Source organism: Equus przewalskii, chromosome 9 (assembly GCF_037783145.1).
Source record: "Equus przewalskii isolate Varuska chromosome 9, EquPr2, whole genome shotgun sequence".
Lineage (NCBI taxonomy): Eukaryota > Metazoa > Chordata > Mammalia > Perissodactyla > Equidae > Equus > Equus przewalskii.
This window is the reverse complement of record NC_091839.1, coordinates 38,278,565-38,411,270: the sequence shown is the minus strand read 5'-3', so window position 1 is coordinate 38,411,270 and position 132,706 is coordinate 38,278,565. Positions and strand designations below refer to the sequence as shown.

General features: G+C 41.2%; 1 long non-coding RNA gene and 1 pseudogene across 1 annotated transcript; one reads left to right on the top strand and one right to left on the bottom strand.

Moving 5' to 3' along the window:
• Nucleotides 1-18,955: 18,955 nt before the first annotated feature.
• LOC139073715 (uncharacterized) lies at nt 18,956-87,838 on the top strand. The gene is made up of 3 exons (XR_011522697.1): nt 18,956-19,133; nt 81,365-81,446; nt 87,597-87,838. It is a non-coding gene; the product is annotated as an uncharacterized lncRNA (long non-coding RNA).
• On the bottom strand, nt 38,926-39,341 carry LOC103558964 (RWD domain-containing protein 1 pseudogene; annotated as a pseudogene).
• Nucleotides 87,839-132,706: the final 44,868 nt, after the last annotated feature.

Sequence of the window (132,706 nt, the reverse complement as noted above, 5' to 3'; positions counted from 1 at the left end):
CCCACGCAACTTCTAGCAGATGGGGTGGGATCAGAAAACACAGTTCCTGTACCCACCCCTAGCAGTGGCAGGTGGAATCTGAGAGCTCAAACTACCACACATGTGCTGGCAAAGGATCAATTCATCAAACTCCATGAAGAACTACAGTAACACTTCAGAGCAGAAGGAAAATGACAAATCTCCAGAAACCAATCCTGAAGTCGCAGAAATTTATAATCTAAATAAGACAGAATTCAAAATAGTTGTCATAAAGAAACTCAATGAGTTACAAGAAATCTCAGACAGTTCAGTGAACTCAGGAATAAAATTAATGAGCAGAAGGACTACTTCAACAGAGACTGAAACTCTTTAAAACAAACAAACAAACAAACAGAAATTCTGTATATGAAGAACAGAATTAACAAGATAAAAGTCTAGAAACCATAAAAAATAGAGCTGATATTATGGAGGACAGAATTAGTGAATTGGAGGATAGAAATATAGAAATGCTTCAGGTAGAGGAGGAGAGAGAACTAAGATTTTCAAAAAATGAAGAAATACTTTGATAAATATCTGATTCAGCCAGGAAAAGCAATATAAGGATTATAGGTATTCAAGAGGGAGAAGTGAAGGAGAAAGAAGCAGAGAGCTTGTTCAAAGACATAATAGCTTCCCAAACCTGGGGAAGAAAGTGGACTTGGAAGTACCTGAAGCCAATAAAACTCCATTTGCATCAATGGAAAAGACCTTCTCTAAGACATATAACACTAAAACTGGCAAAAGTCAATGACAAAGAAAAAATAATAAGGGTGGCAAAGCAGAGGAAAATAACCTACAAAGGAACCTCTCAGCAGAAACCTTAGAGGCAAGGAGAGAATGGAATAATATATTCAAAATACTGAAAGACAAAAACTTTCAGCCAAGAATACTCTATCCAGTGAAACTGTCTTTGAAATATGATGGAGAAATAAAAGCTTTCCAAGTTAAACAAAAGCTGAGGGATTTCATCACCGCTAGACCTCACTTACAAGAAATGATGAAGGAAGGCCTCCTACCTGTAACAAAAAGGCAAAGGTTTACAAAGCTTTGAGCAAGGAGATAAATAGACAGACAAAATCAGAAAACTGCAGCCCTCTATCAGGACAGGTTAGCAAACATATAATCATAACATAAAAGGTAAAGGAAGGAAAGCATCAAAAATAACTGTGAACACTTTGATGTAGTCACAAACTCACAATACAAAACAGAATAATTTGTGACAGCAGTAACTCAGAAGGGGAAGAGGAAAGGGGTGGAACCTGCTTAGGCTAATGGAGATAAGAGACCATCAGAAAATGGACTGTCTCATCTATGAGATCTTTTACGCAAACTTCATGGTGATCATTAAACAAAAAATCAGAGCAGAGTCACAAATCACAAATAAAGAGAAAACTGAGAAAACCACCAAACTGAAATGACAGTCAGAAATACATGGGAAAAAAAACAATGGAAACATAGAACATCTGGAAAACAATAGATATAATGACAGTATTAAGCCCTCATATATCAGTAATCACTCTAAATGCAAATGGATTGAATTCTCCAATCAAAAGACACAGAGTGGCAGGATGGACTAGGAAATAAGACCCAAAAATATGCTGCCTCCAGGAAACACATCTCAGCTCTGAAGACAAAAATAGGCTGAGGGTGAAGGGATGGAAGATGATAGTCCAAGCAATGGCAAGCAAGTGAAAACAGGTGTTGCCATACTTATATCAGACAAAGCAGACTTCAAAAAAAAAAAGACAATGAGAGACAAAAGGGGCAGTATATATGATAAAAGGGACGTTCCACAAAGAGGACATAACACTTATGAATATTTGTGCACCTAACACAGGAGCACCAAAGTATATAAAGCAACTACTAACAGACCTAAAGAGAGAAATTGACAGCAACACAATAATAGTAGGAGACCTCAACACCCCACTTACATCAATGGAAAGATCATCCGGACAGAAGGTCAACAAGGAAACAGTGGCCTTAAATGAAACACTAGCCTAGATGGACTTAATAGATGTACACAGAACATTCCATCCAAAACAGCAGAATACACATCCTTCTCAAGTGCACATGGAACCTTCTCAAAGATAAACCATATGTTGAGAAACAAGGCAAGCCTCAATAAATTTAAGAAGATTGAAATCATATCAAGCGTCTTTTCTGACCACATTGCTATGAAACTAGAAATCAGCTACAAGAAAAAGCCTGGGAAAGGCACAAATATGTAGAGATTAAAGAACATGTTCCTGAACAAACATTGGATCAGTGAAGAAATCAAAGGAGAAATCAAAAAATTCCTGAGGACAAATGAAAATGAAAACACAACATACCAACTCATGGGATAAAGCAAAAGTGGTCTAAGAGGGAAATTTATAGACATACAGGCCCACTTCAATAAACAAGAAAAACCTCAAATAAGTAATCTTAAACTATACCTAATAGAGCTAGGAAAAGAAGCACAATCAAAGCCCAAAGTCAGCAGTAGGAGGAAAATAATAAAAACTAGAGCAGAAATAAATGAAATAAAGACAAAAAAAAATAGAAAGAATCATGAAACTAAGAGCTGGTTTTTTGAGGAGATAAGCAAAATTGACAAATCCTTAGTCAGACTCACTAAGAAATGAATAGAGAAAGTGCAAAGAAATAAAATTAAAAACAAAAGAGGAGTAATTACAACAGATACCACAAAAATACAAAGGCTTATGAGAGAATACTGTGAAGAACTATACGCCAACTGAAGAAATGGATAAATTCTTAGACTCATACAACCTCCCAAAACTGAATCAAGAAATAGAGAATCTGAATAGACCTATCACAAGTAAAGAGATTGAAATACAAATCAAAAACCTCCCAAAAAATAAAAGTCCAGAACCAGATGGCTTCTCTGGAGAATTATACCAAACAGTCAAAGAAGAGTTAATATCTAACCTTCTCAAAGTATTCTGAAAAATTGAAGAAGATGCGACACTTCCTGACTCATTCTGTGAGGGCAATATTACCCAGATCCCAAAGCCAGACAAGGACAACACAAAGAAGAAAACTACAGGCCAATATTGCTGATAAACATAGATGAAAAAATCCTCAACAGGGGCCAGCCCCATGGCTGAGTGGTTAAGTTTGCATGCTCTGCTGCAGCGGCCCAGGGTTTCCCTAGTTCAGATCCTGGGTGTGGACATGGCACCACTCATCAGGCCACGTTGAGGCGGCATCCCACATGCCACAACTAGAAAGACCTGCAACTAAGATATACAACTATGTACGGGGGAGGTGTGGGGAGATAAAGCAGGAAAAAACAAAAGATTGGCAACAGTTGTTAGCTCAGGTGCCAATCTTTAAAAAAAAATCCTCAACAAAATATTGGCAAATCGAATACAACAATACATTAAACTGATCATACACCATGACCAAGTGGGATTTATACTAGGAACACAGAGATGGTTCAACATCTGCAAATCAATGTGATATATCACCATAACAAAATGAGGAATGAAGCTCACATGATCACCTCAATAGATACAGAGAAAGTATTGGACAAGATCCAATATCCATTTATGATAAAACCCCCAACTAAATGGGCATAGAATGAGAGTACCTCAATATAATAAAGGCCATATATGACAAACCCACAGCAAATATCATACTCCACTATGAAAAACTGAAAACCATCCCTCTGAGAACAAGAACAAGACAAGGGTGCCCACTCTCACTGCTCCTATTCAACATAGTACTGGAGGGTTTGGTCAGAGCAATTAAGCAAGAAAAAGAAATAAAAAGTATCCAAATAGGAAAGGAAGGAGTAAAACTCTTGGTGTTTGTGGATGACATGCTTCTATGTAAAGAAAACCCTAAAGAATCCACCAGAAAACTTTTAGAAATAACCCACAACTACAGCAAAGTTGCAGGGTATAAAATCAACCTATAAAAATCAGTTGCATTCTTATATGTTAAAAACGAGCTAGCAGAAAGAGAAGTCAAGAGTACAGTCCCAATTACAATTGCAACACAAAGAATAAAATACGTAGGAATAAATTTAACTAAGGAGGTGAAAGACCTCTACACAGAAAACTATAAGATATTACTGAAAGAAATTGAAGAGGACATAAAGAAACGAAAGATATTCCATGTCTCGGATCGAAAGAATAAACTTAGCTAAAATGTCCATAATGACTAAAGCGATTTACAGATTCAGTGAAATCCCAATCAGAATCCCAATGATGTTCCTCACAGAAATAGAATAAAGAATCCTAAAATTTATATGGAACAACAAAAGACCATGAATAGACAAAGCAATCCTGAGAAAAAAGAACAAAGCCGGAGCATCACAATATACTACAAAGTTAGAGTAATCAAAACAGCATAGTTCTGGCAGGAAAACAGGCACGCAGATTAATGGAGCCTAATTGAAAGCCCAGAAAAGAAACTGCACATGTATGGACAGCTAATATTCAACAAAGAAGCCAAGAACACACAATGGAGAAAGGAAAGTCTCTTCAATAAATGGTGTTGGGAAAACTGGACAGCCACATGCAAAAGAATGAAAGTAGACCATTATCTTGAACCATACACAAGAATTAACTCAAAATGGATTAAACACTTGAATGTAGGACCTGAAACCATAAAACTCTTAGAAGAAAATATAGGTAATACACTCTTTGATATCAGTCTTAGCAGTATCTTTTCAAATACCATGTCTACTCAAGCAAGGGAAACAAAAGAAAAAACAAACAAGTGGGACTACCTCAGACAAAAAGCTTCTGCAAGGCAAAGGAAACCATGAACAAAACAAAAAGACGGCCTACCAACTGGCAGAAAATATTTTAAAATCATACATCCCATAAGAGGTTAATTTCCAAAATACGTAAAGAACTCATAGAACTCAACAACAAAAAGCAAACAATCCAAGCAAAAAATGGGCAGAGGATATGAACAGACACTTTTCCAAAGAAGACATACAGATGGCCAACAGGCACATGAAAAGATGTTCAACATCACTGATCATTAGGGAAATGCAAATCAAAACTACAATGAGATATCACCTTGCACTTGTCAGAATGGCTATAATTAACCACACAAAAAGTAACAGATATTGGAGAGGGTGTGGAGAAAAGGCAACCCTCATACACTGCTGGTGGGAATGTAAACTGCTGCAGCCACTATGGAAAACAGTATGGAGATTTTTCAAAAAATTAAAAATAGAAATACCATATGATCCAGCTATCCCATTTCTGGATATTTATCCAAAGAACATGAAATCAACAATACAAAGAGATTATGCACTCCTACGTTCATTACAGTATTATTCACAATAACCAGGATATGGAAGCAACCCAAGTGTGCATCAACTAAAATATGGATAAACAAAACACTATATATATATATATTTATATATATATAGCCATAAAAAAGACAAAATCCTCCCATTTGCAAAAACGTAGATGGACCTTGAGTGTATGATGTTAAGCGAAATAAGCCAAACAGCTGGAGGTGGGCAAAAGGGGTAAAGGGGCACATATGTCTGGTGACGGATAAAAACTTGACTATTGGTGGTGAGCATGATGCAGTCTATAAAGAAACTGATAAATAATAATTTACACCTGAAATAACGCAGTGTTATAAACCATTATGACTTCAATAAAATAATTTAAAACAAAAAAAAAAGAAATAAATAAAAAAAAAAAAAAGAAAAAGAGGGGCCCAGCCCCATGGCTGAGTGGTTAAGTTTGCCTGCTCCGCTTCGGCGGCCCAGGGTTTAGCTGGTTTGGATCCTGGATGCGGACATGGCACCGCTCATCAGGCCATGCTGAGGTGGTGTCCCACATGCCACAACTAGAAGGACCCACAACTAAAATATACAACTATGTACTGGGGGGATTTGGGGAGAAAAAGCAGGAAAAACAAAGAAGAATGGCAACAGTTGTTAGCTCAGGTGCCAATCTTAAAAAAAAAAAAAAAAAGAAAAGAAAAAGATACTGAGATACAAGTCCATTTGTCAAATCAGAGTTGAATTGGAAGCATAGGTTAGCTGTGGATACAAAAGTTCTGCAAGAAGCAATGAAAGGATTCTGTGAGAAACAGTTAGTAGTATGGCATGTACAATAAAGAGTATTGCATATTTTCTTACTATTTGTAAATTGTGAGCTACAATCCTTTATATCAGCAAAATTTATAATAAATACATGTGTGTGTATAAATGCATGCTTTTTTTTTGATCGTCAGCTGTTACACATTCACCACACAACGCTGGAGCTATCTAATGGATAATTTATGTTTCTTTTGTGATGTGAACCTGTTTTATATCTTACCACAAAGTCTTCAATAAAATATCTGTTTCTCTTCAAATGTGCTGAGGCATCACATTTATTTGGGTGAACTGAATGAACAATCTAGACGTCCTTTGAGATGAAGATGGGGCATCTATTTGCTCAGAGGTCTCCTGTCATGCTTGGGTCACACTGTTAAAGGGCTGATATGAATACTTTGGTTTTACCAGTGAGAAAATTTAATGTGATATTTAACCTGGCTAAATAAATTGTCCAAGATCATTCAACTAGTAGATGACAGATGTTGAATACAATTGAATTCCAACACTCAGGTTACACTGTTACGTCCTCACAAAGGTGTCAAGGGGTTCTACATGTTAAATTATAAAACTGGGGTTCTACATGTTAAATTAATTGCCCAAGTTCCCACAGGGGCACAGGTCTTTTTTCTTTTTATTGATGTAACTTTATTTCACACAAGTTCTCTCTCCACTCACAATGTTCGTATCCTGCTGTCCCCCATCCTGGCATCTCTGACACCCGAGGGGCGGTTCTTGGTCTGGGCATTTCTGAGGAGGCTTGAGAAGCTCAGGATTATCTCTTGCAGCTTTTGCCATAGTCTCTTTGTGGCCACAGCAGTATGGTCAATGTATATCTGCCCCTTTCATAAACCCCAAGTAATAGAGGGGTGGGGTGCGAGTCAATCCAGGACGCATAGAATGTACATGTTCAGGGACCATGGAATGTACAGGGCGTGAGGAGACATCCACTCTGGTACCTCAGCTAAGAGCTGCCGCCTTCTCCAGCACCGTGGAGGCAGACAGAAGTTCAATCTGCAGCCTCTCTGCCACAGCCCTCTCAACCCCCGACAGCAGAAATAGCAGCAGCAGCCTCCTTCCCCTCCCCATCGGACCTTGCTCCTCCACACGGTGGAGTTCCTTCCTCCCCTCAGGCTCCATTAGAAGCAATGTGGAGTTTGTGTCTCCCTCCGGGTGGGATCATGATGCTTCTCCCCCAGGGCAGGAGGACCTATGACACTCCTGGGACAGAATACTCTCTGCCACTGAGTGGACAGGTTTGAATATTATGGTTGCCTCCTTAAGCCCCTCTTCTGCCACTACATTATGTAGTCCCATGTTGCTGGGTTCTAAGTCGAACAAATTCACACACACCATTCTATTAGATTCCACCAAATCACCAGGAAGAAAAAGAATGGTGCACGGAAAAATGTAAGTCCTCACTCCATTTTATACTGGAGGTTCCATCTGAGAGCTACTGTAATTCTTAGGGAAAACCCTGGAAGCCTTGTTCTCTGGTTAGCAGGGAACAACTTAAGAACTGCTTTTGCTCAGCAGTTTCCATTTACCACAAGCCCTAGATATCTATCTCCTAGCTCTTCAGAAAAACTTCTGAGATGTTTACTATACTTTTATATGAAATCCTTAATGTACTGAGGTAAAAATGAACTTTTGTTCCAAATTCTTGTAACATACATTGGTGTCTGTTTCCCAGTACACAGGCACTCATACTTTCAAATTAGGGAGAATTCCCAACACAATTATTAAGATCATTCAATAACAAATAAAATTGTGTTCAGTGCTTTCCCGGTAATATGTACACAGTTCATATTTTATTTGATTAGAGAAAAGTCCAAAGGAATTGGGATTGTCACTTATTTGTTCCTTTATTCAGCAAATATTTATTGAACACTTCTGATGTGACAGGCATTCAGTAAGGCTCCAGAGCTAAAATGAGTAACAGGACAGACCCTTCCTTAAAGCTCTTACCGTTCAGAGGAGGCAAAGTGTCATGGGTTGAATTGTGTTCCACCAACAACATATGTTGAAGGCCTACCCCAGTACCTCAGAATGTGATCTTATTTGGAAATACGGTCTTTATAGAGGTAATCAAGATAAAATGAGGTCATTAAAGTGGACCCTAATGCATATGACTGGTGTACTTCTAAAGGGAAAGTTGGACAAAGAGAGAAACACACGTAGAAAGAAGACAATGTGAAGACTACTAAATACGGGACAACTAAGCTCCTTGTAGTCAGACTAAGACTTAACTTAATTACAATTTCGGCTCTCCCAGAAGTGGAATCTTATGCCAGTCAATCAGGAATCACCTAAACAGCATTAGTTAGATAATCTGCCTTGATAGATCCCTGCCATCTCCTATGAAGAAAGTAACCTTGCAATAACCAGTTTGCTTTTTTGCCTAGTACAACTTTTTAATGTTTTAAAAAATTATTTTATTGATGTCAAATTGGCTTATAACACTGTGTAAATTTCAGGTGTACATTATTATATTTCGGTTCTATATAGACTGCTTCATGTTCACCACCAATAGTATAGTTTTTTTGTGTGTGTGAGGAAGATTTGCCCTGAGCTAACATCCATTCCCAATCCTCCTCTTGTTTCTCTTGAGGAAGATTAGCCCTACGCCAACATCTGTGCCAGTTGTCCTCTATGTTTTGGTATGTGGGATGCCTCCACAGCATGGCTGATGAGTGGAGCAGGTCCACACCCAGGATCTGAACCCATGAACCTGGGCGGCTAAAGTGGAGTGCACAGAACTTTAACCACTCAGCCACGAGTGGCCCCCTAGTTGTCTAGTTTTTATCTGTCACCATACATATATGCACCTTTCCCCTTTTGCCCCCTCCCCACTCCCTTCCCCTCTGGTAACCACGAATCAGATAACCTCCTTGTCCATGTGTTTATTTATCTTCCACATATGAGTGAAATCATACAGTGTTTGTCTTTCTCCGTCTGGCTTATTTCATGTAGCATAATATCCTCAAGCTCCATCCATGTTTTTGCAATTGGTATAATTTTATCTTTTTTTATGGCTGAATAGTATTCTATTCTATATATATAACAGTAGTATTCTATTATATAGATATACCACATCTTCTTTATCCATTCATCAGTTCATAGGTACCTGGGTTGCTTCCACGTCTTGGCTATTGTGAATAATGCTGCGATGAACATAGGGGTGCATAAATATCTTTGGATTGTTGATTTCATGTTCATGGATAAATATCCAGTAGTGGGATAGCTGGATCACAAAATTTATTCATTTGAATTTTGTTTTTTAACAAGACACACACATGTCAACTTGAAGGCAGATATCAGGGTGATGCTTCAGCAAGCCAAGGAATGCCAAAATTGCCAGCAAACTACCAGATGCTGGGAGAGAGGCTTAGTTTCTTCCATTGCAGCCTTCAGAAGGAACCGACTCTGCTGACAGCTTGATCTCAGTCTTCTACCGTCCAGAACTGTGAGCCAGTAAATTTCTGTTATTTAAGCTGCCCAGTTGTGGTACTTTGTTATGGCAGGCCTAGGAAGGTAATACATGAAGGCACAATGAAGCAATCACAAAACCCTGACATGATCGATGGGGCATGTGTGTGATGCTGCCGGGCTTGAGCAGAAGCCACGTCATACAGGGCCTTGTGAGCCAATGTAAGGTGTTTAGATTTGCCCCTGGTCAAAGGAGGGAAGATACTGGAGAGATAAGACAGGAGGCCCATGCCAGCTGGCAGAAGGCATTGAGGGCTTCTTATTTTTATTTTTTTAAACCACAGAAGAGGATGTATTCCTCTCCTCCCCAACTCTTTCTTCTGACAGGATAGAGGTTTTTCTCTACAGGAAACAGATGAGAGCTGGAGCAAAGACCCAAGATTCTTGGCAGCAGAGGGAAGATAAGGAGGATGTGAAAGCGATGCCTCGAGAGCACACGGCCTGTCCAGCTGCCCCCGCCCCCATCAGTGCTCCAGATGCTGCTGGGGCCATGCCCTGCTGCTGGGAAGAAGGCCACGTACAGGGCCATTTCCATTTCATGTACTTGCTGATTTTTAGCGAGAATGTCTGTGAATAATTGTAAAATTATTTGCATTAAACAGTTTTTAAGCCAATAATCCCTCCTAACCCCTGGGAGAGTTTAAAGCTCAAGAGAAGAATTTATGTTTGGGCTGATAAGAAGCAGCCACGGACTTGATAAGAAGCTTGGGCCCGAGGCCGAGGCCTTAAAATCTTCCAAAGGAAAAAAGCCTAGATTTCGAAAGGGGGCGAGGAGTGGGAACTGACCCTTTCTTTAGTAACGTACTCATTTTTAAGTGATATTTCTTTTGTTGCCAAAAGTATTTTTTCCAAATTTGGGGATTTTGTATTAAATGCCTTTTAAATTCCAAAAGATGATTTTTAAAACATGGCATAATATGCAATAAAAGTGGAAAATCTAGTTTTACCTTCATTTTAAAGAACATAATTTTGTGTTTCATTCTATACTGATACATGCAGTTATTACAGAGTGCAAAATTGGGAATTTGGGTCATGGCAAGCATTTGGATTTCTACAGTAAGATCAAAATAGCTAAAGCCTATGCAAATGTGATCAAACGTGAGAGTTCAACTGCAGTTAAAATGTGTTATAATGGGAAAAATGCTGTCTTTTACAACGTACTTCTAGCAGGACCCAGTGAATCCGGAATTATATAAATCTATAAAAAACTTCCTCTTGAACATTTTGGTAAGATTCCTTTTCTAGTTTCTTTTTCTCTTTTCATGTACTCGTATATATTATAATATTTTAAATTGGTCTGGGGGAATTTGAACTCGTATAATATTAAAGGAATAGATATTTTATTTATTTATGCAGTGACTTCTGAACATTTGCAGTTCTATGCTACGTTTATCTGTAATTAAAATAAGGATCCTAATAACCTGAATTTCACCAGGGAGCTAAGAATCATTCAAACAAAATCTCAAAATCCTGTGTTGCCTGCATCGATTTTGCTAACTGGTGGAATTGTGAAGTACGAGGTTCCTCATTCATCTTCCTGCAGGGAAATTGAAAGCTTTGATTGGTATTGGTCATAATACTACTAATTGGGAGAGTCATTTGGATGTATATGCTGCAAACTTTAGAATAACAATCTGTTATATTTTAAATTTAAAGAGAATTGCACATTTAAAGCGATAAGAACTTACAAGATATGAAAAGGGTGTAAAGATTTAAAATCTTTGAAGAGAAGGCCAGAATTTAACAAAGTTAAAAATATATATGCTTGAATATAAGGATTCTGGTGTTACTAGAAATTAAACAGTAGGAGCCGGAATTGGCTTGATTAGCTAGACATCATTTAAGAGTCTTGTATTTATAACTATCCATTAAGTCATTGTTGATGGACCAGAGGGTAATGACAGATAAACTGTTGTATAGAAACAGATCTGCTAAGGTTTTCCCATTATCTCAACATAGAGGAGATCCTTTTATTAGTAGCTAAAAACAGCTACTGTCTAAAACCAAAAGGAATTACTAGAAAGGTTTGAACTATATTCAGAATTGATATTTGTATTGATGTGTTATTTTTAACTTAAATTTCGGGACAAAGCAAATAAATAATTATATTAATTTTATCAGGAAGAGGATCAGTATCAGATACTAATTTTAGAGGAAATCTAGAATTTTAGCAGAAGCACTGACTTGTTACAATTGGATTAGAAAGACCAATATGAAACCATTCTTTTACAAGAAAATCCTGGGGGCTGGCTCTGTGGCCCAGTGGTTAAGTTCTCGTACTCCACGTCAGTGGCCCAGGGCTTCACTGGTTCAGCCCCTGGGCGTGGACCTAGCACTGCTCATCAATCTGTGCTGAGGCAGCAACCCACACAGCAGAGCCAGAAGGACCTACAAGTAGAATATACAACCATGTACTGGAGGCGCTTTGGGGAGAAGAAGAAAAGAAAAAGAAGATTGGCAACAGATGTTAGCTCAGGTGCCAATCTTTAAAAAAAAAAGATCCTGTTTGGCTCTCCTAGTGAAATAGGAGCAATATGACCCCATGACACACCCCAATGTCCGGTACTGTTGTCTCTAATACTATTATCCACTAAAAGGAACTAAGGATCCTTGGAGAAATAGCTGATTCCATGTCTGGGGCTAAAAGGTACAAGTAAACATAAGAATTAGGTAATGCATTTAACATGAATCTGGGGAAGTGGCCAAGATGATCACTCCCCTCTTGAAGGTATGAAATCATTGATACAATAACTATACATAGAGTTCCGGGCGTCCTATCAGGGTTGAAAACAAGAATCCAGGCAGCTTTACTGGCCTAAATCACTGCTAGTAGATGAGGTCATTTGCATTAAAACAAGCAACAAGTGGTCTTCCGATTGCTATGATGAGAGACTCAGATCATTAGGTAATCTCCTGAGATTGCCCATGCTGGTTCCAGCACTTGGAGGGCGTACTGCTGTCTTCATCAAGATACTTCTGTTCCAACTTCCTTTTCAGAAGAACTATGAGCTGCCGGGCCCATCTTTTTTCCACACCAGCACATCTTCTCCAGTTCAGAGGTTCTTAAGGTTTTCTGTGCAAGGGACCTCTTGCCAATCTGGAGAAGCCTATGGAGTCTTCTCAGAACAATGTTTTTAAATGCATAAAATAAAATAAATTGGGTTACAAAGGAAACTAATCATACCGAAATGTAGTTATCAAAATATTTTTAAAAATTTGTGGTATAATAATCCATATATTCTTTATTAACACATTAAATTTTAAAAAGCATTTAAAATATTGGCAAAGTAAGCTAAATTTTATTTTTAAAGACCTTAATATGAAGGCAGTAGTTGCTTAGCTTGAACAAGAGACTTAAACTATGGGGTGGCCTTTGACAAGGCAACTTGCATGAAATGTTGGATATCCAATAGATTTTGATCTTTTATTTGGATGGTCCCAAGTGTTGAAAAGCCCAGTTCTCAAAATATATTGTTGTGAATGGAGTTAAACTTGCATAGCTCGCTTTACAAGGCCAGGATAGGGAGACTTCTTTCAAAGAACACCCAATTTTTCGGTTAAATGCCAGTTGTAGTCAAATTTTTGTCCACCAATGAGTTCATCTTTGGCTAGGTCATTATTTTCAACATAGTTTCTCAATATTTCTTTTGTGCTTAGCACTCTTTGTGTCTGTAGATGACCTGGGATAGGCAAATATTTTTTCAACAGAAGATCTCCAGTACAATATTGAATAGAAATGATGATGATAGACATCTCTATGTTGTTCCCAAATTTAGATGGAAAGCATTCACTATTTTCACCATAAAGTATGATGTTATTGTAGGGTCTTTTTACGTACCTTTGTCAGATTAAGGAATCCCTTCTATTTTCAGCTTGCTGAGAAGATTTGATCATGTTAATTTCTTTGAAAAGAGAAACTGAGAAAACTCAGAAAACTTCACAGATCTATCAAAAGTTATATCTGTCTAGATGACATTAAAGTTGAACCATAGAGTCACAGTCCTTTCTTTTCTGATATAAACTGTGTCCTCCACTATTTAAAAGTTAAAAAGATCAACAAAATAATTAGCAAATCAAATCTAACAATACATAAAAAGAGTTATACACCATGACCAAGTGATATTTATCCCAGCTATGCATAGCTGTTTCACCATTACAAATCAGTTAATGTAATTCATCACATCAACAGGCTAAAGAAGAAAAATCACATGATCCTATCAACGGATGCAGAAAAAGCATGTGACAAAATCCAACACCCATTTGTGATAGAAACTCTCAGTAAACTAGGAATAAAGGGGAACTTCCTCAACTTGATATAGAATATCCACAAAAACCCTAAAGCTAACATCGTACAAGTGTGAGAAACTTGAAATTTTCTCACCAAGAGCAGAAACAAGGAAAGGATGTCCCCTCTCACCATTGCTTTTCAACATTAAACTGAAAGTTATAGCTAGTGCAATAAGACAAGAAAAGGAAATAAAATGTATAGAGATTGGGATGGAAGAAATAAAACTGTCTTTGTTCACAGATAACATGATTGTTTATATAGAAAATCTGAAGGAATTTACAAACATACAAATATGCAGTCATAGCAAGGTTGCAGGATATAAGGTTAATATTCAAAAGTCAATTACTTTCCTATAAACCATCAATAAACAAGTGGACTTTGAAATCAAAAACACAATACCATTTACATTAGCACCTCCATAAATGCAATACTCAGGTATAAATCTAACAAAATATCTACAAGATCTACGTGAGGAAAAATGACAAAACTCTCATGAAAGAAATCAAAGAACTAAATAAATGGAGAGATGTTGCATGTTCATGGAAAGGAAAACTCAATATTGTCCAGATGTCTGTTCATCCCAACTTGATCTACAGATGCAATGGAATCCCAATCAAAATCCCATCAAGTTATTTTGTGGATATTAACAAACTGATTCTAGAGTATATATGGAGAGGCAAAAGACCAGGAATAGCCAACATAATATGGAGGAGAAGAAAAAAGTCAGAGGACTGACATTACCCAACTTTAAGACCTACTATAATGCTACAGTACTCAAGACAGTGTGGTGTTGGTGAAAGGGCAAACACATACATCAATGGAACAGCATGGAGAACCCAGAAATAGACCTACGTAGAAACAGTCAACTGATCCCTAACAAAAGAGCAAAGACAATGCAAGGGAGAAAAAAATGTAATGTTTTCAACAAGTTGTGCTGGAACAACTAGACATACACATGCAAAAAAAATCTGGACTCATATCTTACACCCTTCAAAAAAATTAATGCAAAACAAGAGATAAACATAACTGTAAAACATAAAACTACAAAACTCTTAGAAGATAACACAGGAAAAAATCTAGATGACTTTGGGTATGGCAATGCCTTTTTTACATACAACACCAAAGACATGCTTCATGAAAAAAATAATTGGTAAACTGGACTTCAGTAAAATTAAAAACTTCTGCTCTATGAAACACTCTCAAGAAATAAGTAGGCACATCATACACTGGGAGAAAATATTTGCAAAAGACATACCTGATAAAGGACTGTTATCCAAAATATACAAAGAACTCTTAAAACTCAACAATAGGGGCCAGCCCCATGGTTGAGTGGTTAAGTTCATGCTCTCCACTTTGGCAGCCCAGGGTTTCGCCAGTTTGGATCCTGGGCGTGGACATGGCACCACCCATTAGGCCATGCTGAGGTGGTGTCCCACATAGCACAACCAGAGACACTTAAAACCGGAATATACAGCTATTTACTGGGGAGGGGGGTCTGAGGAGAAGAAGAAGAAAAAAAAAACAATGATTGGGAACAGATGTTAGCTCAGGTACCAATCTTTAAGAAAACAAACAAACAAAAAAGCCCACCTCAACAATAAAGTAACAATCTGATTAAAAAGTGGGCAAAAAGTCTGAACAGATATCTCACTAAAAAAGATACTGTGGGGGCTGGCCTGGTGTAGCAGTGGTTAAGTTTGCATGTTCTGCTTCCGCGGCCCGGGGTTCACTGGTTCGGATCCCAGGTGTGGACATGGCACCTCTTGGCAAGCCATGCTGTGGTACGCATCCCACATATAAAGTAGAGGAAGATGGGCACAGATGTTAGCTCAGGGCCAGTCTTCCTCAGCAAAAAGAGGAGGATTGGCAGCAGTTAGCTCAGGGCTAATCTTCCTCAAAAAATAAAACAAAACAAAACAAACAAAAAAGATACTGTGTCAGATAATAAGTAAGCTTATGAAAAGATGCTCCACATCATTTGTCACTAGGGAAATGCAAATTAAAACAACAATGAGATACCACTACACACCTATTCGAATGGCCCAAATCCAGAACCCTGACAACAGCAAATGCTGACGAGGATGTGGAGCAACAGGAAGTCTCAGTCATTGCTGGTGAGGATGTAAAATGGTAAAGTCACTTTGGAAGATAGGGAGTTTCTTACAAAAGCAAACATACTCTTACCATACAATCCAGCAACCTTGTTACTTGGTATTTACCCAAATGAGTTGAAAACCTGTATCCGCACAAAACCCTGCACATGGATGTTGATAGCAGCATATTCATGATTGCCAAAGCTTGGAAGCAACTAAGATGTCCTTTGGTATGTGAATTGATAAATAAACTGTGGTAGGTTCATATAATGGAATATTATTCAATGCTATAAAGAAATGAGCTACAAAACCATGAAAAGACATGGAGGAAACTTTAATACATCTTACTAAGTGAAAGAAGTTAATCTGAAAAGGCTACATCCTGTATGATTGGAACTATATGACATTCTGGAAAAGGCGAAACTATGGAGACAGTAAAAGGATCAGTGGTTGCCGGGGTGAGTGAGGAGGGAGGGATGAAGACAGGATTTTTAGGGCAGTGAAACTACTCTGTATGATACTATAACAGTGGGTATATGTTATTATACATTTGTCAAAATCTATAGACTGTACAACACCAAGAGTGAACCCTAATGTAGAGTATGGACTTTGAGTGACAATGACGTGTCAATGTAAGTTCGTTGATTATGACTCGTGTACCACTCTGGTGTGGGATGTTGATAGTGGGGGAGACTGTGCATGTGTGGAGCCAGGGGGAATATGGGAAATCTCTGTACCTTCTGCTCAATTTTGCTGTGATCATAAAACTGCTCAAAAAACCCGAAGCCTGTTTTTTTAAAAAAAAATTAGAAGGATGCCCGTCCTGCCTCTTTTTTTCATTTTGGCAGCTTAGCCAAGAAAGCATGTTACTTTTCAATAGTACGCATAATGGTGTCTGTAGGCTTTTTAATAGAGAGATTTATTTTATCCATGTAAGAATGCATAACTGGCAGGTAATACAACTAAAGGATATATTTTTTTTCCAAAGTAAAACAAGAATGAGTTTTCTTTTTCTCTTAGAAAAAGTGAAACTTCTGCTCATAGTTGCGAGTGCTTTTAAAGATTTCCCTCTGCTAAGTGGTAGAGAAGTGCTCTCCAGGATGTTGCCATTTCTTGACAAAATCTTTTAAAAATGCCATGATTCAGAGATCTGCTTCTGATAGAGGCATTGCCTCTGTGGCTATAGAAAAACTTCTTCAGATTAACAGGAGGAGTCTTTGTTATGGATGCCCGTCTGTTAGTGAGCAGTGAGCCATGATGGCCTGAGGGAGTTCCTTTATAGTGAAAAGAACAAGATGTACGGCGACGCATGGCAGGACTCCATCTATGCAAAGAGTATGAAGTGTTTCTTTTCAGACAGAGTTTTGTTTGGTAATTTTCCTTTTTTTTCCTTTTTAAAAAAACCATTTCCAAACAACATTCACAGTCTTTGCCATTTCTAAAAAGAATTAAAAAAAAAAAATAAGGATTTTTCTTTGATGGCACCAGCAAGCACATAGTGAACGGAGGAGGGAGATGGCTCCTTACGCAGATGGCCCGCAGTTTCCGCTGGTTGCATGCTAAAGGGAACCTCGAGGCTGCCAATTCTTCAATGACATGCTTCAAAAATGTCAAAAAGAAATGTTGTTTCTCAAACATCACATATTTGACAGAACTGTTGCCAGCCTTTCCTCCATAGAAACAGAAAGATTTCGGAAAACTGACCCCATTGTGTTGGGACGTTGTATGAGAGCTTTAGAGGCCAGAGAACCACAGCGTGCTCTGCTATCCCAAGAACGCATGTGGGCCACGCTGCCCAGCAAATTTAAAACTCCTTGTAAAAGACTCAACAATTATTTAAAAAGGAGTTTACAGGTTAAGGTGCCCCAAAGCTGTTGCAGAAAAACAAAGATACTACTTGTTAGAGAGAGAGCACCAGGAATCCAGTGCTCCAAGGACGGGCCAGGCCGCCTCCCGGCTCAGCACGCACTCCCCTCCCTTGGAATTCCTACGCCAATGTTTACTAAAGGTTTTCGCATTTTTGCTATTACCTTTGGATCACTCCCTTGCTTTCTGTAAGGAGGAGTTTCCTGGGGACTTTCTCAGTCCGAAGGGTGTCTTCACCGTGTCTCTGGAGTTTTCTCCTGTTACTAATTATTAATATTCCAAATCACATTTCTAAGTGAAGTTACCTTTTACTCTGTAATGCCCTTTTTTTAAATCAGAAAACCTGAAATTTGGAAGAGTATAACCATTTGTGTGAAAAACATAGCTATATATTTGTAGCTATGTTTTAAAGAAAAAAATACAAATAGTACGTATTCTTTAAAGTATAGGAAAAGCGAGGGGAGGTAAGCATTTAAGGAGGCCCTTCTATGTGGCATGCCCTGTGGTCAACTGACACTTTATCTTCACTATTTTATTGACTTCTCACAGCAACCTTTTCAAAGTCGAGTATAATAAGGCACAGAGAGATGAAACACCTTGTCCAGTTCAGCATAGCCAGGTCTATCTGGCTATCTAGTTGTTGACTCAAAATTGAACACATTTTTTCTCTATTTTGAATGGGAGTCAGCATGGTTTGGAAAGAGCACGTTGTCTGAGACCTTGGGCAAGACTCTTGGTTCCCCTATGGTATAATTACTCGTTTTATATAAGAAGAAACAATGTAATAATGCAGTCTCCAATGCTTGCAAAGCTGATTCCAGAGAGATTGCCATATGGTGACACAGTGGTGGGTGTTGCAGGCCTGGGAGCAGGGCTTCCTTGCAAGACAGTGGGAGAGTTGAGCACCCAACACCCTGCCCCTAGAATGATTGACAGGTAGGTGGTAGAGGAAGTGGTAGGCGGTAACTGGAACTCAAGGGACATTTCTGGGGGGAGGCCAGGCCCATTCACTCCCATTAAAGGGCACCAGGCTGCCAAGTAGGGAAGACTGACATTAGCATTCCTGAGCTCCCTCCTTCCCTTTGCAGAATAATTAACATAGATCTCCAAGGGCAGCCAGCAGCCGCCAACACCCATCAAATCCTTTCCATGTGCCCAGTGAGCTCTGTATACCTACCTCTTAAATCTCATTTAATTATTGTAATAACCCTACAAAGTAAGTACTTTTGTTGTCTGGCTTTACCAGGATGGGTAACTGAGGATTTGAGAGTGTAATGTCTCGCTCAAGATCGCAGAGCTGGTAGGTAATCAATTAAATCTGCTTTTAATTACTAACCCATTTGTACCACTTCCATAGGCTTCGCCACGTTTTCACAAAATTGGAAATCCTGGCTTTCTCTAGCTGAGAGGTTTTCAGGTTGAGAAGCTTTAAAATAGGTCAGGAATGCTCTGAGCAACTTAATCCCATTTTCATCACAATTACTAATAGAAGATTAACCTGGTTTTGTTGTCTTAGTCCTTTAACCCCCGATCTGTCCCAGAACCAATCTCCAGAGAGTCATCTTTCTGTTGTGCCTGTCAACTCAGGTCTTAAAAAAAGTGTGATACGGGCCGGCCCGGTGGCACAGCAGTTAATTGTGCACATTCCGCTTCGGTGGCCTGGGGTTTGCCGGTTCAGATCCCAGGTGCAGACATGGCACGGCTTGGCACGCCATGCTGTGGTAGGCGTCCCACATATAAAGTGGAGGAAAATGGGCACGGATGTTAGCTCAGGCCAGTCTGCCTCAGCAAAAAGAGGAGGATTGGCAGCAGATGTTAGCTCAAGCTCAGGGCTATTCTTCCAAAAAAAAAAAAAAAAAAAAAAAAAGTGTGATAAATCCTACTTGGTCATGGTGCACAGTTCTTTTTGAATTCTGTTTGACAGTGTTTTGTTGAGAATTTTTGTATCTACCTTCATAAGGGATATTGATTGTAGTTTTATCTTGTCATGTTTTTGTCTGGTTGGGTTATTAGGGTATTGTTAGCCTTTTAGATTGAATTCGGAAGTTTTTTTTCCTCTTCTATTTTTTGGAAGAGTTTGTGAAGGATTGGTGTTAATTCCTCTGATTGGTGTTAATTCCTCTTTAAACATTTGGGATAATTCACCAGTGAAGCCATCTGGGTCTGGGTTTTTCTTCGTGGGAAGATTTTTGATTATTAATTCCGTCTCTTTATATCTGATAGGTCTATTTAAATTTTCTATTTTTTTCTTGAGTTAGTTTCAGTAGTTTGTGCCTGTCTAGGAATTTGTCATTTCATGTAGGTTATCTAATTTGTTAGCATACAATTGTCATAGAATTCCCTTATAATTCTTTTATTTTTATAAAGTTGATAGTAATGTTGTCTCGTTCATTCCAGATTTAAGTAATTAATTTCAGTCTTTTTTTTCTCTTGGTCAGTCTAGATAAAGGTTTGTCAATTTTGTGGGTCTTTTAGAAGAACCAACTGAAAAAATTCTTTTTCTATTATTTTTCTAGTCTCTATTTCATTTATTTCTACTATACTCTTCAGTATTTTCTTCTTTTTGCTTTATTTAGGCTTAGTTTTTTCTTTGCCAGTTTTTAAGTTAAAATATTAGGTTACTGATTTGAGATCTTTCTACATTTTTAATACAGGCATTTACAACTATAAATTTCCCTTTACACACTGCCTTCACTGCATCCCATTTTTGGTATACTTCATTTTCATTCATCTCAGAGTACTTCCTAATTTTTATTGTGATTTCTTCTCTGATCCATTGCTTATAGGACTGTAACACTTAATTTTGATGTATTTGTGAATTTCCCAGATTTCGTTCATTTATTGATTTTCAAATTATTCTGTTATGGTTGGAGGACATGCTTTGTATGATTTAAGTCTTGGTTAATTTATGAAGGCTTGTTTTATGGCCTAGCCTATGGTTTATCCTGAAGAATGTTCTGTGTACACCTGAAAAGAATGTGTATTCTGTTGTTGTTGGATGGAGTATTATTTAGATATCTGCTATGTCTAGTTTGTTTATAGTGTTTTAAGGTCTTCTCTTTCCTTTGATCTTCTGCCTAGTTGCTCTATCCATTATTTAAAGTGTAGTATAGAAGTTTCTAGTTGTTATTGTTGAATTGACCATTTTTCCTTGCAATTCTGTCATTTTTCAGTTCATGAATTTTTAGGTTTTGTTGTTGTGTGCATACATGTTTATAATTGTCACTTATTTCTGATAGATTAACCCTTTTATCATTATAAAATGTTCTTTTGTCTTAGTCTATTTTGTCTGGTATTAGTACAGCCGATCCAGCTCTCTTTTGGTTACTCTATGCATTTTGTCTCTTTTCTCATCTTTTTATTTTCAATTTATTTTTATCTTTGAATCTAAGGTATGTCTCTTGTAAGTATCATATAGTTGGATCATGTTTTTTTTTTTTAAATCCATTCTTCCAATTTCTGCCTTTTAATTGGAATGTTTAATCCATTAACATGTAATGTAATAACTAATAAGGTAGGATTCACATCTGCCATTTCACTCTTTGTTCTCTATATTTTTATGTCTTTTTTGTTCCTCTATCCCTCCATAACTGGCTTCTTTTTTGTTAAGTAGATATTTTCTAGTGTACCATTTTAATATCCTCCCTTTTTTTTCTTTTAAGATTTTATTTTTTTCCTTTTTCTCCCCAAAGCCCCCCGGTACATAGTTGTGTATTCTTCGTTGTGGGTCCTTCTAGTTGTGGCATGTGGGACGCTGCCTCAGCGTGGTTTGATGAGCAGTGCCATGTCCGCGCCCAGGATTCGAACCAACGAAACACTGGGCCGCCTGCAGCGGAGCGCACGAACTTAACCACTCGGCCACCGAGCCAGCCCCAATATCCTCCCTTTTTTTAACTACATTTTTTTGAGTTATTTTCTTAGTGGTTTCTATGGGAATTACAATGAAAAATTTATAATAATAAATATAATTTAATTTCAATAGTATACAAAACCTTTGCTCTTGCATCGGTTTGTTCCATCACCTATCTTTCATGCTATTATTATCATACGAATTCCATTTTTATACATTAATTATAGGCCAATCTAACTATTGCTTTATGCAGTTGTCTTTCACAAACCAAAAATATATTTATACTTCTTTTATATTTGTCTATGTAGTTTCTTCTTCTGGTTCTTTTTATTTCTTTGTGTGGATTTTAATAACTGTTCAGTGTCCTTTTATTTCAGCCTGAAGGACTGTCTTCACTATTTCTTATAGGATAGTCTACTAGTGACGTATTCTCTCAATATTTGTTTATCTGGCAAAAGGGACTATTTTTTTAGGAGAAAAAAATCACCACAAATTACAGAGTTTTAAAGGATAATTAGGGGTTGGCCAGGTAGAATAGCAGTTAAGGTTGCATGCTCCACTTTGGTGGCCCAGGGTTTGCCAGTTCAGATCCCGGGTGTGAACCTATGCACCGCTTATGAAGCCAGGCTGTGGCAGGCATCCCACATATAAACTAGAGGAAGATGGGCATGCATGTTAGCTCAGGGCCAGTCTTCCTCAGCAAAAAGAGGAGAATTGGTGGTAGATGTTAGCACAGGGCTAATCTTCCTAAAAAAAAAAAAAGATGATTAAATACTGCAAGCATCATAATATCTGGGAAAAATCAATATTTTTCTTCATTGCCTCTCACCCCTCTATAATAATTTCTCCTCCTTTTTGGCTGTGCACTCTTTGATTGTCTCTTCATATCAAACAATTTTATGATATAATTTTCTATGAAGAGAAAGGAAAAATAATTCAGTGTTTTTCTATTATGGTTGGTTGAAATTTATTTATAATTGAAACATTTTTATGACTGAAGTTTGTAATTTTAAGATAATTTCTTTCAGCTTCACAGCTTGTTATTGATAATGTCATATAAATTGGGGGAAACTGTGAGTTTGACCTCCCAACCTCTATAAACTTCTATGAAGCTTCTTTAATATATAAACTGTAAGATCTCAGGGCATTTTAAGGTCTTTTCCACCGACTAATCTTATATATTCTTTTAAATGATGACACTTATTAACAAATTTGTTGTTGAGATCATCATCATAGTCATCTCGTACCTTCATGTCCTGAATCTGAAGGAGTTGGCGTAACAGACAGTAGACATATTTTTAGCTGCCATTCCTATACTGGTGGTGTAGCAGTTAAGTTTGGATGGCTAACACTTATGTTAACTATACATTGGAGTGACTGAAAACCACATAAATACATACAGCTAAGTCTAAACTAAATGAATCTTCAAGTCAACTTCCCCTTAGCTGGTTCCCAAAATGCCCATGGCCACTGCAGTCCTACCATCACAAGGGAAAGTGTGATGTAGAGGAAGTTGGAATGAAAAGAGTTAGAAATCTTTTTTTGTTTTGCTTTTTCTCCCCAAATCCCCCCAGTACACAATTGCATATTTTAGCTGTGGGTCCTTCTAGTTGTGGCATGTGGGATGCCACCTCAACATGGCCTGACGAGTGGAGCCATGTCCACGCCCAGGATCCAAACCTGCAAAGCCCTGGGCCCCCGAAGCGGAGCACGCAAACTTAACCACTTGGCCATGGGGCCGGCCCTCATGAAATCTTAATCAATTGTGGTTAAGACACCGTACATGTGAAGGTTTTACAAAAACACATGACCATATGAATACATTGCTAGACCCCTCCCAGGGCCTTGAAAGTGGGCCATGCATGTGTGGGGTCCTGAAGCTTAAGCTTTGTTAACTTCATAGCAAACCTGTCTCTGTATGTTACTCTCCTTTTCCATAAATCTCCAAGCTGTTCCCATTTGTTTATTTCTTCAGAAGAGCTTAAAAATAATTTTGTCTAATTCACAGAAATCTTATTTGGTATTTTGTTTAGTGTATCAGTCAAAGGAGAGAAACCATACAGTAATTTGAACAAGGAAAGTCTAGAGGACTAGAACAACAACGCATTGGCTAGTAGGATGTAAACAGAACTGTAAGGAATGTAGGAATAGCAGATGTAAGGAGTGGCCACTACTCCTATGGCCAAGATAGATGCCCAAGGAAGAGCCCCCAGGCTAGGATCCAGACCTTGGTAGGAGCCACTGGCTCACTGGATGGCAAAGAAGTTGCTTTGATACTGAGCTGGTGGAACTTGCTGAAAATATGCCCTGCTGGGTGCCAAGGAAAGCTGTTCTTTGGGAGGTCAACAAAATCTCCTGAGAGACGTGGTACTGGGGAAGGTTCTGGCTGCTGTGCACTGCAGGAGCCCAGTTTTGGAGAAGCTATACACATTGCAGGAGTCTGGAGAGTAAGCAACATGGGAACCAGGAAGCAAGAACGCTTTTCCTCGTGCAATATCTCTTTGGCAAAGTGCCTTCCACTGATAAGCCTAAACTTTGTAATAGCCGGCAAAGAAAAAATATTTAAAGGGCCCTGATTCATTTTTGTAGAGCAATCAATGAAGAATGAGTTTAGGGCTGAGAGATGATTAACCACTATGTGAATAATTGGTAATGTATTGGATTTGGACATTCATTTAGGGAGAACTTATATTTTTATCCAAGAGTAAGATATAGTGTTCCATTTACTCAAGATTTATCTTAGTAGATTTTTATAGTTTTAATAATACATGAGTGCTATAAACTTATATTTTCCCAAGTATTATTTTCATTTTTTTTGTTGTTATTGGGAATGGAATACTTTTCCATTATATTTTTGCGATCATTGTTCAAGCTATTGAATTTTGTATCTTAGTTTTGCACTGACAATCTTGAGGGTAAAGCTTAGTGTTCCTAATGTTTGTTTTTTCCAGTTGATTCTCTTGCTTTTCCATACATAAAATCCTATCTGAAACTTTGCCTTCTCCTTTCCAGTATTAATAATCATATTTAGAGCTACCCTGGTGGCATAGTGGTTAAGTTCATGTGCTCTGCTTTGGTGGTCCAGGGTTTGTAGGTCTGGATCCTGGGCACAGACCTACACACTGCTCATCAAGCCATGCTGTGGCAGCGTCCCACATACAAAGTAGAGGAAGATTGGCACAGATGTTAGCTCAGGAACAATCTTCCTCAAACAAAAAGAGGAAGATTGGTAACAGATGTTAGCTCAGGGTTAATCTTCCCCACCAAAAAAGAATCATATTTAACAATATTAATAATCAATTTGTCTAATTAAATTAGTTAATATGTCTTGAAGAATGTTAAATAATAATGGTGATAACAGGCATCATTGCTTCAATGTAAATCCTCCTAGAATGTCATTCTCATGCATGGTGTTACTTTCTTTTGAACAATGTATTTGCTAATGTTAAGAAATCCTTTGATTTTTACTTTTCTAATTAAAAATCCACAATGTCGGATTTTATAAGTGTCTTTTCATCGTTTATTGAGGCAATTATCTGTTTTCCTCCTTTGACCTTTAAAATGATGATTTGTTGATATTGAACCAACTTTGCATTCCCAGACTGAACTGCCCTTGCTCTTGAGGTTGTGGTTGTTTAAAATTTTGTTTGATTTTATTTTCTTATATTTTATTTAAGATTTTTCATATCAACATTTACAAGTGAAATTAGGATATAGTTTTCTGTTAAGTTTTGGAATCAATGCTATATAGTTTTGTACAAAAAATTGGAAAGATTTCCATTTTTCCTCTGGAAAATTTAGCAAACATTTAAAATATTTATTCCTTGAAGGTTGGAAACACTTCATCTGTAAAACTCTCTAGTCTTTGTGCTTTGGGGGAAATTTAGTCAAACAACTTTAAAAATATTTTCCAGGGTTATGTAAGTTTCTTTACATTCTCTCTTTTCTTGAGTTATTTTTCGTAATTTGTATCTTTCACAAAAGTCATGAATTTCTTATGGATTTTCAAACTTACTAACAAGGAGTTTAAATTGCCTGACTCTTTGTAATTATTTTCACTTTCTCATTCTTAATTTTGTGTATTTGCGCTTTTAATTTACAATTTTATTACGTTGATATCAGAGAATGTTATCTGTACTGTTTCTACCTTTGGAATTTATTGAACTTTTTTCTGTGGCCAATATACGACTGATTTTTGTAAATATTTCAGGAGAAAATGATTTATTCTCTTTGTTATAGGATGTTCCTTTTTGGCATTAAATCAGCTAGACACTTTTGGGAGCAGGTCCCATTCTTTCAAGTTACACTCTTTCTTAACCAACGTAGTCTAGAGTCTTGCTTGAAAGTGTGGTTCCCAAAACCAGCAGCAGCACTGTCCTGGCTAGGAAGCTCGTCGGAAACGCAGAATCTCAGCCCCGTCCCGGACTGGCTTAATCAGAATCTTCATTCTAACAAGACCTGCTGCTCATCCACGTGCACATTAAAATCCTAGAGAATTTCATACTTTAAATTATAGCATTTAATTTAGTTGTGAACATCCTCCAAATTATGTTATTTATTAATGTTGCCCTTTTTAAAAGAATTGAATTCTTTATTAAAATCTAACAAAAAGTAAATTTTATAAGAGACTGAACACAGTGTAAAATTGCCGCCATTTGTCTGAGGATATGATTATAGCTGGGATTGGCTTCTGATATCATCCTTTCTTCCTTATCCTCTTCCTTCCCCACCCGCCCTCCTGATTAGGACCCAAGGATTCTGGCTCTGCAGACTTGGGGGGCACAGTCACGCCCCCACTGGACTGCAAAATCAAGTGTAATAATGTCTTTTTTGTCTGTACGTTTTTCTCTGAAGCTCAAGCTTGCACTCAAGCCACCTGGCAGCAGTGCCAGAGCTCGTGTAGAGAAATGATGCAAAGAAACAAGGAGTACGTTCTTTCCCTCGGGCAGCCCAGTGACCCCAGGAAACCTTAGGAAGTGGGGGGCAAAGAACCACCAACAACCTGGTAGCCACTGAGGGGCTCACAGGGTTGGGATTGTGCGCAAGTCAAACCAGCGGGTTACTAGGCACCTCAGGAATTAGGGCTTTTCAGATGTGATTCATCAGAATTTGTTACATTCTCATCATGCTAGTCACAGTAGCTTTTTTAAGGGAATTGCCTAACATCTAAAAACATGGCAGGTTATTCTAGATTTCCTAGCCTGTTGCATTTCATTTTTTGTAGAACTAATAACTTTGGGGCTATCTCTGCCAAGGGCGAGTTTCAAGCCAAGCAAGAAGGAGTAGGTGGACCACGGCAGCCCACTCTCGCAGGGCCTGTCAAGTTACCCAACAAGGCAGCTCAATCATGGACAGATCGGGAGCACTTCAGCAAAGGTGGAAATCTCGCCTATCTCAGGAAAAAAATGCTGATTCTTGGTCTAACCCATAGTGTGGATGAGCCTTGAATTCTCATACTGATAAAGCTCGGCGTGAACAATTTACTCAGTTGGCATGTATTTGAGAAATTGGCAATGCCTTGTTCCATAGACATCTGAAAAGTTCTGAGAGCAGGTTTTGACTAATTTAACTGCTTTAAGTTCTTTTGAACTACAGAGGTGTTTCTTGGGTTGTTTTACAGTCATACTTTTCTGGAATCAGAGGATTGCCTTGGACTGGATTAGGTCTCCTGTACCATAGATGTCACAAACGGACCCCTGAGGCAGTTCCAGATACTACACCAGGCCCTGCCACTTACAGCTTTTCTCCTCTTTTCTCCCCTTCTCCTTCCTCTTTCCCTCTCTTATCTTCCTCCTTTCTCTCTGCTTTTCACTCCTCCATGGCCTATCTCTAGAAACCCCAGTAGCACTAATCAATCAGTTATCCAAAGACAGCTACTATGTACCAGGCATGATACTAGGCAGTGTAGAGAATACAAAGATGAACACAATATGTGTTTGTCCTTGATGAATTTGTACCTTAGCTAGAGAAACAAGCATATACACACACATAAAGATGATCTCACACAGTGCATACTATGCGACAAACATGAGCACTATAGAATAAATTCAGGGCATGGAGAAATCACCATTGTCCAGATATCAGGGGAAAAGATTTTCCAAGGCAAGTGAAACCTGAAGAATAATCAAGAATCAGTAGATAAGATAGCCTTATAGATGTTACTTAAAGGAAAACAAACAAATGTTGTTAAGCCTTAGACTTGTTCTTGCTGGCCCTAGACTTTTTTTAAAGTACTTTCCAGTCCAAAGTAAAATATTGGATTTCTGGAAGAGATTTCAATTATGTTTCGAATTTTTCTGAACATACTGTCTACAGAATAAATAGTTTTGAAACTGCTATCTATAAGTATTAGTAATTTTCAGCTAACTTAAATTCCAAGCGTACGTTAATTGAGTAGAACTTCTCGTATTGGTTCATGTCAGAAGCATCCTCTCTAAAGCCAAGTTTAGTTGTGTAATTGACCCTACTGTTCCCTCTTATCTAAGCAAAATGTCTTGAAGTTGTGAGTACTTGGTTATATTAAATTAAAATATTGGAAATGATTACGTTTTAGCTGAATATCTTCCTGTGAGGACCTGGACCTACTGTCAAATCAGAGCAGTTATGTTCTTCTGTGAGGAGCCTCCAGAAACAAGGGTAAATGTGTGTGTGTCAGGGGGAAGGAGGGCGCTCCAGTGCAATTATCTCATTATCGCCAGGGCTGTGAAGAGTTTCCCCCAGTGTCATTCATCAGTGTTTGGCTTTCTGTGTAAGTCTTCACATGGCCTGTGTATCTCAGAAGATGGAGTCAAGTGTGAAAGGCTCTCTTCCCCTTGCCCTTTCTTCTTCTGACCCTGGCTTCTATGGTTTCCTCTTTGACAACTGATTTGTGTCCTCAGGTATAAGGCTCCCTTCACTTTCCTAAAAGGAAAAGAAGAAGTCTAGATGGTCAAATACTCCCACTTTTCATCCTAGGGTCATAGCTGTTTTTCCTGCACTTGTCCTCTCCGGGGTGTCTAATTAATGACACATGCAACTACTTGCATCTTTGAAGTTGTTCAGGTTACTCTCTATTATGACGGTCACCCTAAGTATACATTTTGATATCTGCACTTGGTATTACCCTGTCTCAGAGGTCATCAAGAAAAACCAACATCTCTTGTAGCAGTCCTTTCATTTTTCTTATCCTACTAGCATCTTAATTAAATTAGGAAATCTTTCCGGTGACAAATCCTGTTAGAGATAAATCTTAGATCCCTGAGAATGGATGGTGTGATGGGGAGTCACAAAAGAAAAACATTAGCTCTCTTACCCCCCGGGCAGCTTGTGGGCTCTCTCTTTGCACGGATTTGCATTCTGTGTTGAGGGGGCATGAGGGACTGTTGGAAATCCCCACCTGGAATTTTCAGCAATTTCCTACTTCGAGGCCACATAGCTCATTCTCTGTTTAGTCAACCTCATCTCTCACTGGGTATGGGTTTTAAATTGCCCACTAGTAAACAAAGAAAAACTCCTTATTAATTTGAGTTGGGAAACGTGATTAAATTTGTCTCTCAAATCCAACACTCTTATTCTGTTTGGTCCCTCAGTGTTGCCTTGTTCCAGCAGCTGCTGATGAAGGGGCAAGGTGTTAGTGTTGGTCGGTGTAGACTCTGCTGACCAAGACGATTTCAGGGTCCAAGGACGTGGCAAGTTTTCTAGATAGTCTGGGAGGGACAGCTTTGCTCTCTGGGCCTCTGTGTTCCTCCTTGCTTATCTTGACAATGTTGCTTTTGCCTGTTTTGAGTTCTGCTGAATAATATTATCGTTGTCTTAGTGTTCTTCTCCCTGCTCTGACCACTTTCCTCCCTGTTTCCTGAATAATGTTTCATGTTTTCCTGAGGTCAATGCCTGGCTGACTGGCTGGAAACCTCGGCAGCAGAAAGCACCAAAACAGGTTTTTCACTAAAAGTCCTTAAAACTTGAGTCAGCTGAAGTTTTAAAGCTGAGTAAAAGCAGAGGATGACCACAAATTCTTGTTGCCATGGATGTGGAGCTTCGCTAGTTTTTCTGATTGTGTGTATGTATGTGTGTGAATGTGTGTGTGAGAGAGAGAGACAGAGAGACAGAGAGACAGAGGGGGAGAGAGAGAGAGAGAGAGAAAGAGAGACTGAGAGTCTGTTATGTGCCTGTATGTAGACTCTGGCTTTTATGTTCCATTTGCATTCATTCATTCATTCTCTCCTTCTCTTTTACATGATTTCAATAATTTTTTTCGACTAGTCCTGCCATTAAAACACAACCAGAACTGGTTAGGTGGCCTACAGTAGTATGGCTGTGACCATTGTTAAATATGGAAATGATTCTCTACTCAATGGCAAAGAACGGTTGCTGCAAACCTCACCCAACTGCTCCTCTGCTGCCAAAGGAGCCCCAGACCACCTCACAATCTAGCTACTGGAGGGTTCATACCTGCCATAGCTTCGGGAGTCCTCTGGGATCCTGCTTCAGCGAAGCCCTGCCTGCACCCACTCTGCCTAGTTGGTGCCTTCTATGCTGCACCAGTTAGTACCTATTTTGGTTATCACCTCCTGAAAATAATGGTGTTTAACTCAAAGAGTACGTGAGCTATTCAGCTAACCTTAGTTCTGGGATTCGGCCAAGATTTTTAAAGAAAGCACAAGAAATCCCTGAGCAGTGAGAACAGATTCCACACAGTCCAGACACTAATGATCGCACACTTTCCTCACAGGGAAGAACTTTGTGACAACTTAGATGGTCACAATACAGACCCAGCTATCTTGCTGAAGTACTGTCACTAGAAGCAACTTAAATGACCTCCAAGGCCCCTTCCAAGCAAATGATACTTAAAAATTAGTAAGCATTGCAAGTTCTTCCACAAAGTGCATACCTAGCATGTTACCTGAGATCCTTAAGAGCTAAATAGTTCAAGAGCCAAGGGGATACCTTAAGGCCTCTGATTGCCTGTCCCGGGTTTTGACATGGGATGGCTGCAAGAGTCGACTGAACATAGCGCAAACCTATAATTATGGGACTTTATCCTGGAGCCCTGCTCCTCCAAGGCAACCAAGACAACGTGGGATGAAATGACAAGCATGTGTGTGGGATATAGGGATGTTTGGGAAGGAAGTGGCTTGATTTTGGGAATCAGCAGTTGAGCTTCATAAGCACAACGACGACAATGAAGGGAGGATTTATTTTTGGGGCTAAACTGAAATGAAAGGAATTCCTAGTCTCCTGAAGCAGGTGAGGCAGCCATTGCTGTGGGTCACTCCAGATGTAAACTCTTCAGCTCTTCTGGCTCTCTGGAGTTTGGAGTCTGGGTGCAGTGTCTCTGGCAGCCCAAGGCTGATCTTTGAAAGAAGGTTGTGGGTGAAAGCTGCTGAAACAAACAGAGCCAGGAGACAGACACACAGAACTGAGCAAAGAGACTCCAGGGCTCTGGGTAGAATATCAGTGTAGCTGCTGCAGCGATTTCTTGCAAGTTAGCTAACTTGAACGTGCTTCAGTATTCTTGTCTGTGAATGGTGGATTATAATATTTCCCCTGTACCTTTTCTTAGCAATTGTAAGTTACGTGGTTGGCCATGACAAGCATCAGTAATGATTTTTGCTAGGAGCCCAGGAAGCAAAGAGAAACATCCCAGGACCCTGCAGCCATGAGACCTCCTGGAAGTCCACATGCTCTCTGACCAAATCTGGTTGGGTTTTATACCTTTCTTAAATTAAAAAAATTCAAATCTCAGAAAAGTGGAAAGAACAGAATGGTTAACACCCATACGCTGCCCTCCTGGATTCACCAGCTGTTAGCATCTTGCCACACACACACATATCTTCCTTTTGTAAGCCATCTGATACCCGTATACAGGCATCATGACACTTCACTCCTATATGATTTTAAATAATGCATTTCCCGTAAACAAAGACATTTTCGCTTTCCTATTCAATAATCATAATATTATTTCCATATCTATGGAAAAATTAATTCAATAATATCCTACACATAGTCAACAATCCAATTTCCTAAATTGTTTCCAGCATGTCATTAGAGTCAAGGTTAATGCATTGCATTTCCCTGCTGTGTTTCTTTAGTAGACTCCAGCCCTGAGCCACCTCCTCTGCTCCCTGTGTTCTTTCTTATTGAATCTTTGATGTGTCCAGGCCAGATGTCCTGCAAAGCACTCCATAGGGTCCTGGCACTCTTCCTTTGTGGGGTTGCATTTTTGAGCCAGTCCTGCTAGCCCTTGTCTTATGAGTCGTGGGGATGGCTTTGATGTTGTAGCCTGAGGGCCTTGCTAGATGTTTGAGGTAAGCACTTACAGAACTAAGAGTTAATCTTTATGTATTTGAAGGCCCAACCTCATTAATACGCGTCTGAAGGATTCCAGGTTCATTCAGTCCCTACTCACCAATGCCTGAATCTGTGTTTACCACCAAATCAGTTGTACTTGTTACACCCTGACCTCTGGGATCATTTCTAAAATGTGAAGCAGAAAAGGAACAGGGATGTTTGATTCATTTCTCCTCTGCAGTGATGATGTGGGCTCACTCTCAAGGCACCAAAAGTAAAGCGGAGGTTGAATACAGATTGGGAAGAAAAAGATTTGTTGTTTTTGTCTTGGGTATTTGTGAAGAAATCCTCTGTCCCTCCAGCTTACCCATAAGAGACTGACAAACTGTAGGCTGTAAATTGGGCTAAGCCTTTAAGTTGTGAAAGGTCAGGTTAGTGGAGTGGACGGAGAAATGGGTTATCACTGGTACAAGCCACTCCAGCATTTATACAGCTCCTCTCATTTGCCTGGGAATCTATAATCGTGGAGACAGAGGGACCATTTTGCAGATGAAGAAACGGAGGCCGAGAGAGATAAAGTGATTGGCCCAATGCTACCCAGGTGGCTGGTGGGCAGATCTGGGATTAAAGCCTCCTAAGGCCAGCCCTACACTTTGTCTGCTATCCACAATGATGGAGTTGTTAGATTTTGGGTTTAGATGCCTGAGGAAACAGTTCTGAAATGGGAAACGCTGGGGAAGAGGAGAACCTGGTTAATTCAGCAGACTTGAAAGACTCTCATGGTAGTTAAAATCAGAGCACAGTGTTCTGCAGCCAGAGCCTTGAACACTGACGCAGGGCAAATGTGGCATTCTCTATGAAAGGGAGAGTGTTTGCTTTGTGAAAACTCTTTCCTTCCTGCCAAAATCATAGTTTTTTGACCTTCAGAGTTTCAGTCAAGATACTACGTGTGTGGGGGTAAGGAACTTTTTCTTGGATTGTCATAATGGATTGTTTGTCTTTTAAATTGCAATCACTTTTGGAACTACATCTTTTTTCCAGGCATTTTCCTTCTGAAGTAGTTTTGCAAAAATCTCTCTCTTCCTCCTCCACAGGCATATAAATACCCTTTGCAATTACCAGGTGTCTGTCTTCACCTGTCTATTACAGAGGGAGTTTTCAGAGATTCCAATTATATACCAGATTTCACATCATGGCCTAGATTGTACTTTGATCTTAAAAATAGAATGCAAGGCAATTTCCCTCAACCAAGTTGCAAATATTGCTGGGTTTTATTTTTTGTATGTAAAATATATTTGTTCAACTAGGTTTCATTTTTTCATTTTTTTAAAAAAGTATCTTCAATTCCCTATAGAAAAGAAGGTGGGAAGGAAGGAAGGAAGAAAGAAAGAGTGAGGAAGAAAGAAAGAAAGAGAAAGAAAGGAAAAGAAAACTTATCATCTGTCACGTGCATTCAGTCACAGTTCAATTTTCTGGTCAGTTGTCTAGGTTGTGGGTTTTTCAAGCTCTTTTCAATGTTTATGAAAATCTTCAGAAGCAGTAAGGGAAGGGAAAGTCAGTAAGATGTACCTCTGTAACAGATGTTTTGGCTGCAAGTAGCAGAAATAAAGAAATAAAAAATAAACCTTCAGACTGCTTTAAATAATAAAATTTATTGGCTCATATAATGAGAAATCTAAAAATGGGGTGGCCTTCAGGGTGCATTGATCTTGTGACTCAATGATATCATTAGGGACTCAGGTTCTTTCCATCTCATCATTCTGCTAATCACAATATAAATTTTGTTCTAAGACTGGATGTTCTTGGGGTCAAAATATGCCTGTCAATAGCAATTGGAGCCATTGATGTCCTTGTTCAGGTTCAGTTTGACAGAGAGATCATCTTTTCCCATGGTTCTCTCTAGTATTGGGAAAATTTCCCAGAAGATCCCAGAACAAGTCCCCTTGTATCATATTAACCTGATTTGACTCACGTGCCCACTTCTGAACCAGTTCCTGTCACAAGGGGAGTATCACGCTGAGACCTACTGTCTTAGGGTGGGTTCCCCAGGAAGCAAACGCTGAGACCATTTGTGTGCAGGAGGTCTTGGAGAGTGCCCTCTAATCAACCCTTGAAGCAGGATTGGGCAAAGGAAGGAGTTAAACAAAAACTCAGTCAGTTCCACGGGGAACTTTAGAGCTGAGATGACCCTTCAGAGTTGTCTTCCTTGCATTAAGACAGCCCCAGTTGTATACTTTTACCCTGACAAGTCACTGGATGTGAGCTGACTCCAGGAATATCATGGGCCTTGGGCAAGGTGGCTTTCTTTGGATTGTCTTTTCAGGGAAATTCTTGGAGAAGAATGCAGCAGAGAGCCTGCAAAGGGAAGGTTACCTGTCAGAATGAACTGCTGCTCCTTTGAAGGAAGGTGGAAAGGGCTGAATAAAGTCAACTTGCCAATAAGTGGCTGGTTAGTCTCTTCAAGGGATGACGCTATGGCCCTTTGCTTCCACCTGCAGTAGTAGGCAGATTGGGAAAGAATATCAGAACTTGAAGTACCACCAACCTAGCAGTGAGTTTGCCATATTTTTTTCCTCAGGTATCCCCAGTCTGATCTCAGGACAGTCAAAATTCAGAAGTAAGCACTATGGAACAGACAGAGAGAGACCCAGGAAAATTCCTTCAGTTCTGGCTTGAAGAGTAGAAAAGGGATCTCTGAAAGCTCAGAGATTGAGAGAATCAGCCCAGGTTTTTTTCCTTCTCCTTGTTCTCCATTCACCTTCACTCCAGGCTCTAGGCAATCTTGTGGTGGGGGCAGGGGTGGCAGCAGCAAAACAGCCAGCGTGGAAAACTGCAGGAGCCAAAATTCTGCGGGAGGGGAAGTTTCATTTTTCATTCGTGGAGCTGCAGTTCCAAGAGGCAGGGCCAAACACGGACTTCCTTTTCTAAGTTCCCCAAAAACACAGACCAATCAGAATCCCGGAGGAGCTATTCCTAGAACCTATTTTTTTAAACCCTCTCTCTGTTCTCTCGTCATTTGGACTCCAGATGTGACTCAATCACAGAAGCGAGTGACTTTTGGCTGATGGACTGAAAAAAGGAGGCTTAAAGAACCAGAAAGTACTGAGGAGATAGCAGAGAAGGAAGAGCTCAGGAAATGGATCCCATAAAACCATTTGTGAATACCTTGGCTGGTCTCCAACCTGTGCTTGATGGATCTGCTTCTAATTAGCATTCCAGAGACTATGAGAACTGAGCTAACAGACTTCTTCCCAGGTCCCGGATTAATCACTAGATGACACACTCACAGGATAGAGCTGAATAGCACTTAAAGCCTTTGAAACTTGAACTGACATTGGAACCACAGCACAAAGAAAGTAGCTGGAACTTATGACTTGAACCCTACAAGGTTAACTGCCTCTTAAAACAAAAGCATCAACTTTCTCTCATAGAATTTAAATAAGACCCAGAGTCTCATAAGGTAATATTTAAGATGTCCAGGATACAATCCAAAATTACTTGGCATATGAAGAATTATGAAATTCTCAATTTGCTTGGGAAAAGACAATGGGTGTCAATGATGAGATAACACAGATGTTGAAATTATTTCACAAAGACTTTAAAGAAGATATTATAAAAATACTCAAAGGAGCAATCATGAACACTTTTAAAAATAAAGCTAAAATAAAAAGTTAAAATAGAAATAGAAGATATAAAGAACAACCAAGTGGAAATTTTAGAACTGAAAAACACAATAACCAAAATAAAAAACTCACTGGAAGGACTCAATAGCAGAATGAAGATTACACAGGAAAGAAATAGTGAACTGTATGCCAGATCAGTAGAAATTATCCAATCTGAACAACAGAGAGAAAAAAGTTTGGAAAAAATATAGACCAGAACCTCGGGATCCTATGGGATAACAATAAAAGGTCTTGATTTGTGTCATCAGACTCCCAGAGGGAGAAACGTGGTGCTGAAAAAGGTTTGAAGAAATAATGGCTGTAAACTTCACATGTTTGGAGAAAGATACACACCTACAAACTTAAGAAGTGGGGCAAAGTCAAATAGGATAAAATCAAAGAAATCCATGCCCAAACACGTCATACATAAATTTATGAAACATCAAAGACAGAGATTTGTTGAAACAGCCAGAGAGAAACAATCCACTATGTACAGGAGAACAATGATTTGATGACAATGATTATCTCATCAGAAACCATAGAGGTCAAAAGGAAACAGCACAACATTTTTCAAGTGCTGAAAGAAAATAATTGTCTGCCCAGAATTCTGTATACAGCAAAAATATCTTTCAGGAATAAAATTTGCATAAAGGCATCCTCAGATGAAGAAAAACTAAGGAAATTGGTACCAGCAGACATGCTTTAAAAGAATTGCTAGAAGGAATTTCACAGATGGAAGGGAAACAATACCAGAAAGAAACTTGAAACATCAAGAATGAGTAAGAGCAATAGAACTGGTAAATATTTGGGTAATTATAATAGACTATTCTTCTCCTCTTGAGTTCTCTAAAATATATTTTATGGTTGATAGCAAAAGTACAACATTTTCTGAGGAACTTTTCAGTATTTGTAGATGTAATGTTTGAGACAATACCTCTAACATACAGAAGGGCAAGGTGAGAGGAACTTTACGGTGTTAAGCTTTCTATATTCCAAGTGAAGTGACAAAATATTGATTCTAAATAGACTGTAAAAAATTAAGCATGTATTTGTAATCCACAGAGCAATCACTAAAAAGAACTATACAGAGATACTGTCAAAATCATAATAGATAAATTAGAATAGAATAAAAGGTGCTCAAATAACGCCCCCATAAATAAAAGGCAAGAAAGGGGAAACAGAAACGAGAAACAGAGAGAACAAACAGAAAACGATAATAAAATGGTAAACATAAATCTAGACATATCAATAATTTCATTAAATAGGAAACCTTTCAATACACCAATTAATAAACAGAGATTGTTAGAATGGATAAAAGAAGTCTTAACTATGTGCTGTATATAAGAGATTTACTTCAAATATAATGATATAGGTAGGTTAAAAGTTAAAGAATGGGAAAGATATACCATGCAAAAACTAATAAAAAGGAAGCTGGAATGGTGATATTAATGTCAAAGTATACTTCAGAGGAAAGAAAATTACCAGGGATGAAAAGGCACATGCCATATTGATTACATAAGGATAAAAAGGCCAATTTACCAGGAAGACATAAAAGTTCTAAATGTGTGTGTACCTAACAACAGAGCTTCAAAATACTTGAAGCAAAAACTGACAGAACTAAAAAGAGAAATAGACAAATAGAAAATTATGGTTGGAGAGATCAACCCTCCTCTCTCAGTAATAGTTAGAACCAACAGACAAAACCTCAGCGAGGATGTAGAGCTGAACATCATTTACCAGCTGAATCTGACTGACATTTATAGAACACTCCATCCAACTGCAGAACACACGTTCTTTTTAAGTGCACATAGAGTATTCTCCAAGAGAGACCATATCCTGGATCTTAAATCAAACCTTAACAATTTTAAAAGAGTTGAAATTCTAAATATGTTCTCTTAAAAAACAAAATAAAGAGACATAACGTGTTCATGAATTGGAAGGCTCAATGTAGTAAAGATTTCAATTCTCTCCAAATTGATCTACAGGTATTTCACCAAAGAAAATATAAGGATAGAAATAAGCACATGAGGGCCAGCACCATGCACACTCTGCTTTGGTGGCCCAGGGTTTCGCTGGTTTGGATCCTGGGTGCAGACATAGTACTGCTCATCAGTCCATGCTGAGTGGCGTCCCACAGAGCTCAACCAGAAGGACCTACAACTAGAATATACAACTATATACTGGGGGGCTTTGGGGAGAAGAAGAAGAAGGATAAAGAGGAGAAGGAGAAGCGGGAGGAGAAGGAGAAGCGGGAGGAGAAGGAGAAGCAGAAGCAGAAGAGCAGAAGCAGAAGAAGCAGAAGCAGAAGAAGCAGAAGCAGAAGTAGAAGCAGAAGCAGAAAAGAAGAAGAAGAAGAAGAGGAAGAAGATTGGCAACAGATGTTAGCTCAGGTGCCCAAAAAAGAAAAAAAGAAAGAAAGAAGCACATGAAAAGATGTTCAAACTTATCAGACATTGGGAAGTGTAAATTAAACCATGACAGATACCACTACACACCTATTAGAATAGCTAAAATAAAAAATACTGATAATATCAAGTGCTGACAAAGATATGGAGCAACTGGAACTCTCATTCACTGAGGGCAGAAAATGGGTTTGGACATTTCTTGTAAAGTTGAACATAAACTTATGACCCAATAATCCCCCTCTTTGATATTTAGTCTAGAGAGAAGTAACTGTACACAAATATGTATAGCAGCTCTATTTATAATTGCGAAAATCTGGAAACAACTCAAATGCCCTTCAGTGGGTGAATGGATAAACTGTAGTATGTACATACAATGAAATACTACTTAGCAGTAATCAGTAACAAATTATTGATACATGCAACAATTTGAATAGATCGGAAAGGTATTATGCTGAGTTAAAGATGCTAGTCTCAAAAGATTACATGCCAGATGATTCCATTTACATGACATTCTTGAAAAGACGAAACTATAGTGTGGAGAGCAGATTAATGATTGTTAGAGTGTAAAGTGGGGGGAGGGTGAGACTATAAAAAGCTAGCACAGGGGAGTTTTGGGGAGTGATGGAACTGTCCTGTATCCTGGTTGAGATGGTGGTGACATGAATCTATTTGGGATAGGGAAGGGAAAGACAGGGGATGGTTTTTCTTGCTCTTGTTATCATCCTTTTTACTTTTAAAGTCAGTTTACTAAGTTCGATAGTGAAAGTCATCCAAAGAATATTCTCCTGAAAATTCTTTTTCTTAGGAAAAAAGAAAACAAAATGAAAATCGTCTCAGTATAGCCACAGCTGATGAAGCATTCGAGCTTCTCTACAGATGGGGACATGAGCCTGAGGACACCACCAGTCAAGTTGTCTGGGTCTCTGGATCGTCCTCTTCCTCCTCAGCTTCGAGCCATCCATTTTCTGGAGCAAAGATTCACTGACCTCCATGTTGTCCCCACCATCCTCCAAGAATTGGATACTAGGTGCATCAAGATTACCATCTGCTTCAAATAGCTTCCCCTCAGCTAATTTTTTTCCTACTTGTTCTTCTTTCTTCATCTATTTCTTTCTAATTTCCAAGAGTTCTGTATCAAACTTTGCCTTCCAACTTAAGAAATTCTCAATAGTAACAGAAATGCCATGGATTAATTGCTTTTTGGCTTCTTTTGCTTACCTTCATTCTTTTTTTCATTTTTTCTTTCTTATAATTTTTATTTGTTTGACTCTTTCATTTACTTTTTCTTGCACAGTCAACACTTAATCAAAGATTGTTAACATATCGTTTTCCTCTTCTTGTAACATTAATAATTTTAAAACGTCTGAGAAATCTTCTTCTTTTTTCTGGGATAATACTTCATGTATGGGAAACTTGAGCTCTTCAGGACGGTTTGCCATTTTCTCCAGGCTTAGATGTACAGAATGGTGAAACTCATAATACTTAGCAGGATCTTGTCGAGTGAGGCACCAGAGAAGGTGGACTGAGGAGAGTCCGTTTATGTTTTGGAAGGCTAGTTGTTAGAAGGGATGGATCACTGTGCAATCAAATAAAAAAGTGGGAGTGGATGGACTCCGGAGTTTCCAGCTGGTTGCACTGCTTGTTGATACAAGTGGTCATCATGGCCCCACCAAGGCCCATGGCTTGCCCAGACACGGACGACTGGAGCCAGGCATGTCAGCTCTCACGCTTGCTTTTGATTTTTAATTTTGTGCATGTAATACTTTGATATTTTATAAATCCATATGTCTCAGTCAGTTTGATTGCTGTAACAAATACCACATACTGTGTGGCTTAAACGACAGACATTCATATCTCACAGTTCTGGAGGCTGGGACGTCCAAGCTCAGGGTGTCAGCAGGACTGGGTTTTGGTGAGAGCCTGCTTCCTGCTTTGCAATGCCTTCTTGCTCTATCCTCACATGGTAGAGAGAGGGAGCAGAAGCAAGGTCTCTTCTTATAAGGGTGCTCATCCCACCACGAGGGCCCCACCCTCATGAACTAATTACCTCCCAAAGGCCCCATCTCTAAATATCATCACATTGGCAATTAGGGTTTGAATAAACTAATTTTGGGAGGACACAGATATTCAGTCCACAGAGCCATATAAGAAATAGACCTTTCTGCTCTGTCATAGGGAAAGTGGGTTTTTTTTGTTCTTGTTTTTCAATGCCCTGTTGCTATTTCAGCATTTTTTTCCAGGCTCTTTCATAACTCATTGAATGATAAGTATGGAAACGCAACTTTATCTACCCCATCCTCTATTATCACTAACATTCTGGCTACGTCTAACTTCACTTTGGAAATAACAGCATCCTGCATGTGTTGGGATTGACCCTTTCTAACCTCGAAGCACAAGCTGTATTGCTTGGTTTATTTGCAGTTGCTGATATGTTGGTCTGCACACCTAGTTTTACATTGCCTCCAGAGAATGACCTGCCTTGATGACTAGATTAGTTTACTGAGACGTAAGCTGTGCCTGCCATTTTCTTATGTTCTCCTGAACGTTGAGAAGCGTGTTAGAGAAATGCTGGCAGGACAAGGAGCTGCAGAGACACAGATCTAGTTCCTGGCCTGGACCCTCCCAGGAGCCCTCCAGTCTCCTCAGCTGGGGCTGTTTCTACCCCAGGCGGATGCACAGGGGCGGGGGTGGAGGGAGCGGGGGTATTTTAAGACACTCAATGTCAGTAGCTGAGGTAAAGTAAAACTCATTTGCAGTAAATTTTATTAGGTTAAGGAGTCATGTAGAAATATAACAAGGAAAGGCCAGATGGTATGACCCCAAGGAGTGCCAGAGGGATGGAGTTCCTGGGATTCAGTTCTGTTCCTCAGCTTAGCAGATCCAGAACTGAGATATTTTTGAACAGACTATTTTTTAGAGCAGTTTTAGGTTCACAGCAAAATTCAGCAGAAAGTACAGAGATTTCCCATTTACCATCTGTCCCCTCACATGCATAGCTCTCCCCTGCTAGAGTGGGATGTTTGCTATAATTGATGAAGCTACATTGATAATCTTTATCACCCAAAGTCCAAGGTTTACATTAGGGTTCTCTTTTGGTATAGTACATTCTTTGGGTTTGGGCAATGTGTAATGACATGTATCTATCATTATAGTATCATAGAGCAGTTTCACTGCCCCAAAAATCCTCTGCACTCTGTCTGTTCATTCCTCTCTTCCTCCCCTCAAACCTTGGCAACCACTAATGGCTTCATAGTTTTGCCTTTTCTAGACTGTCATATAGTTAGGATCATACAGTGTGTAGCCTTTTCAGATTGCCTTCTTCACTTAGTAATATGCATTTAAGTTTCTTTCATGTCTTTTCATGGCATGATAGCTCATTTCTTTTTAACACTGAATAATATTCCATTGTCTGGATTTTATCCAGATGGATATCCAAATGGATATTTATCCATTCAGTTACTGAAGGACATTTTGGTTGCTTCCAAGTTTTGGCAATCATGAAGAAAGCTGCTATAAACATCTGTGTGCAGGTTTTTGTGCGGACATAACTTTTCAAGTCGTTTGGGTAAATACTAAGGAGTGTGATTGCTGGATCATATGGTAAGAGTATGTTTAGTTTTGTAAGAAGCCATCAAACTGTTTCCTACAGTGACTGTACCATTTTGCATTCCCCCCAACCGTGGGTGAGAGTGCCTGTTGCTGTATATCCCCATCAACATTTGCCTTTGTCAGGGTTCTGGATTTTGGCCATCCTGATAGGTGTGTACCGGTATCTTGTTGTAGTTTTAATTTGCATTTCCCTAATGACATACCATATGCAGCACCTTTTCATGTGCTTATTTGCCATCTGTCTGTGGTGCCTGTTATGATTTTTGGCCCGTTTTTTAATCAGGTTGTTTGTTTTCTTATTGTTGAGTTTTAAGAGTTCTTTGTATATTTTGGGTAATAGTCCTCTACCAGATATGTCTCTTGCAAATATTTTCTTTCAGTCTGTGGCTCCTTTTTTTAATGTTCCTTGAAAGTGTCTTTCACAGAGCAGAAAATTTTAATTTTAAAGTAGTCCAGCTTATGAATTATTTCTTTCATGGATCTTGCCTCTGTTTTTGTATCTACAAATTCATTGCCAAACCCTAGATCATTGAGTTTTTTTGCCTATTTTCCTTCTAGGTGTTTTATATATTTGTGTCTTACATTTAGGTCTGTGATCCATTTTGAGTTAATTTTCATGAAAAGTGTAATGTCTGTGTCTAGATTCATTTTTTTGCATGTGGATGTACAGATGTCAAGCACCATTTATTGAAATGACTATCTTTTCTCCACTGTATTGCATTTGCTCCTTTGTCAAAAATCAGTTGACTATATTCATGTGGATCTATTTCTGGGCTCTCTGTTCTGTTCCAGTAATCTATGTGTCTATTATTTCACCAACACCTCACCTTCTTGATTACTGTAGCTTTAGAGTAAGTCTTAAAGCTGGTTAGCATCAGTCCTCCAATTTTCTTCTTCTTCATTATTGTGTGACTATTCTAGGTCTTTTGCCTCTCCACATATACTCTAGAATTGGTTTGCCAATATCCATGATATAACTTGATAAGAATTTCATTGGGATTGCATTGAATCTATAGATCAAGTTGGGAAGAACGGCATTTATATCATACCCAGTTAGAAGCACAGAAGCATTTGAAACTTGTGAGAAGCAAAGTGACATGGACAAATTTGAGCTTTAGCTATGTAATCCAAATTTCCCTTGCCTTTTTAACCTGGAGGCATTCATGACTTAGTGATTATAAGAAGGGTTAAGAGGGTTTCTTCCTCCCTTCATTTAGACAATATTTATTGAAGTATTAAGTTCCTGGAAATAGTCTAGGTGCTGTAAATAAATAAGTGACAGACAAAAATCTCTGTTCTAGTGGGGAAAGCAGACCATAAACAAGCAAACAAATGCATGAAGCATTTTCAGGTAGAGAGGCTGCCCTAGTATACTGCAAGTGATGGGGGGCTTATGAACCCCAGGGCAATGGGAGTAGGGATATAGCAGAGGCAACAGAGGTCACTTGTCCTCTGTCCCTGGGAACATGCCATGTCAACCTGTGCCAGCTCAGAGGCAGAACCCTGGACCCATCATGATTATTCCTGGAAGACTCTATGCTCACAAAAGCAGTATTAGACAAGGTATTGATCTGTAAGAGAGAGTTTCATTAATCATCCTACTGAAGAAACATAAAATCTCCACTAAATATTTTGTTTCTTCTAAGTTCTTCCTCAGCCTCATGCGCCAAGGTGTGGAGGCGATGACAGACTGGAATTCTGTGGTTACATAGAAGCTCACTAGGACAGAAAGAGGGAAAAACATGCTGGGTGGGAAAACACAACACGAGCCAAAGTTGCCAAGGCCGAAGACATCATATGAAGTTTAAAGAAGGGGAAATAGTTCAAGATTGCTACACCTTGCTAAGATTTTGAGGAGTGGCATGAGTAGAGATAATTTTAGAAACATCCTCCTAATGGCAGCGTGGAAAATGATTTGAATGATGGAGACACTAAAAGCAGGGAGATCAATTAGCAGCTTGGGACAATAGCTAGGAAGGAAAGGGATCCAAGAGGAAAAGATGAATGGAAGTAAAGAGGAGGTGAAAATCCTAGATATCTCTATGAAGTGGAAGGGAGGGCCCTATGGGGATGAGAACACAAGAGAGCTGAAAGTGAGGGTTGTGTTAGAGAGTAGGGTATTGGGGTACCTTATGTAAAACTTAAGAGAAGGAAGAGTCCTTAATGATAGAAGATTGAAGATGTGGCTCTGAAGGTGAGAAAACAGTCTAATGGCAGGTAAGAGTTGATGATGATGAGAATGATGATGATGATGTTGTTGATGAGTGACTTGCCTTTAGGTTCATGACCAGAGAATATAGGGGTGAAAGATATGCTTGGAAGTGAGGTCATCACTTAGAACATCACTTAGACTGGCACATAGAGGCACTCAATAAATAAATGAATGAGGCTCTGGGTTTCATATGCTTCCCCTTGACATGAGTTGTTTTGGAACCAGAAGAAGCTTTGAGTTGCCGGCAGTGTCTGGCATAGTTTAATATAGGTGGGAAGGCTCTCTGATCCAGGTAAGGGCTATCTCACCTCATTAAAATCCTCCCCATGCTCTAGGGTCTGGCCTGAGTGGGTCTTCCTCACATGTGCTTGTAGAGCATGTTGTTTTCCCCAACTGCACAGCACGTATCAGGGGCTGAAACATTTTATTACTTGTTTTGTCAGTCTTCTCCCTTTTCTTTTGTGATAGGGACTTAAAGGACCTGAAAAAGCAAAATGGTCTATGAAGCCCTACCTGTAGGTGCGTTACACAGCCCAGATGTAATTAAAGGAGTACTTTAATTACTATATTAATTGCTATGTAAGTCAAGGCCCCAGAAGGAAACAGAATAGGATAACAAGAAGGTTTTAGTTAAGGGACTATTTACAAAGCTGTGGGCGGGGTTTAGGGGAACTACTGGGGAATCCAGTACGGGGCTAGAAACAGCCTAGGCCTGAAGGGGCCAGGGAGGGAGAGGGGTTACCAGGCAGAGAGTCATATAGAGAGGCTGTCTTGAGAGGAGCTGGGGCCTGAGGAGCTTTGCCACCCCGCAGGAAGTAAGCCAGGGAAATAAATACCTGTACTTCCATGTCCCTGTCTCTTTGATCTCCTGCCACCCCCCATTCACCGAGCCCACTAGTAGCTGGAGGGCAAAGGGGCCCTTTCATGTGGCTCATCACCTAGCCCCCTGGGCAGAGAAGGAGAAGGGGAAAGGGGATTTGGGGGTGCTGACAGATACTCTCAGCACACTGCCTTCCCCATAGGCCTGCCACGGCAAGTGACGCTCTCTCAACTTGTCTAGAAGATTTAGTCATCTCCAAAAGAGCACGTTAAACTATGTCTCGGGGTGCTACTGTGCAAAGGGCACAATCTGCTTGCTGCAAGAGAAAAGCCAGTCCGTCAAAAGGCAAGATGGTGGTAAAGAAAGAACTTGTATTAAGTGATGAGCTAGCTCATAGGAAGACGGTGGACTAGCATCCTCAAGAACCATCTTAAAGGGGTACAGAATCTTGAGACAGTTATATAGGGCTAGTGGACTATAGAGGAGAGAATCAGGAATGTTGATCCCCTGGCGTTACAGACTGGGAGTAACCACACCAGAACTTTCAGCTGTCATCGATGACAGATACCAGTATAGAAACTCTGTCCAGGGGTCATCACATTCCTAAGGAACTCAGAATAACAAAGTTATTGCCTTATCGCAGCTGGGAGGTACATACGCAAGCAGGGGCGATAGAATCTACAGAGCAGGTATAGCTCCTGGAGGGTACGTATCCAGCTGGGTTAGTTAATCAGAGGTCTTTCAAAGTTATAATATGGCTTCCTTTCTATATATGGCTTCCCTTATGTCAACCTTGTGTTAAGCTGGTATCAGGGGTAGAGATGGCATGAGCCGACTTTGCTTGTTTATACACACCTTGCCTTTTCCCACAATGATTAAGAACCTAAGCTACAGGCAATAGTGGGTAATGCATAATGAACATATCACAATCAGGCCCAACGGGACACTTCTGGTACTTCCAGAGAGGGTCAACCAAGATGGGAACATAGGAGGTTCCTGAACTCTTCTCCTTCCATGGACACACTGAATATACAGCTACCTGTGGAGCAATTATCTCTGAAAGAAATCCAAAAATTAGCTGAGTGACTCCTACGCATCAGGAAAATGAGAAAATATCCTCATTGAAACAGGTAGGAGAGGCTGAGACATACTCTTGCCATAAGGCACACCACCAGCAGAGCACCGTACAATTGGGAAGAAATTCACAACTCCCAGCTTCTCCTTGAAGTGTGAAGGGTTACCAAAGAGAGGCTGTGTATCTTTAGAGCATCTTTTATCACTGCACCAGAAAAATTAAAGAGATTTAGACCCTGAGTCCAGAGATAACTCTGAAAGAAAGAAAAATATAATCCCTTATGTCCATACAATTTGCCCCTGTGTTCCAGCCTTGATGGAGTAATTGGGCATTAGTCGGGGAGGTGAGTCAAGCTGGTGACAGTCGAAGAAACCTGATGAGGCCTGTCAGTGCTATGCAAATAATTAATACTCCCAGACACAAGTGGGATTTTCATTTATCTTCCAAAATTGGAATGAACTTTTAGATATAAAAATGATGAGCAGCTAAATGTAGTCACAGTATGATCTGACACAAATGACTTAAACCCAGTTATTTCTCCCTGTCATTTGTTTGTCACAGCCAAAAGAGATTCACAAAGGCCTTCGGGGAATGTGCTGGTGAGAGGGGCACCCTCTTCCCTAGCAGTTCGGTAGTTGCCTCATCTGCAGGCTGGGGCTGATGCTAGGAGGGGTGGTCACAGAGCCGAGCTCCCTAGTGCCAATGAGGATGACGGGGCCCTGAAGCAAGAGAGACCCATGGCAGCAACTAACCGTCAGAGGCCAGGGGGTCACAGTTACCATAACAACCAGCAAGGTCAGAGGACCAGCCAAGGGGTTGTGACTGCATTCACTGAAACCTGAATGGACACATTCAGCAACCTGGCCCGGGAGACGGACGGCTCCCGGAGTTTGGGCAGAAATAGATCACAGGTTTTTGGTTCCATTTTTCATCATAAGATCTAAGAGATCACAAATTATCAACTCAAAATACAGCCGGGCTGTGCAGAGATTTAATCTCTTTGGCTGTAAGTGATCTTCCCTTCTGCCCATGCCCCTATCCACTAATTATTGGCGTAAAACTTAACCACATGTCAATTCGTTTTGAAGTCTGGTGTGAGTGTTTGAACCAAGTTTCTAGGAGTGTTCATTCTCTCAGGTGGCCCACTATCCTCTGGCTTCTTTTCTATAAGCTGGTATCCCTGTGTATTGGGGATGTGTTTGGCTCATGAAGCTTATGAGTTCCATATTATTATTAACTGCTTCACAGAGGAAAAAAAATCCATAAACTTAAAAAGCCAGGGGCCGGCCCCGTGGCGCAGTGGTTAAGTTCGTACGTTCCGCTTCCTGGTGGCCCCGGGCTCGCCGGTTCGGATCCCGGGTGCGGACATGGCGCCGCCTGGCAAAAAGCCATGCTGTCGTAGGCGTCCCACGTATAAAGTAGAGGAAGATGGGCACGGATGTTAGCTCCGGGCCAGGCTTCCTCAGCAAAAGAGAGGAGGACTGGCAGTAGTTAGCTCAGGGCTAATCTTCCTAAAAAAAAAAACAAACCAGCTAATTATATGACTTCTGATCCAATTCAGGGCACGCTTTTGCCCCAGGACTCTAGTTGGTGAGTATATTCTGTTTTGCCTTCCGCTTTGTTGTTTTTCACTTAACGTTCTTGTGTATATGTAATAAAAGTCTTTGTATTTACTTTAATGCCCACATGCTTTTCTGTTGTGATGGTCACTTGGGTCTTTAGAGATCAGCCCAAATGTCATTTTGAATTCCAGTTTAAAGAGAGCCTCAAATTTTACCAAACCTAAATTCTGGCTGCCAGCTCAGAGTTGGGGAAGTATTTGGACTTAGAATTATTTAGACTTGATGCTTCTTTTCCCAAGAAAAGTTAGAAAAACGCCAATGTAGAGGACTTTTTTCTTTTTCAGGAAGTTTCTTCATATCCAAGTATTTTGTTTAGGCCCCAAAGGATGGTTTGTGGTGGGGCCTCATCCTGTTCCTTGCATCTCCATCAGCCCCCACAAGTGACCTGAAATCAGCTACAATCTAAGTCCAATGGTGTGTGCGTTCACACAGCTTCAAGCAATTCCCCAGTCAGTAGCTGTACCCCAGACCCTCCTGGTTAGAGATTCTGAAGCTTTTCTTCACCATAAGGACCTGTGTGCCTTGATGGAATGCCTCCCCAGTTCAGCATTACAGACGGGTGGGTGACATTGTTCCCTGAGTATCCGCTCTGCTCTCCGGTCCCTGTGCTTGTGTTCCCACCCTCTCTACTCCTGCTTGGTCTTTGTAGGTCCTTGTCATCTTTAAATGTTTTCTCAAATCCCACTAGAGTGAGAACTTCTTAAGAACAGTGTTTCTGAGTCTTAGATTGCCTCATGTTTCCCCGGATGCCAAGCAAAGTGGCTGGCACATAGTAAATACTCAATGAGTTTGATGGATGGATAAATAAAATTGGGCCAATGGTTGGAGCAGTAGGAAGGAGTGAAGCAAAATGCTGCATAATCTATACCTTTTGAGTGAAATCACATGGAGGATCCGTTGTCTTAAAGATGGCAATGAGTGGCCAAGGCCCTGTGCTCGCAAGGAGGAATGGAAAAGAATGTTGAGAATGACTCCAGCAAGTCCCAGCATGGCCCGGACACCAGATGAAGGCTTGTGGTTGGGTCAGGAGAAGGTTAGTGGGACTGACACAATTCCTGGGGCTGGTGGTGCTTTGAAGGAAGAAGTAGAATAGGAATGGGAGGAGGTGTGTAAAGACGGTCCTAGGGGTTTGTTATTCCAGCATTTAGAGGCCAGAACTCCATCACATAAAGAGCCTTTATAAAGAGCCTGAGTTTGGAGATCCTGCTGTTAGGATTTGCAAGACAAAGTGGGAAATTGCCATGCCTGAACCTTTTTACCTCGAGTATGGCAGATATAACACCATCATACAAATCATTTTTGGACTCAGGCCAAGAGGTTAGTATTGGCTGTGTGTCTTTCTGCCCTGAGAGGACAAGTTTCTAGTAAGTACCCACGTACTCCTAGTGTTTCATAGCTCCGGATTATCATCAAGGATTAGTTAGACAAGTTCTCTGCCCTCTCAATCTGTACACCCTGAGATAGACGAATGTTGCAGACAGCCGTAAACAGCCAGGCAGACGTCAGATATTCGGACTGAACTGTACTGCTAACGTCCATGGCTTAATTTATGCTCAACAGAAATGGTGCTTTTCTGGGAAAGGTTTGGTGAAGGCAGCAGAACTTCCATCCTGCTCGTCCTTTCTCTCAGGCAGGCCCGCCTCTTCTCCACGTGGCTGAATACAAACCATTTCTCAAGGCTTAGTTCAAATCCTATACCTTTAATGACCTTCCTGGAGCCCCAGCCCCCTCTGGGATCACACCCTCCTCCGAGTCCCAGAGTAGTTGCTCATCACACCAAGTGGCGCTAGTTTTTGTGCTAATTAAAAGCAGGTGCCTTCCCAGGGCAGAGGAGTTAGAATTTTGTTTTGGGGTTTCCACAGCAATATATTGTTCACTATTTTTACGACCTTTTCATGAAGATGCTTCACATGTTTAAAACATCCTCAAACATTTGAAAGGCATTATCACTTTAAGTAACTGACATTTTACTAGCTAAGTTATGAGCATATACATCACTGAAATTCTTTCTTCTTACTTTAAAAAAAATAACACTGACAAACTAGTGGAAGCAATTTCCCTCCTTTGTGAAGCCTGTGAGAAGGTGCCTTCCCAGGGCAGAGGAATTAGAGAAAGTGCTCCTGCCCACAGCACAACCCATGGACAATGGGCCTCTCTCCCAGAGGCTCCTTCACGCAAAGAAAAATAAGGCTACTGTTGAAATTACAGAGCTGGAGTCTTGTCTTGGGAGTGGTGTGGGGCCTGCATCATCCAAACCCCCTGGCTGCTGACTTTGATCTGAGCACACATCGCTTATCTCATCAGTCTGCCTCCTGTCGTCTGCTGGTGGACACTAGTCACACATGGGATGGCTCCCAATTGTCTGCTAAGTTCGTCTGCTAACCATAAGTAATGTTGGCTTTGTTGGGAACTCGGTTTCAGAGTCTCAAAGAACGTTACCTGTGGCGATTATAGCCTGATGGCAAATAAACTTCTATTTAATTCATGAAGTATTTAGGATCTATTGGTGAGCGTAGGTAAGTGAAATTCAGTTCCAGGGTGGGACTCACAAGACATTGCCTTACCCTTCAGGAAGCTCTTCTTCTAGGAGATATTACTTAATAATAATAATAATAATAATAATAAAAGTGGCTATTTATTTAGGACATACACTGCCCTGTCAACTTTATAAAATAAACCTTTCACTACACATAGGTTCCTCAGTATAAGGAAATGGAAGCTCAGAGAAGGTAAATGATAAATAAAGGGCAGCCAGTCTTCCCGTAGAGGTTGGAAAAATTCTCCGCGGGCAACTGACCCTCCCCTGGGCTCCAGGCCATGTTCGGTCTGGAAGCCCTGCAGGTGGAATTGCTTGGAGGTGTTCATTTCCTCTTTCCGAATGTATGAGTCAAGTCCCCAGGTAGGCTAGAACCACTTTGAGGGCAAGGACAGAAACTTCTACTTCTTTGCCTCCCCAAATACTAGCTTGGTCTCTTGAAAAGAGTCAATATATACTTAGGGATGATTGAATTATTGATTTCTAAATGGGCAGTCCTGGGTGTTGGTATGGTCAGGAGGAAACAGAGAGATCCCACGGAGGAGAAGTCTGTGTGTGTAAGTGTCTGAGTCTATTCAGTGCAATATTTGCTATTTTCTCCCCGCAGCAGCTGTGAACACATTTCTTAATTGTGGCCATGACTTCTATTTTTAAGCACTTCCAGAAGTCCTCAGGGCGGCTGAGGATCATTCTACACTCCTGCTTTAATCATGCTCAGGCCGTCTGAGTCTGCACCTGGTATGGACATAGTTTTTTGTTTTTGTTTTTCTTCTTTTGTGCTCTCAGATCCTCCCTCTCTCTTCTGCTTCTTGAAACGGTAGCCAAGAAAAAGGTGAAGTCAGTAAGCTCTTTGCCTCAGGCTTCCTGGTTTTCATGTGACTTTGAAGGTAGTTGTAAAACATGGGTACTGAGAGTATTTGGCATTAATTAGGCAGTTTTATATTTGCGAATAAAGCTGGTAGGAGATCACGGGTTACCTGAATAAAATGACCTCCTCTTAGCTTAGCACCATAATAAAGTTAAAAAATAAAAAAAGAAGCAGTTCAAACAGGAATAATTTAAAAGTTTAATCCTGAAGAAACTTGTCACTTTTTTTTTTTTTGCCCCAGACCAGTGGCTCATAAAGATGATCGTCTTTGGTAAGAAGGTCAGTTTTGAGAGTATACACAATTTTCCTAGAGTTACTTATATTTATTCGAGGCCTTTTCTGAGCAGGGGTCTGTGCTAAGTTCTGGTCAAGTTTTCATGCATCTTTGAAGACCCTGAGCCTGACCTGAGAATCTTTCCTCTAATTTAAGGTGTCGAATTGGAGATAGCATGAAACAAGAGGACTGGAATTGATAAAAATTAATAAGCAACTCTAGGTTTTATACTGTTTTTACGTTTATTTATTAGTTGATTTTAGGCTAATCTTATCTTATTAACACAGAAAAATGTAAGATGTAAACATTGACAGTCCCCCAACACATTCCTGTGTGAGTCGTGCAGCCTCATTAACCATGTTGGCACTCAGGTTGTGGGCCGCTACTTTTACCACCCGCGATATCTGGGGAAAGCAGTGAGGGATAGAGAGAAGCTATTTAGAATCATGGAGTTGTTTGTGCTATGCTGTGGTCTTCCTGGAACAGCAGCTCTGTGGAAACATAAAGTCATGGTATTTGTAGGAGGAAAGAAAATATGACGGAAGCATGAATGGAACAGTTAGCTAGGTGGAAAGTCAAGGATGTGGGTTGGGTGGGTGGTTAATTACTTGTCTCACTTGATTGGGCTTTTGGAAAACTTGAGAAATTCCAAGTTGTTTTTCTAGCCTGAGAGCTGACTTACTGTTTGGATCTGGACAAGTCACTGTACATTTCATAAAGAATATTTGAGAGATGGTTGAGAAAGTTTCTTGATAGCCGTTAGCTCTCACATTCCACTTTGTCTTTTACAATCCCCCAGGACTTTGATAGTCTCCCAAACAGAATCAGAGAGCAAAATACCCGTGATCTCTATTCTAGGACACTCCAGAATTAAAATTAGAACATTATACGTTAAGTGGGTTAAATAGCATAGTAGATTAAAAAAATAGGTGTAACTCTTCTAGATAGATGACTTTACTTTAAGATATAGGCAGTGTTTGTGCAATATTTATTTTTCCATTCATTCAATACCAGCTAGTTTTTTTTGTTTTTGTTTTTTTAGGAAGATTAGCCCTAAGCTAACTGCTGCCAATCCTCCTCTTTGCACTGAGGAACACTGGCCGTGATCTAACATCCGTGCCCATCTTTCTCTACTTTATATGTGGGATGCCTACCACAGCATGGTTTGCCAAGCAGTGCCATGTCCACACCCAGGATCCAAACCGGCGAACACCGGGCCACTGAAGCGGAACGTGCAAACCTAACCTCTGGGCCATCGGGCCGGCCCCCATACCAGCTAGTTTTTATGGAGCGCTATAGCAGATGGTGTGGATGCCTCATCTCTGACCTCACCTCCAGCCACAGGGAACAGCTTCTGTGCACACTGGAAACTTCTTATCTTAAGTGTCCAAGTCTCTTTGTTTCTCTTCTTGCAACCAAAAAAGTTTGTTCAGCTCATGTGCAAGGCTGCTAGAAGTGCTGAAAATTAATGCTCTAGGGTCAACTCTTAAGCAACGAGGGCTGAAAGTCAGTGAATAAATACGCCGCTTCACCATCCCTTGGTCGGATAATTCTGAAGGATGCTTCTCAGAGGGTCTTCAGCAGGACTGAGCCCCAGCTGCCCACAGTGGCAATCAGCTCACCGATGCACACTTCATTGGCATTCCTCCCTCCCCTGCCTTGCTTCTCCCGCTTTTGTTTCTTGGGATCATCTTCTCAATAAAATACTTAACCCAGGATTGCCTCAGGCTTTTCTTTCCAAGGAATCCAGAGGTAGGTGAGCACATATTGTGACTAAGGCACCATGTTAGAACAGAGAAACTCTCAAAGATCTGGTAATGGAGACAGAGAGGACTAAGAAAAAATTCATCACCAGCAGAATGTGCCCACGTACTACGGATGGTACAAAAATAACAGCTATAGAGGGATTTAGAGAAGGAGAGAGAGTTTCAGTAAGGGATGAATGGGACTGTGGAGGAAGCAGGATAAAGTTCAGACTTGAAGAATGAGTCAGAATTAAATTATTTTCCTGTGGTGTTGGGAGGATGGCGTGAACATTTACTGAGTGTACGCTATGAGTCACAGCCTAAAGGGGCACAATGATTAGGAACACAGTTTTTACACACACTATCACATTTATTCCCCTAAATAACCATATGAGGAAGGTATCTGTCCTAGTCAACTTGGGCTGCTGTAGCCAATTACCATAGACCGGGTGGCTTATAAACGACAGAAATTCATTCTCACAGTTCTGGAGGCTGGAAGTCAGAGAGCAGGGTGCCAGCATGATTGGGTTCTGTTGAGGTTCTCTCCTGGGTTGCAGACTGCTGACTTCTCCTTGTACCCTAACATGGCAGAACGAGAGCTAGCTCTCTGGCCTCTTCTTACAAGGGCACTAATCCCATTCACGAGGGCTACAGCTCCATGACCTAATTATCTCCCATAGGCTCCACCTCCAAATACTATCACTCCAAGATTAGGGTTTTAACACATTTATTTTGGGTGGACACAAATATCTAGTCCATTACAGTATCATTATCTATAGTTTATAGAACAGAAATCTGAGGCCCAGAGAGTTTAATTGGTTGGTTCAAGGTGACACAGATAGTAGATAGCAGATAGAGGATCCAAATCTATACGGGGCCAATCTTGGAAGTGAATGCAGACCAGCTGGTTGAAAAGCAAAAGGTTAAATTTAACAGTGTTCCATTGGACTATAGTGCCAAAAATGATATTCACTCCCGTGAACGTGTTCTGGCTTATTATTTGACCGAATCAAACTTGATAGACAGTTTTAATCATGATCACTCAACTGATGAAAAGCCTAAGACCTGGGAATTAACACTACCATTTTTAGGATGCTGCATTGTTTTTTAGATGGAGAGACAGTTGATTCCCATCTCAACAGACACTACAAAAGGCATCAGGACTTTGATTGACAGTTGGTTTCAGTTAGAATAAATGGCTTGCATCTAGTCAAGTAATGTAGATATTTAAAAACATTCTTCACCTAATACTCTACTTTATCAGTAGACTTGATCAGGGTTGTTTATTTAACTGAACTTTGCCTCCAGATCTGACCTTAACCTAGTGATAGAAAAGAATGATGACTGTTACATATTTGGAGAGCGATTTAGCAGTAACTCTCCTGCTGGGGACATAGTTGGCTCTGTTAAAAGTGATGTAAATTGGGGCCAGCCCAGTGGCGCAGCGGTTAAGTTCACACGTTCCACTTCTCGGTGGCCCGGGGTTCATCGCTTTGGATCCTGGGTGCGGACATGGCACCGCTTGGCAAAAAGCCATGCTGTGGCAGGCATCCCACGTATAAAATAGAGGAAGGAAGATGGGCACAGATGTTAGCTCAGGAATAGTCTTCCTCAGCAAAACGAGGAGGATTGGCAGTAGCTAGCTCACGGCTAATCTTCCTCAAAAAAAAAAAAGAAAGTGACTTAAATTGTTAAATAGGTATTAAGTAGGCGTGAAAGTCTAAGTTTTTCTCTTTCAACTCAAAACCTGCCAGGAAAAGAAAAAGATAAAGAGGGAAGGCAATAAGTATTAAAGAAGGACGAAAGCCAGGGGCTTGCTTTCTACTGCAATTTGGAATTTTGTACTTCTTTAGGTTTTCAAATTATTTCCATTTGCTTTTAAATGGGTTTAATCTAGATAATAATTTGCCTAGAGATGTTGCAATTCAAAGGGTTCTGCCTCATTAAAAATGAAAGAAATAACTTGAAATAGTGGTGGAATATGATATAACACTCTTTCTCCAATCCCCAAAGGCAGGAGGGAGATGAAGGTGGAGAGAGAAGCAGAGGACAAAGGAATGAGATGGAAGGTTTGCTTTAGCACCTTGGGAACACTGAAGAGAACCAAAAAAGTGATAGGCAACATCTATGATGTTCTTATATGGGCTAGCCACGCTTCCAAGCACCTTACCTGTGAGGAAACTAGGAACGAGATAAGTGATTTTGCCAAAGTGGATCTGGGATGAAAGCCCGCCATTCAGGCTCAGAGTGGATGCTCGAAACTCCTGTTCTCTCGGGCTTCTGTAATAGTAATAAGAGCAGTTGTTAGCTCTTCTTATGTGCTCTCTGTGGAAGGTATCATCTCCATTTCACAGACAAGGACATTGAGTTTTGGAAAAATTAGTTGAACAATTAACTCAAGATCAGCTGACATAGATGATGGAGTCTGGGTTTTAGCATAAGTCTGTCTAGTTTCAAAATCTGGGCTTTCAGTGCTTTAAGTACAAGGTCAAAAGATGATACCAAGTAGTTTTTCAGAAAGTCGTTTCACCTTTCTGTCCTAAGAGTTGGCCTGAGACTGAACTTCCACCGCCTGTTTGCAGAACACCTGCAGCCCCTGGGGCTGCTCCCGCAGCTCATGTTAGGTGGGCAGGCCAGTCCAAAGGATGCCCTGATGATCATGGGTTTCCAGGAGGACTGAGTTGCCTGGTTACTCTAAGTTCAAATGCTAAATAAACCTCTCGCCAGTCTTTACAGCTCAGGAATGTTCTCTCATGGGTCTGAGAGCCCGTATCTTTGAAATGTAAACATCAAAGAAGATAAGGCCTTGTCTCCTTGTTTCCTGGGAGAAGATGGGCCTAATTTCAACTGTCTCCTGACTCCAAATGGCCAACTCTGCCTCCAGTCATAAAAATATGATAGAATCAACAATTTTATCTTGAAAACATGGAATGGATTGTATCCACCCAGCTATATGAAAGATTTTCTTCTGTCTTTGCATTCTCTTTAGCAAATCGCCTGTGATGAGCATCACATGATGGTTTAACGCTTGTTCAATAATAAAATTGTTTTCTTTCTCTTTTACCTTGTGGAGACATTTTTTAGATTGGGAGAAGAGTTTGTTTTTAATTATATTTCCCCAACACTACCTTACGTGGTCTTTTCTGGGAGACTCCAGTGAGGCAAAGCTGTTTCTGGAAAGGATCTAGGGTGTTGGGGAGAGGGGAGGTGTACCAGACTAGCTAGGAGGGCTGCTGAGATGGATAGATTTGTTTGGGCCATTAATTAATTAATTCAATAAATATTTATTGAACACCTACTATGTGCCTGGCCCTGTGCTAGAGTCAGGATATCAGAGAAGTACAGTTCCTGATCATAGCCCAAAGGGGGCGCAGAGTTTGGAAATATACCCACTCCCTGGGTACCTAGGGACAGGAATTAGCTGTGGATTCTCTGCCTGGGCAGCTGGGAACTCTACAGAGAGAAAAAGAACTGGAGAATCTAAGATCTCTTAAAGGAGATTTAAGCGTGTCTTCTTGGGGTTGGACCTTGAAGAAGGCCTAAAACTCTTTTTTTCTACACTGACATTCTTAGATGGCACAGCTCCTGTATTAATCATCTTTGCATAGCCAGATACTTGAATGTCTAACACACAGTAGGTAGACTATAAACGGTTGTTGACTAGTGAATGAAAGAAATTAAACTTTTCCTTTTGGCCAGGAAAGACTTAGAGACAAAATTCACTGTAACCTTTCGTGTGTTTATGGGCACGCATTTTCATTGTTTTCCTCCTGGGGAGGCTGGTTCCTAATAATGTCCTTGTGTTACAGCTCACTTCTTAAGGCTTAAGGGTTGTAGTTTTCATTTTCCTGAATGTCTCTTCTTTCTCCCATTTTACGAACTGTTTGTTATTCCTTTTCTCTTTTGGCCTCTTTTCGCTCCTCCTTTCTTTCTTTTCTCCCTCAGCAACCTCTCTTCCTATGGAAGTTTGACAAATAGAAATGGCAAGCAATAGGATATATTGGAGAATATGAGGAAGCCATTTGGTGTAAACCTAATTCGGCCTGACCTTGTCTTTCCAAAACTGCCTGACCATGGCTGTTGAGCATGCATTGTATATCTGCTTTAGACATTCCCTATGGCAAGAACAAAGGCCCTTGAGATAAAGGTGCAACTTCCCTCCCCCTCCCAACATTGGCATTTCCTTAAGGATTAAGCATCTTTCCTTAGGCTAGGAACTGATTGCTGTGCTCACCAGCCTTGCCTTCTGCTGCACCCGCTGAGATAGCAGACCCACTACCTGCTGTGTCCGTCAATCGCTGTGCCGAGAGGGCAATCTTGTGACTATTGTAAAAGGGACGTTTCAATCATATGTGAAATATCCTGTTTGGGGGTATATAACCACTCTGTATACCTCACTTCTTTGGTGCCCTTTCTTCCTTTGGGAAGAAAGGCCCCAGGCCATGGTCCTCACATTTTAGCTCAGAATAAACTCACCCAAATTTTCATTTATAGATTGGTTATGGATTATTTTCGTCGACAAGTTGAACAGAACTGAAATTTAACAATTAATTAGCCAGTTTTAGTGGGGCTATTTTTCTTTTGAAGTATAATATAATGTCTCTTCATTACACAAGACACTCCTTACAATGTCTTCCTGCCACTCAGATTTGTCAGTTGCCAAATTAACAGTGGGAGGTACAGGTATTAATTAGTCGCTAGGGCTTCCAGTTCTCTATTGCTGGGCGGCTTAAGCAACAAAAATTTATTTTCTCACAGTTCTGGAGGCTAGAAGTCCAAGATCATGGTGTTGGCTTGGTTGGTTTCTTCTGAGGCCTCTCTCCTGGGCTTATGGATGGCTGTCTTCTCCCTGCGTCTTCACATACTCCTCTCTCTGTACCTCTCTGTGTCGTGATTTCCTTTTCTTCAATAGGGACACCAGTTATATTAGATTAGGGCCCACCCTAATGATCTCATTTTAAGTTAATTACCTCTTTAAAGGCTCTATCTCCAAATACAGTCACACTCTGAAGTCCTGGGGTTAGGACTGCAACATATGAATTCTGGGAGAATTCAGCCTGTGACATTCACCTTTAAGGTTGTCTTTTTTTCTTTTGTTTTTTTACGCACTCATCTAAAGTAATGATTGCTAAGAGCGGTTGATCATGAGAACTACCTGGAGAGACTGAAAAACACAGACTCCTGAGTCCTCCCCAGGAGATTCTCATTCAGTGGGTCTGATATGGGAATGGGAATCTGTACATTTAAAAAACACCCCAGGGAATTCAGATAATTATCTGGGTTTGAGAACCACCATTCTAATTAATTCCTGGCATGCTTATTATTGTGCTAGGAAAGATCAAATCAAATGAAAGAAGACAAGTTGTTCTGGAGAACCACAGAAAGATTACCCCTGGTGAGCACCCTTTGAAACTTTGCTCTTTTCTTTCATTTGGTCCTATGATTTTTTTCTGTGTTCTTCATTGCTTTTCATTTCTGCATATACTCATTAATGTGAGATCTTATAGCACCCAACTAGTTCTGGTCTAAATTTTATGATTTAATTAGCTGTATCTATTGGACTTAGATTCCAAATAATTTCTGACTTATACACTCCTATCTCAACTACAAGTATTAGCTAGGTATCTAACTTACTCTGTGTGCCAGCTGGGTTTGATGATGACACAACGAAGGATGCAGTGAAGTTTACCCTCAAGAAGTTCAGGGACTTGGTTAGATTAGCAAAGACATTATCTCCCATTGTTACCATATTATTACTTTAAACAAAATCATATCATTGGAGATTTACTGTATTTTTGATTGTTTTGACTGGGATCCCTAAACCAAGGATCAGTTGCCTACGTTCTGTGCCTTGTGGCTGCCACCTTGAGAGACTGACATGAGTTCTCCAGCTGCCTGTCCCCCAGCACAGCTGCAGCAAAGGTGGTAGAACCATGACTTAGCACATTTCAGAGGTTTATTAAGCACACTCCTCCTGGATGTGGTTTGTATCTGATTAAAACCAACCTGGCCAGAATGCCTTCTGGATTCCAGTGAATTCCATTCCGATTGAAGTAAACCCAACGACTATTGTCAAAATAGGTGATAACATTGCTGTGAGGCCTGTGAAGAGATAATTTAGGCATTTAAACATGAAATGTAATCCCTTGGTTAGAAAAAAACGATCAGGCAAGGTCAAGAAGAGGGATCTTTCTTTTTATAGAAAGTCGTCTATAATGCCTTGAGGGTAACATAAAAACTTTAATTATAGATTTTTAAATTTGCCTCAGGTCTGTTAGAGGAAAAACAAAATGAAGGAGGCAGAAACAAAGGGGAATGGGTTCTGTTGTCTTCAGAGTTAGAGGTCAACTTGCACTGTGGGCTTCAAAATGTTACTGCAGGTTATCTACAGCTCTTGGACTTATCCTTTTGCTCCTTTTTTCACTTGTCAAAATTGACTATAGGGGAGCCATTTTAAATGGAGTCAGAGCTGTCTTTCCAGAGAAACTGCCTTGCTGTCTTGAACCTTGGACTGGACCAAACCTTTGGACTGGGTCAAAATGGCAATTGTTTTATAAGCAATTGTTTGAGAACTCAGCAGGGGAACAGACATCCTGATCACAAAGACTGAGGATTGTGAACTTTCTGGAGAAAGACTCACCAGTCAATCGATGTTTAGCTAGACTAGCTCTCTGCCTCCAGCTTCAATTAAAATCCTTTGTAACACAACCTCCCTTATTTGCCTTTAAAAGCCCCTGATTTTATCCCTAGCAGGACACTATTTGGGTTTCTACCTGAATCTGGGCTCCTTGAATTACAATTCTTTGATCCCAAATAGATGCTTTGCCTCTTAAACTGGTTTCTGTTTTTGTAGGTTGACACACTCATTTCTTAAATCATTTATCAAACATTTATTGAATATTTGCCTAGAGTTACAGAGATAAGTAAGAAACTACCTGTTCTCAGGAAACTCAAACTCCTGGAAGAGATAGACATAAATCAACAGTACCGTGGGTGTGATGGGTGTGTAGATAAGCTATGCCCAGGGTAATGAAGAGCCTGGAAATGGATGACAAACCACCTGGCTGGCGTAGGGTGTGATTTCAGAGGAGGAAATGCTGGGCTGAGCAGAAAAGAGGAGAAAGGCATTTCATTCAGAAGGAATAGCATATGCAAATACAATGCACCACAATTCCCCAAAGCAAGTAGCTGCTCAAGTCTTGCTCATAACTTTTCATCTGAAAGGTCGGGTAGCTAGAGCAGCCCATCCTGGTGGATGTAATTCTTGAGGCTCCAATGGTAAGAACAGTAAGAAACATTCCGTACCTCCAGATCTAATGAAACCTGGGCTAGGTAGGGTCAGGCATGGGGAAGGAGGCATACACCTTCTTTCCATGTCATCTTTATTTCCAGAGACTACATTCCTGGTACTAAATAGTCAATAAATACATCCCTGTTGAATTTGATTGTATTGATTGGATAGTTTTTAAAATTTTTCTTAGCAAGATAAGAGAGTAATAAAGCAAATGGAAAATAATATATATCTTATTTGCATTAATCTTTATTACTCTGGATGAATCCTTGGTAATCAAATCTCACGTGTAGTATTTCTCTTATAGAAATGTCACTATCATTGTAAAGGTGTAATGTGTTTTATATCCACAGAGAAAAGGGAAATGATAGTCTCAGTGTAAACCAAAGGAAAAAAATACTCATTTCTCCAATAGTGTGCGCCAGAACTTGTACACAACAGTGGCTCAACTGGTTCTCCACCAGTAAGACATCCAATGTGTTTCCCTGTTACTCTCTCCTAGGAGAAGGAAGGACCCATAGGCTTTGCAATTAAGGACATACATCCTTTAAACAAGTGTTTACTGGGTGCCTGCTTCATGCCGGGCTAGAGATACTGCCTGTGATGAGTGTCGTTGCTTGTTTACAAAGATGATTGCAAAATACCTTCCATGCCCTCGTTCATTCCCCCTTGCAATGTGACTTTGTCACTCCTCCTGTCCATCGGTGGAATCCATTTCTCCTCCCCTTGAACCTGGGCTGGCTTCGTGGCTTGTCTGACAGATAGGATTCAGGGGAAGGATTTGCAATAGTCAACATTCAAGACTATGCCTCCAGAGGCCCTGCCAATGGGTTTGCACCCTCTCACCCTCTAAGAGTGCTGCCGTCAAATGAAGAAACTTTGATTAACCTCTCGGGGACACCTGGGCCACTGGCAGACAATACCAACTTTCAGATATATGCCTTACGCTGTCTTTGAACATCCAGCCCAGGTGAGCTCTTAGATGACTGCAGCTCTGCTAGTCATCCCAGACAAGATTGGCCGATGAACCTTCTAGCTAAATCTAGGCCAAATGTGGACTTAAAGAATTGTGAGCAAATAAAATGATTGTTGTCTTAAGACACGAACTTTTGGAGTTTGATGCACTAATGATTTCTCTTTGTGCAAACCTCAATGTCTTATTCTGGAATCAAACTAGAGTCTATGATCTTGCTTTCTCAGTGCTTTGCCACAACCCAGTCGAGTGAATAGACGGCAGCTGCTCATTTATTTTCACTCTCATGTTTATTATTTGCATTTGGACTGAAAGGAGCTCTGTTCTCCAGGACGGAACTACTCTAAAGCTCTTCAAGAACAGGAATAGGAGTCTATCACACACGGCCAAATGGAACTGTGTCCTAAATAGAGGCATACAGACTGAGAGCCAAGGGACCTGGGAATGCCCTCATTTTGCATTCAGATCAGAGATGAAATAACTTGCTCCAGTTCTTACAGCTTATTAGTGACACAGTCAGGACAAGGACGATAATCTCCCGTCTACTAATCTAAAATGCTTTGAATGTACAAGTTGAACATACAAATTCAAACATTTAAACTTGAATGGCTTTTTGAACAATGAGAGAGGCTAATTACTTTAAGGTATGATTTTGGGGTCACCAGGAAGGTCTTCAAAGACAAAAATGCCTCTGGTACCCAGACGCTGGTAACCTGGAGAAGATGGGCCTAACTTTAGCTGTTCCCTGACTCCAAATGGCAAACCCTATTTCCAATCATAAAGATACAATAAACTTAGCAATTCTATTTTGAAAACATGAATATAATGCGTTGTATCAACTGAGCTATATAAAAAAGTAAGATTTTCTTCTGTCTTTGCCATCTCTAGTGAATAACCTGTGATTAGCATCGCATTATGGTTTAATGCTTATTCAATAATAAATTTTTTTTCTTTTTCTTTGTGGAGAGATTTTCTGGGTTGGGAAGAGATTATACTTTTAATTATATTTTCCCAACAATTTATAACACATTATGTATGTATGTATCTATGATTTTTTTGGTTCACCTCAGCTTTGTGTAGCCTACTCATTTCCTTTTTGTTGAAGTGTATCCTTCAGTACGTTTTTCAGTGAGGGTCTCTGGAAAGCTATGTCCTTATCTTTGTATGCCTGAAAATGCTTTTATTTCCTCCAAATTTTTGGAGTATAGTTAAGCTAGATATAGAATTCTAGGTTGGCAATATTTTTCCTCATGATTTTTAAGATATTCAGCCATTGTCTCTGAGCCATATGTCTCAGCATATGGTTGCTGATGAAGCATTCTGTCAGTCTTATTGTTGCTTCCTTTCAGGCAACCTATCTTTTCTCTCTGGGAGCTTCCAAGATTTTCTGTTTATTCTTGATAGTTTGGCAGTTTTATTTTCACTATGAGGGGCATAGATAAGCCTTTGTTTTTATTTATTTTGTTCAATTTTGTGTATTGTCACCTAACATCACATGACTTTCTTTAAATCTGGAGAATCCTCCACTGTTACCTCAAAGTTTCCTCTTCCCCGTGCTCTTTAGTCTTTTATTCCAGAGCATCTATGAAACACATGTTGGAGCTTTTCATTGTAGCTGCCATATTTCTAACTTCTCTTTCATGTTTCTACCTCTTTATCTAATCTGTGTTCTGGGTGATTTCCTCAGATCTATATTGCAATTCATGAATTATTTATTCATCTGAGTCTAGTCTATTGTTTAGCCTGTTTATTGCATCTTTCTATTTTGACTACTATATCTTTCACTTTTAGAAGTTTTTAGTTGGTTAATTTTCAAATCAAACTGTTCTTATTTATTCCCTTTTAAAAGTTAGATTCTACATTTCCTTTTCTCTGTTTATAGAGTTAAAATACTCATTTAAAAATCTGTTTAAGAATACTCATTATTAAGCATAAATTCTCCTAAGTTGGGATCTTTGGATTTTCCTTTTGCTTTGTATTTTTTCACGTGTTTTGTAATTTATGTCTACAAGTTCATGTTCAGGAGGAGTTATCTTTAGAGGGAGTACTGTCCATGCCTTTGGTTGTAGAGGCCTCTTGCTAACAGAGTTTCACCATTGCCGTTGCTCAAGTCTTGTTGAGTTCACTACTTCCAAACCAACTTTGATGCTAGGTTCTCAGCTCCAGATGCTCTTATTGCACTGGGAATGGAAAGGCAGTTGGTTCTGCACTGCTGCATGGTACATGCTTGAGATTCAAACCTCTTGGTGCTTTGTGGGAGTGGCCATTGAAATCTCTGTTTTCGAGCATCTGAGAAAGTCAGCTCACTTTTTCCTGCACCCCTGGGCATGCTCAAGGAGATTTTCAGGTAATGTTTATGAGTTTTCAGCACATTTTTTGACAATCAGTGCCAAGCATAATGCCCATTTTCACTCCTTGATACATGTCTGAGGCTTAAATTTCTTCTCACAAAGGTATGAACATGCCAGCCCTTAAGATATACATCTGGTCCAGTTTCTATGAAGGACTCTGTGGTTTTGAAAACTGTTTATCTTCATGGCTATGTGTTCCCTCTTCATTTTTGGCATATGAAGATGTCCATTTCTTGAGACACAGCTCAGCTGTGTCTTTAACATGGAACAATATATATGTATATTTCCTTTGTATTTTGAAAGAGAATCGAGATTCCTGCATCTAATCAACTGCCATCTTGAAAAAGTGCCGCAGGACTTTTGTTTAGTTGTTTACTTTCCCTGAACTGTCCTTCTTGTCCCCTCCATATACTCATTCCCCGTCCCCCAGTTCCTTCCTCCTCTTCCTGTAGTTTCAGTTCACACATAACTGACTCCAAGCTCCATAAGATCAGGGACATGTCTGTTGCTGCTCACCATAGTATCCTCCACTAGCACAATGCCTGGCACACAGTAGGTGCTCAAAAAATGTTTGTTGAATGAATGGACAAATGAATATTTTGCTTTTGCAATCAGAAGAAAATGTGTATTAGAAAAAAATCAGTTCTAGTTTATCACAGTTCTAACTGCCCCCACTTATAATTCCTAGAAATAGAAATATTCCCTATGTCGAGGGCTAAGATAAATGAGTAAAGCTCAATGTCAGTAAATCCAAGCCTACATTTAGAATTTTTGTTTTTAAATCTTTGACAAATGTGGGAGAACTATGCAATGTTTATGATATTGTATTATCAACATGTTTTTATAAGTAGGTTTAATTGTAGTGCTTAAGAGAATTACATGTAATTCAAATCTAACAGCTTCCAGCTCCCTGACGCCTGAACTTGAGGAGTGGCTAACCTGTTGTAGGTTGAAGCTAGGCGCCCTCTCAGAAATGGAAAGGAGTGAGGGAAGAGGGGTTAATTCAGATTTAGCTCACAAAGTAAAAACAGGGACAAGTCTGAGAATATCCTTATGTGGCTCCACAAACCTTTGAAAAAGTTAAGTGACAGAATCGTCAGACCAAGTAAACTTCTGGTAGAAATCATGACTTGACTCAAGATTCAGAGCTGCACAGAGCAGGTCCTGAGTTGAGAAACACTTTTGAAATTAAGTCATGTGGAGTTATTTTAGTTTTGTAGCAAGAAAGATGCTACAACAGCCTCAAGAGTAGACTTGAATAGCCAAATTAAGTTGTTAAGTGTCCGTTGCTCCAATTAAGCAATTATTGCTGAGGTAATTGTGTAGAGTGCTTCCTAGGACTGCGGGTTCTACCTTTGCCACTAACGTCCCCTTTGACCTTCTCTGACTGCAGTTTCTTTCAGTGAGGGTTGACTGAGGTGCTACTGGGATCAGGGCATCTACTTAGTGCCATGGGAGGGTGCGGGGGATCAGAGCTCAGTTCCAGTGCTCAAAGAGTTTTAAGAGAGTCTGGAGACAAGCCGCAGGCATAAGAAAAATGGGAAGATATATCATATCTAGACGACAAGCCCAGGGAGACAATACAACAGCTGTAAGGGTGCCCCTGGTTAAGAGCTGGGTGAGGGTTACAGAGAGTGTGCAAGGGGATTATGGATTTCACCTCCTTTGGGAGTCATGAAGTCCTTCCCTGTTAAAATGAGAAACCATTTTTTTTCTAGGTTGTATAGCATTAAATTAATTACCTCTTCCTAATAGGATATATTTTTCATTCCTTTTAATTCTCTACTCAGAGATTAAATGAGATAATATGAGGAAGTGCATGGACTAATGCCTGACACACAATAAATTTTTAATATGTATTTGTTCATGCATCTGAAACCTCCTTTCTCCACATTCTTTCAAAAGTGAGGTCACTACTGGGGCTGGACTGGTGGCATAGTGGTTAAGTTTGTGTGTGCACTCTGCTTTGGCGGCCCAGGATTCACAGGTTTGGATCCCAGGCATAGACCTACACACTGCTCTTCAAGCCATGCTGTGGCAGTGTCCCACATGCAAAATAGAGGAAGACTGGCAACAGATGTTAGCTCAGGGCCAATCTTCCTCACCAAAAAAAAAAAAAAAAAAGTGAGGTCACTACAACCGGGTAGCCTGTAGCAAAGCTTTCCCTGGGTAGGTGAGTTGAATTGACGTTGAGAGAGCTATCTCTCTAAGAGGGAAAGTTGAGAAATCCAGAAAGGAGGGGTCGGGGGGGCTGAGGGAAAAGTAACAGCAGGAAATTCTGTGTGAGTTTAGCATGCAGATAATGAACTGGCAAACTGGTCAGTAAGCTGGTGTCAACTTAAAAACGCCAATGGCAGGAGGACTGTGGCACAGGTTTAAGGACAGTGAATCAAGTTAATGGGTAGATTACACGGGAAGCAGGTAAGAATGCTGTCACTCTACAGGTTTGTGACTGAGATCGAATGAATCAAAATAAAATCGTACCTTTAAATAAGTCTGTTGACAGAGTTTGTAAATTGGGGCCTGGAAGCTTCAACATAGAGAATTCGTTTACCGGTATTTCAGAATCAAGCCAAAAATAATGGTAATGTTGCTGCTTTAATTTTTCCTTTGATGTCAGTTCTTACCCTCATTTGAGAATATCTTTAGGTAGGCAGGAGCCAGAAGGCTTATGAACGTCTGCCTTAGGTGAGTTTCTTCTTTCTTCCCTTTACTTTACATTCGGACAAAGAAAATCATTTTTCAACAGATGTTTTAAATTTCTCAAGTATTAGTTATTGTGAATTTTTTAAGCAACCTAAATAAGTGAATAAACCCAGGAAAATACAGCAGGTACAAAAACAAGTTACTTTGAGCAAGCTGCTTTGTCTTTCTGGGCCTTGATTCAAACATTGATTAAAAAAAAAGGGGACCGGATTAGAGGATCCCCAAGTTTCATCCAGCTTTAATCTTCTGGCTCAAAGAATATTTGAGGTCAATGCGATGTTTTCAGCAACAGTATCTGTCATTCTTAAAGCTACAGTCAGAAATTGCAGTGCCTCTTGGAATCGGGGATGCCGGCCCCCTCCCCTCTGTGGGCACAATGAGCAGCAGGGCTGTGCTTACTGACAGCAATGAGGACTCTACAAAAACATCTGTGTTGCCTGAAAGGTCCACTGTTGACCTTGCCTTTGTTGAGAAAGCTGGGAAAACTCAAACTGAGCTCCCCAGTTCAGGAGGGAAATGTGAACAGAGGTGAGCTGGGGGTGGGGCAGGGAGGGACCCGTAAACAGAGGAGAGCAACATCGTTTTCAAAGACAGGGCCTGCTGCTCACCCCCTGCCAGGTGTTGCCATGTGGGAATGTAGGGTTTAGAGTTGCCAGATGGTCTAAGCTTTCAACAGGTGATGGATATTCTGATTTTCTGTGCAATCATCTAGTTGCAAAATGTTGGATCAACGTCATTTGGGCCAAAAAAAAATGTATGTTTGATGTAAGTTGTCTTGTGGGCTGTCAGCTTGCAGTGTCTACTTAGGAACAGCCAGCTAAGAGACTCATGCCCTTGAGAGAGACCCCATGTGGAGGCCGTGTTGCCTGTCTCAGGATTATGAGAGGAGGAAGTAGCTGATCCCATCTGGACCGGACAAGACAGCTTGGGAACAGGCCGTGGTTGGGGCTTTAGAGGAGGGGTGGGAGTGGGCGTGGCAGCCAGTGGAGGCGTGGGCTGTTGGGGCGAGAGGACTGGCAGCTGGGGACTTTAGAGGCACTGGGTTTATCTGTGGTTGGCCCCAGCTAGTACCCTGAACTTCTCTGGGCCAGGGAGTGGGTCTTTCTGGCATTAGCATGGCTTCAGTGTTGTGATCCTTGGGCTGAACGATGCAGGATCCAATCACATAACATTTGCATCCCTTAGGAGGGCCTGACAGATGCAAAGCATATTCCTATGAACATCGAATCATGTAGAGAAACCACCAGCGTGGGGGTTGCTGAGAAACCAGTGTGGAATTACCGTTGCTCAAGAGGCCCAGCCTGTTCTGGTTATAGAAAAATCTGCGTATATTTGGTATTTAAAGAGATTTTTTTTTTCCTGAGGAAGATTCACCCTGAGCTAACATTTGTGCCAATCTTCCTCTTTTTGTATGTGGGCCACCACAGCGTGGCCACTGACGAGTGGCATAGGTCTACTCCTCTAAACCAAACCTGGGCCACCCAAGCGGAGTGTGCTGAACTTAACCACTAGGCCACTGGGGCTGGCCCTAAAGGGTTGGTAATGTTTGAGAGAATTCAGTATATTAGGGTTCTATCAGGTTAGCTTTTTGATTCCAATTTAAAGCAGGTACTTGATTTTTGATTTATAATTTTTTGTTCGGAATTTTACTAAGTTTACAAACAGCATGGCAGTACTTAAAAGAACTTAAGGTGAATTATATTTATACATTTGCTTTTATTAGATTTTACTAAAATTGTTTAAGTACTTGGGAAGCATTTGCTTAGTAGATGTTTGAAGAGCTTAAAAATTTGAATATATTACTTTTGTAAATTCGGTTTAAAATATTTCAGCATGTTAATAAATTATGTTTACAAATGGGACCAAGCATGAATCAAATTCCCCTTAGCTAACATTAAAATTTACCAAATTATAAGTAGAATAATAGGATTTTGAAATTGAAGACAAAAGCTTAAGAAAAAACTGTTTTTGAATTTGTAGTTTTAGTAAACTTAATATGAATTTTTAAGAAGGACAGGGTAACCAGGTTCTAAAAATCTTTTATGTGCTCAAAAGCTGTCCTCAAGGATATGAAAGCTCAGATCGATTTGTATCCTCAAAGCCTGGAACAGTATCTGGCTCTCAGAGGCCACTTAATTCATAATTGCTGAACAGGTTGAGTATTTAAAATGGGAAAGAGTGATGCCCAAAGCAGGTTTTGGGGAAGATGACTTAGCCCTGCTTGCTTGAGAGAGGTGTTGTCCAAGTCGGGCTCAACCAGCCAGAGGAGTTAGGTGGGGAATGAAGGGGCCGCCAGGCAGTTGGTGAAGGAAAGCGATGTGTACCTTAAGGGAGTTCTTTCAAGCATCAGCAGTTTTCCTTGATTTCTAGAAAAAGGAAGGGATGTGTGTGCTGCGAAGTGAGGTGAACAATATTTGTAATTCTAGCAACTGCTAATAGTGCCAGGAAGATTTTTGAAAAAGTTCTGCCTCTTTTTTTTTTTCTAAAAAGAGGAAACCATAGTACTCATTCAAACACTAGAAGCAAACATTCAGATTTTTATTTCTAGTGCGCATTATTGGCGCATAAGCAGCTTAGTGAGTCATACTAACAGGAAGGTATCTGAAGATCTGAAAGTCTGCATAAACATTGTTGATAATAATAAGTACTCTCTGAGTTTGGCGTGTCCCTCAGGGCTGGGAATGAATCAAGTTAGTTACTGAGTGCTCTGAGTAAAGCCCTCAGAGAATTTAATCTAAAAGTTGAAAATAAGGCTTAACTACCCAGAATGAAATGAAAGACAATTGAAAGCAAAAGACCTAAACACCCACTTTCTAGAAAAGGCGTCAAAGCAGAACATGCGTGACTTCTGAGTGAGTGTGAAGACTGTGGTGGTCGTTAGAGGGCTTCAGAGGAGGGAGCAGCGATATGGAAGTCCAGCCCTGCCTTCACCTCTGAGAAAGTTCAGTTAATCTCTTTCCACATCTGTTCAAACAAGAGCATTGGAGCCAGTGACTTTTAACATTCATTTCCATCTTAACACTCTTTAATTTCATGATTCTTCCAGACGGCTCTAAGAAGGAGGTATTTGGTTGGCATGGATAAAATTTGGTTGAGGCGGGAAGACTTGTAACAGTTAAAATAATTGACCCGCCCACTCTGGTTACTCTCTTTAAATAAGGGACATCCCCTGCACTGGCCTTACCACCATCATTTCATCACTCACTGATCACTTACGAGGTGTCTGTCTTGGGGATAAATCGAGATGCTTTAATTTATGTCCTATGTGACTACAGGAAAAAAGATTGATTTAAGTCACTGTCCCGGCTTCCAGTCTGCTCTGCAGTGGGACGTCTCTAGGTTCTACTCCTCAGCTCTTCAATTTGTACAGATCTGTGCTCCTGAATCGTAAACTGGGGCCCCGACATGGTTCTCACCCAAATCTCCTTGCTATCTCTCTGGATTAACTGAAACCCCATTCCCTTGGTAGTTCAACGCTGGATAACTAGCGGATAAAATTCTATCCAACAGCCGCCAAACATCATTATCCCACTCCCACAGGACTGCCTCTCTTTGGTCATCCCAGCTCCCAAAGACACTGACTCCCCTCAATCATATCTTTTGCTGGTGGTCTTTCACCAGCTCCTCTCCCACCACCACCAGGATCGTCACCCTTTTCTGGATTTTTAAACTCCTTTGAAAGAATCTATTGAAAGCTATGAAATCTCATTGTAGGATAAAAAAAGTACACATACATGCTATTACAATAATTTTTATAAAATTTCAGGGACTTCTTGTTATAAACCCCTACAGCAAACTGCCCATGAAATTAATTTGGTTGCTGTTGTTAAGCCCATGTCAAAAAAGAACGATGTTGCCTTAATATGATTCATTTCACTAATTTCCTCCTCACTTCAGACTGGGATAGTCTTAGGGATGCGGTTGTCCATCCGGAATTGCTCTCAGGCTGAATTCCAGGTTTTCACTTGTAGAGTACACATTAAAATTGTTTTGAAAATGCGGCTGCAGGACTAGAAGACCCGTGTTTCCTGAAACAGCCTGTGTTTTCTATTCCATGTTCGATAGTCTTTCCACCATTTGTTTCTCTTTTCTGCTGTGACGCTTGTGGTTGCTTTGCTCATCTGCACAGCTTCGTCTGTCAGGTGCGCTCCCTCCAGTCTGAGGCGGGGTCCTCATATATCCACCTCCCCTACAGAGGGAGGCCACCTCTGGCCCCCTCCCCTGGGGCGTGGCATGTCAGTGATGCTGCCACGGGGTCTGTCACAAGGGGCACCTTGTTGGTTAATTTCTTTTGGGACAACAGGTAGTAAGAACCTCCTATCTGAGTTTTGAAATTTTTATACAACTCCCCAACTACCATGTATAATGTTAGCTTTTTGCTGATAAAAAGACTAAATCAGGGGGCTGGCCCCATGGTGTAGTGGTTAAGTTTGGTGTGCTCTACTTCGGTGGTCCAGGTTTGCAGGTTTGGATCCTGGGAGCAGACCTACATCACTCATCAGCCATGCTGTGGTGGAAACCCATGTATAGAGTGGAGGAAGATTGGCGTAGATGTTAGCTCAGGGCCAATCTTCCTCAGCAAAAAAAACCCAAACAGAAAAACGACTAAATCAGATTATTCATTCATGAATCTATGTCAAGATTATTTTCCTTGGCTTCTTTCCTACCATCCCTATTACTATTTTCTGTCTGATTTAAACAAGTAGTGCCAAAGTCAACCCTGCTGTCTATCTTCAAGTTTGGCCAAAGGCAAAGTCTGGGCTTTGTGCCCTATCTGCTGTGTCCAGGGGAACCTGTCCTCCTGACTGAGGGATGCAGTAGGATCTGATGTTGAGAAACAGAATCTAATCAGGCCAGGAATTCTGAGTTTCCTACATCCAAAGCCCGTTTCATTTGAGTGTATGCTTTGGGAAGAGGTTACCCTCTCTCGTTTCTGTTTTTCCCTAGGCTGTCATCACTTTTATTTAGACAGATTCTCTCAGGCAGTTTGGCAATGTTCTATGTCTTCTAAAGTTTAGCTGTACATTTTTCAAAGCCTCTAGTCATTAAGAAGGTGAAGCTAACTTCTATGAAGCTTTGTCTGAGAATCTATTCTCAGCAGTCAATGACAATTGAAGACTCAAGATTTGGGTGTCTGTTCACATTGTGGTGTGGACTTTACCCAAAGTGCTAAGCTCAAAGAGTAGAAGTCCCAGAATCTCAGAATCCCAGAATCCTAGAAATGGAGGTACTTCTGAGCACCGGCTCTAATCTTTTTATGTTACAGATAAAGGATTTGAAACCTAGCTACGATTTGAAAGTGGAATGCAGTTTCCAAAAAGTGGCTTCCAAAAATGATCAGAGCTTTCACTGGCATTTTATTTCTTAGCTCAGAATTGAGACATAATGCGTCTTGCAGGAAAATAGCCACATTCAACAGTTGTTTTCCAGGAAAAGTAACTTTGTCTGGGAATTAAAAATCTTTAAAATATTTTTACTGTGACATCAGTCGTTAAATGGAAATTCCTGAAGAAGTCTTGCATAAGTTGCTAAATGACTTGTGATGATTTACAGGGCGTACCTCTTACTTCCCCAAGCTTAAGTCTGAGAGGGACAATCTAGGGTGGGGTCGCAGTCACAGGACATCAGAAACCTCTTAAGTCTGAACCTCCAGGAATCAGTGAGTCACAATCCATCTCTGGTCCTCTGGCAGGCTTCCAAGGCACCCTCACCCTGGGAAGCTGCTAATGTTTTACTACCTCATGTTAACTGTTTAACACGGTGGTGCAAATGGGCTGTTGCTACTTCTGCTTGTGCTGCTGCACTCAGTATTTCCTTCATAATTACAGAACTTGCGCATTTTTAATGGCTTCATATAGAGGTATCTTGATACTTCTTTTAGCTTTCTCCCCTAGGATTTTATCTTTTGTGAGGAAGATTGGTCCTGAGCTAACATCTGTTGCCAATCCTCCGCTTTTTGCTTGAGGAATACTGTTGCTGAGCTAACATCTGTGCCACTCTTCCTCTATTTCAAGGGGGATGCCGCCACAGTGTGGCTTGATGAGCCACGCTAGGTCTGTGCCTGGGATCCGAACCTGCAAACCCTGGGCTGCTGAAGTGGAGCAGGCAAACTTAACCACTATGCCACCAGGCAGCCCCTAGGATATTTTGGTTTCTATATTTTATTGTGGTAACATTGGTTTATAACATTATATAAATTTGAGGTGTACATCATATTTTGATTCCTGTGTAGATTACATCAGGTTCACCACCTAAAGACTAATTACAATCCATCACCACACACATGTGCCTAATCACTCCTTCTGCCCTCAACCCTTCCCCATTCTCCTCTGATAAGCACCAATCCAATCTCTGTCTCTATGTGATTATTTGTTGTTTTTATCTTCTACTTCTGAGTGAAATCATATGGTATTTGACTTTCTCTTTCTGACTTATTTCGCTCAGCATAATACCTTCAAGGTGCAACCATGTTGTCAGAAATGGCTGGATTTCATTGTTTTTTGTGGCTGAGTAGTATTCCATTGTGTGTATATACCACATCTTCTTTATCCATGCGTCCCTTGATGGGCACCTAGGTTGTTTCCAAGACTTGGCTATTGTGAATAATGCTGCAGTGAACATAGGGGTGCATGTATCTTTATACATTCGTGTTTTCATGTTCTTTAGATAAATACCCAGCAGTGGAATAGCTGGATCATATGGTAGTTCTATTCCTAGTTTTCTGAGTAATCTCCATATTGTTTTCCATAGTGGCTGCACCAGTTTGCACTCCCACCAGCAGTGTATGAGAGTTCCCTTCTCTCCACATCCTCTCCAACATTTGTTGTTTCCTGTCTTGTTAATTATAGCCATTCTGACTGGAGTGAGGTGATACCTCATTGTAGATTTGATTTACATTTCCCTGATATTTAATGATGTTGAACATCTTTTCATGTGCCTGTTAGCCATCTGTATATCTTCTTGGGAGAAATCTCTGTTCAGATCTTTTGCCAATTTTTTAATTGGATTGTTAGCTTTTTGTTGTTGAGATGTATGAGTTCTTTGTATATTTTGGATATTAACCCCTTATCAGATATATGGTTTGCAAATATCTTCTCCCAAGTGTTAGGTTGTCTTTTCACTTTGTTCATGGTTTCCTTTGCTGTGCAGAAGCTTTTTAGTTTGATGTAGTCCCATTTGCTTATTTTTTCTATTGTTTCCCTTGCCTGGTCAGATATGGTACTTGAAAATACACTGCTAAGACTGATGTTGAAGAGTGTACTGCCTATGTTTTATTCTAGAAGTTTCATGGTTTCAGGTCTTACATTCAAGTCTTTAATCCATTTTGAGTTGGTCTACTTTAATTCTTTTGTATTTGCCTCTCCACTTTTCCTAATACCATTTATCGAAGAGACTCTCCTTTCTACAGTGTATGTTCTTGGCTCCTTTGTTGAAAATTAGCTGTCCATAGATGTGTGGTTTATTTCTGGTTTCTTGATTCTGTTCCATTGATCTGTGTGTCTGTTTTTGTGCCAATATGATGCTGTTTTGGTTACTATAGCTTTGTAGTACATTTTGAAATAAGGGAGTGTGAAACCTCCAGCTTTGATCTTTTACTCAGGATTCCTTTGGCTAATGGAGTGTTTTGTTGTTCCATATATATTTTAGGATTCTTTGTTTTATGTCTATGAAAATGTTGTTGGAACTTTGATAGGGATTGCACTGACTCTGTAGATTGCTTTAAGAAGTATGGACATTTTAACTATGTTAATTCTTCCAATCCAATTGCATGGAATACCTTTCCATTTCTTTGTGTCTTCTTCAATTTCTTTCAACAATGTTTTATAGTTTTTTGTGTACAGATCTTTCGCCTCTTTGGTTAAGTTTATTCCTAGGTATTTTATTCTTTTTGTTGTGATTATAAATGGATTGTATTCTTAATTTCTCTTTCTGCTACTTCGTTGTTAGTGCATAGAAATGCAACTGATTTTTGTATGTTGATTTTATACCCTGCAACTTTTACTGTATTCATTTATTATTTATAAAAGTTTTTTAGTGGACTATTTAGAGTTTTCTTTATACAAAATCATTTAAGGGGTGGCCCCATGGCTGAGTGGTTAAGTTTGAGTGCTCTGCTTTGAAGGCCTGGAGCTCATTGGATTGGATCCTGGGCATAGACCTACACACTGCTCATCAAGAAATGCTGTGGTGGCATCCCACATAGAAGAACTAGAATGACTTACAACTAGGATATACACCTATGTACTGGAGATTTGGGAAGGAAAAAAAAAAGAGGAAGACTGACGACAGATGTTAGCTCAGGGCCAATCTTCCTTACCAAAAAAATGTATACCTTTAAAAAATAGATAAATAAAATAAAATCCTGTCCTCTGCAATGAGTGACAGCTTCACTTCTTCCTTTCCAATCTGGATCCCTTTTATTTCTTTTTATTGCCTGATTGCTCTGGTTAGGACTTCCAATACTATGTTAAATGAGAGTGGTGAAAGTGGGCATCCTTGTGTGGTTCCTGTTCTTAGAGGGATAGGTTTCAGGTTTTCTCCATTGAGAATGGTATTAGCTGTGGGTTTGTCATATATGGCCTTTATTATCTTGAGGTACTTTTTTTCATACCCATTTCATTCAGAGTTTTTATCATAAATGGATGCTATACCTTGTCAAATGTTTTCTCTCCATCTACTGAGACGATCATGTTACTTTTATTCTTTATTTTGTTAATGTGGTGTATCACATTGACTGATTTGTGGATGATGAACCATCCCTGCATTCCTGGAATAAATTCCACTTGATCAGGTGTATGATCTTTTTAATATATTGTTATATTTGATTTGCTAGTATTTTGTTGAGGATTTTTGCATTGATGTTCATCAGTGATATTGGACTGTAATTTTCTTTTTGTGTTGTCCTTGTTTGGTTTTAGTATCAGGATAATGTTGGCTTTGTAGGATGAGTTAGGAAGCTTTCTCCCCTCTTCAATTTTTTGGAAGAGTTTGAGAAGGATAGGTATGAAATCTTCTTTGAATGTTTGGTAGAATTCACCAGGGAAGCCATCTGGTCCTGGACTTTTATATTTTGGGGGGTTTTTGATTACTGTTTTGATCTCCTTACTGGTGATTAGTCTATTCAAATTCTCTATTTATTCTTGATTCAGTTTTGGAAGGTTGTATGATCTTAAGAATTTATCAATTTCTTCTAGATAATCCAATTTGTTGGCATATAGCTTTTTGTAGTATTCTCTTCTAATCTTTTATATTTCTGAGGTGTCTATTGTGATTTCTCTTTCATTTCTGATTTAATTTATTTCAGCCTTCCCTCTTTTTTTCTTGGTGAGTCTAGCTAAAGGTTTGTCAATTTTATTTATCTTTTCAAAGAACCAGCTCTTGGTTTCATTGATTTTTTCTATTTTTTTAGTCACTGTTTCATTTATTTCTGCTCTGATTTTTATTCTTTCTTTCTTTCTATCAATTTTGGGCTTTGTTTGTTTTTCTTTTTCCAGTTCCTTTAGGTGCACTGTTATACTGTTTATTTGAGATTTTTCTTGTTTGTTGAGGTAATCCTGTATTGCTATAAACTTCTCTCTTAGAATAGCTTTTGTTGTATCCCATAAACTTTGACATGTTGTATTTTCATTTTCATTTGTCTCCAGGTATTTTTTATTTCTCCTTTGATTTCTTCATTGACCCAGTTGTAGTTCAGTAGCATTTTGTTTAATCTCCACATATTTTTGGTTTTTCCAATTTTCTTCCTGTAGTTGATTTCTAGTTTTATACCATTATGGTCAGAAAAGATGCTTGGTATTATTTCAGTCTTCTTTAATTTATTGAGATTTGTTTTGTGGGCTGAATGTGATCATTCCTGGAGAATATTCCATGTGCATTTGAAAAGAATGTGTATTCTGTGGGTTTTGGAGGAATGTTCTCTGTATATCTACTAAATCCATCTGGTCTAATGTGTCATTTAAGGCCAATGTTTCCTTATTTATCTGCTGTTGGGATGATCTATCCATTGATGTAAATAGAGTGTTAAAGTCCCCTACTATTATTGTGTTACTGTCTATTTCTCCTTTTATGTCTGTTAATAATTTCTTTATATACTTAGTTGCTCCTTTGTTGAATGCATAGATATTTACAAGTTCTATATCCTCTTGTTGGATTGTTCCCTTTGTCATTATGTAGTCCCTTCTTTGTCTCTTGTTTTTGTTTTAAAGTCTATTTTGTCTTATATAAGGATTGCTACCCCAGCTTTCTTTTCATTGCTATTTGCATGGAGTATCTTTTTCCATCCCTTCACTTTCAGTTTGTGAGTGTCTTTAGGTCTGAAGGGTGTCTCCCGTATGCAGCATATATATGGGTCTTGCTTTATTTTTTATCCAATCAGCCACCCTATGGCATTTGATTGGAGTATTTAGTCCGTTGACATTTAAAGTAGTTATTGATAAGTATGTACTTATTGCCATTTTATTACTTTTTTCTGGGTGTTTTAGTAGTTCTTCTCTGTTCCTTTCGCCTTCTCTTGTTCTCTTCCCTTGTGGTTTGATGCCTTTCTTTGGCATTATCTTTGGGTTCCTTTCTCTTAATTTTTTGTGTATTTATTATAGGTTTCTGGTTTGTGATTACCATGAGGTTCATATATAATAACCTATGTATACAGCAATCTACATTAAGTTGATGGTCTCTTTAGTTGGACCTCTTACTAAAAGCTCTATTCTTTTACTCCCCTCTTCCCACAATTTATGTTTTTGATATCATATCTAACCTCTTTTTTTGTTTGTACGTATCCATTATCCTCTTATCATTGAAATGGGTAATTTTAGTACTTTTGTCTTTTGACCTTCATATTAGCTTCATAGGTGGTTGATATCTACTGTATTTTTGCCTTCACCAGTGATTTTATCGGTTTTTAAAAAATAATTTTCTTGTTCCTATTTGTGGTCTTCTCTTTCCCACTTAAATAAGTCCCTGTAGCACTTTTTGTAAGAGTGGCTTCTTGGTGATAAACTCCTTTAATTTTTGCTTGTCTGGGAAACTCTTTATCTCTTCTTCCATTCTGAATGATAACCTCCCCGGGCAGAATATCCTTGGCTGTAGATTTTTTCCTATTCAGCTTGGGTGATTTCCTCTAGTCTTTTGTCCAGCTTGCTGATCCATTCTTCTGTATCATCTACTCTGCTATTGAGTCCCTCTAGTGAACTTTTCATTTCCAGTATTGTATTCTTCATTTCTGATTGGTTCTTTTTTATATTTTCCAATTCTTTCTTGAAGTTCTCATTGAGTTCGTCCTTCCTTTCCCAAGATCAGTGACCATTCTTATGATTTTTTGGAACTCTTTGTCAGGTAGATTGTTTATTTCTGTTTCATTTGGTTCTTTTTCTGCGGTTTTGTCCTGTTCTCTTACTTGGAACATATTTCTTTGCCTCCTCACTTTGCCTTTTTCTCTGTGCTTATATCTATATATTAGGTAGATCCGCTACATCTCCTGATCTTGGAGAGGTGGCCTTATGTAAGAGATGCTTTATGAGGCCCAGCAGTGTGCATCCCTCTCGTTACCAGTTACAAATGTTCCAGGAGTAACCCAGGTGGACTACGTGTCTCCTTCTGTTGTGGCATAGTTGCTCTTGCTGCAAGTGCCCAGGGAGGCTAGGCTGTCCCCTGGGATGGCTGGTCATAATGCTTAGCTGCATGTGGCTGCTATGGTCCCTTCAGTCACTTTATTGGGCATGCAGAGCCCCAGCACAGTTGGCTGCAAGGTCTAACAGCACATTACTGTTGCAGTTTTCCTGTTAAGTGAGTAGGCCCCCAGCATGCCTGGTTGTTAGGCTCAGGGGCTTACAATTGCTGTAGGGCTTTGGCCGGCAAGACTCTCGTCAGCTGTCTCAGGATTGCAGCTGATTGGGGCTGGCCCCAGGCAATGAGAGCACCCAACTGTTTCAGGCTTTGGAAGGTGGGGCTGATCCCCTATGTGGCTGTTTGAGAAGCACAAGTCTTCTGCAGCTGAAAATCCCCACTACCCACAGGGCAACACACCCTGTCAACAGAGTCCTGCCCCATGCATGCTCCCTGACCCACTGAAGCGGACCCAGTTGGCCCATTGCAGAGGCCCCGCACACTCCACCAATGCCCCACACACTCCACCTGCTGCTTGTGCACATCCAGCCCCTCACAGTTGGGCCCACTCAACTGCCTGCAGTGGATCCAGGCTCCAAGCCTATGCAGGCCCATAAGTTGCCCAAGGATTTGCTGTTGGGTGGGGCCAGTCCCCAGCATGTGCTGCCTGCCCTGGCTGAGCCGGATTAAATTGGTGCCCTAGTAGGTAGGGCAGATCCTGGTTAACAGGACTGTGGAAGAACTCCAACGGTGTCTGCCAGCATCGGTGTCAGCACGGCTGTGCTAGGTCACAATAATGGCTGCTGCCAATGTCTCAGTCCCTGGAGAGGTCTCACGTCTCACCAAGATACACCCAGAGCCTATTAGGTGAGTCTCTTTTCACCAAAGGATTGTGCACGTTTCTTTCTGGTGATTTTAGGTTGCTTTCTGAAATGGGTGAATTTGTATGTGGGCCCTTTAAGAGACTGCTTTTTTCCCCTTGGCGTCCAATAGCTTTCCTAGGGGTGTTCCCCATTGTTGTTAGTAGCTAGCAAAGCCAGATATTATGACACTTGTCTTGGTTGTGCTGAGTCCAAAAGATGCCTATAGCAATAATGCTCTGCTATTCAGGACCTCCCCCCTCCACGGAAGGCTGCGTACCTTAGGATTGCTTCTGGATGGCCATGAAGTGCCATGGCTTGCAAAGGTGTCTTTTTTTCCTCTCCAGAAAGGAATTTCTGCCTCTTCCACCTCAGTCAGGACTGTCCCTTGTTGTGGGGGTTCTTTTTATCCAGTATTCATTTCCCTCTCGGAGCTATCTGTTCCAGGAGTAGTTGTAAATGTGGTGTGTCCATGGGAGGAGATGAATTCAGAGTCTGCCTATGCTGCCACCTTCACACCAGCCTCTCCCTAGGATCTTGATGAAGTCAGGGCATGGTTGAATGGCATGCATTAGAGTAAACTCAAAATAACATCTCCCTATCAGCCACCAGCAGTGTCCAGGTTCCCCAAATCAAAGAATTCCTTCCTTGAGGTCAGTGACTCACTTCAATGTCTTGCCTCCAACCTGCTTCTTCGATACACCCCATCCTGAGAGAGGGAACGCTTAGTAGTTTGACACACAAGACCCTTGGCAACCTGCTTTCTGGCCTCTTTCACCTCATAGCCCAAAGCAATTGCCCATGCTAGCATCTACCCTTTGCTCCAGCTCCAGTCGATCCTCCTTATTTATGGATACTGTATTTGCAAATTTGCCTATGATAAAACTTATTGGTAATCCCCAAATCAATACTTGCTGTGCTTTCGTGGTCAGAATGGACATGCGCATGTGCAGAGCACAGAAAAGTTTGAATTGCCCCATGTGCTTGTTCCCAGCTGAGGTCAAACCAGGTGACACTCTACCTTCTTGTTTCAGTACTCATATTGTAAATGTGTCCTTTTCATGGGTTATTTGGTGCCATGTTTTCTGTATTTTTGTACTTTTTCTTGGTGATTTCACTGTTTAAAATGGCCCTTAAGTGCAGGAAGAGGGTGTTACTCAGTGCAAGAAGGCTGTGATGTGCCTTATGGAGAAAAGACATGTGTTAGGTAAACTTTGTTCAGGCGTGAGTTATAGTGCTGTTGGCTGTGAGTTCAATGTTCACGAATTAACAATATGTATTGAATAAGGTGTCTTTAAACACAAACACAGATAAAAGAAGGTTAAGTATTGATCAGTTGATGAAAATGTGACCACAAGCTCGCAGGAGCCTATCCCTGTATTGTCCCTTAGGAGCAATGGTTCTGTATTTGCTAATTCAGTGTTTGCAGAGACTTTACAGAGCATAACTACTGCAAATAATAGGAATTGACTGTGTGTGAAATACTTGCAATTCTTCAAATACACCTAGTGCCAGCTCGTACCTACCTGAGGCTATCCTCTTTCATCTGTCTGTCTGGCAGCTTTCCTCCAGCTCCTCAATCTTCCAGCCTCCTTTCATCCTTCAAGACCTAATTCATTAATTCATTTGTCCCTTTGTTTAGAGTGTGCTTCATCCACAATGAGCTGTGAATATTCACGTAAATTATTTTCATATGAAGTTGAGGGATGATTTCAAGGGGAAGCACAATCTCAGACATGCAGGTGGAGCTAATATGGAGGGAGGGGCAATCCTACAGCTTTGCTGTGGCAACAGGCAGGTCTCCCTGGAGGAGAGGGACTGGTTGACACGGGAGACTTCTTTTCTTCTCCCTTTTTGGATAAATCCTCACATACTCCTGTAGTTTCTTCTGCCTCTTTTGGGGATGGCTCTGGTTTGGGGAAATTTGAATGATTTAGGATGGAAAATACTTGTGGACAAAATATATTACTATAAATACATATAGAAAAACCAACAGCAACAAATTACCAGCTGAATGTTTCCAAGGGAGAGGAAGAAACAGGGAAGCTTCAAGAACACAGACGTAAATGGGGTCATAGAAAGTGGCCCCATGTCCACCCTCTGTCCTGAGTCCCAGGGGGCAACGAAGCCCTCAGTTTGAGCTGTGGGATTCAAGAACATGGGCAGGAGCTCAGAGTAGAAATGACCACATTGACCACTGAACCTGAAGGGGTCTTAGCAGCCTCACAAAGTCACCTGAACTGCCTTGTTGGGGGAGGAGTTGCAGAATGACTTCACTAGATAGAGACACAGAACAAGCCATGCAGCATCCCTGAAGGGACCACAAGGCTGAGATGAGGGATGTGTCTTCAACAAGCAGGTGCCTGATGGGATCTGATCTTAATCGTCATTGGTGTGTCCAGATGCCATCAAGGGTCAGACTGTTCCCCTCCCTCCAAAGGTGCCTCTCCCCTTCCTGGGCTTAGGTACAACCCTAAAGAACTGCAAGCTCACTGAGACAAAGTTTCTGCCACTCCAGCAGAATGGAGGATTTACATAGAAAAATAACAACAGCCCTAGCACATTTCTTACACATGGAGTCACTGAGATTTGTTACCAGGAGATTGAAAAATAATCAAAATAATCATCCAGCAGAAGTGTGTCTAGGGAAATGCAGTAAAATGTCACAGTGAGCCCAGTCACTCAGGAACTTCTTGGAGGTTAGATGTACTGAGAGTCCTAAGTAAACATGTAAATCTGTGGCTTATTTGGCATAAATCTTTACATTATTTTACAAAATTTTCCCTTTATGCTTTTACACAGACCCTCCACATTCTGGGCCAACACGTCCAACCTCATCTTCTATCCCTTCCTGCCATCTGGCTCGATGCCTGACATCCAACAGGTAATCAACAAATAATTCTTGAACTAAGGAATGGATACAATGAACATACTTATTCACGAAGTCTTAGAAAACTGTCATCAGAGGGCCCTCTTGGGGCCTAAGCCATACTACAGTTGGTAGGCACCTTTAGTTGTCTACCTGATACTCACTCCCTTCTTCTTGGGACCAGTGTGCCCAGCCCTAGGTGACAATCATTACAGGCTAAGCCAATGGGCATGATGCTGTATTCCTGCTTTCCCAGCCTACCTCGCAGCTCTGGTAGGTGTAGGACCCAGCGCTGGTTATTCCTAGACAACAGTCAGGTAAGGGTTCATATTCAGTGTGTCTTCCGGGAAATTCTTTACTTTCCTGATAAAACGGACAGCTGTATTGGGTGTAACACCTATTCCCACTTCTTTTTCCTAAAATGTGTCAGCAGCCATTTTACAACCAAGAGAGAAAGTTCAAGAGAATTGTAGAGACATCAGTTCTGATACTGTTGAACTCCTGAACCAATGCCAGAAACTTTCTGCTTCCACACTGCTTGTTATGTGAAAACATAAACTCTGATTGCTTAGGCCACTGTTGGATATTTTGTTACCTACAGCCAAGGTTTTCCTAAATGATACACTGATACAAATCTATCAGTGCTAAATATAAGACAAAGAAACGAAGTACAGCTTTTCACAGTAGGTGCTGCTTTCCTGTTTTTTCCTCAGAGGAGCTTTTGAGTTGTGGTCTTTCTGAAGGAAGCGTTGTGGTAAAGTTGGTCAGCATAAGACAGCTGATGCTGAAGCCACAAACAAAGCCTAGCCTGTCAGTTCCTCAATCCTGGGAAGCTGGGTCGCTGAGCCACTGCCCTCCGGCAAAGCTGTCCCACAGCCGGGTTTCTGTAAACAACCCACTCCCCCCACTGCTGGCAGGCAGGAGACTGATAAACCCGCCATTAGACTACGAGCTCCTCAAAGTTCCTGGCCACGGGTGGCTATTTCAATGTCAATTAACTGAAATTAAAATAAAAAATTCTGCTTTTCACTTGCTGTCCGGTATGGGAATCACTAGTCACATTTCTCCCGAGTGGATAACAGCCACACATGGCTAGTGGCCGCTGTACTGGACAGTGCAGATAGAGGACATTTCCATCATCAGAGAAAGTTTTACTGGAAAGCATTGTTTTATGGGAGGGGTTGGCAAATGTTTCTCATAAAAGACCAAGTAGTATATATTTTGGGCTTTGCAGACTAAGAGGCCAAATGGAAGATGTCACGTGTCTCTGCGGCAACTGCTCAGTGCTCTGAAACACCCACAGAAGATATGTAAACCACCAGTGTGGCCGCCTGCCAATAACACTGTTGATGAAAATAGGCTCTGGGCCTGTTTGCGAGCCCAGCTTTATAAGGTTAGCTCCTGCCACGCTGGGCTTTCTCGTGACTTCAAACCCTCCTCATCTGACTCAAGCTTCTATCCAAACTGGGAGGTCAATAGAATGTTCCTTAGATATCATTCTAAAAATTCCACACTATCCACATTATCAATCTGTGCTTAGAACAAATGTAAAGAATGAGAACGTAGAGGTTCTTTTTTGGGTTAAAAATACTCCTGTTTTAGTATAATTTTATAATTTTATCAGTTTGCAAATTCTTCATCTCTGGTTCTTTCCTCAAGCCCTAATAACATCTTGATGATGAACAAAGTGTCCAGTTGAACACCATGAGGGCTTGAAACTGGTGCAAGGGATCATAAGAAGTTCAATAAAAAGTGCAAATATCATCCACGATCTGATTTAGACCATTCTGATTTCTTGGTTTGCTGACATTCTCAGGGCTTCTAACAGACCCCCCCCCAGGGCGCTGGAGTAGAAGGCAGAAGTAACTTAAGTAGCTTTGCAACATTGGGCAAATAATTCACAGGATCAGCCTTGTGTTTTCTAATTTTACCTTCTCCCACTGAGAAGTTCTGTTAGAGGCCTATGTCTAATTATCCAAATTAATTCTGTACAGCAGCCACTCCGGCGTGCGCACACTTTTTGTTGGATGATATCGCCCCCTCCTGGCCGCCTTCTGTATCTGCTCCGTGATTTCATTTCTCTCCTGGCGCGCGCGCCTTTGCGGTGCTTCATTTAATGAGCAGCCTCTTGCTCAGGCCGAGCTCCTCGGTATTATCATGTCATGAGCTGCAGCGTTTCATTCGTGATTAATGGGACATAAGCATAGAGAGGGAATTTAAAACGTCCCTTCACTTCTGTTATTTAAGCCAAATTATACTATGAAATTGTAGTTACCAGGCACCGTAGAGGGCATGCCAAAAATTTCAAATAAATACAATATTCTGGTTTCAAATACACAATTACGTTACAAGAATATAAAAACACGGGCAGGAAGGACGCACCCCAACTTCAGGATCGAGGTTGCTCCCTGGGAGGGAAGGAGGGAGGTAAATGGTATTGGAAAGGGGGGACTCTGTATGTATAAATTTTCATTTATTAAAAGGATGGATCTGAGGACAATATGGCAAAATATTTATGTAACAACTGGGCTTGGTGGGGTAGATATCACGAAATAATTTGATGTTCTGACACCACTTCTTTTACACGTGCATGTGGAAATCTCCCTTGTCCACCCCTGGCTGATATTTTGGGCAGATTCCAGAGCTTTTGCTGTCACTTTTAGGTATTGGTTTATAGTCTCCCTTAAAAGTTCCTAAAAAGCCCAGTCTGATCTAAACAGAAGTTTTAATCTCTCCTTCACGCGTCCCCCACTGTACCTGGTGTTTGGACCTACAGGCTCCGAAACTTGTGAGGTACTCTTCAGTATTCGGTGCTGTCCCTGCATCACAGGGACGGCAGACTGCTGCACACGCGCGCGCGCGCGCACACACCCCCCCACACCCCCCCACACCCCCACACACCCACACACACCCACACACACACCAGCACAGAGGAAGCAGGAAGCGGGGTCAGGAAGGAGAGTTCAGGGCAGAAAAACCGGACCTGACCAGCTCAGTTTGCGGTTCCGGTTGGCGCCCTCTGGTTGTGGCAGATGCTCGTATGCTGTGGGGGCACGTCTGGGACTGTTTGGAGACTTCTTCTCCATCAGGGAACCTCCCTCCATACCTTAGCCCGCGCCGTCCTCCCTCGTGCTGCTGGTAGTGCGCCTGCGCGGTCTTTCTGTTGGGGTCCGCCGGCCGGGCAGAGACAACTCTCGGAGGCGGTCGCTTCCAGATGCCGCAAGTCTTGTTGCATCTTCCACAAGGTCCCTTCTGCTGTAGGAAACATACCTCCCTATTGCTACCTCCCTCTCTCTCATGGAGGTTCCTTTTCCTCCCTTGACCTCAGGGCAGCACGGACACGCTCTGGCTTTACTAGTCCGCATATCCTCTTGACTTAGGGCTCATGTCATGCTCATTGTGGAAGCTGGACTTGCCCACTCTGGGAGTGAGTGGGGGCACCTAGCACCCTTGGCGAGAGGAAGGAAGAGGAGGAAGCTCAGCCCTCTGACATCTCTTTCCACAGGGATCCTCTCTACCAATCTTAAAGAATCTCAGGTCTTTCTTTTATGCATGGAGGTTGATGGGATTAAAGTAGCAGAACAAGTTTTGGGACACTCCGTAAGTCGTGTCTCAATGACCCTATACCTCTGTTTAGAATGAGTGGGCAAATAATAGTCTTTGTTCTCAGCTGAAGTCCAGAGTCCCATTTGAACATCCTTTTAGTCACCTCTTGGTGAGGTGTCTGTGCCGTTTCAAAAACCTGTTTGCAAATGGCAGCTCTCTGTCTAAAATTCTGTATCTGTAATTGCCAGCCCTTGGCCTGTGTGTCCTTGCTCCTCAGAGCTAGCTCCACCCCTGGGCCTCCTATTATAGATCTGGGCCTTTTTTGATGAGCCCACTTCACAGGGCTACCAATACATTTGTGAAGCTTGGTTTCCTAGGTACATGATAATTATTATATTACTTTTGGTTTTCACTGTATAGAAATGTTTCTTAATATAATTTAAGAAGTTATTCTAATCTACCACACTGTGTTCTCCTAGTGAGAAGACTAAGATCCAGATAGACTAAAGCTGTTTGCCCCAAATCACGGGCCCAGAGTCAGGACCCACAGCCCAGATGCCCGGCCTTGGCTTTGGGACCTTGCAATCCGTTCTCCCGTTTACTGGACGTGCAGAAAGCGTAGCGCTCAGTGTACTTTTTAATTTACACGCGTGTGAGGTGAGAAGTATTCTTAGCTTAGTCAATAGCCAGGGGACCAGCTATCGAAGTATTCTTAGAGGGCATCAAGTTAGAGGTAGCTTTCTGCAATTTGGGGGCATCTGGGATCTTAATCACCTTCTGAGGAACAGTAATATACTTACACATAGATCTGGGTCCTGAGTCCAAACACACATAGTGACTTGTTGGAACTGAAGACATATTGTTCCAATTAGCTGATGATTTTAGTAATTAACAGCTTAACCCTGTTCTAATTTTATAAAGAGTAAACCTGTATAAGTCATGGTCCAACACAGAGCTCATTAACTACTTTGTTATGTCACTGAAAGTTTAAACAACCTTCTCTGTCTTCCCAGGATTGTCTTCACAAATCCCTTCATCCCTTTGTTCATCCATCCATCCATCCAACAAACATTTATTTAGTGCCTAGTATGTCAATCTCCCTCCTGCCCCTGGACCTGACAACCTTTTTTCTGAAACACCTCCCACCCAGGCATCAGCTTACTTGACCAATCTAACCACTAATGCTAAGTTTGTCCCTGCTGTTACTCTGCCTGAGGGAGCCGGCTTCGCCCTGCTGGGGCCTGGTTTAGGGTCAGTGATGAGAATGGATTTAAATTGTGATGATAGGTGAGAATACTCTTTGGAAATATAGAGGTACACCCAAATGTAACAGATTTTTGCTAAGTAGTAGGGGGGTTTTGACCATGTTTCACTCCTGCCCCATTCCTGTTGCTCTGTTCTTGCAGCCTGGCTTCATTGGTTTCTGCTCTGATGCACCATTTGTTCTTACTGTTTATAAACAGATGTGCCTGGCGGTGAAGAGGCGAGTGTGGAACCTGGCCAGGAGTGTATGGCGTGTGTGCGTGCGTGTGTGAGTGCACATATCTGTGTGTGCAGGAAGCCCAGAGTTCCAACTTTTCAATGAGCTCCATATAGAAATCTCTTTGACCCTTAGTGACTCCTCAGAGAGGTGAAGTTCAGAATGCTTCAGAGTGCACCCACATTTGCGAATGCCATTTTTAGGATTTTTAAGATATTTAAGAAGTTCATTGTGTGACTTGAAGTATACTCTGCAGTTTAATTCTATGTGAGGATGAATAATATTCTCTTACTTAGGAGCACAGCTACTTCCTTCCGGTCACTGATGGAGAGACTAAACAGTTGGAAACTTTCAGTCTCTTGATAAGAGTTTGTAAACATGTGGCATGTGTACACATTTTGCAGGAGCTGAGGGCTGCAGAAAGAGCCTGGGGTTAGAGAGACACAGTGCAGCTGGCTGCTTAGGGCAGTCCTCCCAAACCACTGCCCCATGGTGTGTCACCATGGGGCAAGGACAGTCCTTAGCTTTGCTCGCACAAATGCAATTATGTGAGTGATGAGCACAAAACTCTGTGTGTGTGTGTGTGTACTATGTTAATTCTATTACTATTCCATAGAATTAGTTTTTCGTGGAAATCAATATGAGACATTCTGGTCTAGTAAGTGGTAATGGTAATTGTACTCAGAACATTCTCTTTCTTAGACGGTACCAAAAATACCATGAGATTTGCAGAATTTCCCTTCTGTGGTCTCCTTGAATATCTCTATCTTTCTGTTTATTCAAGTCTAAATGATAAAAATAGTTGACACTATGCAGCTTATGTTGTGGTTTCCTTGCTGAGGTTTAGAAGCTCTTCTTCTCCCTATATGAGACGTGGGAAGCATCTCATTCTCCACTGTATTAATGGGGTACACCTGTACATGACACCTTTCGTTTTCCTATTCACATTTATTGGCTTCACGTTTGGAGGGTATAGTGCGTTAAGGAGTGTCTCCCCAGAATTCACGTCCATTTGGAACCTCGGGATGTGACCTTATTTGAAAATAGGGTCTTGGCAGAAGAAATTAGTTAAGGATCTGGAGATGAAATCATCCTGGATTTAGGATGGGCCCTAAATCCAGTAATTGGTGTCTTTGTAGAAGAAAGAAGAGGGAGATCTGGACAGAGGAGGCACACAGAGAAGACAGCCGTGTGAAGACAGAGGCAGAGATTGGAGCCATGCAGCTGCGAGCCAAAGAACATGGAGGATTGCTGGGAGCCACGAGCAATGGAAGAGACAAGGGAGGCGTCTTCCTTAGAGCCTTCAGGGGGTGTGTAGCCCCCTGACACCTTGATTTCAGACTTCTGGCCCTCAAGATTGAGGGAATAAATTTTTGTCATTTTAAGCCACCAAGTTTGTAGTAATTTGTTGGAGCAGCCTTAGGAAACTAACACAGAGGGTGCTATGTCTTGGTATTTCTTCCTAAATTTTTCTCTAGCTCACAACTCGTTAACTTCATTCGCTACCGGGGGTCTTCTATTGAACAAATTGACCTACATTTTCCAATAGATTACTAACGAAAATATAGTGACTACGTTCTTAAGATAGTCATTCATTCACTTATTTATTCATTTAAAATTCACACACATACGTGGTATTCCTAAAGCTCGTGAGTCAAGAAATATTTTCACAAGGGCTTATTTAACTCATAGTGGTGCCTCGCACTAGCACCCTGAGTTCTGGATTAGTTCTTTGGTGCAAGGCAGAGGAAAAGAAAAGAAGTTACTTTCCTTTTCTGGAATACAGAACCAATCAGGCCAATTTTTTTTTTTAAATAGGCAAAGATTGTTCAACATCCTCTTCCCTCTTGTCCTTTCCTTAGTCTACTTGGCACACAATTTCTTCATGTGCCTTAACCCTATCCCTAACCCTGCCCCACTCCAGAAAGGACCCTATGCTCTAAAGTTATTACTGTCAGCGCCCCCTCCAAACAAAATCTACTCCTTGTTCAGTTTATCACATTACTCCTAATTTATATTAATGGATGGATGCTTGATTTTCTCATAACCCAGGAACATTGGCATTTTAAGAGAATACTTATGAATTTGTTAGCTGCCTTACTTCCAGCCGCTGAAAGGTTAGAATGATCCTTAAAGCTTCGTCTTTAAAAAGTAGTTTCATCAGGAGGCCACAGTATGTTTACTAAGCTTGGGTTGGTCTACTGGAGAGCCAGAGTTGCACTGTCTTTGGGACAGGGGATGTCAGTCAATGACCTGAGGGCCTCTTCTGGGAGATCCAAAGTAAAGGAGAGTAGGATCCAGTTTTAAGGAATTGAGGCAAGTGGCGCACAGTGGGCACTGGGTCCATTTGTACTGACTGGGCAGTGAATCTCATGATCAGAGAGTTGGTCTGATACTGAGGACTCTGAGTGAAGATGAGAAGAGAGAATTTGGGCCAGTCACTCAACGTCACTTGTTTCAGGAGAGAAATAAAAAGCAACAACCAATATGTTTTTCACTTTTTTCTTTATGCAGATTTACCATGTTTCACATATTTTTGAGTTCTAAAAATTGTCATCCATGTCTTTTAAAAAAAGTCTAGATTAACTTTTTAGATCTCAGAAACAATGACACACTCTAAGTCTGCATAAATGAAAAGCAAAAAATATTTCCCTGTTCTCTTCTTTCTCACCCCCTCGAGGTAACTAACCAATCAACAGCTGGTGAATATCCTTCCACGTCCCATGTAGACGTATATACACATTTGTTGCTTTTACTGTTGATCTCTTTTGGTTTGTTTTTACAAAAATGAAGAATACGATACAACTTTCATGAAACTTGCTTTTGCTTACTCGGTCTGCATCACGGACATCTTTCCGGGCAACGTGGATGTGGATCTCATTCACTGTGTTCAAGAGTTGCGTAATATCCCATTGTATGCACTTATTGAACTTTATGCAATCTTTTCCTTGTGAATAAACACTTAGTTTCCCCTCTGAGTCTTTGACACTAAAAATATTCTTGTGTGTACATCTGTACATATTGATGTCCTTAGCTTTTATAGCATAAGATTTACCAAAGTGCGATTCCTGGGCAAAAAGACGTGTGTGTTTTAATAGATATTTCCAGTTTACTCTCCAAAACCATGACTGCATTTCTCACTCCTATCCAGTGTGAGAACGTCTGTTTCTGACAATCTTGCCAGCACTGGATGATATCACTCTTTTTAATTTTTGCCAACCAGAGGGATGGGTGATGTTTTCTCATTGCTGATTTCACTTGTTTTTCTTGTTTGTAGGCCTAAAGAAGAGCTTTCCTGGGCTTTAGAAAAAAAGAATCTCCTGGGCTCTAGTTCTGAGCACAGCCTTTGGAAAGTGGTAGACCTGGTTTAGATCCTGGCTCTGCCCATTCCTAGCAGAATTGTGTGGGCTTGGGAAAGTTAGTTAACTTTTCTAGTTCTCAGTTTTGCAATTTGTAAAATTGTTGCAGTTATTAGCTAAAATAATACACCTAAAGCTCATATCACAATCTCTAACAGCTCTAACAGTTCCTGAGAACAGGAACTCAATACATGCTGGCTATTAGTATTATTAATACAACAAATAATGATATAACAGCCTGGAGATAGAATTGTGGATTCATTATCACATTATTGCTCTTGGTTGCCAATGTGGTCACAATTTACAAACTAAGTTTAAATGAATTACCAATGCATGTAAATTCTATATATTTGTTTTTGTCTTGTAGGGATCGTTTGTTATTATCATTCATTAATTTACTAGTTCCATTCATCATTCTGTTTGAAGGTATTTTTTTCAAGTGACTGCCATATTGTAAGTGCTGTCCTAAGCATCAGAGATTTGTCAGACAGGATGGGCAAGGCTGAGCTGTGCTAACACGCAATTCTAAAATCTTGGTGGCCTATGATAACACAGGTTTGTTTCTTGGTCTCACTCCATGTCCTCACTCAGGGACCCATAGCGATGGAGAGGCCATGGTCTGGCAAAGGGGAAAGAGTACATGGCAAATACACATTGATTAATTGGCCAAAGAAATTCACAATTGGGAAGTGCCATCCCGCCATGCACCAGGAAGGAGAAAGTCAGATTGTCTGTGAACTGCCCTAGTGACAACCACACATGATAAAGATGAAAAGGACACAGTCTTGACTTGAACGAGCTCCCAGTCTGGAGAGGGGAATGGTATCGAGACAAATAATTTCAACTGGGTACAAGGTACAGTAGGAGCTCAGAGGAAGATGATTCATTCTGTTGGTGCTGGGATGTAAGGAAAGTTCTCACAGAGATGTTAATACTTGAGATTTTAAAATTTTTATTACTTATTTTCTAATTTTTAAATTTTTAACAAAACTGTGGTAAAATACACAACATGCAATTTGCCACTGTAACCATTTTTAAGTGTAGAGCGGCCCCAAGTACATTGACTTTGTTGTGCTACCATCACCACCATCCATCCATGGAACTCTTCCTCTCACAACACTGAACCTCTGTGCCCGTTAAACAAGAACTCCCCATTCCCTCCTCTGTCCAGCCCCTGGCAACCACCACTCTACTTTCTGTCTCTATGAATTTGCTATTCTAGGTACCTCACATAAGTGGAATCATACAGTATTTGTCTTTTTTGTGACTGGCTTATTTTACTTAGCATAATGTCTTCAAGGTTTATCTGTGTTGCAGCACATGTCAGAATTTCCTTCCTTTCTAAGGCTGAATAATCTTCCATTGCAGGTATATATCACCTTTTGTTAATCCATTCATCTGTTGGTGGACACTTGGGTTGCTTCCACATTTTGGCGACTGTGAATAGTGCTGCTGTGAACGTGGGTATACATATATCTCTGCAGGCCCTACTTTCAGTTCTTTTGGGTATATACTCAGGAATGGAATTGCTGGATCTGATGCTTGCATTTTAGAGGATAAGACGTCCCCTAGGCAGAGCAGTTGGGAAGAGTGTGCCAAACAGGGAGAAGGGTGGTTGCCAAGACTGGGGAAATGAGCAGGTACTGAGCCCTAGGGAGCTTCAGACAGTTGGCTGTGGTTGGAAGACCAAATGGTGAAGGAGTGTTTGGAGCCAGCTGGGGTCAGAGGGGGAGGCACGGCCTTGTGTGCCTGCTCACGGTCTTGGCTTTGACTGCTTGGCTGTTGGGGGATGGTCTTAATGACAGTGTCACCCTGTCAGCTGAACACATGCTCTGGAAGGTCCACCAAGAGTCTTTCTTTTTTTTTCCCAAAAGGATATAAATGATTTTCTTTCTTAATCAGTCCATTTCAAATAATTTAAAAAGTGTCTAGTACGTTGTTGACACTCAATAAATTACTTAATAATGGTAATTTTATTAGAAGAAAATAGAGGAGAAAATTCCTATGATCTCCAAACTCTGTTTCTTTAATGCTCCACAGACTTCCTGCATCCTTTTCCAATTAAATAAAAGGCAGTATCAGGCAGCTGTTGTCACAAACGGCCAAATTGCTTTCCTTAAGTGGCCACTTTTATCCCCTTTTCTGCTGCCAGACAGAACATTAATGGCATTAAGTACACTCAAACAGAAGAAGGAATTAAATAAAAATTTCCAATAGCTCTTAACTTTGGACATCTAGCGTGTCACAGGCGCATGCCAGCCTCGCACACCCAAAGGTTCTCAAGACTCGTATCAGAGAAAAAGTTATTAAAATCCTTTATAAAGGCAAAAACGTGCCATGGAAATATAAATGTGCCAGTACTTTATTAAGAACCAAATAATTTCTGTTAAACGCATGCATTCAAGGTGCTTGGAAAAACCACTTGCTGGAGGGAGAGGCCTGGTCACGGTCCAGGCGCCGTGTGCTTTGAAACGGTGCAGCATTCCCTTGGGCCTTTTTCAAGTCAAGAATTTGTTGGATCTATGAAAACTGTCCGTTTCAGGGCCTTGCAGTGTTTAAAAGCAATGTTTGGGTTTTCCTCAAAGCAGACATCGGGGAAAGGACGGGGGAGGAGCCCATGTTTCACATGAAACCATAGAGATGTGTTAAAATGATTTCACCCCAAATACCCGAACCAAATGAATGAGCCCAGAATCATCTTTGAGGGGGCTGGACCTTGGGGAAAATCACACTGTTTCTTCCCAAATTCCCAACACCTTAGTGGAGGCGAAATCAAGTGTAAAAGCAGTAAAGCGAGGTTGGTGGAGAGAAAGCACTGAAAGCTTGACTTAGAACGTGTGCTGTGGTGGTGGTGGCCGGATTTTATGGACCATGTGTGCTTACACTTCTGTTTCTGTTTTCATATCTTTTTCTCTTCAGTGAAAGGAAGAACAACCTTCTTTTTCTAAGCTAATGTGATGTTGTTTGGGGAGAAAATTTTGTTCCTTTCGTTGGAACCCTTGAATCTGCTTTCATAGATCAGAAAGCCCTTGACTCAGGCCTTACTACAAAGATTAGGATCCTCTGTCTTTAAAATGGAATGTCACCTTTGTTGTCTATTTGATGGAGACGGGGTTAGGGAATGGGCATATGCGTCTCTCGTCAGTTAGTATAGGTACATTGGCACTTCAGATGCTGATCAGAGGTCACCCTTGTGTTGGCGTAACCTGGCATCTACCAAAGCACAGTCAAAATGTTGACACACAAGAAATGGAGTCATTGTTTTCCTGTGTTTGCTGTTAACACGTTAAGCATGATGTCCAGCATGTCTAAGCCCCAGTCCTGCATGGAGTTAGATGAGGCTCTGGAGATCAGGACTCCAGTCAGTTCCACCGCTGACCCGTGTGACTGGGAACTGTTTCACATCTGTATAGTGGGAATACTGATTCCTGCTGGGCTCATGTCCCAATGCAGTTGTGCATGTCAAATAAGTGTGAAACATGAAGTCTCACGCAAATACGAAAGACTTGTTAAAGAATGATTGCTATTATTATTTTATAAAAATAAAATATGGGCTTGGGGGGAAAGGAGAGAGAAAATATGGCTGGGAGGAAAGGAGAGAGCTCAGATGACACAGTGGGTGTCACTAGACAGCAGTGAGGAAGGCTGGAAGGATGCCTGTTTCCTGAGATGCTGTGAGGCCTCCCTCTCGCCCCTTAAGCCAGGGTGCTTGTCCACACTCTGGGAACCCAGATGTGCCCCAGAACTCTTTGAGGTGACTGCTTGGGCCTCTCTTTGCTTGGAGTCAGCCTCTCTGGCTTTGGTCTTCTTTTCGCCAAGTTTGACTCCTGACTCCTTACTCCTGCCCTGCTTCTGCCTCTGAACCTGGTGTTTGTATTTGGTTGCCCTGAGGTTTGACTCTTCGCTCTCCCTGTTGAATTTAGCATGGATGCTCTCTGGACCTTTCTGCAGCCCTCTCGGCTGACAGCTGGTCTAGTTCAGCCATTGCCTCACCATGAGAGGGGAAGTGGGCAATTTGGGTGTCAAGTGCTGGACCCAGCCTTCCTGTGGGAGAAGCCAATAAACATGAATTGGTCCTATAAATCGGTGTGACTGTAAGTCTTGATTTTCTGGGATTTTCTTCGTCTCAGCTATTTCTAGTTCCTTTGTGAGTCTACTCACTGTCAGCAGAGTTGGGTTCTTATTACGGAGAGCAGATAGCCATGGGAGCCATCTGGCCTGAGGTGTAGCTTAAAATGTCAGACAAGGGCAATCAGGTTTTCTCTTGTAGGCCGACATTTTACAGTTTCAGGTGCAAATTTCATCTTAATTATGAGTTTCTGTATAGATAATCCCTGGTTTCTGGCCTCTGTTTTTGGATCGCTCACATTATTCTGTCGCCTTGCCTCTGCCTTAAACTCTGTTTCAGTTTAATCCAATTCACTTGGCAGTTTTTTTCAAAGATTTTTTTATTTTTTTGCTTTTTCTCCCCAAAGTCCCCCGGTACATAGCTGTACATTCTCAGTTGTGGGTCCTTCTAGTTGTGGCACGTGGGACACCGCCGGAGCATGGTTTGATGAGCAGTGCCATGTCTGCGCCCAGGATTGAAACCGACGAAACACTGGGCCGCCTGCAGCAGAGCGCGCGAACTAACCACTCGGCCACGGGGCCAGCCCCTCACTTGGCATTTTTTTGAGCATCTCCTCTGTACCAGGCACTGTGCAGAGATAGGTGACTCCTTGTAGTAGCTGATGGGTGGCTAAGAGAGTCTGGTGGGGTTTTCTTTCCTTCCTTCTCTACAGTTGACCAGTCACTGGGTGTATAAGACCTCCACGTAAAGAGGAGTCAGGGTATGATGGGGGGTGGTGTCCAGATCTCATTTTGGGAGAATTTGGAAGCATACACTTTCATTTTGTGTGGTACCCATGGCTGGTCAGGAACACTTTTGTTAACCATTGCTCGCTTGGCTCTAGCCACACTTAGCTCTCTGCCTTCTCGCAAACAAACCCTGTCTACTCCTGCCTCAGTGCCTTTTTCGTGCTACTCCTTCTGTCTGGAATGCTATTCCTTCGTTTCTCTGCATGACTCCCTTGCTGCCCTGACCACCTCTCTCAGTTTGCCATCTGCCCCAGAACACTCCATCCCCTTTCCCAGTTTTACTTTCTCCACGGCACTTTCTACCATCACACACAGCATCTATTTCGCTTATTAATTTTGTTTGCATATTGTCTGTCTCCCTCCACTAGAATGTAAGCTCCATGAAGGCTGGGATGTTTTTCTGTTTTATTCACTTTGTATTGCTGTGGTACTTAGCCCTATTCCTGGCATGGAGGAGGTTCCCAGTAAATAGTTGTTGAATGAATGAATGAAGGTAAAGATCCAAGGGCCAAACTCAGTCCAGCTGACTTTGAGTCCTATTTTCTGTCTACGTTGCATGAGGCCACTGCATTCTGAATTGATATACAGATTGATGCAGAAGTAAGTTGGCATTACTGGTGGAGATAAGAATTTACCATCATGAAACTCTTCAAAACAGGGTGAGTCCTTTTGGCTGTATTACTTAAGAATTTAGAATTCACATAATTTGACCTTCAGAGCTGTAATAGCACCTTTGTGGAAACTAGACAAAGGAGCCTAGCATCCGCCTGGTGGATACAGCCTCATGCCAGGGCTTATGGCTTAGGCACCTCTTCTCCCCTCCGCATCCTTCCCCTGGGCAAGGTTCAACCTGCACAACTGTCCACAGGGGCCCTATTGCAATTCCAACAGGGAAAACACAGGTATGTGCTGATGTGGGTCTCGGGGTCTGTGGGCTGTTGAGTTGGGGAAAGGGGGGTCACCTTGCTTCTCTCTTTGCAATGTGCTCATTGTGGTCACTAGGGCTGCCAGGCATGTTTTGTGGGTGAGAAAGAGAGAAAGGAGGGTATTACAGAGATGGGGGAAGACTTCACTCCAGTCTCCTGACTCAGAAGTGCAGCGAGCAAGGCCACTGTGGAGCAGTGTCCGCGAGGATGTGTGCGGTGACCTGAGAGGCTCCCCTGAAGGGCCCCCACCCGTCCCCACTCCCACCTCCAAAGGAAGCTGGAGAAGTAGATTTCTGAGTAAGAGCAGTGGATGCCAGGGAGCTGATGCAGTAGTAATCCATTATTATTCTGGGAACTCAAGGCTGAGTGTACAAAACCACATGTGCAATGCAGTGTGTGATTTTGGACCCTTGGCAGGGGTCCTGTGAGCTGGCTGTGTGTCTGGGGCTAGCGATCTAGGGAGAATGGGTCCAGGGCCAGAGGTATTTGCTGTGGGGGAACGCAGCTTTCCATGTTCTCTGGCTACCTCCTTTAATTAATTCTCTCTTTCCTCATATGAAGTCAACTGACTGGAAACAAGTTGCTAAAACATTACACAAAGTGTCCACCATGTCATCCAGCCTGCAGAGGGTGGGTCTTGTCCAGAGCTGCAGACTTAGGAGAAGCTCGACAGAAGAAAAGGCAAGAGTTAGTGTTCGGTAGTTCAGGGTCACTGTGGGGAGGTCTCATAAGGGTCACCCCAGGGGTCACAGACTGCTCAGAGGTTGGCCCAAGGATTGGAGTAATCCTATTTCTGGTAAGACTTTTCCTGCCCTTTTCTTTCTAGAAAGTCATCAGAACTGGAACTACCTCATGGTGGCCCATGAGAGGCCGGAAAGAGAGCAACTAACGATTCTTGAGATCCTACAAAGTGCCTGGTATCTTCTCAAGTAATCTAAATAAAATTTTCTTTTCAATAGCTCCACAACCCTATAAAGCGTGCTTTCTCCTTTTTTACTGATGAAGGAACTAGACTCAGACCAGCAAGAAACTTTCCTGAGTCACACAGCTCATAAGGGGTGGAGCTAGTTTGCAAATCTGAAGCTGGCTTCCTTCTGGGACACACATGGTCACCCTCCTGATGGGGATAAACTGGAATCAGACAAACACCGCCTGAAGCTTTCTGAGACTGGGCCTGAGCTCCCAGGACACATGTTCCAATCCTGCAGTTGAGATCCAGCTGGTTGGAACAAGACCAGTCACTGGTCGTCACGGCACAGAGAGGCGCAGAGAGCCTTGCCCCTTGATATTGAGCTCTGTTTGCACACAGCATGGGATTCAAATTAATAAACACTTGGGGATTCATGGTACTTTTGTATCTGTCCTCTCTCTATTTCCATTTGCCCCTTCCCTTGCTAGGACCCAGAATGAACCATCGAAGGGGGCTAGATTCAAAGACAGAAAGGGTTTATGTTCAGGCTCAGAAGCAGGTGATTGAACTGGGTGTAGGGAGAGTGTGGGGACAACGACGCAATGACAGGTGGTGTAATGATAACTAAAGCCCGACTGAGAGAGCACTTCTCAATCCTGGAGTATCACCTGGGGGGGGGGGGTGGGGTTTAAATATATTGTCACCTAGGTCCCACCTCAGCATTTTTGATTTATTTAAATGCTTGGGCATAGATATTTAAAAACACTTTGTACTAAGGACATTTTAATCATATATACAAAAGTAGAAGCAATATTACAATAAATTCATGAGTACCCACCAGTCATGATCTTCAGTTATCAACTCAAGCTGTCTTCTGTACTTGCACGCGTTTCCCTTCACACTTCTGAATTATTTTGAATCAAATCTCAAATACTATATCATTTCCTATGTAAATATTTCAGAACACACTCTTAAAAAACGGCTTTTTTTTTTTTTTTTTTAAATAGGTTATTCTAGTGGGATTGTGCCGTGTTTGGCCTCCTAGACAGGAGCCCAACAGGGCGTAAGGAGGGTGAGGGGTGATGCCGAGCTCCAGGACAGCTCAGTCCCTCCGGGTTCAGCTCAGGTCATTTTCCCCAGGGCGGCCTAGTTCACTGGATTCAGAACAAGAATTCTCTCCTGAGCTCTGGGTCCGTATATCCAATTAACCATAGAAATCTCCACCTGGATATTCCACCTCAGTCTCCCCCCTCTTATTGGCATTACTAGCTTTAAACTCCTCCAGGCCAGAAATCAGGAGCCATCTTGAGATTCTCCCCTGTCCTCACTCACACCTCCACCATCTAATGAGTGACCCAGCTGCTGGGAGATTCTCTATAGTGAGAGACTCCCTCCTCACTCTGCCCCCAGCGGCTGTCAGAATGATCAGCTTGTTGTGTATCCTACCAGGACACACCAGCATATACAAGCAAAAACATGTATCTCCCCTCCATGACTGAACATGTACGCATCTGTAGCACATTAGAGACAAGTCTTGCTTCTTGCTTCTTTCACTGACAGTGAAAGGGTCTTGGAGATCTGCCTGTGTCAAAATGTAAAGAACTTCCTCATTCTTTTTTACGGGTGTATAAATGTTTCACTGGAGGGCTATAGCAAGGCTCCTTCTGATGGATATTTACATTGTTTATAATCTTGTTGCAAAGACTATTGTTAATATGCCATTTTGCATGTTTAAAAATATATCTGTACAATAAATTCCTGGAGGTGAAGTTGCTGGGTCAAAGGAAATGTATTTTAGTGATTTTCATAGATATTGCTAAGTTACTGTTATCTTTATACTTTTTAAATAGAAAGGTATATAGATATAAAATGAACGTATGTCAGAGATTTTATTCAATTCCTTAATTAATGAAGACTCAGTAAGATGTTACAACCAGGTCAAAGGAGAATTCAAAGTACCTTAAATACATAGACAAATGATGACTGCTGAACTGAATTTATGAATTTACAGATAGATGTAAAACAGGTTAATGATCAATTACATCCTACTGGACACAGCTGATTTTCAGTTCAATGGACAAAAATAATTTGCCTTATTGTCAATTTTCTACAACTTACAGAGTTGAAAAATGGCTTAGACAATGAAGATAGTGAAGATGACCCAGAGGGAGTGTTAGACTGAACACGAGTAATGTTTTTCTTGTCCTTTCAGAAGTCTTCCACAGTTTTGTCTGACATCACCCCTCCATAAATGTTTATCAGCTTACAACTTCCATCCACAATGTGTAAGAGACAGAATGCTCTTTTTAAAACACAAGTCTGGTCTATGAATTTCCTTTCTTAAAACCTTCCCATGACTCTCCTTTGCCTTCAAGATGAATGCCTCACACCTTAACAAGCTTACAAAGTCCTTGAGAATCTAGGCTTTGCTTACTTCTCCAGCCTCCTTTCCTCTGGTCAATCTGAAACATCTGTCATTCTGGAAAGCTCCATGCTGTTTCATCCTTCTGGGTCTTTGCTTACCAGAGTTTCTCTGCCTGGGATGCCCTTTCCAACCTGATCTGTCCCAGTGAATGTATCTCTCACATGTCTTCTTAACTTGGTTATCGCTTTTAGGGAAACAATTTTGATCTTCCAGTAGCATCTGCCCCTCATTCCTTCATGTCCTTCACTGGACACTCTATGAGCCCCTAACTTCTCAGCTAGGAAGACAGCACGGGGCTGCTAGCCCTGTCTTTTGAGACGATATGCCCAATTGACATAAATGTTTAAAATAACATGTTCAGTTTCACCAAGTCTCCAATTTTCTCTGACACTCTTACAAAAGCACACTATTCTCCAAATGATTTGAGGGGTAAAAAGATGAATTTCATAATATCCTTTTGGGGGACCACTATTTGGTGCCCAATGGCCTCCTCAGGACTGTTAGCTTGGAGGGATGAAGAGGGAATTGATCTCATACAGTCACACTCCTGGCAACTGTAATGACAGATATTTAACCCAGCCATGGGAATCAGAGTTTGAAAACTACTGGGTCAACACTGCATATAAATACAATGACATTGAAAGATATGAAACAATCGACCATCAGACTCACCCAAAGTTAAGGGCAACTGACTATGACTTATTTCTGTTGCCCTTGACTAGACTTTGATGGCCACACCTGGGTGGTGTTGGTTGGTAGGCAGCATGGACTTGTTGAGTAGCAGTAGCAGGGCGAGTAGGGAAGGCCTCTCAACAACAATGTTCAATTACACTTGTTTGTTTACATGTCCATCTCTTCCTTCCAGCCTTCTTAACTGGAATTCCAGGAGAGATTTTACCCCTAATGCCCTAAGGAACTCTTTGTATATAATGAATTAACTTCTCTCCCATGCATCCATGGTTCTTGCCATGCCTCATCCTTGGGAAAACAGATAAAATAGCCACTAAAATCATTTTCTGTAATGCATCTATGAGACCCTGTTTGAGAAAGACTGTAAGCTACTTGAGGGCAGGGATTATACCTCCCTTTTTATTTCTTTTATTTCTTTTTTTGTGGGGAAGATTGGCCCTGAGTTAACATCTGTTGCCAATCCTTCCTCTTTTCTCTTGAGGAAGATTGTTGCTGAGCTAACATCCGTGCCAATCTTCCTCCATTTTTTTGTATGTGGGATGCTGCCACAGCATGGCTTGGTGAGTGGTGCATATGTCTGTGCCCGGGATCTGAACCCATGAACCCTGGGCCACCAAAGCAGAATGCACAGACTTAACCACTAAGCTACCGGGCTGGCCCCTGTCTCCCTCTTTCTTATCACTGGCACCAAGAACAATGTCTGGCAGAGATGGATGCTCAGTGAACGTTTGTTAATTAGCTGAATGAATAAGTGAATGAATATGAGACATCGATTCTAACTACACTGATTTGTCCCTTTCTTCCTCTTTTTAAAAACAATCTCTGCTCATGCCATTCCCATTTGCGGATTGTCCTTCCCCTTTCTTTCTAAAGTTCTTGAGAGACTGAATATACAAGCAGACAATAGCCAGATGATATATAAAAATAGAACTCTGACTCACAGTCTGTAGCAACCAGCCCAGGAAGCCAACCTACTATCTGCAACTCAGACTTATAGGAAGTCAGAGCACTGTCTCTAGCAACGAGTCTAGGAAGTCAAACAATAATCCCTGTGACCAACGGACCCAGGCAGCCAGGACTTGATTCCCAATTGACAGGTCCTCTAATTTTGCCCCCACTTCCAATTTAGGACCAAATGGAGAAAGCCGAATGTGCACTCCTAACCAATCACATAGGATGCCCCACTTTTAGTTAGCTCATCTACAGCATCTCCATGCCAACAGACTCCAGTCAGGGCACACCTGAACCTCCTCTTTTCCCCACTGTGAAGCTTTCCCCCTCTCTGCCTGCTTCTGCAGGTGATGCTGGCTGACTCCCTTGCTGTAGCAAGCTCGGAATAAAAAGACTTTGCTTGTTCTCATATGGGTGGTCTTCATTTATTTCCACATTCTTCTCAAGTGCAACTTCTTGCATGAAGTTTTCCCAATCTCCTAGCCCTTAATGATATAATTGCTTCCTTTGATATTGATCTTTTTGGTGTTTGTGTGTCTTAGCTCCACAACAAAATGCTAAGCTTTTTGAGAGAAGTACTCAAATATTTTCCTTAACTTCTCAAAGACCAGTACGGTCCTATGCACTTATTTAATACTTATTACTATGCAGTTGATGGATTTGTTTTGTTTCCACGGAAACTGATAGTTTCTGTGGCGGAGTCAAGCTAGATGTTCACCAATTCATTACCTTTTCCTGGGCATCCAAGACAATTATATTTCCTAGCCTCCATGAGGTTAGGTTGGGCACAGTGGACTGAGTTCCAGTCAATGAGAACATGAGCAAAGATAATATGACACTTCTGGTCTGAGAGACCAGAGAGGCTGGGCTTTCTCTACTGTCTCTCTCTTTGTGACTGAAAGCAAAGAACTCCAAAATGGTGGGGTTGTAAGATGGAAGCCCCCTGGGCTGCTTGGAGAAAAGCCTCACAGGATTGTTGCCTGACCAGACTTTAGTCCTTCCCAGCCCCCTGAAAACTATTAGCATAACCTTGACTAATAATCCAGTTTCTTCTTTTCGTAGGTCACTGTAGACGTCCTTCAATTGTGCTTTGCACCCTTCACTAAAACTTTTACCAAAGTAAACAATTTAAGGATATTTTCATCATTACAAAGTGTGTATTTGGTATGGTTACTTCAAATACACTGTGTCAAGGCTGGCCTCATGGGCGTGCAAGCTGTGCAGTTGCACAGGGCTCTGTGCTTAGCAGGGCTTCACACTTGATTTAGTGCTCTGATGTTGCTGTCTCTAAAATTCTTAATAATTTTTGAACAAAGGAACCCACATTTTCATTTTACACTGGGCCTTGCAAATTATATGGCCAGTTTTGATGAGTGACTTAAGAAGGGGATTAGAAATGACCAAGTGTCAGCTGTGACGAAGGTGGGGTAGATTACTCTTTCAACAGGTGACAAGATGCACCATCTAAATCCTAGAGCTTAATGAACTTGAGAATAAAATATCCATGTTAAAACTTTTTCATGGTCCTCCATGACATAAAATTCATCCTCACCTCAGAAAATCATGACCCAGAAGAAACAAAGGAAGTTGCCCTGCTTCCTTGTTCTTCTCCAGGGGGCTGGTGCTTACCACGATGGGAAGCGTCTCTTCTGGAAGGTCTGTGAGCATGGGAAAAGCTGGCTAATATATTTTCTAAATTTACTTTTCATGTTAACATATATATATGGATATCTTAAATCCTTCCTAACGTGAAGTGAACATACCATGTTCGAGTTTTTATACCTTGCCAACAGCTTGATCTTGGTCTTATGGCCTCAAGAACTGCAAGATAATAAATTTCTGTTGTTCAAGCCACCTAGTCTATGGTACTTTGTTATGGCAGCCCTAGCAAACCAATACAGTATGTATATGTAAAAAATAATAATATAATAATTTTATCATCGCGTATTTGTCCAAGTTATCCAAGATGGGTATACTAAAGAAATCTAACTAATTCTACAAGGCACAAATGAAAATTAGTTTCATGGTTTATAGTTACACTCTATATAAAGAAAGAGATCTGGGGGCTGGCCCGGTGGCACAGTGGTTAAGTTCGCATGTTCTGCTTCGGCGGCCCAGGGTTCGCCGGTTTGGATCCTGGGTGTGGACATACGCACTGCTTGGCACTCCATGCTGTGGTGGGCGTCCCACATATAAAGTAGAGGAAGATGGGCACGGATGTTAGCTCAGGGCCAGTCTTCCTCAGCAAAAAGAGGAGGATTGGCAGCAGTTAGCTCAGGGCTAATCTTCCTCAAAAAAAAAAAAAGGAAGAGATCTGGATTGATGTGATGAAACACACTTACCTTTGGAAAGTCTGAATTGTGCCATGAAGGAACTACAGAATTTTTACCTTTATACTTTAATGAGTGCTTAAAGACATTTATTTCATGACTAAAATTCATGAGTTGGCGGTGCTCCCAGAGTCTCAAGATGAATTTGGGTGTTGCATCTCCCTTGAACTCTTCCATTTCTTCTTCCATTTCTGGTCTGTATTCGTAAGTCGGTTTTGGCACTCATCAAATTGGAAAGAGCAGTTTGGAGTGGTTTCAGCTCAGACTTTATTTTAACGTATTGTGAAAGGTGATAGAGCAGTTACAAGACAATTGCTGCCATCTCATTGTACCTGGGCACCTTGCTTATCACATCTCTTTGGTCAGTTGATCTTAATTGTGCGAACTGACTAAAGATTATTTATGGAGACAGGAAAGAAGGAGGAACCTCAAAAACGGTGAGCGTCTTGTAGGAAAGGAAGAAAATTTCTAGTTATAAAGTTAAGTGATCCAACAGTTATAGCAAAATCCATCCAAGCAAAACCTAAGTTATTGGCGAAGCAATCTTCATTAGGGTGGGGATGTTTGGCTCCGAGGTGGATGGTAAATTCAGAAGCTGAGATTTTGGATGTTGTGTTGTTTGGTTTTGCTTTAAAGACCACTATATGTAGAGCCAGATGACAATTCTAGACACTTTAGAATTTGGAACCTCAAATTCAAATAAAAAGTAAAATCTCAATTAAGATGATGGGATCCAAACTCAGTTCCAGTGGGAGAAGTCCGTGAATCACAATGCCAGGACCTGGAACCCAGGGACGCTGGGCATAGGCTGTGGCTGGAGACTTCAAGGCAATGTCAGGACTGTGGCCACAAGACAGGAAGAAGGACCAGGAAACCAGACAGCATGCAGGCATTCCTACTGGAGGCACAGCCGAGTCTGTGAGCCAGGAGGGAGGCAGCCAAGAGCGCCAGGGCAGCATGCAGACAGGACTCTGGTCAAGCAGAGACAGAGGCAGAATCAGTAGCTTGGAAAACCAGAAGTAGGGACTGTCCCAGCGATCCTCAGGGCGTGTCTCTCCTCTGTGGCACAGCAGCCTAAGAGGGGTGAGTGTGTGAAGGCAGCCTGAGGAAGCGAGAGTGGGCTGTCCCTGGTCAAGAGGACCAAGAACATGTAAAAAATCCGGTAATCCTGAAATACCATTTTTCAAGGCATACCAAAGGTCACCAGCTCTTTAATATGGACCTATATGGATTATGGGACTAATCTCATTGTTATGTATTATAGTATATATCTTACATATATTATATAATATATAATAACCCAAAGGATTATTAGAAATAATAGAAATAAACTAGATAAAGGCAAAGTCTCATTTAGCTACCTTGAAATACTTATTAATGGTGGGGAAAGTTGCTGAGGGTTTTTCATTCAACAAACAATTATGAAGTGTCTTCTATGAACTCAATACTGTACAAGGCAGTGTGGGCGCAAAGATGAGAAAGATTCAGCCTCCGCCCTCAAAGAGCTCGCCCCCTAGACAGGCAGGTGGACAGAAGGCAGACAGTCACAGCGCGGCCGGACCTGTGAGCTGGAGCCTCACGCACAGCTGTGGCTCAGAGCATGAGAGGGGCTCGGGCAGCGGTCTCGTCGGAGGGGCAGTGGAGGCTACGGGAGGTCTTGTCTTGAAGCTGAGTTTGCACGCAAGCATATTCTTTCTTCCTCTGGTGTATGCTTGGTTGGGGTGGTATAAGGATAGAGTTTGGCACCACCAGAGCTGCGCCTAGGATAAAACGTGTGAGGCACTTGTCTCGAGCGCAAAACATAAGGAAGCAGCGAGCCAGCCCAGATGGCCTACTCGTTAAAGTTTGGTGCGCTCTGCTTCGGCAGCCCAGGTTTGGAGAGGAAGATTGGCAACAGATGTAAGCTCAGGGTAGATTTTTCCCAGAAAAAAAAAAAATATATATATTTTTATGTATATTTATATTTATTTATATATATTTAATATTAATTTACATATAATTATAATTATATATAATAAATAATAAATATAATCATATATTTATAACAATATATAATTATATATAATTATTAATATAATTTAATATAACTATATATTTATATTTATATAAATATATGCATATTTTTAAGGGAGCACAAAAAATCAGTAATCAAAAGAAATAACATTTTAATGCAACATTTTAAAAAATCAAAAGTCATGCAAAAAGAAAAAATCCATGACAAACAAATTATCAAAATTTTCAGTAAAGACAGGGTCAGTACAGAACCACACTGGAGCCTGAGGCAAAAGGAAAAATTAGTGATACTGATCCTGTCTTTATCTAAAATTTTGTTTTGTTCATCTTGGATGTTTGCATTGATTTTGATGATTAAAAACACTGCATTTAAATATTATATGTCTTCATTATTCTGGGTGAAATAAGCTAGTCACAGAAAGACAATACTGTGTGATTCCACTTGCATGAAGTACCTAGAGTAGGCAAATTCCTAGAGACAGGAAGCGGAGTGGTGGTTACCAGGGGCTGGGGGGAGGGCACGGGGGAGTTAGTGTCTGATGGGCACAGAGGTTCTGTTGGGAAGATGAAAAATTCTGGAAGTGAGTAGTAGTGATGCTTGCACAACGTTGTGTATATTCTTAATGCCACTGAACTGTACACTTACAAATGGTTAAAGTAGTAAATTTTATGTTATATATATTTTCCTACAACAAAAATAATATTTATGTCAATGACTGAATGTTTTGGCACCCCCTTAAATGTGCCCCTGTGTCGAGTGCCTCATTCTCCTCATCACAGTCCCCAGCGTGGCAGCAGTGCCTTACGCCCCAGGTTTGGAGGCAGCACAAAGAGAATAAAGATGCTGTGGGTGGAGAGGGGAATGCAGGGTGTTGGGGGACACCTGGCAATGGAGGTGCTGCTAGAGCCTCAAAGGAGGAGGTGGGGAAGACATTCCCAGTAGGAGCACCAGCATAGGGACAGCAGAGAGCATGGCCCTGTGATGGCGTGTGGACCCCTGGAGGAAAGGCAGTGGGTCAGTGATGCTGCAGGAGCAAGTTTGAGCTGGGGATGAGGGTGGGGTGGAGATTTAGGAAATAAGACTGTGAAAGTAGACTGGGACGAACTCACGGAGGAGCTGGTGTCATCTTTAATCTGTAGGCAGCGGTGGGGTACTGAAGGTTATAAACTGGGCAAACATCTGTTTCTAGAGTGCTGTGACGTGCTGTGGAGTAGAGGAGAGGGCAGGAGACCTGGAGCCTAGAGAGCAGCCAGGATGGTGGGACACTGCAGTTGTCACCCCAGAGATGAGAGGACTGGGCTGGTGCAAAACCAGCGGGAGGAAGACGAGAAGGATTTGAGATATATTTAGGAGGTGGAATTGATGGCATTTTACTCTTCTAAGACAGAGACTTTACAACTAGATAAAAAAATGGCTCTTGCTTGAGTGACTCTTTAATTTTGCTAAGAGGAGGCTGTCTGGAGTAATGGTTTTGAGCTTGGTTTCTGGAAGCCAAATTGTGGCTCTGCCTCTTACTGGCCAAGTGACTTCAGGAAAGCTTCTTGGCCTCTCGGTGCCTCAGTTTCTCCATTCGTAACATGCAGATAGTGTTAGTAACTACCTTGTCGGATTATCGTGAGGATTAAATGAGTGACTATTTGTGAAGCACTTAGAACACACTGGGTCCATAGTAAATTCTAAATGAATGTTTGTTAAAATAGCAGATATAATAAATAAAATAATGTTGCAGATCGTCTTTCTGAGGCGTTGTCAAAGAAGATCAGGGTAAAATTCTGAGACTTTTTAGTGTGGCGTCATGCTTAAGTTCAGGAAGAATACCTTGTGTCTGGGAGATTGAGAGACCCTGGGGAGTAGACGTTACCCACATAAGGGAAAGCTCCAGCGCCAGGGGCCTGTTGCAAGGTGCCACAAGTACACAGAGACCAAGCAAAGAGCTCAGTGGGATCCAGAACACCCGGCAGGTAGCCGTTAAAACCGGAAGAAGGCCTATTTTGTAGCGGGCTTGGCCACTGTTCTCTGACTTCCTGAGACAGAATCTGATGACTCTCTTTGCTGCAGAAATTTGGTCAATTGCTGGGAAGGTTTATTGGCTTTTATAATTTTTTTTGGAGTCAGTTTTATAGAAATAATGTCACAAAGACATGAATACCCATGGCAGGTTCACATCCAATGACTTGACCCTCTCTGCCTGGCAGTTAGCTGCTCTTCACACGCTCATTGGTCTGCCTGAATGCTCACCCCAACCCTCAGCTCCTCCCATTCTTCCTTTTGGTCTCAGTTCTAATGTCACTTCCTCAGAGAAACTCTCCACTTCCCTAGGCTGGATAGGCCCCCATGGCACCGTGTGCCTCTCCTTTATGTCCTTTGTCGTGGTTTGTAATATGTTCATTTTTGAGATTATTTGTATGTTGCCTATTTTCTCCCCTGGACAACAAGCTCCATTAAGGGCAAGTTTCAGTTTTTTTGTTCACCATTGTATCCTTGATGTCTACCCAGTGCCTGACAATATAAGTGATCACCAAATATTTCTTGAGTACAATGATACTTTTGTTGAATAATGAATGATTGCATTGACGCCATGCTATACCCTCAGCCATCCAAAGGGTCTCTTGGTTTTCTGAATCCATGGGGATTCCTTTGGTGGTAAATGGTTGGGGTGTCTGAACTGGACAGCTGCTTTCAGATCTGGACTGATAATCTATAATACGTCTAATGATTAGGGATTTCTTACTGCAAATTCAAGCTCTTTGTTAGTCTCCGGAGCTCCGGGGTAACAAACTGAGCGGCATGGAATCAGGGTCTGTCATCTCCAGTGGGCTGTCCTCATCCAACTTTGGGTCTTGGGGGGCCACCTCAAAGGTTGCCATTGGTGCTGGTCTGTTGTCCCGGATTGGGGGTATTACATGGAGTGGGAAGTGTTGAGCCCTCTCATGGTTTTGTCTCACATTATTAGTAATGGGGAACAATGCCATCGAGATGTCATCAGTTCTAATGTGGCTGGCTATATTAAATGCTAGAAATAATAAAGAAAGAAATGTGAGCCTCTCTTTGCTGCGGTGTGCATTGCCGAGGAAATGAAGAACGTGGCATTCAAAACCTCATTTCCCCTCTTAACTACAAGGGATTTCAGCATCAAAGCAGTTCATACCCAGACTTCCACCTCGCAAAAACTGGCCTGCAAAGCGAACCAGCAGGGGGCGCTGCTTCCCTTCCAAAGAATCATTCGGCTCTAACTGGAAGACCGTGACATCTGGATTATGAACCAAAGATGATCAAGCCTGTTATTTATGACACTCTAGATACAAATCTGAAAAGAGAAGGGTTTATGATGTTGTAATTTATGTGCTTTCTTTAAAAGTCACATGAAGCTAGTTTGTGTAAGCAATCTGTTTGCCATGTACAAATGTCCTCATTTAGTCTGGGAAAATCACCTTGCAAAAGAAAGGATGACCTGAGCTTTGGGAACGTTGATTTAACATGATCCAAATTCACACGTCAGTTCAAGGTCATCTGAGCTATTAGGGGTCATAGGAACTTGGATGTGATTTCTCAGTGAATGTGGAAACAAGTAAGGGAGATTGAAAGATGATTATGATAAATGAAGGGGGAGATTTCATAGTTATTACACTAAATATCAAAATCTGATTTTTGCTCACGAGAGGGCTTTAGAGAGCATACAACAAGCAGAAAGTTAGAGGGGAGCAAGTGGCCTTACGTGCAGGAGAGTTGCCGGTTTACCCAGCTCTCTGGGATACAGTCCTGGTTTGAGGGCTCTGGGTTTTTGAAAATCTGCACCACCTGAGAAGAGTCTGATCTTGAAGGCCTGTCCATTTCCAGCTGGGCCTGGGGTTGCTCTTAGGGTTATGTCATTGCAGACTGGAGTGGACGGTGGCACCAGGAACCCCAGACCCCTTCTCTTGACACAGCTCAAGGCCTCTCTGCTTCTCTGGCATTGGCAGATGATTAATCGGGACTCAACCTCTGACAGTGGAGTGATGGCCCTGTGCCATCTCCAAGGTGGCCTGCTGGGGGCTGGAGGGGTGCAGCGATGGCTCTGTTCTTCTTGCATGATCCAAGCTGTTTTTGCTGATGCTCCTGATAACCCTCATATTCTTCTTTCAGGCCATCTGATGATAAACATGGGGGATACTTAAAACACTGCGGGGGGAAATGGAGGAAAAGATGTTCTCAGGAGCCGCGCTGTGTGGAGTGATCAGCGTGGCAGGGAAAGCAGACATCCTTGCCCAGCTTATCGAGTGTGCCTCAGTCCTCATGCAGGTTTCTGCCCCAAACGTTCCCTGGGCAGCATCATCATTAGTCCCTGTTTCTTTAGGCCTGGGGCTATTTCCAGCACCTCAATTTCTTTCATATTAATGAGGAGAAAAAGTTTACTCCCCTGCTGTTTCAAGCCAGCAGAGTGGGAACTTCGTTAGAAGTTGGCCCAGCAAATCTTGAGACTTAATTGGGAGTTTGATTTGGGGAAACTACGTTAAAAAAAAAGGCAAATATTTCATATCAGGTGTCACAGGCAGCTGCCCTAATAGATGATCTGTGAATTTTTCTTTGCGAAGAGTAAAATGCTCCAAAGTTCCCAGTGTTTAGGAAGTTGCCTCCCCTCCCTCTGCCCTCTCAGAAGCACATGGGCTGCCAGTCGCCATGGGGGGAGGACCGGAGGGGCCCTGGGGGCCTGAGGCCTGCACCTGTGCCTTGACCCTGACAGAGATTAGAACAGGACTCTGCTGGCTTGGGGGCGAAGCTGGTGACACCGTGCATCTAAGCATCGCAGATGTTGGAATGTTTAGAGGAGAGAGGGCGGGGTGGGCTGAGGAGGTGGCGTGGGCTACGCCTATTTGCCCGAATGGGATTAATTAACAGGGATGGGGCCAATGCAAATTCAACCAGCCAAGTACACTGCTGGCAGGAGAGCTGCTGTTTGAACACTTTTGTAAAGACTTCATGGAGGTCTTTAAAAGCAGGGTGAGTCCCCATGTGTCTGGAGGTTTAGTGGGAGGTCTTCCCATAAACTTGGGTGTGGATTCGATGAACCCTCAAAGTCTTTTCAGTGTTCTGATTCTGTGGTCCACATTAGACAGACACATGTGGCTGTGAAAGAAATAAATAGAGATCTGACGGAAAGTTTTATGTTCCGTATCTTTAGTTCCTGCCTATTTCCAAATGGAAGATAATCTATTGTACGCTGCAAGTCTGATCCTGTCCTGTCTCTGTTTCAAAAGCTCAATAGAAGTGATTCTCTTCATCTTGGACTTAGCGTTCTACTTTAATGCGGACACGTTTATTCCAAATCCTTCTTCAACCCCGAAGCAAAGGGACTGAGAAAATGTACTGTTCCGGGACGTTGCAGATGTACTTATGTGACGTCATTCATTTAAACCCCTCGCCCCCAATTCCACCAATATAATTTGTTTTTTCTGTTAACATTTAAAATTCATCCCAAAAGGAATAAACAACTGTCCAAAACAAACCAAAAATCCAAGTGTCTTACAGAAACCTTTTCTTTATAGATGCTTGTTGCTTGAAACAAGAGCATCTTGTGGTTTGATAAAATGTGTTTTGAATATCCACGGAGGGCCTCCTTTTGAAGGCTTAGACATTGCAGTCTCTCTCTAGATTTGAATTTACTCAGAGAAGAAAGGTGAACGGCATTTGCTCCAAGTAAAATATACATCTGTATTATTCACCATTGCACCCCTCTCCCCTCACAAACAAATACTGACCTTATTCTTCGATGTGAAGCCAGAGGGGGTGTGAAATGTAGCAAGGAGAACAGTCTGATGCAGAAATATGAGCGTTTCAAGCAACAGAAACACAATATTTAAAGGGAGTAGAGAAGGTTCCTAGCTGATCCTTCTAATTCCTATTCCGTTGCTGACCTTGGGGAAAGTAATGCAATAGTTATCAGCAACTTTGGGAAAGTTGCCTACATTATTTCAGATTGCCAGTTGGTTTTTTTTCCCCTGGGATCTATTTCTTAGAAGTCCCTCTGTTTCTTTCCTTTGGCCTTAAGAACTTCTTCTCAGAACTTCTTTTGGTGAACTTTTGACCTAAAATGTTGGAAACCAGTTTCCAGTTGGATGAAGAGCAAGTCCCCTCCTTTCAGTGGCTCTGGGAACTCCTCCCCTATTTGTGATCTCTTCCAGCATGACATCCTAGGAAAAGGCTTTTGAATGGCGGAAGAACTTGGCAAACATTAAATTTAAAGAAAGAAGGGGAAGACCAGTTGGGAAAAGATGCTCAAGATGTGGGATTTGTAATGTCAAATGAAAGCCACACCCCATGTTCAGTGTTTTCTCTTGTAAAGTATAAAGAAGGATAAAAGAAGGATTAAGTGAGATTATACAGTTCTTTCTCCTACAATATAATGTATGTCTTCCTAAAAATTGAGGCATTATAGAATTTCAAGCAATAAAAATGATAGGGCTTATGGGAAAAATAGAATTGGGTGGAACATTCAACACCTGTATAGTCTAGTAAGGAATACTCTTCTAAAAACCTAATAAAAGCTTTAAACATCTTAAATCCCTAATAAATTAAAACAAATACGTGGTACATAGAGCATTTCGCCTTGCAGAGGGCATGAGGTTTGCTTGATGGAGTCATATGGTGAAATGTGGGGGTTTCTGAGTCACGAGAGGAAAGGAAGGAAATAATAGAACAAAATATATGGAACCAAACGTTCAGTCGTTGGTTTGTCTTGTTTTCCTTCTGCCTTAACTTAACATAGACATCTAGCAATTGTTCTTTTGCCTTTTTCTTCTTTCTTTAAGAAGCTGCGTGAGATGGGAGCCACAAAGTGCTGGCTGCTCTGCTTGGCACTGGAGGTGCTGCTGTCGATCCATGCAGGTGCTCAGCAGCCCGTTCCAGCAGGTGACAGCTTTGGCGCGTTCAGCTCTGGTGCGCGGCCACGGTACTTCATCGGCCGTGCCTGCATCAGCAGCGGCTCCATTACTTGCAGTCTCCTCAGGCTTGTCCAAGAGACTCTACAGCCCTCACCGTTCCTCCTGCCAAATGGCTTTCTTTGATCTTTGCTGCATTGTCACCAACGGGACACAACACCAATTTCCTTAGGCCTCTTGCTCCTGGGATATCACAACTTCTCTTGCGAATTTCCGCATGTTTTATCATTTTAAGCTTCTCCTCAAGATTTAAGGCTTTCCCTTTTCATTTGCTACGTGGATTCATCTACTCAGGATGTGTATTTGGGTTTGGGATGTTGCAGGAGGTACTTTTAGCAAGAAAATTGCATGAATTTGGAGGGACTATTTATACTCTTAGGGCAAAGCTTATGGGGTCAAGTGGAGGAAGAGAGAGAAGATGAGGGGGCTGTGGATGTGTTTGCCCTTCAGTCACTGGGTTCAACTGTTGGGTGTGTTTGAATTTGCTTGGTGTTCATAGGTACTGTAAGCCAGTTACCTTGTGAAAAATCGTCTGTGACCTACCATGACTTTGTGTCTTAGGGATTGTAACCCCTATTTATCCTCTTTGTATAAATAAATTGGCGCATTAACAGACAAGCTTTGTAACCCAAAGAGAGTATGTGTGCACAATGGTTACAGCCATACAATGTAGTAAGCACTCAGTAAATGTCAGTTAATGACGTGTAAATGAACAACAGCTTTGAATTGATAGCTCAGACACTTTCAGTGGTGTGGCGGAGGTGTGCACAGTGAGATCTTCCATCGTATACGGAGCGAAGACGATCACAGGAGCCCCGGTGGAATGCATGTGGGGTGGCGCACATGTGGACTGGCTCCCAGCCCCCGCCCTGCCGTGTACTAGCGGGTTGACTGCAAACAACCCTCTACAGCTTCGATTCTCTAGTCTCACGTCTGAAAAATGGATCTATCAAAACTTGCCTTTCCCCTGCACCTGCTACAAGAATTCCCACCTGTGAATTCTAAATAAGAAGGTGAGTGGGAATGCTCTCTGAAGACTACGAGTCACTGTGGAAACGCACAGTTGTCATACATCACTGATCTGAGAGCACAACGCAGGAAAGGGAGAACAGTTCATAGGCACGAGAAGGGCATTTTCTCCTTCTCTCAGGAGTGTCCTTTCGGCTTTCTCACCCCCATCTCCAAGGGATGGCTGACCACACACCTTCCATAATTTGACAGACATTGCAGAACTTCTATGTGTGCAAGTGTTCCTTTGTGTTCGTGTCAGCAACGTGAAGAGGAGGTCTCTTCCTGGGGCCTGCTTCAAGCCAAATCAGGGTAGAGATGGAGGAACAGTGTAAGCTGAGGCCCTCATCCCCAAATCTCCCCTGGGATGCTCTGGATGGTGCTTGAAATTCCTCCATGAGTTTTTTTTTTTTTTTTTTTTTTTGCGGGGGGCGGGGCAATTACACAGAAGTGATGCTAAGGCAGTCATAAAGACGATGCAGTTTCTACATTGTCATCTGGAACACTCACGCTGGAGTGAGTAAGAAATGCAACTATCCCAGGGCCGTCATGCCGTGAGGAAGCCCAAGCCTCAGACAGAAGCCACATGAGATGCACTGGGTGGCAATCCCAGCAGAGCTCTGCACTGGAGTCATCCTGGTCCAGGTGCTAGACACGTGAGTGAAGGAGCCTCCAGATGGTTCCTGTCCCGAGTGGCTGAGGCACCTTCAGCCTTTGAGTCTTCTCAACTGAGGCAAAAAGATAAGCACCCCTGCTGTGCCCAGTTTGATTTCAAGACATAAAAGAACAACTGCCTTCCCCCACTAATTGTGGGGTGGTTTCATACGCAGTAATATTAACCAGAACAGCAGAGGACCACAGATGTCCACCTCAGAGAAGGACAATCCCATCTTCTGGGCACATTTACCTCACTCCACACCTCAGACAGATTTAGAGTTATATATAAATAAAAATAAATACAGCATCTTTAAAGTTGAATATGAATACAAAAAGTTAATTGAATAATTTTTTAAAGATAGTGCATTTATTCCTTAACCTACATGTAAACCAAACTCTGGGAAGGATTCCAGAGCTCAACTCCAGACCGCGCTCCATCAGCCCTCCAGGCGTGGGAACCGCATGTCCATGCTCCGGATCTCTCCGGGCTGCCCTGACGCACACCCCTGCTAAGAAACATTGACTTAGAAATTCTGCACGAGCCATTAATATCACATGCAGTTGTTGTCAGGCTGAGAAATTATTGACGAAAATGCAAAATGTAAAAATGTGTGAATCTTAAGGGTTGATTAAAAGTTGACATTGGCTTTGCACTCACGTCTTTCAAAGCATATTTCAGATATGTTAACAAGTTACCAATTCTGCATGACTAGTTGAGGTGGGAAGGCCAAAGAATGGCCTATTTGGATATGTTTATTTTTTCCAGTGCATGCATTCTTCCTAATGAATTAAATTGCTTTATATTATTATGTGTTGAAGGCTGATGGACCCACATTTACCATTATGAGTGAGTTAGGAACACCACAAAAGATTTTGAAAATAGCATGTTTTGAAATTAAACTGATGCAAAACATTAACATACCATTTGGAATCTTTCTGGAGCCCTTGACATGCCCAAATGCACACAGTATTGCTACTTGGGGTTGCCCTCTAAGACGCCTAATAGCTCCATCTTGAGCATTTTCTTTCCGTTTGGCAAGCTTGGCTGGTCACATGGAGACCATTCACGACCACACGTGGTCCTCGTTAGCACGTCATTGCTCGGCATCGCAAAGCCTAATTCCCAGTTGATTCATTGGATGCTCTCAGCAGCCTCCGAGTAGACTTACTGAGAAGGCGAGACCACTAAATGAAGGCTGAAGGTGCCACAGTGTAGCATACAGGCTCTGTTTAGGATACTTCTATTTTACGATGACTAGAGTTGAATGTGTGGACTTTCCCCAGGAGTAGTAGGTGCCTGTTTAATGATTCCCTCTTAATATAATTGGGAAATACCTTCTCCACTTCAAATTTCATGTTTTGAGGATTTTTTAGAGCCCATGGCAAAAAAGGTAGATGTTGACTTTATTTTCTTCGAGTGGGTGCTGAAAAAACTAGTGTAAACTCCCGTTTTTGCCACCTTCACCAATGATTTGACAGTTGGTACAGATTATGAAAGATAAAGAGTTTGGAATTTGGGAAATGTGAAGAAATCTTTATGGAGAGACTATGTTGTTTACAAACAGGTCTGGTATAGAAAGGGAAATTTGATTTTCCAATTCGTAGAGGGAAAAGTGGTTCGACTGCAGTGTTCTGGAGACGCTCAGGACATATCTAACTACGTTGATAAGTAGTAATGGGCTACATCTGAGCCGGCACATGTAATTTAGCAGCAAAACAAAAGCCAGTATCCTTTGGATGTATGCAAAGTAGCTGCCAGCCAGTTTGGGAACATAATAATCGTAAACAATAGAGTTGGGGAACATGTGTGGATGCCATCTCAGCCGTGTGCACGAGCACATATTTTAGGCCCTTGAAGGTGGATGTGTTTCTGGCTCCAATGGAAGATGAGCTGGGCCTTGGATGGGCCATTGGCTTGCAGGGTTAGGTCTCAAGATGCACATGCTACGAAAACAAAAGGAGGCTAAACCTTGCATTCCCAACTGGAGCAATAACACCCTCTGGGGGCATATATTGTTCTTTGGGGACAAAAAAAATATCTTACTTTTTTTTTTAAATATGTGAGGCACAGATATACATACAGTGTATAAACAGATATACAGTATATCTGTGGCATTAAAACTTCACTGGGGAGGGTGAGTGGGAAAAAATATTTTAAAAAGGCTCCTTTGGAAGCGATAATGAGAACACATTTAAGTACACTGGTCTTAATGGAGGGGAAAAGTTATCCCTGACACCAAAGTCCGAACAAGTCAAAGCATTTCCATTGTCTGGAACATTCTTTTCAAGTTCATGTCCAGAAAGGGTGAGGCCCACGGGAGGGAACATCCTCAGACTCCCACAAACAGCCCTGTATTTCCCTCCTTACGTCCCCAGACATGTTCCGTGGATATTTGGCACAATGACTACATTAGAATGGGCCCTTCATTTTAGGGCCCTTTCTTAGAAAATAGGTGTGTGCTAGGCCTTTTCACTTCTCTGCTTCCCAGGAGATTGCTAGAAATAAAGACAGTGCATCTTAACCTTGTGGTGAATGGGTGAATACAACCGAGAATGATTCCCTCAGGACTCACTACCCCTGGTGCACCGAGGGCAAGGAAGAGCCGGACCTGCGTCCTCCATCTCCTGCTTGCACTTGCTTGTGAGGGACCACAGCTTCTCCTGTGAACCCTCCTTAGTTAATTCTGGGAGGCCCTGGGCGAGTTTGTCTCTATGCTCCTGGGACTCAGTCTCCCTATATTTTTCTTTCTGGAGTCTCTGTTGATGTCCACTCCTCACAGGATAATTAAGGGAGGGAACTTGCTCTTCCCCTGTTGTTGGTGACATTCACCCCAAAGGGTCACTGGGCTCCCTGCTCTTCATGGCAGCCCCAGAGCTGCCTTAGAGGAAGGGAGGCTGCCTCCCCTCCTCAGAGGTCTGATGGAGCCTCTCTGATGGGCTGGAGCAGACGCTACATCCTTCCCTCCATTGTCCTTGTCTTCTCTATGCCTCTTACAAATTCTTAATACAAGATGACTTCCTTCTCACAGGATCCCTATGTCCCCATACATCGTAGTCTGTTCAGGCTGCTATAACAAAATGCCACACACTGGGTGGCTTATAAACAAGAGAAATTTGTTTCTCACAGTTTTGCAGCCTGGAAGTCTAAGATCAGGGGGCCAGCGTGGTTGGATGAGGGCCCTCTTCCGGGTTGCAGACTTCTCGTTGTGTCCTCACACGGCAAAAGATGCTAGGGAGCTCTGTGGGGTCTTCTTTATAAAGAGCGCTAATCTCATTCATGAGGACTCCCCCGTCATGACCTGACACAGCATTATACCTCCTAACACCCTGACGTCGGGTTAGGATTACAACATGCAAATTTGGGAAGGACACAAACATTCAGACCACAGCACCATGTGAAGGAGCTCGTTCCTTGGACACCAGGTGAGGGAGTACCCCCGGTCCACACCTAACCCTCTGTCAGTTTGGGCTCCACAAGGGCCACCCGGCTACGACTGCATACCAGCGATCAGTGTGGGTAATGTGAAACCTAGCAGGGGGTCATGAGCAGCGAGATGTCCTTTGCTTCAAGGAAACCACCCATTGGTTAACTTTCAGCCTCAAATTCCCAGAATCTTCATGGGTTGCTTTTTACTGCAGAAGTGTTGATAAGTACCCTGGCTCATTTAGAAACTGTAAACACCCAGAGAAAAGAAATGGGAAAATGAATTTCTGGGAAGTTTTAGGAGAGCGTGATAGACGTTTTTAAAGAGTGGCAGGTGGAGCCTGGGTGGTAGAGGAGACACCCTGGAGTTGGGAAGGGGCTAGCTAGGGAAATGAGCTGTTAGGGACCTCACAGGATCAGGAGAACCAGCATGGGCAAATGTGCAAGGGAGCCCAGCACCCCTCCATCCTTGAGAGCAAACCTGACCTTCTTTGGTATCATTGGTTTACACCCCCATGACAAAGTCCATTAGAGATTTTCTTTGGGGATAGAAACCTTCAATTTCATAATGAAATCAAAGCAAATTGGGTTATTATTACAATATTCTTCTTTTGTGCCAACTTTGCTGCACTTTATCTCTGCAAAAATGTAGGGTTATTTAAACACTGGCTTCTTAATTTCTTTGTGAAATTAACCCATTTGTTCAGGAGCTAGAGAAAACTACCATAACTCTAAAGGGAATCAGGAAATATGTACAGGAAAGAGAATGAATACAGTTTGCCTATTTCCAAGAATGATATTATATCTGTGTATATCTCTATCTCTATCTCTATCTTTATCTCTGTCTCTGTCTCCATCTTGTCTCCATCTTGATCTCCATCCATCTCTATCTCTATCATCTCTATCCATCTCTATCTCTGTGTAATCACGCACAGCACAGGCATTGACCAGTCAGAATGGATGCCTCTGTAGGTGCCAGGCACTAAAGCTTTTTTTTTTATAGATTGTGGATGTCTAGGGAGGGAGAGGGACATTAAGATGGTCCAAAAATATTTCAACCTTTTAACAACTGGTATAGCCATCTTGGTGAATCGTTGCTTAAGACTTTTTCTTTATTTAGATTTTTCTTTAATTAGCTTTTGGTTTGTTTATTATGATTTGCAAGGGGCCAGGGGCAGGAGATGAAAATGATGACACTGTTTTGTTTTTTCTTTATACTAGATACATGGACAAGGATGGAAATTTAGGAGACATGGGTTGGGTGAATGTGGCCAGGGCCACAGGAACCATTGTAAGCTGAATGGTTTTGCTATTGGAAGCCTCCTGATTTTTGAAAGCCATTTGCAAGAGTGATTTGTTTGCAAAGAGGTACCACAGGAAAGGTTTTTGTATCTCTGCGTTGAAGGCCACCCGGTTCAACAGTGTAGAAGTTCCTAGGATCAAGTAAGATTCCAGACCCACTGTGTTATCCAAAGACTTATTGGCCTTCTTAAGAGGGTGAATGGAATGAAAAAAAGAAAATGGGTAAGGGCTTTTTATGCTCCATTTAGTTCAAACAGTCTAAAAGTGCCAAGAAAATGTTCTCAAGTTCATGTTTTACATGGTAGACAGCTTTGAGCTGGCTGGACTGTAATGATCATCATTTTGCTGTTTTTATATCGCTGCTCCTCATGGTGGGATAGTCCCATCATTTTTCCAGAGAAGTAATATAGACCACTTTTCATTTCTAAACTTTAAGTAAACCTGAGAGGTTGAAAAGCATAATGATACCTCTTGTCTCAGAACTGCGCTGCAAGTTCTAGTCTTTATCTTGCAATTGTTGGAGTCAGGCATAGGTTTATGGTTCGAAGTAGAACAGAAGTATTATTCATGGGTCAATTAAGGTAAGAAATTCTACTCCTGTTCTTACTGAAAGTGCTGTAGTGTATAGCTGGATCCCACCTGTGAATACTGGGAAGAGTGGTTCTAGTAATAACATTTCCTTTGGTGGGCCACCCACCCCTCTAGCATCGGTTCCAGTCCATATTCATTATTTTTACCCCAAATCACCACATCTGTCAGAAGTTAGCTTTCCCTGTTTAAATTCACCCTACTGAGTGCCTCACACTTGGAATCCCTTTAGCAAGTAGTTTGTACCACAGCAAATCGTGATTATAGATTATTTGCTCATTAGACTTTCCTTCAGAAATGGGCTCTCTTATAGCACTTCATTCATTTATTCAACAATTATTTCCTGAGAGCCTGGAATGGGCACTATGTCTCTCATATTGTAAGGGCTGAATAATTATTGGGTGAATGACTGAAAGAATGAATAAATATCAATCTCTTGGTGCTGATCATCCAGCAACGAACAAAAGAGACAAACTTCCTAACCTCGTGGAGCTTACAATTTGGTGGGAAAAGAAGATAGATATTAAAAATTACATACACATAATCAGTATTTTATATTGTCTATTTTATAATCCTATAACTAATCATTTAGCTATCGCTACTATAAGAGCTACTCAGGAAAAGCATGCAGGGGGTTGGGAACGTTTAACAGAGGGACCTAACCTAGTCTGAGAGTGAGGACAGGTCTCCCTGTTAGAATGAGACCTGCAGGACGAGTGCACGTGACTGATAAAATTTGGATGGGGAGCATTTACAGCTCTCCAAATATGGCAACTTTGCATCTCTTGAGTCCAGCACAGTGCCTTGTACCCAGCAGGTACTCAATAAATGAGAATAAATAAATCTAAAAAAATGAATATTAAACACTACGTTGAACCAGGCACTGTGCTGTGTGTGGTAGGCCTGGGGTGGGTGGGTGCCAAGGATGTGGTGTGGGGCAGGGAGGAATTTCCCACAGCATCGTCCCCAAACATCACGGACTCTCCCCAGTGCCCGACCTCACTGTTGTACCACTTTCTCTCCGCAGATATCCTTAGCTGCCTCTTTTCAGACAGAGTCCATTGGCATGAACTTCCTCAATTTCCTGCCTCCGCTTTACCTCTCTCTGCACTCTCCTTCCCAAACTTATCACTAACCTTGGAGGCATCTCTCCCCTCTCTCCAGCCTGATATTGCTACCTGTGCTCTTATTCGGATCCTCTTGGCCCTCTTTCAGGAGTGTGCTCAAACTGTTGAATCCAAAGGAATCCTTGTCGCTCCTCTTTTTTGTTTACGTCCTTGGTGGAATTTGACCTTATTGACTGTGTCTGTAGTCCTGAAGTGCTCTCCAGCCTCGCAGACTCTTTCAATAGCATAGCCTCTTAGTCTTCCTCCAGCTGGTGAATATTCTGTTCTTCTCAGTCTCCTTTCTTGGCCCCTCCTCCTCCACTTGCCCCTAAAATTATGGGGACACCAGATTCTATTCTCTGCCTTATTCTGTCTCTACACACTCCCCCAGAGATCCTAGCAACTTCTTTGGCCCAAACTGCCACCTACGCATATGGTGCCCAAATCCGTAGTTCCAGACCAAAATTCATTCCTGGTCTCCAAACTCATTTGTCCAACTGCCTTCTGGATATCCCTACTTGTATTTTGTACAATTGCTTCAAATTCAGCCAGTCCAAAATTGAACTCATTCTTTCCCCTGTTTTTCCTATTGTATTCTCTGCCTTGGAGAATAACACTGCTCTATACCCTGTCATTGCAACTGGAAAACTGACAGTCATCTTTGACTCTGCCTTTTCCTTTTTTTCTAATTTCTAATTGATGAACAAGTTGCGTGAATTCTCAAAGTGTCTCCTTTATGCCCCTCCTATCTCTTCTGCTACTGATTTATTTCAGGCTTTCTTCACTCCTCACCTGAATCATTGCAGCAGCCTTCTAACCTTCAGTCTCAGAAGTCTCCAATCCATCCTCTATGCTGCTGTTGGAGTGAGCTTTCCAAGACACACGTCTGGTCATGTCTTTCTCACTTTCAAGCCTTCAATGATTCTCCATTGCTAAGGATAAACTCCAAACTCTTTAGGTGGCTTTCAAGGCCTTTCATATCTGGACCTGTCCCCACTCTGGTCTTACCATTTTCTATGCCTCTCCATGTACTGTAGCTCCTCATGGGTATTTCACAACTCCATCGTCTGCACTTGTGTTTTCCTTTGTTTGGAAAGCTGTTTTCTCCTTTGGAAGCCCCATAAAGATTTGGGCCCTTCTTAAAATTTAGTGCAAGGACCCAGCATTTCTCAGGTTTAAGAGCATTTGTGTATCTGTGTGTGTGTGAGTGATATAATTCACTCATATACTCCCAGGATGCAAACCCAACTAATTTAAGAATGGAGGAGGGAGATGTACATATTATAAGACTTTTAGGGGCCTTTGATAATGCATATACCATCCTTCTTAAATTATCAGAAACAGCAGCACAAGGGTCCTAACATGTTGGTTAGAAATTCTTCTTCAACATAGTAGGCCCTCAGTAACCACGTGCAGGCTAAAAGGCTTTCACAGCTTAATGATTCAAAAGGGGTTGGTTGGGAGTAGGGCACAAAGCTGTGAAACAGGCCCAAAAAGGAGTAAGGGAAAAACAGGAGGCTTTGGGTCTGTCATTGGTTTCCTCATTCAATGTGTAGGAATATTAGTAGAGTCAAGTGACAACTGGCCATTGAGTGGCAAATATGTTGACAAGACAGTGGGTACAACTTGGGTCTTCTTGACTATTCTGTGTCCTCTCTTATTTTGGCAGTGAACCCACAAATCAAAGGGCAAGTTTATCATCTTAAAGCTATCTCCCAGCTAGCTCTCTGTTTTCTTAGTGAAGATGAAAGAAAGGTGGCACAAGAAGAAAACAGATACAAATCTGAGGGTGCACAGGCTCCTGAGAACAAGTCTGTTTTGTGACTTTGAGAAAGGCTCCCGAACCCCAATAAAGCCCTGGATGTGCTGCTTCCTTCTAGCTGGCAGAGTCAAGGCAGTTGAGGTAGAGATGAAAGCCAGTGTTAATAAATAGGATAGAAGGCTTGACTCTTTCTAAATGTGCAATTTGCTAATAAAACCACTTATTTATTTTAGAAAGCCATAGGCTTAGCCAGACTTTGGTTTTATAGGTTTAATATAATTTCAGCATCCTTTATTGTAATCTAGCTCTTCAAGTTTTTGACCTTCAGAATCTTGAGAAGAAATAAAGGGGGAAATATATCGGACATATAAAAAGTGGAGGTGAAATTTTCAATGGAAATTTTTCAGTAAAGAGTAAGTTGGAAGCAGATTTCAGTTTTGTTCTCAAATTAATTTTAGTCTGGGAGTGCTTTAGAGTAACAAACCTATTTGTTCGGCTACGTAAAATGTCAAACTCTGGGCGGACCGTCAAACTCTCTAATCCTGTTGGGTTTCCTCCCATGAAGACAAAAAAACCAGGGAACTTGCTGGGGCTGCTCTGGAGAACAATTTTAAGTTGGTGTGACTTTGAAGTGGAGCCCTTCTTGATCCTACTAAATCTCTATTTGAGGAGAGTAGCCGCCGCCTAATTGCTGAGGTTTAAAGTGGTGCACAGCTCCAATGCCATTCATTGGAAAGACTAGAAAATCTGCTCTTACCATTAGGGCACCTTCTTGGCACCACAATACTTGGACCATTTTCATCATAGACTCTCATGCCCCCTATTGTAGGGGTTCCTTTGAATTTATCAGATGGAGAAACTTGTATGTCTAAGGAAGCTCAAGGGTTAATCAGTCCACCTAGCTTCCTTCTCAGGCATCCATTCACAGGTCCAGAAAAGCCAACTCTTTGCTCATCTCAGAGCTAAACCTATCTAGTGTTTTCCAACATCTTTGCAGACATGAATCCATATTGATTTGATCTGATGATTTTTAATCTCCCTGAGATATCCATGATGGCTCACATTCAGTTTCAGAGGCAGAAGTTAGTACCTGAGAAGGCCTCCCCAGGAGCCTTTTGGGCTGGTAGTGCTCAGCCATTGAGATCTAGTGAGCGTATTGCCCACCGGCTCGCTAGACACTGATGTGTACACCATAAGGCTGATTGGTTTGTTTCTAGTGAGAAGTGTCCTGGTGGACGTTGGATGCTGGAAAGTGGGCAAGTACTCTCGCTCCCGGAAGGTTGCCTGGTAGCTATGGAACAAGAGCCATGAGAATCAGCATCACTCAGGACTTTTTTCTGGCCATGGGGTGACTGCCCCTCAACGGAGGGTTCCACTTTAGTCCTCAGCCTTATTCCCTTTTATAATTCAATTCTTTCCTTCCTTGACAGGCCTGAATAAACCTTGACAAATTCTTACCTTTAAAGAATTAGTTCACATATGCTTTCTTCAGGTATGTTGATGCCACTGATAAGACTGAAGATTTTGTTTACATTTCAAGACCAAATTATTTTTTCCAGCTTCCCTCTTTCTGTTTTTGATGTGGAAGATACAAGCCTTCTGCAGATATCAGATGTCGTTTGCCATGTGTTGCTTTCAACCAGTTTAACCCCTTGCATTCAGGGGTTCCTATCTCTGCATGTATTAACCACAGCAGATGGTTGCAGTTCTTTTGGAGGAAAATGTTATTTACTTTAATAAGTGAAAATATAGGAGAAGAAGAAAGTGGGCATCATTGAATCTTCGATTCTTCAAGTGCAATTCTTAATTAAAGTGAATTACAGTATAGTTTGTTTTGAGAAATTTACAACACAATTGGCAATAATAAGATACTAAAACAGATTAGACAATGTCTGCCTCAGAATAATGACAAAATGATTGAAAAAAACTTTTTATTTGGGAAACGCAAAAGGAATATTGAAGCTTGTTAGAAGGTATACTGGAAGAGAATATCACCTCTATAACGCAAAATAAGCAAACTGAGAGTGTCAAAACATAGATGAGGAAAGTAGGCTTGATCAAATGCAACCAAGTTCTTGGGGAGAAAGATTCAACATCATAAACATGTCAATTCTAAGTTAACCTATGCATGTAATGCAATTCCAATAAAAATATTGTACACTTCTGTAAAGAACAAAGAAGCACGAATACCCAGGGAAACTGAAAAAAAAAAGCAATGAGAAGAGTGAATTCTATCAACTATTAAAACATTATATAAAGCTTCTATAATTAAAATAGATAGTGTTGGTTCATAGAGAATGAGATAGTACAGTCTTAACTGCAAGTGGATATAGAGAATATGATACAGGCAGCATCTGATTTAGAAGGGAGAAAACAAAGTCTTATTTATTTTGTTAATTTGAATAGTATAAAGAACTTCTATATAACCTTTCCCAAGATTTCTTTATCATTCTCGTTCCCTCTCTTCCCTCCCTGCACACACACACACACACACACACGTACACAATATATGATATATGCACATTTTTTTTCTGAACTATTTGAGAAGAGTTTCACACATCATGTCACTTTACCTGATAATATTTCAGTGTGTATTTCCTAAGAATAAGCATATTCTCATATGTATCCACAATACAGTTTCAAATTTAGGACATTTAATATTGATATAGCTCTTTAATAACAATCCATATTCCATTTCTGCCAATTATCCCAATGATGTCCTTTACAGCAATTTCCCCTCCAGGGCCATCTGCCAAATGGAGTCACATGTTGCTTTTAGTACTCATATCATTTCAGTTGCCTTTCTTTGCTTTTGTGCTATTGCTATATTTTGAAGAATTCAGGCTAGTAATTTTAGAGAATGTCTCTTAATTTTGTGTTTCTGTGATGTTTCCTCTTAATTAGATTCAGATTATACTTGCTTTTGGCTAAACTATAAGATAGATCTTTAAATGAGTGGTGTTAGGATAACAGGATAACCATGTGGAAAAGCATACCATGTATCAGGATAAATTCTAAATGTATCAGAGATTTACTGTAAAAATGAAACTGTAAAATCACCATGAGTTTCTCTATAAGCTGGGAAAAAATTTCCTACGATTCAAAACAAATAAGCAATATGTTCATAAATATGTAGGAAGAAAATGATTTTTATGTCTTCCTCCAAATAACATTCACAAATAAAGCAAAATAGAAAGCTGGCAAAATGTTTGCAACTTCTCTCACAGATAAAGGATTAATATCCTATTATTTAAATGGCTTCTAAAAATAAAAATGACCTATAATTCTATAGAAAAATAAATAAGAGAGATTGATAACTCATAATAAAAGAAATTCAGATAGCTTTTAGAAGTGTGAAAAGATGCTCAGTCAGTCTTGTTTCTAGTAAGAGAAATGTAAATTGAAACTACACTGAAATACAACTTTTCAGCTAACACACTGGCAAAAATTTGAAAGTTTTATATTAAACACTCTCAGTTTGTGGAGAAATAAGTACTCTTAGGCATTACTAGTTGGATGCAAACTGTCACAGGATTTTGACCACATCTAGCAAAGTTCCATATGCATCGATCCTTTGGTCAAGCAATACCACTTCTAGGAATCCACACCAAAGACACAATCTATCCCCAAAATTATGCCCCCAAGTTATGCATAAGACAATTTATTGAAGCAGTATTTGCAATAGCAAAAGGCTAAAACAACCCATGTGTTCATCAATAGGGAGCTGGTTGAATAAATTATGGTATAGCCACCCAATGGAGCACTAGGTAGCTGTAAAAATAAATGAGAGTACTATGAAACCACAAAACAAATAAATGTAAATGAGTAGGTTTATATACTTTCATGAAGTGATTGCCAGGGTATATTGTTAAGTGGAAAAAAGTAAGGTGGAGAAAAGTGATCAAATAAATATATATATATATATTAAAAAAGAAATCTCCAAAATATCAAATAAAGAATGAAACAAATGAATCCAACTAAGTATCAACTCAGGGACAGAGCTGCATAAAGGTCTATTCCAAGAAACTTTCAAACACATCCCTAGTAATACACATTCTAAGGACAAAAAAGCGTTCCCTAGAGAATTGTCTGACTCCAGCTCTGTGGTACAAAATATACAAGATGATCCTGGAACATCTTATTATGACATAAAGCAAGGAATTTATTAAAGACTACGGGATCATGACAAAACAACTCAGGAGCCAACTTAAAGGGATTATTATTGGTCAAAATGGGGCAATTTAAGCATCAATAAACAATGGACTAATAATTGCAATAGACTGAAATATGCAAAACACTTTTAAATTCATGACTTCATAATGATACTTAAAAATAAAAACAGAAAAATCTGTGAGGATGCTAGGAACTACTAACTGATTCTTTTGAAAATTGCTAAAGGGGAAGAAACAACCGTTTTACCTTCTTTTCTGGGCATGGCTGTGTACCTCACGGTAATCAAATAGTTGATGAAGGAACCATTCTCTTAAAGAAATATTCAAACTAAATGAAGAAAGGGGAGTGAGAATACCTCCATTTTGCACTACGAATGAAACAATTAATTCAGCTGATGATGTGCAATGGCTGCTAACATCACAAAAAGAGAGAAACCTACACATAATGTGCTTCCTGATGCCTGCATTTAACCGCTCATGAAATATTTTTGCCAAAAAATCAAACCTGAATGTGATCAATCCTCTAGATCTAACTAATAGTTTACAGAAGAAACAAGGGAAGAGAGATATGTTAAATGACACCATGGGGATCAATCAGCAAAATTCAGAAAGTGAGAAATGATTCAGGAAAATACCCCCTGATTTCTTCAACAATAAATTGCAGGAGAGAGAGAAAGAGAGAGTGCTACAGATTGAGATCTGAGACACATCAATCAAATATATGGACCTCAATTTGAATGAACAATAAAAAGTATTATGAGACAGGGGCCAGCCTGGTGGTGCAGCAGTTAGGTTCACATGTCTGTTTCGGCAGCCCGGGGTTCGCTGGTTTGGATCCCAGGTGCAGACAGGGCACCACTTGTTAAGCGACGCTGTGGTAAGTGTCCCCACATATGAAGTAGAGGAAGATGGGCTCGGATATTAGCTCAGGGCCAGTCTTCCTCAGTAAAAAGAGGAGGATTGAAGGCGGATGTTAGCTTAGGGCTAATCTTCCTCGAAAAAAAAAAAAAAAAAAAAAGAGAGACAATCAGGGAAGATTGATTACTGACCAAATATTTGATATTAAAGAATTATTTTTAAGTTTTATTACATGTTAATGACTATGTTGAAAAAGAGCCCTTAACTTCTAAAAATACAAATTGAAAATTTACAGATGAGACTATATGATGTCTGGGATTTGCCTTAAGAAATCCAGTGTTGGTGAAGGGGAGTGGGTGAGTTATAGATGAAAGATGATTGGCCACAAATTGATAATGGTTGAGATTAGGTGATGGGTGAAATGTTCATTATATTTGTCTCTCTACTTTTGTATATGTTTGGCATTTTTCATATAGAAAGAGAAGAAGTAAACTTAGGGAAAGGACTTTCTCTCACCCACAGGTGTGGTGAAACCATGGAATAAACTGGTCTTTTTTTCATTAAATGGGAAGCTTAACTGCCACTTTGGAATTTTCAGAGTACAATGAAGAGGGCAGCTATAGCCTCTAGAAACCGCCACTGGCTTTCCTGGAGGTGTCATGTGCACTTGGTGACTTCTAGCTCAAATATGTCCCTTCTAGGTTATTGAGAGGGGCTCTCACGATTTCAGATCCAAAGTCAGCTCTTGCAACATGTTCCCAGAAGGCTGAACCAACAGAATGCTTTGAGGAACTCAGCTGTGCCTGGTCTGTGAACTCAGTGTGAAGTGTGTGTAGCTCTCTCTGCTTCCATTCCAGAAGTATTTCTGACTCCCCTCTGTGTAGTCTGTCAGTGGCTGATCAGGTGCTGAATGGGGGTCAGGTGGACCCCTCACCAGGAACCACGCTAAAAACTCCATCTCATTTTGCTGAGTGAGGCTGTCAACTGGACCTGGTTTCCTGAAGGGAACTGGAACTGGTTTCCTGAAGGGAACAGTATATTTCCCGTTACCATTGCCAAAGCCAGTCATTCCCACCAGTGGTATTTTAATTGCATACCAAGCAGCTGTCTGCATATTTTGTTGCCCAACATGTCTAAATTTGTCCCAAAATGATTCCAGTGCCTTTCCTCTTTCAGCAATGGAGCAGAGTATTTTGAAGGAGGACGTGTTGCACAGATGTATATCAGGGTGAGGTCCCTAACTGTCTGGAACTGATACAATGACTAACTTACTTTCACACCAAAAATTAAACTTCTTGAAATGGTACAGTCCCTTCTTTCACACATTGGGAGGCAATATTAAGATTGCAAGAGATCTAAATCATTGCTATGGTACAGTTGAGAAAATTTGTCAACTTCAGACTATTTCTGTTTTGATGATATAGTCTAGAAATAAAACTGGGCATGTTGATCTCACCCCGTTTTATTATCTGTTCCCATGGGTAGCTGAGCGCATATTCCCACACATGGAGGTTCTCCAAATGTCTTTTGGGCCTGACTTGACTTGGGAAAAAAGGCTTAAAGCTATTGGATTATCTCTGGGTTGGGGAGCGGGGATTGAGAACCGGAATCCAGAGGCTTTCCACACTCGCCCTGGGTGAATCTGTTGATGTTGGCTGGTGCCTGCCACCAGCCCTGTCACATATTCATTTACCCCCAGCAAGGGTGTCTAGAAAGCATACGTGTAGAATGGGAGGACAATGGTCTAACCCAACTGTGTGGGTGGTCACTTATCAAGACTTTGTGTCTTGATTTGGGGTCAGAACTGAATCTACTGAAGTGTCTGGAATTTCATTCAGAGCCTGTGTTATTTCTGGAATGTCTGTCTTAGTTGCATCATTTCAACTTGGAGAAGGAAGAAGTAAAAAGAAATCTTCATTTATTTTCAACATTGTGCTCTTGTGATGGGGAAACCATATCATCGAAATGCTTCAAAATCTGATTTCTCTTTTAAAAAACAGGGTTTCATGGTCAAAGGCAATTGAACTGATAGAAATTCAAAAGCATTCATTTAGTTCATAAACACTGTGGAGGTTTTAATGCTTTCCAAGACTAGGCAAAGTGTGGGGAAACTGAGGAAGACACAGATTCTCTCTTCAAAGAGGTCTCAGCATAAGAAACCTCAGTTATAAAATGGGACCTTTGACGTCCACGTATTTGATATTAGAGATTTTGACTCTTCTTATCCTCAAGGCTTAAAATAAAGTCATTTGGAATTTTGCTGAGGGTCAGATAATGGTCAGGGGAAGGGGTCATGGAGCCAGTGACTGAGTCCAGCAGTGCCCCCATCCCTACCATCCCTCCACAACAGTCCCTTGGAACTCAGTCTTGTTGTGATCTATTCCAGTAGCAGTTTTATAGTGAAAACTGTAGGATTCTGATATTGAGGAATTTGCTGATATATGAAGATTTCAGGAATGCAAAGCCTGGGGTGGAACAGTCGAGGGCACTGTGGGAGCCGGCAGAGGAGCACTGACCCTGCCTAGACGGGTCGGAGAAGCCCTGTGGAAGGGGACATGCCTACGCTGAGCCCTGGAGAACTGGTAGGCACGGGCCAGGGAAACACGCAGCAGGCAGTCACTGAACGTCGGGAATGAATCTTGCGTTCTCTGCAGAGGAAGCAGCACATTCAGAGAGGAGGCGGGTGGACAGCATGGCGTATTTTGTGAAGAAAGTAAGAAGGTCAGCCATTCAACATTTGACAAATATTTTATTGAGCATCTACTGCATGCTAGGCTCTATTGTAGGGATTGGAGATACAGAGACTGATAAGGTCTTATTTTCACAGAGCTTGGGGAGAAAGAGAGTAATTAAACAATAAGTAAATAATTCCAGACAGATGTACCTGCAAGGAGATGTGCCAGAGTGATTAGGAGGCAGGTAGTAATTTAGTGTATTACTTCTCCCAGTGCTTTTACATTAAAAAGTGAAAATTTATTCATAAGATTGAATGTCTAATTATGATATTTTAGACGAGTTTTATGTTACATGTTTTATGTCACGACTGTCTCTCAAATCACCAAACATGAGATTGGTCTCACCCATGGGAATGATTGGGGGCAAAGTCAGGTGATAAAGGAAAAGAAGGGAGAGAATATAGGGGTTTGGGGAAGAAGAGGACAGAGAGAGTGGTAGAAAGAGTGAGTAAAAAGACCATGGTGCATAGTGCGGAATGGATTATTGATAATGATTGCCGGCATTTTTGGGGCTGCTCACCATTGGTCAGGCCTCGTGCTAAGTGCTTTAGGTGTATTAACTCATTTTATTTTCACCACAACCCTTTGAAGTGCTTACCTGTATCACCCACATGTTGTACATATGGAAACTGAGGCAGAGAGAGGTTTGATGACTTGCTCAAGGAATTAAAGCTGGAGATGAGACTCAAACCCAGATATGCCGTCTCCATAGTCCAAACTCACCACCATGAGTTTTATTGCAGCCGCCAATGGCCTTGGATGGCTCAGTGGCTTCGTTGGCCTGTATTGATTTTTCGTGCACACAGGCTAGGAGACTCAACTGGAGTTCTGGAGCCGCTCAAACTTGCGATTTCACAAAGACAATTTTAGCCTTTCAAGCATCATGGCTTTGGGCTCCACTTTCTCTTGCCTCCTAGGAGTATCATCCAGGTAGACTTTGAGGATTCAGGGGAAAAGGTGGACCCTGTACAGGGTGTTATAAGAATGGCTATTCTGCTGTCCTAGAGATAAAGCTCCCCTGGGACACACCTTCATTTATTTCTCAGCCCTTATCTGGACCACTGGGATGACCTGTGAAAATCCTGTGCTTTAGAGTCATGGAAGTGAAGCCTCGAAAGGAAGTACAAGCAGTTCCCTCAGTGATGTCATGAAGATGTGAATCTGGAGTCAAATTTTAAGGACTTTCAGAAAAGGAGATCCTACAGCATTCATTTCCATGGCTAAATATCCTGTGATCAGCACATTCTTTTCCTCTATTAACCTTACTGTGACTTCATTGCAGATAAAAACTCCCTGTTCCCATCCTTGATGTACTTGAACTCCCTCTGGAAAATTTTCAATTATTTAGGATAAATATTCACCTTGTTTTTAACACAGAGCTCTTTCCACATTCTATGGGAATTTTACACTGTTGCCTCAAGCCTGAACAGAGTGTTTTGGGGAGGATTATGTGATGGACATAAATTTTCTTTGACTTTCTTGCTCAATTTACAAAATATTTCTTGAATTATAATTTGATGTTTGTATATTAACTACCACAAAATTGCATCTTTGTATGGAAATGAGGATTGATTTGGATGATGGGAGACAAAGAAAACCATGATAACATTATTACCATGGTGCTACCCTGGGGACAGGGGCTGGTCTGGGAAGCAGAGGCCCCAGTCCTGGCTCCATCACTCATTGGCCACCCTTGAACGAGTAGCTTAAATGTTCCACTTCTCAGTTTACTTGGATGAAAATCAGAGGTTTGGAATAGATGGTTTTTAAGTTATTTCCAGTTTTAAAAGTCAGGAACTCTAAACTCTCAGAAATAAAAAAGTAGGATGGTGGTTCCCAGGGGCTGGGAGGAAGGGTAAAAAAGGAGTTATTAATGAGGATACAGTTTCGGTTTTGCACGATGAAAACATTCTAGAGATATCTGGCACAACAATGTGAATATAGTTAACACTATAATACTTTAGACTTAAAAATGGTTAAAATGGTAAATTTTATGTTACGTGTTGCAAAAATTAATAAATGGAAACCTCATTAGATTGGGGTTGGGAGGCCAAAAGCGAAGCTCACACGCCTTACCTCAATAGGAGAGCCAAACAGCGAGAAGAAAAACTTTCTTTTCTTGACGTCAAGAAGCTCAGCCAATGAGAGGCTCTCACAATCAGCCAATGAAAAGCCACGACACATGGAACTCTCACTTCCTCCAATGGACTCTTTGCTCACAATAGCCCACTCAACTTTCTCTTCCCCCTATGAAGAGTTTCTCCTCTCTTTGCTGCTGGGTGACCCAAATTGCAATTCTTTGTTGATCACAAATAAACCAATTTTTTGGTGGAGAAATAACTGGCTATCTGTTTAAAGTAAACAATGTTTTTTGCTACAATTAAAAGTCAGGGACTCTGTTCTTTTAAAGAATGAGTACACTAAAATGGTAAGTTAGCTTTATCTTGAGATCTACTTGAACTTGAACTCTCAGACATATCTGACTATTACTCTAGAAAACACACACACACATACTCACATACACACACACTTTTTGTTCCCTATCTTTATGGGGAGTCTGTAAAATTGTCCCCTTTGAGTGCACTTTAATAGTGAGGAAGTTGTCACAGTGTTCCTAAAGGGAAGATTGCTTGGCTGGATTCATTTATCTTCAAGAACTTTTCCTTCATGATGGGCCTGGAAAAATAGAGAATTTATCTCCAACATGGGGAATATTATCCTGTGTAGTCTTCCTCAGAGCTCATCCTCAAAACCAGCGAGTTGGCAAGGGCTCTTATTTGGTTTCTGAGCAAAGAGAACTGAAGTGATTACTGCTTCTGTTCACAGTGTGTGCCTGAAGGAGGTCCTCCACGTTGCTTTTTCAACACTGTTGGATCCCCGTGTTGACACAGTGATGTGGAGGAGAGCTGAGCTGCTCTGTGAACATGAGAGCATCAAAATCTCATGGAGGCAGATGGTACTTCGAGGTGGGCTGAATTGAATGCTGTGAGCAGGAGCAGATGTTGGCTTCCTTCCTAGCATCCTCATCCCACCCCTTTCACTAAAATGCCTTATTTATTTATTTCATGCCTGTAATATTTCTCCATTGTGCATGTTGACACAGAATACATTAGTGCTGCTGAAGCTCCAGAAAGTTTTAGAAAGGAAAATCTGAACATTCTTCTACTGAACATTTGGAAAGTCAAGACCAGTTCCCGCCAAAAAGAGAAAGAAAATAGAGATTTCACAGAGGGACAAATGTCCTCAGCAAAGGGGAACTGC